A 144179-nucleotide genomic window follows, 5' to 3' on the forward strand; every position below is an offset into this window, starting at 1 on the left:
ACAAGTCTTTGCTAGGTAAAGCCCCGCATTATCTCAGCTCACTGGTCACCATAGCAGCACCCACCCATAACACGCACTCCAGCAGGTATATCTCACTAGTCACCCCCAAAGCCAATTCTTCCTTTGGCCGCCTCTCCTTCCAGTTCTCTGCTGCCAATGACTGGAACGAACCGCAAAAATCTCTGAAGCTGGAGACTCTTATCTCCCTCACTAGCTTCACTTTAACCTGTTGGCTATAGCCGTTCCGCTAGCGGAACACCTAGCCGACATTCAATTGAACAGCAGGGCACGAAATACAAAACATCAAAAATCCAATCATTTCAATTTCTCAAACATACGGCTATTTTACACCATTTTAAAGATACACTTCTCCTTAATGTAACCACATTGTCCAATTTCAAAAAGGCTTTACAGCAAAAGCAAAACATTAGATTATGTTAGGAGAGTACATAGACAAAAATAACCACACAGCCATTTTTCAAGCAAGGAGATATGTCACAAAAACCCAAAACACAGCTAAATGAATCACTAACCTTTGACGATCTTCATCAGATGACACTCCTAGGACATCATGTTACACAATACATGTATGTTTTGTTCGATAAAGTTCATATTTATATCCAAAAACAGCATTTTACATTGGCGCGTGATGTTCAGAAAATGTATTCCCACCAAAACTTTCGGTGAATGTGCACATCAATTTACAAAAATACTCATCATAAACGTTGACAAAATACATAACAATTATTTTAAGAATTATAGATACAGTACTCCTTTATGCAACCGCTGTGTCAGATTTTAAAATAGCTTTTCAGCGAAAGCGCATTTTTCAATATTCTGAGTACATAGCTCGCCATCAAAGCAAGCTATACAGACACCCGCCAAGTTCTGGGGTCACCTAAACTCAGAATTAGTATTATAAATATTCTCTTACCTTTGCTGATCTTCGTCAGAATGCAATCCCAGGACTGCTACTTCCACAAGAAATGTTGTTTTTGTTCAAAATAATCCATATTTATGTCCAAATACCTCCGTTTTGTTCGGGCGTTCAGGTCACTATCCAAAGGCATAACGTGCGAGCGCAATTCGAGACACAAAAAGTCAAAATGTTCCATTACCGTTCTTAGAAGCATGTCAAACATTGTTTCCGATCAATCTTTATGGTATTTTTTACGTAAAAATGCGATAATATTCCAACCGGACAATAGCATATTCATTCAAGAAGAAAAAGAAGGAAAGGCGCGCTCTCGGGATCGCGCATTACCAAACCCTTTGTCCCAAGCAGTCCACTCATTGACTGAGCTTCTTTTCTCTGCCCAGTTACAGGAGATGGATGAAAAAACTTTCTGAAGGCTTTTGACAGCCAATTGAAGCCTTAGGAAGTGCAACGTGACCCCACAGACACTGTAGTTTCGATAGGGATTAGAAAGAAGAACTACAATTCTCAGATCTCCCACATCCTGGTTGAATTTTTCTCAGATTTGTGCCTGCCATATGAGTTCTGTTATACTCACAGACACCATTCAAACAGTTTTAGAAACTTCAGAGTGTTTTCTATCCACATCTACTAATAATATGCATATTATAGTTTCTGGGCCAGAGTAGTAACCAGTTTAATTTGGGTACATTTTTCATCCGTCCGTGAAAATACTACCCCCTATAGCGAAGAGGTTTTAAGCACCAGCTGTCAGAGCAGCTCACAGATCACTGCACCTGTACATAGCCCATCTGTAAATAGCCCATCCAACTACCTCATCCCCATACTGTATTTATTTATATATCTTGCTCCTTTGCACCCCAGTATCTCTACTTGCACATTCATCTTCTGCACATCTACCATTCCAGTGTTTTAATTTCTATATTGTAATTACTTCGCCACCATGGCATGGCCTATTTATTGCCTTACCTCCCTTATCTTACCTCATTTGCACACACTGTATATAGACTTTTTCTACTCTATTATTGACTGTATGTTTGTTTATTCCTGTCACGTCCTGACCAGTAGAGGGTGTAGTTGGGTCAGGACGTGGCAGAAGGGAGTGAGTGTTTTATTGTTTCGTTGATTTTGGCCGTGTGACTTCCAATCAGGCACAGCTGTAGAGGGTTGTGGTTGATTGGGAGTCACACATAAGTTGCCTACGTTTCCTTTGTGTGGTGTGGGTAATTGTGCTTGTCAATGTGGTTGCACCTGACAGGACTGTGTTGGCTGTCAGTTTTTTTTTTTTTTTGTAAATGCATAGTGTTCGTGACATTAAATATGACGAAACCTAAATCCGCCGCATTTTGGTCCACTTCTTCCATAGACAGCCGTTACAATTCCATGTGTAACTCTGTGTTGTTGTATGTGTCGAACTGCTTTGCTTTATCTTGGCCAGGTCGCAGTTGTAAATGAGAACTTGTTCTCAACTAGCCTACTTGGTTAAATAAAGGTGAAATAAATAAACAAATAAAACAGAGCTTCACAGAGAATGACAGTGGAAGAAAACTATCTCACCTCCGATTCCTACAAAAATGACCATTAATTAAAATGCACATAATAATTCACAATTCCTGGATTATTTTCCTGCTGTGAGAAGCAGGGTCAAATTAAGATCGTGCATCTGTATAGTGTCTGGAGCAGGCAACAATCCCTTTGGGCACATTTCTCATTGCATGGCACCACTCTGCAATGCAAACATAAATGGACTCCTCCACTTCTCCACTTCTGCTGCCTGCTGTGTAGTTCCATCCTCCCTCATACACTCTGTCAGAGTAACAGAATGCAGAGCGATGGGGAGGAGGGTATATCAAAGAAACCAGAACATTCAAAGCTCCTCTTTGATGATTATTCCGAGCGTATACGTCTGTCCATACTCCAGGGGCCACGTGGCACAGGTTGCTTATTAGTGGCTCTGGGCTCCCAAAGTTCAATAAAACATCAGCTGCTAGGGAGGACCCTACAGGCCCCTACAGATGGTCAGTCCCCTGGCACTGCCCCTGGTCAAAACACACTCATCAGGCATTCATCCTCTCCCCTCTCGCTCTCTCTCTCTCTCTCTCTCTCTCTTCCTTTTTAATTTTTTTCTCTCTTTCTCTCTCTTCTTCCTGCCTCGAGGCACAGTAGGAAGATGTCAGTGAAATGGGGTGACTGTGGAGTTCAAAGCAATTTGAGGCATTTCTATTCAGTCCTCCGAGGATAAACTCAGTCTCTCAGAACAGTGGAGAACCTTCAATGCCTCAAGGGCTTCGCTCCCCTATACAATGGCACCTTCAATTTTCCCTCTCTCTTTACTTGACTAATACAGTTGGAGAAGTGGAGAAACACCTCCAACAGCATCAGGGGCATCGTAAGTCTACTTTTTAGTCAACTGCCTTGAGTCTTTTGTTGATGTGTGGGACACTTTCCCCTTCCTGTCTCTTACCTGTAACATGCAGTAGAGCAGTGCTTGACTTGGACGGAAATAGGTACTGGTTAAAAAACAAAACGTCTATTTTGTGATTGTTGGAGAGAAAAGACTGTAAAAACACCAGGAAATCAGTTCCAAGTAATTTTCATTTTGAAATCTGTTCCCAAGTATTCCCACACATAATAGAGAGACGTGATTATATACAAATATAAACAAGGTTTTAAATTATTATGTTTTAGTCTAATATTATATCTGTTTGGGCTTCTTGCAGTCTACTAATTATTTGTAATTATGTTCCGGCCCCCTGACCATCCACTCAAGAAAAAAAACAGCCTGTGGCTGAAACTAGTTGATGATCCCTGCAGTAAAGCAACCTCCCTCAATGTTTTTCCCCATAATGCCTTTTTTCCTTTGCCGTGAGCAAAGGTGAGTGGTGACTTCACTTGATGTATTAGCAGGTTATTTTCCAATTTAACCTCAGACTGGTGGTTATTATATTATTACAAAGCCCCAGTGTAGCTCTGTACTCACCTCTACCCCTTGTTGAAGGTGGCAGGGCCCACCTATTGCCGGTAAACAAGCAACTTTACCAAATAATGTAAAAAAAATGGGGGGGGGGCAATGCAAATTTGCAACACATTATTTCTACAGTATGACCTGTAGAGATAATTACCTACAGTATGACCTATGACCTCTCCTCAAATCTCCACAACCTAATTCAGAACATGAAGAGCTTGTAAATGAGGAGCCATCCGTGCCTATCGCTCAATGAATCCCTGAGAATATTCCTCTGTAGGTTTGTGCTTCTTTCTCTTATTGGCTCAGCAGGCCACTACAGTGTGTCTTGTTAAAGATGGACAGCCCTGGAAAGTACCATGTGGACACCCTAATGACAATACAGTCAACACGGCTAGAAACAGCCTCTATCAAACAGCAACTGTCTGTGTCTGCACATCATGCCCTTGGAGAAGCACAGACCGATATGATTGGACAATGCAGAGACATCCCTTTCCCTTGTTCTAAGCCGACATTCGTTTTAATGGAACACTTTATCCTAATGGCCAGAGCTGTGCACAGGTTCTCTCCGGGGTAGGATGTGTGTCTGTGCAGTCCAAAGGCCCTCTGGGCCCAATAAAAGCTTCACCTCCTTTCCGTAATGACTTCCTTGTCTATTGCAAATTACAGTCATTCCATGTACAGTGAGGGAAAAAAGTACTTGATCCCCTGCTGATTTTGTACGTTTGCCCACTGACAAAGAAATTATCAGTCTATGATTTTAATGGCAGGTTTATTTGAACAGTGAGAGACAGAATAACAACAAAAATCCAGAAAAACGCATGTCAAAAATGTTATAAATTGATTTGCATTTTAATGAGGGAAATAAGTATTTGACCCCCTCTCAATCAGAAAGATTTCTGGCTCCCAGGTGTCTTTTATACAGGTAACAAGCTGAGAATAGGAGCACACTCTTAAAGGGAGTGCTCTTAATCTCAGCTTGTTACCTGTATAAAAGACACCTGTCCACAGAAGCAATCAATCAATCAGATTCCAAACTCTCCACCATGGCCAAGACCAAAGAGCTCTCCAAGGATGTCAGGGACAAGATTGTAGACCTACACAAGGCTGGAATGGGCTACAAGACCATCGCCAAGCAGCTTGGTGAGAAGGTGACAACAGTTGGTGCGATTATTCGCAAATGGAAGAAACACAAAAGAACTGTCAATCTCCCTCGGCCTGGGGCTCCATGCAAGATCTCACCTCGTGGAGTTGCAATGATCATGAGAACGGTGAGGAATCAGCCCAGAACTACACGGGAGGATCTTGTCAATGATCTCAAGGCAGCTGGGACCATAGTCACCAAGAAAACAATTGGTAACACACTACGCCGTGAAGGACTGAAATCCTGCAGCGCCCGCAAGGTCCCCCTGCTCAAGAAAGCACATATACATGCCCGTCTGAAGTTTGCCAATGAACATCTGAATGATTCAGAGGACAACTGGGTGAAAGTGTTGTGGTCAGATGAGACCAAAATGGAGCTCTTGGGCATTAACTCAACTCGCCGTGTTTGGAGGAGGAGGAATGCTGCCTATGGCCCCAAGAACACCATCCCCACTGTCAAACATGGAGGTGGAAACATTATGCTTTGGGGGTGTTTTTCTGCTAAGGGGACAGGACAACTTCACCGCATCAAAGGGGCGATGGACGGGGCCATGTACCGTCAAATCTTGGGTGAGAACCTCCTTCCCTCAGCCAGGGCATTGAAAATGGGTCATGGATGGGTATTCCATCATGACACTGACCCAAAACACACAGCCAAGGCAACAAAGGAGTGGCTCAAGAAGAAGCCCATTAAGGTCTTGGAGTGGCCTAGCCAGTCTCCAGACCTTAATCCCATAGAAAATCTGTGGAGGGAGCTGAAGGTTCGAGTTGCCAAACGTCAGCCTCGAAACCTTAATGACTTGGAGAAGATCTGCAAAAAGGAGTGGGACAAAATCCCTCCTGAGATGTGTGCAAACCTGGTGGCCAACTACAAGAAACGTCTGACCTCTGTGATTGCCAACAAGGGTTTTGCCACCAAGTACTAAGTCATGTTTTGCAGAGGGGTCAAATACTTATTTCCCTCATTAAAATGCATATCAATTTATAACATTTTTGACATGCGTTCTTCTGGATTTTTTTGTTGTTATTCTGTCTCTCACTGTTCAAATAAACCTACCATTAAAATTATAGACTGATCACTTCTTTGTCAGTGGGCAAACGTACAAAATCAGCAGGGGATCAAATACTTTTTTCACTCACTGTAATTGCTTAGATTGTAAATTACAAGGAGCATTCACTTCTTGCAGGCCAAGCTTGGCCAGAGTATCTATACTGAAATGTGTCAATGTGTTATTTGCTCTCGTTGATCTAATATCCTGATAGTCATACATTGTTCAAGTCTGAAGCAGGAAGTACCGTGACAAGGGTAGGACAATGTTACCTGACACAAGTTTGTACAGTACACCTGAGCATCCATGATTGAACCCACAGAGCTGTCCTGGGTCTTTATTTATTCTAACACAGGGGATATCCTGAATTGAATTGTATGGGGTATGGGGCGGCAGGTAGCCTAGCGATTAAGAGCATTGGGCCAGTAACCAAAAGGCCGCTGGTTGGTCAAATCCCCAAGCCAACTAGGTGAAAAATCTGCCAATGTGTCCGTGAGCAAGGCACTTAACCCTAATTGCTCCTGTGAGTAACTCTGGATAAGAGTGTCTGCTAAATGAAAAAGTAAGTTACTGTCCTTAGGAGACCACTACCATAGTACAGTTCTCTCTCCATCTTTGCCATAATTAGAGGGGGCTTCCCTTAGCTTGGCATCCAAGCTGATTTCACTATATTTTTGTGTTGTTTCAAGTGAAATACTGTTGAGGACAGTGTTCAGTCTGGTTTAACCAGGCTAGTTGTCACTAACTTGCCACATCTCAATGGTGCTGTAGCGTCCACAATGACTTGTCTCAGAGTTGTGATGATAGTCTCTGGGGAGCTATCATTAAGGCACTGTCTGATTGCCATCACTAACACAGAGAGGATGCTGCCTACAGTACATACAGACTTTAAATAATTGCCCACTTTAATAAATGGACTACTAGTCACTTTAATAATGCCACTTTAATAATGTTTACATATCTGGCATTACTCATCTCATATGTATATACCGTATTTTATACCATCTATTGCATCTTGCCTATGCCGCTCTGTCATTGCTCATCCATATATTTATATGTATATATTCTTATTCCATTCATTACTTAGATGTGTGTGTATTAGGTAGTTGTTGTGGAATTGTTAGATTACATGATAGATATTGCTGCACTTTTGGAACTAGAAGCACAACCATTTCGCTACACTTGCAATAATATTTGCTAACCATGTGTATGTGACCAATAAAATTGGATTTGATTTTGATTTGATTTTGATTGTGCACCCCAAGCAGTTACCTAGGATCCTCTGCTCCAAATCACAGTGGACTCGATTACCAGACCAACAGAGCCACTTTATCTCAAGAACTGATGTAACCGCATTAAATAATATTTTTTTACGTTTTGAGCTCTTCATTTCAATGTCCTCGTTTTCTTGTTAAAAATGGTATTGGTGTAATGATGACTCACTTAGCCAGAATGTCTAATTTCCCCTGTGCCCAAATACATAAAATAGTCATCCTTTCCCATTCTACACAGTCAATCAAGAGCTATCCATCACAATTCCACCTGAACCCGAGTAGTATATCTCTCTGTCTCAGCGTCATCATTTCCTTCAAGTCAGAAGTTCAGGAGAAGTGCAGCAGTTTTAGGAGATACTGCCCTGTTATATTTGCCATTGACTATCCTCATTCCTTTCTTTACTATCCTTTTTAAGAATTTATACAATATTGTCTGACATTTTAATGAAAATTGATTTGTGAGGGATTGTGAATGAAAACATATAGCCACCACCTTTGAGAAAGTGGACAGTATATGTCAAATATGTGTCAGATTAGTAAATAATGGCCCCAGTCCGTAGCACAGCTTCATCATATTGTTATGTTACATCTTCCATTGACCTTTTCACAATTATATCCAATACTGTGTGACATCTATACCTGACAGAGAGTCTGAGTTAACTTGAAAAGTATTCTTCAGGCTTGAGAGGGAAAGCATATTGTGTATTAGAACCTTTACCCTTTCACCTTCCCCAGTCAAACCAGCCTAGAGGTTAGAGCACTGGGCCAGTAACTGAAAGGTTGCTAGATCAAATCCCTGACCTGACAAGGTAAACATCTGTCATTCTGCCCCTGAACAAGGCAGTTAGCCCACTGTTCCTAGGCTGTCATTGCAAATAAGAATATGTTCTTAACTAACTTGCCTAGTTAAATAAAGGTTAAAAAAATGTTAATCAAAAATAAATAACAACTCAAAAAGCTGTGGGTATCTGTGGGCTTAACCATATACTACATTGCAGAGCTGAGCTGCATATGAATCTAACCAATCCCCATACACAGTCTGCTGGCCCTCTCTCATGGGGAGCTATTGTGTTGTATAGTGAGAACAGGATGAGACCCTCATGGGTTAGAATACTCCAGGAACAAGGAATACAGGAATTTCCTACTGGTAATACATACAAACATAGCCATCAGTGTGGTGAGACTGTATAATTAGGATCTCAATGATTCTAAACAGTGGTTCTAGAGAGTAATATTACAGATGTTCCATATTGTTATCACTCACTTTCAAACTATTTTATTGATGGAAAAAAAAAATCCTAAAATGTTTATGCTTGAATCAAGATAGTTATTATTTGGTTCACATCTTAAACTTCGAAATACAGTACCAGTCAAAAGTTTGGACACACTCATTCAAGGGTTTTTCTTTATTTTTTATATTTTCTACATTGTAGAATAATAGTGAAGACATCAAAACTATGACATAACACACATGGAATCATGTAGAAACCAAAAAACAAATAAAAAATATTTTAGATTTTAGATTCTTCAAAGTAGCCACCCTTTGCCTTGATGACAGGTTTGCACACTCTCGGCATTCTCTCAACCAGCTTCACCTGGAATGCTTTTCCAACTGTCTTGAAGGAGTTCCCACATATGCTGAGCACTTGTTGGCTGCTTTCCTTCACTCTGCGATCCAACTCATCCCAAACGATCTCAATTTGGTTGAGGTCGGGTGATTGTGGAGGACAGGTCATCTGATGCAGCACTCCATTACTCTCCTTCTTGTTCAAATAGCCCTTACACAGCCTGGAGGAGAGGACCGAGCATGCCCCCATTCTCATCGACGGGGCTGTAGTGGAGCAGGTTGAGAGCTTCAAGTTCCTTGGTGTCCACATCACCAACAAACTAACATGGTCCAAGCACACCAAGACAGTCGTGAAGAGTGAAGCGACAAAACCTATTCCCCCTCAGGAGACTGAAAAGATTTAGCATGGGTCCTCAGATCCTCGAAAGGTTCTACAGCTGCACCATAGAGAGCATCCTGACTGGTTGCATCACTGCCTGGTATGGTAACTGCTCGGCCTCCCACCGCAACACACTACAGAGGGTAGTGTGAACGACCCAGTACATCACTGGGGCCAAGCTTCCTGCCATCCAGGACCTCTATACCAGGCGGTGTCAGAGGAAGGCCCTAAAATTTGTCAAAGACTCCAGCCACCCTAGTCATAGACTGTTCTCTCTGCTACCGCACAGCAAGTGGTACCAGAGCACTAAGTTTAGGTCCAAGAGGTTTCTAAACAGCTTCTACCCCCAAGCCATAAGACTCCTGAACATCTAATCATATGGTTGCCCAGACTATTTGCATTGCCCCCCCCTCCCCCTCTTCCACACCGCTGCTACTCTCTGTTGTTATCATCTATGCATAGTCACTTTAATAACTCTACTTACATGTACATATTACATCAACTAACCGGTGCCCCCGCACATTGACTCTGTACCGGTACCCCCCGTATATAGTCTCGCTATTGTTATTTTACTGCTGCTCTTTAATTACTTGTTACTTTTCCTTATTATTCTTATCCGTATTTTTTTAAACTGCATTGTTGGTTAGGGGCTCGTAAGTAAGCATTTCGCTGTTGTATTCGGCGCATGAGACTAATAACATTTGATTTGATTTGATTTGATGTGTGTTGGGTCATTATATTGTTGAAAAACAAATGATAGTCCCACTAAGCGGAAATCATATGGGATGGCGTATCGCTGCAGAATGCTGTGGTAGCCATGCTGGCTAAGTGTGCCTTGAATTCTAAATAAATCACTGACAGTGTCACAAGCAAAGTACCCCCACACCATCACACCTCTTCCTCCATGCTTCACAGTGGAAATCACACATACAGAGATCATCCGTTCACCTACTCTGCGTCTCATAAAATTTGGACTCATCAGACCAAAGGACAGATTTCCACCGGTCTAATGTCCATTGCTCGTGTTTCTTGGCCCAAGCAAGTATCTTCTTATTATTTGTGTCTTTTAGTCGTGGTTTCTTTGCAGCAATTCAACCGTGAAGGCCTGATTCATGCAGTCTCCTCTGAACAGTTGATGTTGAGATGTGTCTGTTACTTGAACTCTGTGAAGCATTTATTTGGGCTGCAATTTCTGAGACTGGTAACTAATGAACTTATCTTCTGCAGCAAAGGTAACTCGGTCTTCATTTCCTGTGGCGGTCCTCATGAGCGCCAGTTTCATCATAGCACTTGATGGTTTTTGCGACTGCACTTTAAGAAACTTTCTACGTTCTTGACATTTTACGGATTGACTGACCTTCATGTCTTAAAGTAATGATGGACTGTCATATCTCTTTGCATATTTGAGCTGTTCTTGCCAAGTCTCTCCTTCGAGTCTTCACTATTGAGAGCAGGAACTGCCACTGGGTTTCAAACATCTTTCAGCATCTTCTATTTCTTTTTGACTTTGTCAAATAACCGATCTTACTCTGGTTCCTTTAATCAAAGAACCACAGACTGTGTGGAATTGCTTGAGTGAAATACAATTAAAAAGCCATTAGTGTTTTTTTATTAACTTCCTTTTTGATGAGACAGAGAGAGATGGAGAGAGATTCTGTAACGATACTTAATTGATTTTCATTATTAGCCTGCAGTACACAATTGGTTTACTTTGTTAGTTATATTGTCCTCCCTGGAGCTTCACGACAGTACAGTGCAGCCCTTTTATAGTGAGCAAACATAATTTTTTAAACAACGTTTTACATCATATTTGAAATGGTGTCAAATATGCATGATTGTGAAGCGAAGCAATGCAACGATCAGGCCTACTTTATACTTTATTTTTGTTTTTCTGACTTTCTTACTTGCCAGTCTGCAGGGCATCATCATGTATCAATAATGATCATTTACTGCCACCATGTGGAGATAAGTTAGGGGTACGAGTTATTGAAAACTGATGCAAAATACTTGATAAGCTTTGGTTTTTTAGTAAGTTGAGCAGATCATGTATGTCTTCTGATAACCCGGTAACGCAAATTAATACGCAGGATAATTTTATTTGACAGTGAGAGTGACCACATTATTTGATGTATGGGATGGGGACCAGGCTTTGAGTAGATGCACTTTTCTTGCATTTTCCCTCCATACCGGTAGATGGTGCTATTTATCTGTGTTGACAGGCATCTGCGTCACGAGCTGCCCTTCTTTCAGATTTGTTTACTTCAGCGTCATTTCAATGGCGGAACACTGAAAAAAAGCATTTGAGAGCGGTCAGATTTCGGATATCTTGTTCTAGTTACAAACGAGCGGTGTACTTAAATTTATCATCTTGGCTAGCTAACATAGTAAACGAAGCGTTTTGTCCCAATATTTCTCTTAGTAAACCTTCTGGCTGGGGCATTTCCAACAATTAAAGCACGAGATCCCCGAAATGGCAGATAACAACACAGGTGGGAGAGTGACTAGCTTGCTAGCTAGCTAATATGTGTTAACTAAAGTGGTATGCTAACTATATACGGATAGCTAGCTAGTACAAACACTAGTTTTAATCCACTAGCATTTACATGGGCTTTACATTTAACCAACCACCGGTTTGCTAGCTAATATTAGTAAACGCCAGTGTTGCTAGCTAGCTATCCTTCCAGTGTCCTTGCTCTAGCTGCGTTGGTAGTTAACTAGCTATGAATTGATATTTACTAACTAAACATGCCAATAAACAACTATTTAGTTGGCTAGCTAGTTAGTAGTTACTTGTGTCACGTGTAACCAACATTGGCACACTCGACTAACTATGCACTAGCTAGCAAGTTCCCAAACTTGTCATGTCAACAATCTTGACTAGCGTGTCATGAATGCTAACTGTCAACACACGCCCACCAGAATTTGGACCTAGCTAGCTTACGTTAACTAACTTGTTTTAACATTGTTATGGCTCGGCAGCAAACAGTTGGCATTATTAGCTAGCTAAATGGGCTGTATATTGTTTTTTATTTTTTTTATTCAACCAGAATTAAATGAAGTCAAGCATGATAACACTTCTTCCCCTGGGATTTCAGACCAAGAAAAAGCAATAGCTGCAAATGCTTTGGAGGCGTTTACGGTAACGTCGCATTTATTTACCATCAACAGTTTGCTGCAAATTGTGCAATCCTAGGGAGTTGGCCAACTTGGCTACAACTCCATCTGTCAAACCTATCTGATTTACAATGTTTGTTTACATTTGTTGATTTTAATTTGTTTACTCACAGGCCGGAAACTATGAGGAATCTTTGAAACACCTTGGGAAGCTGCAAGAGTTGAACAAGGAGGACTACAAGATTGCTTTGAATAAAGCAATAGCTGAATTCTACAAGAGCGGCCAAACCACCACATGCACCCTGAAGCAGACTCTTATTGCAATGAAAAACCAGGTGACTATCGTTGAAACTTTTTATCCAGTTCTCTCAATGACACGCCAAATAAATGTTAAACATATTCTAGTATCGTTGATTCCTGTTTTAAATGTCTTGATTCTTCATCAATATATTCACACATGCACACAATAGTTCAGTCATTAAGTTGGCTAATCCTTAACATTCATGCATTTTTTTGTCTATCAAGGTTCACACATCAATGGAGGATATTGATGGTTTGGATGATGTAGAAAACAGTCTGCTCTACTACAATCAAGCTATCATTCACTACCACATGAGACAGTACTCTGAAGCTATTGCTATTGGAGAGAGGCTGTACCAGTTTCTGGAGCCGTTTGGTAGGTTTTGGTGTTTTTATATGGACATTCGTAATTGTCAGAGAACACAAACATTGAAATGTATTGCATGACTACACAGTACGCACATACACTTAGTCACAGCAACTGGCAATGTTCCTGATGAATCGGCCTTTGCAGCCCCACAGTTTAGCATGGCTTGATGGTGTTATTTGTCCTAGAAGAGAAGTTTGCTCTGGCGGTCTGCTTCTTGCTGGTGGATCTGTACCTGCTAACGTACCAGCCAGAGAAGGCCCTCCATCTCCTTGCTGTGCTGGAGAAACTGTCTGTACAGGGAAACAACAAGAACGGCAAAGGGGAGGTACGTGTCCCTCTAAAGAGGGGTGTGCTAGCATGCACCATTCTCGGGTGTCATGTTTCTGACTTTGACCCATGATGTTCTGGATGTTCTGATGTTTGTTACTGTGCTCATGTATGTTGAATGTTATTTTCCACCTCTTAGAGAAATGACTCTTCCTAAGCAGATATGTTATTATTGGTGGCAACTGTAAAGTTGTGAGATATCAGGGTTATTGTGTTGAGAGCAAAGATGTGCTGCTGCATATGTACTTACATTGAGGTTGTCTGTCATGTCCAGGTAATATTTCAGGCACAGTGCAAGTTCTACATTCACAGGGACCCGGTAGTGGAGGCAGCAGACCTCATTCAGGATAATCTCAGGGAGCTTACTGGAGGACAGGTTACTAAAATATACTTCCGGCGCTTACACATTGACACAACATTGACCAACAAACACAGAATTGGATAGATGTGATTTGGTGGTTGTTGGCAAATGTTGGAGCGTTGGTCAATGTTGGGTCAGTGTAAAGGTGCCTTTAGAACCAAACACACCACACTCCTACTTTGGATGTCCACGTCATTTTTGCCTGCCCAAAAAAATATCTTACTGAGGTTATGCAGTTACGCTAGTTACATCTGAGTGCAGGCTATTTTACTAATGGTTTTAAACTTCACTTCCTATGAGATGAGAAGACATTTGAAGTCTATAGTTTCTTAATGCAATGTGGTTATTTTCAAACGTTGGTGTCTATCTTGATATTGCAGAGTGTCAACAGCGCCAACAAAGATGGTCGGAACCAGAAGGCAGAGTTCATTGGCATGATCGAAGCGGCAAAATCCAAAATGCACCAGGTACGTTTAACACCAATCCTTTTCCTGAGATGGCGGAAATGAAGACGGGAAAGCAGCTTTTGTATTGCTGCTTTTGTTTCACACTTCTTGTTCTTCTCGTTCACAGTACAAAGTGCGAGCGTACATTCAGATGAAGTCATCAAAGGCATGCAAAAGGGAGATCAAGTCTGTGATGAACACAGCAGGGAATGTGAGTCATGATGTTTGCGTTGCTAAACCCATGACTAAACTAGCCTGGTTCCAGGTCTGTTTGTGCTGTCTTACCAACTCCTATGGTCAATGGCGTGACAATGACCATAGGAGTTGGTAAGACGGCACGAAGCGATCTAGAACCAGGTTATTAAACTGCCTTACTAAACCTGCTCTTTCCCAAACATCCACTTCCTACCTTTCCCTGCTTCAGTCGAATGCACTGATTGTAAGTCATTTTGGATGAGAGCATCTGCTAAATGACTAGAATGTCAATGTTTCCATGCCAACCTGTTTTTCCTTCATCTCCCACTAGTCTGCTTCCTCACTCTTCCTCAAGAGTAACTTTGAGTACCTGAGAGGAAACTACCGCAAAGCAGTGAAGCTCTTAAACAGCTCCAACATCGCAGAGCACCCTGGGGCCATCAAAACAGGTACGTTTAGACCCTATGTAAAAGTATATATCCAATTCAGGACTATGGATCAGGTTGGCTAGATGGTGAAAAGGGTTTCAGACTGTCCTGCCAGCGACAGAGCACAATTGAATATTACCTATATCAGGTATTCCCAAACCAGGGTACACGCAATGCCGTCGGGGGTACGCCAAATAAAAATGTGATTCACATTTAAAAAAAATGTAAACGGTACTTTTATTTTTTTTCCAATGGGTCTATACATTTGGGTGAGGGTCTTTTTCTCGTCTGAGTAGCCTCGTTTCAATAACAGAAATAAAATGAAACCATCTAGTGTTCAGCGAAATAACAACACAATGTCTAATACAGGTAGCCTAGTCAAATAATTAACATCCAATCACATTAACCGTTACTCTCTCGTGGGAAACCTCCACTCTTCCGCAGACATTTGGAAACGAAACATGACAATTTCAAAAATAAGCCACAGGAGTTTTTTGAGCGAGAATAAAGACTACTTTTGAGTAGTAAGACATGTATAAAAGCAACAGATACCATTAATAAGAAGGGGCTAGAAGAGTATTATATGGTGAGCTACTGAGTGGCTAGGACAGGCAAGCCCCATACTATTGTGGAGGACTTAATTCTTCCTGCTGCCGCGGATATGGCTGGGACAATGCTGGGGGAAAAGGCCCCTAAAACTATACAGACATTATCTTCATCAAACAACACTGTTTCACAGCACATCAGTGACATGGCAGGAGATGTTTTGAAACAATTACTGCTTCTTATACAAGCTAGTGAATTATATGTGTTACAGCTGGATGAGTCAACAGATGTAGGGCCTGGCACAGCTCCTAGTATATGTCCGTTACGTTTATGGGGGGTCAATTAAGGAAGACATCCTCTTCTGGAAACCAGGACAACATGAGAGGATATTTTTAAAGTACTGGACAGCTTTGTGACATCAAATGGACTTTGGTGGTCAAGATGTGATGGTATCTGTACTGATGGTGCAAAAGCCATGACAGGGAGACATAGTGGAGTGGTAACGCGCGTCCAAGCAGTTGCTCCCGACGCCACTTGTGTACACTGCAGCATCCACCGAGAGGCTCTTGCTGCCAAGGGAATGCCTGACAGCTTGAAAGATGTTTTGGACACTACAGTGAAAATGGTTAACTTTGTTAAAGCAAGGCCCTTGAACTCTCGTGTATTTTCTGCATTATGCAATGATATGGGCAGCGACCATGTAACGTTTTTACAACATACAGAAGTGCGCTGGTTATCAAGGAGAAAAGTATTGACACGTTTTTTTTAATTGAGAGATGAGCTTAAAGTTTTCTTTACTGACATCATTTTTACTTGTCTGACCGCTTGCATGATGACGAGTTCTCACACGACTGGCCTATCTGGGTGATGTTTTTTATCGCCTGAATGATCTGAATCTGCAATGTGTGGGACAACATTGAGGCTATGATTAAGAAGTTGGTGCTCTTCTCTGTCTGCATTAACAAGGACAACACACACAGGTCTTTCCATCATTGTATGATGTTTTTTGTGCAAATGAACTCAAGCTTACGGACAATGTGAAATGTGATATAGCGAAGCACCTGAGTGAGCTGGTTGCGCAATTACACAGGTACTTTCCCAAAACGGATGACACAAACAATTGGCTTCGTTATCCCTTTCATGCCCTGCCTCCAGTCCACTTACCGATATCTGAACAAGAGAGCCTCATCAAAATTACAACAAGCGGTTCTGTGAAAATGTAATTTAATCAGAAGCCACTACCAGATTTCTGGATTGGGCTGCGCTCAGAGTTTCTTGCCTTGGAAAATCATGCTGTTAAGACACTGATGCCCTTTGCAACCACGTACCTATGTGAGAGTGGATTCTCGGCCCTCACTAGCATGAAAACTAAATACAGGCACAGACTGTGTGTGGAAAATGATTTAAGACTGAGACTTTCTCCAATATAACCCATCATTGCTGAGTTATGTGCATCCATTCAAGCACACCCTTCTCATTAACCTGTGGTGAGTTATTCACAATTTTTGATGAACAAATTAAGTTTATATGTAAGAAAGCTAAATAAAGAGCTAAAATATTGATTTATTATGTTATTTGTGCCCTGGTCCTATAAGAGCTCTTTGTCACTTCCCACGAGCTGCGCTGTGATGACAACTCACACTCATTCTTATGTTTAATAAATGTATCATATAACGTTGTGTGTGTGTGTGTGTGTGTGGCAGGCTTACAATGATGGCAAAAAACATTTGAGAGTACGCTGACCCTGGTGCTAGAGGGGGTACACAGCTGGAGGTTGAATGTTTGAAGGGGTACGGGACTATAAAAACTTTGGGAACCACTGCCCTATATGAAAGTTCCACTAAATGTTCTGTCTTGTTTGTTTCTACCATCAGGTGAATGTGTGCGCTGTATGTTCTGGAACAATCTGGGTTGCATACACTTTGCCATGGGGAAACACAACCTAGGCATATTCTACTTCAAAAAGGCCCTGCAGGAGAACGACCACACGTGTGCACAGCTGGGGGACGGCGGGGCGACGGGTAACGGGCAATGTGAGTCAACATAAACTGGGTTTAACACTTTTCAAAGCCGCAGGACAGTTTCTCGGACACAGATTAAGCCTAGTCTTGGACTTAAAAGTATGTTAAATGCAGATTCTCCATCAAAAGTGTATTTTAGTGCAGGACTAGTTTAATCTGTGTCCGGGAAACTGATCCTACATGTTTCTCCCGTCATTGTACGCCTACTAGCTCTGTTGTACGCCGACTAGCTCTGTTGTACGCCGACTAGCTCTGTTGTACCCCGACTAGCTCTGTTGTACCCCGACTAGCTCTGTTGTACCCCGACTAGCTCTGTTGTACCCCGACTAGCTCTGTTGTACGCCGACTAGCTCTGTTGTACGCCGACTAGCTCTGTTGTACGCCGACTAGCTCTGTTGTACGCCGACTAGCTCTGTTGTACGCCGACTAGCTCTGTTGTACCCCGACTAGCTCTGTTGTACCCCGACTAGCTCTGTTGTACGCCCGACTAGCTCTGTTGTACGCCCGACTAGCTCTGTTGTACGCCCGACTAGCTCTGTTGTACGCCGACTAGCTCTGTTGTACGCCGACTAGCTCTGTTGTACGCCGACTAGCTCTGTTGTACGCCGACTAGCTCTGTTGTACCCCGACTAGCTCTGTTGTACCCCGACTAGCTCTGTTGTACGCCGACTAGCTCTGTTGTACGCCGACTAGCTCTGTTGTACCCCGACTAGCTCTGTTGTCTCTCTGTCCTTCCAGCTAAGCAGTTCTCGGGCATCCCCATGTGTGCGCTGCTAGCCAACAAGCGTTATGAGCTGCTGTATAACTGTGGGATCCAGCTGCTGCACATCGGCCGGCCCCTGGCAGCCTTCGACTGTCTGATGGATGCTGTGCAGGTGTACCACTCTAACCCTGGCCTCTGGTTACGGTTGGCTGAGTGCTGCATCGCTGCCAACAAGGGTGTGAGTTGTGATAAAAACACACACACACTCACAAACACACGCTCACTTGTTTTCTTACCGTGAAATAAAACGTATCAACATTCAAATTTTGCATTTTGTTATTTTTCCAGAGCTTAGAACAAGACAACAAGGGTCTTCCGAGTAAAAAAGGTATCGTTCAGGCCATCGTTGGGCAGGGCTACCATCGCAAGATCATCCTGGCGTCACAGTCCACCCAGAACACAATCTACAGGTCAGTTTTCCCTCTCCCTATGGACCAAACCAGTACTGTCCAGGAGATGGCGCTAAAACATTTGTTTACATGGTAGTGATTGCTGAAATTAGAGGGTACTGAGACAACCCAAGATGTTGATCATTGCTATATCTCCATTAACCTCATGGTTTACTCTTTCCTCTCCTAAATGTGGGTGTGTGTAGTGATGGGCAGTCTGCAGCCATTCCGGTGGCCAGTATGGAGTTTGCAGCGATCTGTCTGAGGAACGGCCTGGTCCTCCTCCCTGATCACCAGCAGCAGGAGAACAAGGCAGAGAACGGCCCCAAGACACCCAGCCAGTCAGGCAGCACAGAGAGCGGCTCAGAGAACAGCGACGCCTGCAGGTCAGTGTCTCATCTCACCCTGAGATTGGCTTGTTGCTAAAACATGCCTTGTCAAATCTTCCAAATCTATTTTTGTAGCGCACTGTGGTTATTAAGGTTATAGACTATTAACAAGGATTCAGCTCTCCATGTCCTCTTATAGAAGAACTTTACAGGGAGTATGTTTCTTTCCATTTCCCCGACTTCCTTATCGTTGGTTTGACAGTGGGAAGGGTCAAGAAGGAGACAAGTTCCTTTCTGCAGCACCGTCTTCACCTCTGAGGAAACAGGAGGTTGAAAACCTCAGGTAAGAGAGACCTCTGTACCTTTCTGTCTCCCCTTCCTGTCTCCCCCAGTCAGTTAATAACCCTCTCTCCTCTTCCTGTCTCCCCCAGTCAGTTAATAACCCTCTCTCCCCTTCCTGTCTCCCCCAGTCAGTTAATAACCCTCTCTCCCCTCCCTGTCTCCCCCAGTCAGTTAATAACCCTCTCTCCTCTTCCTGTCTCCCCCAGTCAGTTAATAACCCTCTCTCCCCTTCCTGTCTCCCCCAGTCAGTTAATAACCCTCTCTCCCCTTCCTGTCTCCCCCAGTCAGTTAATAACCCTCTCTCCCCTTCCTGTCTCCCCCAGTCAGTTAATAACCCTCTCTCCCCTTCCTGTCTCCCCCAGTCAGTTAATAACCCTCTCTTCCCTTCCTGTCTCCCCCAGTCAGTTAATAACCCTCTCTTCCCTTCCTGTCTCCCCCAGTCAGTTAATAACCCTCTCTCCCCTTCCTGTCTCCCCCAGTCAGTTAATAACCCTCTCTCCCCTTCCTGTCTCCCCCAGTCAGTTAATAACCCTCTCTCCCCTTCCTGTCTCCCCCAGTCAGTTAATAACCCTCTCTCCCCTTCCTGTCTCCCCCAGTCAGTTAATAACCCTCTCTCCCCTTCCTGTCTCCCCCAGTCAGTTAATAACTCTCTCCCCTTCCTGTCTCCCCCAGTCAGTTAATAACCCTCTCTCCCCTTCCTGTCTCCCCCATTCAGTTAATAACCCTCTCTCCCCTTCCTGTCTCCCCCAGTCTGTTAATAACCCTCTCTCCCCTCCCTGTCTCCCCCAGTCAGTTAATAACCCTCTCTCCCCTTCCTGTCTCCCCCATTCAGTTAATAACCCTCTCTCCCCTTCCTGTCTCCCCCATTCAGTTAATAACCCTCTCTCCCCTTCCTGTCTCCCCCAGTCTGTTAATAACCCTCTCTCCCCATCCTGTCTCCCCCAGTCAGGTAATAACCCTGTCTCCCCCAGTCAGTTAATAACCCTCTCTCCCCTTCCTGTCTCCCCCAGTCAGTTAATAACCCTCTCTCCCCTTCCTGTCTCCCCCAGTCTGTTAATAACCCTTTCTCCCCTTCCTGTCTCCCCCAGTCTGTTAATAACCCTCTCTCCCCTCCCTGTCTCCCCCAGTCAGTTAATAACCCTCTCTCCCCTTCCTGTCTCCCCCAGTCTGTTAATAACCCTCTCTCCCCTTCCTGTCTCCCCCAGTCAGTTAATAACCCTCTCTCCCCCAGTCAGTTAATAACCCTCTCTCCCCTTCCTGTCTCCCCCAGTCAGTTAATAACCCTCTCTCCCCTTCCTGTCTCCCCCAGTCTGTTAATAACCCTCTCTCCCCTTCCTGTCTCCCCCAGTCAGTTAATAACCCTCTCTCCCCTTCCTGTCTCCCCCAGTCTGTTAATAACCCTCTCTCCCCTTCCTGTCTCCCCCAGTCTGTTAATAACCCTCTCTCCCCATCCTGTCTCCCCCAGTCTGTTAATAACCCTCTCTCCCCATCCTGTCTCCCCCAGTCTGTTAATAACCCTCTCTCCCCATCCTGTCTCCCCCAGTCAGTTAATAACCCTGTCTCCCCCAGTCAGTTAATAACCCTGTCTCCCCCAGTCAGTTAATAACCCTCTCTCCCCTTCCTGTCTCCCCCAGTCTGTTAATAACCCTCTCTCCCCTTCCTGTCTCCCCCCAGTCAGTTAATAACCCTCTCTCCCCAGTCAGTTAATAACCCTCTCTCCCCTTCCTGTCTCCCCCAGTCAGTTAATAACCCTCTCTCCCCTTCCTGTCTCCCCCAGTCTGTTAATAACCCTCTCTCCCCTTCCTGTCTCCCCCAGTCAGTTAATAACCCTCTCTCCCCATCCTGTCTCCCCCAGTCTGTTAATAACCCTCTCTCCCCTTCCTGTCTCCCCCAGTCTGTTAATAACCCTCTCTCCCCATCCTGTCTCCCCCAGTCTGTTAATAACCCTCTCTCCCCATCCTGTCTCCCCCAGTCAGTTAATAACCCTCTCTCCCCATCCTGTCTCCCCCAGTCAGTTAATAACCCTGTCTCCCCCAGTCAGTTAATAACCCTCTCTCCCCTCCCTGTCTCCCCCAGTCAGTTAATAACCCTCTCTCCCCTTCCTGTCTCCCCCAGTCTGTTAATAACCCTCTCTCCCCTTCCTGTCTCCCCCAGTCTGTTAATAACCCTCTCTCCCCTCCCTGTCTCCCCCCAGTCAGTTAATAACCCTCTCTCCCCTTCCTGTCTCCCCCAGTCTGTTAATAACCCTCTCTCCCCTTCCTGTCTCCCCCAGTCAGTTAATAACCCTCTCCCCTCCCTGTCTCCCCCAGTCAGTTAATAACCCTCTCTCCCCTCCCTGTCTCCCCCAGTCTGTTAATAACCCTCTCTCCCCTCCCTGTCTCCCCCAGTCAGTTAATAACCCTCTCTCCCCTTCCTGTCTCCCCCATTCAGTTAATAACCCTCTCTCCCCTTCCTGTCTCCCCCAGTCTGTTAATAACCCTCTCTCCCCTTCCTGTCTCCCCCAGTCAGTTAATAACCCTCTCTCCCCTTCCTGTCTCCCCCAGTCAGTTAATAACCATCTCTCCCCTTCCTGTCTCCCCCAGTCTGTTAATAACCCTCTCTCCCCATCCTGTCTCCCCCAGTCAGTTAATAACCCTCTCTCCCCTTCCTGTCTCCCCCAGTCAGTTAATAACCCTCTCTCCCCTTCCTGTCTCCCCCAGTCTGTTAATAACCCTCTCTCCCCATCCTGTCTCCCCCAGTCAGTTAATAACCCTGTCTCCCCCAGTCAGTTAATAACCCTCTCTCCCCTTCCTGTCTCCCCCAGTCAGTTAATAACCCTCTCTCCCCTTCCTGTCTCCCCCAGTCTGTTAATAACCCTTTCTCCCCTTCCTGTCTCCCCCAGTCTGTTAATAACCCTCTCTCCCCTCCCTGTCTCCCCCAGTCAGTTAATAACCCTCTCTCCCCTTCCTGTCTCCCCCAGTCTGTTAATAACCCTCTCTCCCCTTCCTGTCTCCCCCAGTCAGTTAATAACCCTCTCTCCCCCAGTCAGTTAATAACCCTCTCTCCCCTTCCTGTCTCCCCCAGTCAGTTAATAACCCTCTCTCCCCTTCCTGTCTCCCCCAGTCTGTTAATAACCCTCTCTCCCCTTCCTGTCTCCCCCCAGTCAGTTAATAACCCTCTCTCCCCTTCCTGTCTCCCCCAGTCTGTTAATAACCCTCTCTCCCCTTCCTGTCTCCCCCAGTCTGTTAATAACCCTCTCTCCCCATCCTGTCTCCCCCAGTCTGTTAATAACCCTCTCTCCCCATCCTGTCTCCCCCAGTCAGTTAATAACCCTGTCTCCCCCAGTCAGTTAATAACCCTCTCTCCCCTTCCTGTCTCCCCCAGTCAGTTAATAACCCTCTCTCCCCTCCCTGTCTCCCCCAGTCAGTTAATAACCCTCTCTCCCCTTCCTGTCTCCCCCAGTCTGTTAATAACCCTCTCTCCCCTTCCTGTCTCCCCCAGTCTGTTAATAACCCTCTCTCCCCTCCCTGTCTCCCCCAGTCAGTTAATAACCCTCTCTCCCCTTCCTGTCTCCCCCAGTCTGTTAATAACCCTCTCTCCCCTTCCTGTCTCCCCCAGTCAGTTAATAACCCTCTCCCCTCCCTGTCTCCCCCAGTCAGTTAATAACCCTCTCTCCCCTCCCTGTCTCCCCCAGTCTGTTAATAACCCTCTCTCCCCTCCCTGTCTCCCCCAGTCTGTTAATAACCCTCTCTCCCCTTCCTGTCTCCCCCAGTCTGTTAATAACCCTCTCTCCCCTTCCTGTCTCCCCCAGTCAGTTAATAACCCTCTCTCCCCTTCCTGTCTCCCCCAGTCTGTTAATAACCCTCTCTCCCCTTCCTGTCTCCCCCCAGTCTGTTAATAACCCTCTCTCCCCATCCTGTCTCCCCCAGTCTGTTAATAACCCTCTCTCCCCATCCTGTCTCCCCCAGTCAGTTAATAACCCTGTCTCCCCCAGTCAGTTAATAACCCTCTCTCCCCTTCCTGTCTCCCCCAGTCAGTTAATAACCCTCTCTCCCCTCCCTGTCTCCCCCAGTCAGTTAATAACCCTCTCTCCCCTTCCTGTCTCCCCCAGTCTGTTAATAACCCTCTCTCCCCTTCCTGTCTCCCCCAGTCTGTTAATAACCCTCTCTCCCCTCCCTGTCTCCCCCAGTCAGTTAATAACCCTCTCTCCCCTTCCTGTCTCCCCCAGTCAGTTAATAACCCTCTCTCCCCTTCCTGTCTCCCCCAGTCTGTTAATAACCCTCTCTCCCCTTCCTGTCTCCCCCAGTCAGTTAATAACCCTCTCTCCCCTCCCTGTCTCCCCCAGTCAGTTAATAACCCTCTCTCCCCTCCCTGTCTCCCCCAGTCAGTTAATAACCCTCTCTCCCCTTCCTGTCTCCCCCAGTCAGTTAATAACCCTCTCTCCCCTTCCTGTCTCCCCCAGTCTGTTAATAACCCTCTCTCCCCTCCCTGTCTCCCCCAGTCAGTTAATAACCCTCTCTCCCCTTCCTGTCTCCCCCAGTCAGTTAATAACCCTCTCTCCCCTTCCTGTCTCCCCCAGTCAGTTAATAACCCTCTCTCCCCTTCCTGTCTCCCCCAGTCTGTTAATAACCCTCTCTCCCCATCCTGTCTCCCCCAGTCAGTTAATAACCCTCTCTCCCCTTCCTGTCTCCCCCAGTCAGTTAATAACCCTCTCTCCCCTTCCTGTCTCCCCCAGTCAGTTAATAACCCTGTCTCCCCAGTCAGTTAATAACCCTCTCTCCCCTTCCTGTCTCCCCCAGTCTGTTAATAACCCTCTCTCCCCTTCCTGTCTCCCCCAGTCAGTTAATAACCCTCTCTCCCCCAGTCAGTTAATAACCCTCTCTCCCCTTCCTGTCTCCCCCAGTCAGTTAATAACCCTCTCTCCCCTTCCTGTCTCCCCCAGTCTGTTAATAACCCTCTCTCCCCTTCCTGTCTCCCCCAGTCTGTTAATAACCCTCTCTCCCCATCCTGTCTCCCCCAGTCTGTTAATAACCCTCTCTCCCCATCCTGTCTCCCCCAGTCTGTTAATAACCCTCTCTCCCCATCCTGTCTCCCCCAGTCAGTTAATAACCCTGTCTCCCCCAGTCAGTTAATAACCCTCTCTCCCCTCCCTGTCTCCCCCAGTCTGTTAATAACCCTCTCTCCCCTTCCTGTCTCCCCCAGTCTGTTAATAACCCTCTCTCCCCTTCCTGTCTCCCCCAGTCAGTTAATAACCCTCTCTCCCCTTCCTGTCTCCCCCAGTCAGTTAATAACCCTCTCTCCCCTTCCTGTCTCCCCCAGTCTGTTAATAACCCTTTCTCCCCTTCCTGTCTCCCCCAGTCTGTTAATAACCCTCTCTCCCCTCCCTGTCTCCCCCAGTCAGTTAATAACCCTCTCTCCCCTTCCTGTCTCCCCCAGTCTGTTAATAACCCTCTCTCCCCTTCCTGTCTCCCCCAGTCAGTTAATAACCCTCTCTCCCCCAGTCAGTTAATAACCCTCTCTCCCCTTCCTGTCTCCCCCAGTCAGTTAATAACCCTCTCTCCCCTTCCTGTCTCCCCCAGTCTGTTAATAACCCTCTCTCCCCTTCCTGTCTCCCCCAGTCAGTTAATAACCCTCTCCCCTCCCTGTCTCCCCCAGTCAGTTAATAACCCTCTCTCCCCTCCCTGTCTCCCCCAGTCAGTTAATAACCCTCTCTCCCCTTCCTGTCTCCCCCAGTCTGTTAATAACCCTCTCTCCCCTTCCTGTCTCCCCCAGTCAGTTAATAACCCTCTCTCCCCTCCCTGTCTCCCCCAGTCAGTTAATAACCCTCTCTCCCCTCCCTGTCTCCCCAGTCAGTTAATAACCCTCTCTCCCCTTCCTGTCTCCCCCAGTCAGTTAATAACCCTCTCTCCCCTTCCTGTCTCCCCCAGTCTGTTAATAACCCTCTCTCCCCTCCCTGTCTCCCCCCAGTCAGTTAATAACCCTCTCTCCCCTCCCTGTCTCCCCCAGTCAGTTAATAACCCTCTCTCCCCTTCCTGTCTCCCCCAGTCTGTTAATAACCCTCTCTCCCCATCCTGTCTCCCCCAGTCAGTTAATAACCCTCTCTCCCCTTCCTGTCTCCCCCAGTCAGTTAATAACCCTCTCTCCCCTTCCTGTCTCCCCCAGTCAGTTAATAACCCTGTCTCCCCCAGTCAGTTAATAACCCTCTCTCCCCTTCCTGTCTCCCCCAGTCTGTTAATAACCCTCTCTCCCCTTCCTGTCTCCCCCAGTCAGTTAATAACCCTCTCTCCCCCAGTCAGTTAATAACCCTCTCTCCCCTTCCTGTCTCCCCCCAGTCAGTTAATAACCCTCTCTCCCCTTCCTGTCTCCCCCAGTCAGTTAATAACCCTCTCTCCCCTTCCTGTCTCCCCCAGTCTGTTAATAACCCTCTCTCCCCTTCCTGTCTCCCCCAGTCTGTTAATAACCCTCTCTCCCCATCCTGTCTCCCCCAGTCTGTTAATAACCCTCTCTCCCCATCCTGTCTCCCCCAGTCAGTTAATAACCCTGTCTCCCCCAGTCAGTTAATAACCCTCTCTCCCCTTCCTGTCTCCCCCAGTCAGTTAATAACCCTCTCTCCCCTCCCTGTCTCCCCCAGTCAGTTAATAACCCTCTCTCCCCTTCCTGTCTCCCCCAGTCTGTTAATAACCCTCTCTCCCCTTCCTGTCTCCCCCAGTCTGTTAATAACCCTCTCTCCCCTCCCTGTCTCCCCCAGTCAGTTAATAACCCCTCTCCCCTTCCTGTCTCCCCCAGTCTGTTAATAACCCTCTCTCCCCTTCCTGTCTCCCCCAGTCAGTTAATAACCCTCTCCCCTCCCTGTCTCCCCCCAGTCAGTTAATAACCCTCTCTCCCCTCCCTGTCTCCCCCAGTCAGTTAATAACCCTCTCTCCCCTTCCTGTCTCCCCCAGTCTGTTAATAACCCTCTCTCCCCTTCCTGTCTCCCCCAGTCAGTTAATAACCCTCTCTCCCCTCCCTGTCTCCCCCAGTCAGTTAATAACCCTCTCTCCCCTCCCTGTCTCCCCCCAGTCAGTTAATAACCCTCTCTCCCCTTCCTGTCTCCCCCAGTCAGTTAATAACCCTCTCTCCCCTTCCTGTCTCCCCCAGTCTGTTAATAACCCTCTCTCCCCTCCCTGTCTCCCCCAGTCAGTTAATAACCCTCTGTCCCCTTCCTGTCTCCCCCAGTCAGTTAATAACCCTCTCCCCTTCCTGTCTCCCCCAGTCTGTTAATAACCCTCTCTCCCCATCCTGTCTCCCCCAGTCAGTTAATAACCCTCTCTCCCCTTCCTGTCTCCCCCAGTCAGTTAATAACCCTCTCTCCCCTTCCTGTCTCCCCCAGTCAGTTAATAACCCTGTCTCCCCCAGTCAGTTAATAACCCTCTCTCCCCTTCCTGTCTCCCCCAGTCAGTTAATAACCCTCTCTCCCCTTCCTGTCTCCCCCAGTCTGTTAATAACCCTTTCTCCCCTTCCTGTCTCCCCCAGTCTGTTAATAACCCTCTCTCCCTCCCTGTCTCCCCCAGTCAGTTAATAACCCTCTCTCCCCTTCCTGTCTCCCCCAGTCTGTTAATAACCCTCTCTCCCCTTCCTGTCTCCCCCAGTCAGTTAATAACCCTCTCTCCCCCAGTCAGTTAATAACCCTCTCTCCCCTTCCTGTCTCCCCCAGTCAGTTAATAACCCTCTCTCCCCTTCCTGTCTCCCCCAGTCTGTTAATAACCCTCTCTCCCCTTCCTGTCTCCCCCAGTCAGTTAATAACCCTCTCTCCCCTTCCTGTCTCCCCCAGTCTGTTAATAACCCTCTCTCACCTTCCTGTCTCCCCCAGTCTGTTAATAACCCTCTCTCCCCATCCTGTCTCCCCCAGTCTGTTAATAACCCTCTCTCCCCATCCTGTCTCCCCCAGTCAGTTAATAACCCTGTCTCCCCCAGTCAGTTAATAACCCTGTCTCCCCCAGTCAGTTAATAACCCTGTCTCCCCCAGTCAGTTAATAACCCTGTCTCCCCCAGTCAGTTAATAACCCTGTCTCCCCCAGTCAGTTAATAACCCTCTCTCCCCTTCCTGTCTCCCCCAGTCTGTTAATAACCCTCTCTCCCCTTCCTGTCTCCCCCAGTCTGTTAATAACCCTCTCTCCCCTCCCTGTCTCCCCCAGTCAGTTAATAACCCTCTCTCCCCTTCCTGTCTCCCCCCAGTCTGTTAATAACCCTCTCTCCCCTTCCTGTCTCCCCCAGTCAGTTAATAACCCTCTCTCCCCTCCCTGTCTCCCCCAGTCAGTTAATAACCCTCTCTCCCCTCCCTGTCTCCCCCAGTCAGTTAATAACCCTCTCTCCCCTTCCTGTCTCCCCCAGTCAGTTAATAACCCTCTCTCCCCTTCCTGTCTCCCCCAGTCAGTTAATAACCCTCTCTCCCCTTCCTGTCTCCCCCAGTCTGTTAATAACCCTCTCTCCCCTCCCTGTCTCCCCCAGTCAGTTAATAACCCTCTCTCCCCTTCCTGTCTCCCCCAGTCTGTTAATAACCCTCTCTCCCCTTCCTGTCTCCCCCAGTCTGTTAATAACCCTCTCTCCCCTCCCTGTCTCCCCCAGTCAGTTAATAACCCTCTCTCCCCTTCCTGTCTCCCCCAGTCAGTTAATAACCCCCTCTCCCCTTCCTGTCTCCCCCAGTCAGTTAATAACCCCTCTCCCCTTCCTGTCTCCCCCAGTCAGTTAATAACCCTGTCTCCCCCAGTCAGTTAATAACCCTCTCTCCTCTTCCTGTCTCCCCCAGTCAGTTAATAACCCTCTCTCCCCTTCCTGTCTCCCCCAGTCAGTTAATAACCCCCTCTCCCCTTCCTGTCTCCCCCAGTCAGTTAATAACCCCCTCTCCCCTTCCTGTCTCCCCCAGTCAGTTAATAACCCTGTCTCCCCCAGTCAGTTAATAACCCTCTCTCCTCTTCCTGTCTCCCCCAGTCAGTTAATAACCCCCTCTCCCCTTCCTGTCTCCCCCAGTCAGTTAATAACCCTGTCTCCCCCAGTCAGTTAATAACCCCCTCTCCCCTTTCTTCTTTCTTTTTTCCATTCTGTGTTGCCCTGGTCCTCCTGGGTCTCTGTTGCCCTGGTCCTCCTGGGTCTCTGTTGCCCTGGTCCTCCTGGGTCTCTGTTGCCCTGGTCCTCCTGGGTCTCTGTTGCCCTGGTCCTCCTGGGTCTCTGTTGCCCTGGTCCTCCTGGGTCTCTGTTGCCCTGGTCCTCCTGGGTCTCTGTTGCCCTGGTCCTCCTGGGTCTCTGTTGCCCTGGTCCTCCTGGGTCTCTGTTGCCCTGGTCCTCCTGGGTCTCTGTTGCCCTGGTCTTCCTGGGTCTCTGTTCTCTGGACTAATTGGATAAAGCTTGCCCTCCTTCCTTCCACTTTTCATTAGGAGGGGGTAGAGTTGGGGAGGATGTGCTGAATGAAGGGCTGACCCCACAGGGAAAGTTTAGGAGCAGCCCCGTTAACTTCTTGGGTTTATTTCCTGGAATCCCTGAGTGTTCTGTTGCCAACCAGTGAGAGGCCTGGGAGGGACACGACCACTACAGTGCAGACTCTCCCCACCTGCACTTTTCTTTAACTAACACAAATAATTAAATGAATTGTTTAATTAGTATTCATTTCAATATAGAATTAATTTCCCCCACATCTGAATGTTATGCAACCCACTATGTTTCCCAGTGCAGGGTTGGTGTGATCTGTTATGTTGTCCTGTCTGTGCTGACTGGGTTCTCCTATGTGGTGTTGTCTCTCTAGGTGTTCCCTCCTGGCCTGCAGTGCCTACGTGGCCCTGGTGTTAGGAGACAACCTGATGGCCCTGAACCATGCAGAGAAGCTCCTTCACCAGACCAAGCTGTCTGGATCACTCAAGTAAGACCTCTATCCATCCCTCTCTCTCTATCCATCCCTCTCTCTCTATCTCTCTATCTCTTTCCCCACTCAGATAAAGTCTTATACCAGATGGACTTCATTCCTCTATCCCCTTAACCTTTCATCCTCACTCCCCCTTTCCCCTCTCAACACCTCTTTCTGTTTCTTCCTCTTCCCCCTCCTTCCTGCTATCCATGCAGCTCTTGTTATCACTTCATTAACCTCCATATGACTTACCCCCCCTCCCCCAAAGCTTACGGGACTTAACATGACTCACCGTCTGGTAATGGTAATGTGGCCCTAGCAGACCTCTTGACTCTTCAGACTGCTTCATGACTTCATGACCACAGACTTCCCATCAGTCCCTCCACTGCTGTCCTCCTCACCACAGAATGTGGAGGGTTAATTACAGACCATGTCCCTGGGCTGCACTGCTGTCCTCCTCACCACAGAATGTGGAGGGTTAATTACAGACCATGTCCCTGGACTGCACTGCTGTCCTCCACACCACAGAATGTGGAGGGTTAATTACAGACCATGTCCCTGGACTGCACTGCTGTCCTCCTCACCACAGAATGTGGAGGGTTAATTACAGACCATGTCCCTGGACTGCACTGCTGTCCTCCTCACCACATAATGTGGAGGGTTAATTACAGACCATGTCCCTGGACTGCACTGCTGTCCTCCTCACCACAGAATGTGGAGGGTTAATTACAGACCATGTCCCTGGACTGCACTGCTGTCCTCCTCACCACAGAATGTGGAGGGTTAATTACAGACCATGTCCCTGGACTGCACTGCTGTCCTCCTCACCACAGAATGTGGAGGGTTAATGACAGACTAGGGGGGTATCCTGCTGTAATCCTCACCCCAGAATGTGGTGGGTTAATGACAGACTAGGGGGGGTATCCTGCTGTCCTCCTCACCCCAGAATGTGGTGGGTTAATGACAGACTAGGGGGGGTATCCTGGTGTCCTCCTCACCCCAGAATGTGGTGGGTTAATGACAGACTAGGGGGGGTATCCTGCTGTCCTCCTCACCCCAGAATGTGGTGGGTTAATGACAGACTAGGGGGGTATCCTGCTGTCCTCCTCACCCCAGAATGTGGAGGGTTAATGACAGACTAGGGGGGGTATCCTGCTGTCCTCCTCACCCCAGAATGTGGTGGGTTAATGACAGACTAGGGGGGGTATCCTGGTGTCCTCCTCACCCCAGAATGTGGTGGGTTAATGACAGACTAGGGGGGGTATCCTGGTGTCCTCCTCACCCCAGAATGTGGTGGGTTAATGACAGACTAGGGGGGTATCCTGCTGTCCTCCTCACCCCAGAATGTGGCGGGTTAATGTATTTCTTCTAAAAGAAGTTGAAATATAAACTTTTGCTCACCACACCTTGTACATTCATAACCTATGGTGAGATCTGAAAACAGCAGTTGGTGGAGGGCACCCCTCAAACATGAAAGAATTAGAGCTGGTTGCTGCTGAAAAGGGGGCCAAATTGTCAGTAGAAAGGTGCAGCAAGTTCATTGATGGCTACAAGAAGTGTTTGTCTGCAGTTATCTTGGCTAAAGGTTGTGCAAGTGGCACCCCAGAGCTGTAAATCATTTTGTCCATGTCATTTGTCTTTATTTTCTAAATTAAAATTGTAAATTTATCTTGGCTTAAGTTTACAAACCTAAAATTGGTTCTGCAATGTTGAAAATCCAATAACAAAGTATGAAGGGAAAAAAACGTTATGTCAAATTTCTTTGAGAATAGGGGAATTATTTAAGGAAAGTGCAGGGGTGCCAGTATATTTGGTCGCACCTGTACATACTGTAAAACTCAGTATCAAATAGCCACCAGTCCCATTTAATAGCCGGGCAACAGCAGACATTTCAGAAAATGAACTGTTTACCAGATTACCATTCATTGTTTACGAGGTTTAATGTTGGATTTGTGACATAAAAAAATAAATGATAGCAATCATCCGTTTTTATGTTCACATCCACATGAACAAGCCCCAGTACTAGTGAGTCAATGGTGCATCTGATTCTGTCTGACGGTACATCCTCTGTCTCTCTGTTCCAGGTTCCTGGGCCACCTGTATGCTGCAGAGGCCCTCATATCCCTGGACCGGATCTCAGAGGCCATCGGTCACCTCAACCCAGAGAACGTCACTGATGTCTCCATGGGGGTGTTGTCCAGCGAGCAGGACCAAGGTTAGTCCTCACACCCACCTCTCTCGCTCCAATCGATGCACCCCAACCAGTATTCTGCCCTAACTGAAATGACCTATCCATTTAACCACATGATGGTTTGATGTCTGAGTCACATGATGACTGGATCACTGTTTGATAGTGTGTTTGTGTTCACAGGGCCAGATAAAGGGGATCTGGAGCCTGTCGAGTCATGTGAGTGTATACACACACACACACACACACACACCTAACACACTCCCTGCAGTCTCAGTAGAGACTCCCCATCTGTGTGTGAGGTGACATCCAGTGATCATCTGTTGACAGGTTGTGCTGTGTGTTGGTACTGCAGGGAAGCAGACTCCTCTGTTGACAGGGTGTGTTGGTACAGCAGGGAAGCAGACTCCTCTGTTGACAGGGTGTGTTGGTACAGCAGGGAAGCAGACTCCTCTGTTGACAGGGTGTGTTGGTACAACAGGGAAGCAGACTCCTCTGTTGACAGGGTGTTTTGTGTGTTGTGTGTTGGTACAGCAGGGAAGCAGACTCCTCTGTTGACAGGGTGTTTTGTGTGTTGTGTGTTGGTACAGCAGGGAAGCAGACTCCTCTGTGTTACCCCAGCACAGTGAGCTCAGCCCGGGCCATAATGCTGTTCAACCTGGGCAGTGCCTACTGTCTGAGGAGTGAGTACGAGAAGGCCCGCAAGTGCCTGCATCAGGTACGGTTCATACACACACACACGCACACAGCTACAGTACATACTTATCTCTTGAAACCATTCAGATGTGTTATTGTTCCAAACATGACTGTTTAGATGTTTGTGAACCTGTTCCTCTCTCCCAGGCCGCCTCCATGGTGAACACCAAGGAGATTCCTCCTGAAGCCATCTTACTGGCTGTCTACCTGGAGCTGCAGAACGGTGAGTCAGCTACATCTCTCTGGGTTCTCATTCCCACCTGCAAAGTTGTGACGTGGGGCCCTCAGGTTTTCCAATCTGGCACTTATGATAGTTGTCTTTGATAGATTCTTCTTGACTATTGTTTTCTAGCATAGTATGAGGTTGGGGGGGGTTCCAAGGAAGTGTTGGGGCTGATGTCAATCAAACTCTTGACATTCCAGTTCTAGAATTCTCCAGGTAGAATGCCGAAGGCCACAGTCTGGCACAAAGGCAGTGATGACAGATTACTGCTGTCAGTCAACCTCTGTCCTGTGTAGAAAGGTCAGGGGTCAGGACCTTATGACCTTACTAAGAGCTGTGTATGATCTCACTGTTTCCCTCGGCCTCTCTTTTTGATACTCCCCCCCCCCCCCCACCCCCCCTCTCAGGGAACACGCAGCTCGCCCTGCAGATCATCAAACGTAACCAGCTCCTCCCCTCAGTGCTCCAGACGCCCTCTCCAGACACACGAAAGAAGCCCGTTCCCTCCTCCTTCCAGCCTGTCCAACCACCCATCCAGATGCCCTCACCGTTCACAACAGTCCAGCGCAAATGAGCCCTCAACCCTGGGTTCCCCTAACCCTCCTTGCCCCATTGCACACCAACATCAACACGCACCTGTCCACCTCTCATCACTTCACCTCAATGTATTATTTATTTAAGGCAAGCTGACCCCAACTCAGTGCCGGTGTAGGGTGAAGTTGTCCCTAGATGCTGATCTTGGCTCAGCTTTGCATTTCCTCCCACTAATGGTTAAGGTTAACATTGGTGGAGAGGAAGCTGATCCTAGATCTGTACCTAGGGGAAACTGAACCCCTCAGAGCCCAGACGGAGCCCCTCCAGGTCAGGTCCTGGTATGAAATGCAGAGGTCTCCTGTCGGGTGGACGAAGGGTGCGTTCACAGTATGGTCCCGCCTCGGATGCGGCCCAAATTACACCTTATCCCCTATGTAAGTGCACTCTTTTGACCAGAGCCCTATGGGGCCCTAATAAAAGTAGTGCCCTATATAAGGAACTGGGTTCCATTTGGGACGGAGCCTTTATTCAGTGGCTATCACCTGCAGTGTCTTTGGGGCAGATCTGACATGATTTCTCTGTTCTCTGAGAGTTTTAACTTTCCATTTGTGACAGCAACATCCGTTATGATATATACTGACCGACTTTTGCTTGGGGCAAATGAAATACCTGTATAAAAAAATAAATTTTATTTACAGAAATAAGCTGACTTGCATTTTATATTGCTGGTGGGTCTGTAAAAGTTCTCAGACCGTTGAGGGAGAAGGTGGAGTTGTGCTGCTGTCATGTCAGAGGAGGAATGTGTTTAATGCTTTGTGTGGGGGAGGGGTTAAGAGCTGGCTGTCTGCTTTTAGAGGAGGGCACAAGGACCACACACACACAAACTAAAACCTGGTATTGGTACATAGTACAACACTTGATTCACCAGGGCCCATCGTTTTTGGAATAGGGTGCCATTAAACACACTCCAGCTATTGATCTTTTCCTGTTAAACTATGTATAAATACAGGTAATGTACACAAACGAAACAGTAAAGTTTTAGACAAATGCAAATTTCATGGAGTAGGCATTCAAGGAGTTGGTCTGATGGTGCTCTCTGTCATTTGCACCTTCTTACTTGAACAAGAGAGGAAGGCCCCCTCCCCCCACATGGGCCACGTCATGATACCTGGACCATCCATTGTAATGTACCTTATGTAAATCAGGTGATGAAAAGGAGACTGGGGTGTTACTTTCTAAAGCCGCCCCTTCACTGCTGACAGACTAAGCCATGAGAATACTCTCACTAATAAAAACAAATGGCCTTGCCTGATCACTGCCCTCCCCTCTTGGTATGCGGACACACCGCTTTTCTACTGTGCCTGAATAATAGTGGATTCAAAAAGACAGATCAGGAAATGGATGTTGGATACAAGAATCCCATTTTATTGAAATCCCAAACTGCATAGGAAATGTTAAGTCCATATAGACGAGAAGCAGACGGCAGGTTAACAGTTGCCTAACATCCTTCAGAATGCTTCTTCCTGAGTCCCAAATTGCACCCTAGTCCCAATAAAATGCACAACTTTTGATAGGACTAGTTAAAAGTAGTGCCCTCTATAGGGCAGGGGTGTCACTCATTCCATGGATGTCCTAGTCGTGTCTGCAGGTTTTTGGTTTTTCCTTTCAATTAAGACCTAGACAACCCAGGTTCCGTGTGTCTAGTTGGTAGAGCATGGCACTAGCAACACCGGGGTTGTGGGATCCATTCCCACGGGGGACCAGTACAGAAGAGTACTGCACATCGCTCTGGATAAGAGCGTCTGCTAAAACATAAGACAACCAGGTGACCTAAATTCCTCAATCAAGTACAAGGAAGAAGTGAAAACAAACAGCCCTCCATGGAATGAGTTTAACACCTGTGCTCTAGGGAACAGGGTGGCATTTAGGGCTCACACCAACACTTCCAACCAGTCACTAAAGGGTATAGGGAAGGAGGGAGTATTGGAAGAACTCTTTTAGAGTCCCCTAATCTCACTGCTATCCCTTTCAAACACTCATAAGTGGAATCCATATGGAGCATCCTTCCATTTCACTTCAAATGAAACAGCACAATATTTAGGCTTGACTCCAGGTTATATAAACCCCACAAAAGGGTCAAACGACCTCAATGTTTTTCATACAGTGATTTTTTTTTGGGGTTCAACACAATTCCAGAGTAAATGGCCTAAAGTATCAAATGATTAATAAACCCCATTCACCATGCTGAAATGGCCTGACTGGGATCAGGATCAGAGACATCTGACAGTATAATGTATATTTCACAACGCCATAGAATTGTGACAATTCAGAATATTTTTTCCTTGAGACATTTTTCCCCACATACTGAGACACACTCCAACAAAAATTATACATTGGAAAAGTAAAACAAATCTGTTTGAGTCCACTCCCTCATAATCAGTATTTTTTTCCATCAAAAATTATCTGATTAAGCATTTTAAAGTTGGATCTTATGTCATTTTGAAAAAAAATGTTTTCATCAGAATAGGTAAAAGCTGCTTATTGACAGTTTTTCAAAACGTGGAACACTAGCATTATACCTACCGGAGTTCAACTTAAATTGACTACATGATCACATTAGTCTAAGACCATGTTCTTATGAACTGATAGGCTTCTGTTGTTTATCTCCATGAGAGGAAAAGTACTAATGCTGGAATCCTCCCATAATGATCACCCAGATAAGTTACTGTGGATGACTGTACACAGAGCATTTCTGATAGTCTGGATAGACTGAGGCTCGATTTAATCTGTATCGAAGTTCAGCGCTATAGTGCAATTAAAATGTAAAAAGGACATTTCTGATTTGAGTCGACATATGCAGCGTTAACCGTGAATGCAGTCTCCACGAAATGTGGGAACGTTGCCTTTAATTTCTCTACAGTGCTGAATTTCCACCATACGGATCGAATGGAGCCCAAAGTATACTTGCGGCTAGGGTTGCAAAGAAACTTTCCCCCAATTCCCAGAAATGCCATTTGGAAGATTCCCTCCCTCTTTATCCACTCCTGATTCTAGGAATCCTCCAACCTGGAATTCTTGAAAACCTGTGAAGTTACCAGAATTTTGCAACCTGACAATAAAAAACAAACAGCAGATACAGAAACAGGTAAATAACAAAGTTCAACAAAGGTTACATTTACTTTAAGCCCTTGGTAGTTTTCTTGATTAATTGTGATACTTCCAACTGTGGAAGTATAGACAGAGTACATGTTGAATGTCCTCTACTAGTATAGTGTTATGTACTGCTTTAGCAGTAGCTAATGAGGGTCCTACTGAAATACTTAAGGCAAATGTATTTCTGTTTGAACTCTTGTTGTTTGACATCATCATGAGGTAACTTGATTGGGCCCAGTAAGGCTATTCAGAAAATAGACACAATCTTATAGTCAAAGGAAGCCATCCTCCTCAACCTAACATACTATAACTGTATATAACCCTAAAATAATTAAAAAGCAGTGAAATCTTTCCCACAATTACTTTTTGAATCATGCATTAAAATGAAAATATACAAGTCTTGTCTTCTAAGTGTCAAGACCTTGAGGTATTTTAAGAAACATTCACTGCAAACTTAAGTTCAAACTATAGGAACAATATAGGAACCAACAATGTACTGAAAATACATCAGATCAGTGTGGATTTGAAGCAGCATTGTCCTCGGTTTAATCTACTTGATCAAACTGTTCATAACTTCTTCAAGCCTTCCCTTTCCATTCTCTAGTGTAACAGTACACTATAAGACCACACATCTAACTGAAATTCAACTGAGGTTTGAAAAATGCAACCATGCCAACGAGGTATTAACAGTTCAGCAATGAGGTAAAAGGCGTAGCTCAGTAATACTGAGGTAAAGATGTACATTATACCTATATCTTTCTGTATAATGAGGTATATATATGGGGTGGCAGGTAGCCTAGTGGTTAGAGCGTTGGACCAGTAACCAAAAGGTTGCATTATCGAATCCCTGAGCTGACAAGGTACAAATCTGTCGTTTTGCCCCTGGACAAGGCAGTTGGCCTACCGGGGAACAGTGGGTTGTCATTGTAAATAACAATTTGTTCTTAACCGACTTGCCTGGTTAATTTTTTTTTTTATATTCCAGGGGTCACACCAGCAAGGACAAAATTAAATACTGAAAAACTAAATGACAGTGATGGTGAGCCATTTTTATAAGAGTTATATTTATTACTTCAAATAGTCCATTTACACTGTTTGTTGTCATCACAATGCCTTTCCTGCTGGTCACAACTGGCCCAGAAAGTGTAATTTATCTCCTGTATAACAAAAGGCAGAAGCTACAACACTGGAACAGTGTCAATGTGAATAATTCACTAAAACACCTGGAAACTCAATATCTAAAAAGTGGCCATTTTGATTCAATCTTTAAGAGGATGTAACTGAGTAAGCAGTGTCTGGAGCCCAACGTCTCACTGGTCCCCCTGTACACCCAGCTGTGATTATTAAGGTAAAGGAGATATGAGGTGTGTCTGGCATGCCTTCCAACTCTTCTGGGGGTTAGAGCAGCTGGAGACCGACAGCTATGGTGCATCACCAACTCACAGAGTGCGGTGTGCCAAATGGCTACCTAGTCCCTATTTAGTGCACTACTACTGACCAGGGCTCATAAAGCTCTGGTCAAAAGTAGTGCACTATATAGGGATTAGTGTGCCATTTGGAAAAGAACCGAGCTCTCCTCGTAAACCAGCATTTGTGGCAATGTGGCTCAACAGACAGGAAATACTGGCCCATTAGACGCAGTCAGAGACACAGGGAGGAGAGGCTGGGACTTGGCTTTAACAGTTAAAGCTATAAGCACAATATTAATAGCTATGAACAGATAGCTTATAACACAGGGCAGGATAGTGGGGGAAAAAAACTAATTCATTTTTAACATTTGCATTTTTACTGGTTCTTGATGTGCAGTAGTTAATAGCCACTGTGGAACCATGAATGACCTGGTTATGTTCTCTCAGACGGAGGTACAATAGAGAGGAACTGCTGTGCTGACTGAAATTACAATGTCTAATGTGACCAACCGACTCACTGCCATCACAGTTCAGAGCAGGGTGAATGTGGGTGTGGGAGCAGCAGCTGATGGAATTCTAATTATGTGGAGCCTTTTGCTTTGGTTACTCAGCCATCTGTAGGCTACATGAGTGGGTCATCAGGCAACTGACCAGCAGCTAGGGGTTACTATGGAGAATATCTATTGAAAATACTATGGAGGCAATGGAGATCAACATCAATGCTGTCACTTAATTTACTGGTCAGTTTTACTTTTAAAAATTATTTTATTTGCCACCAGGATAAAACAATAACCCACACCAGTGGGTTAACTTTCTGATGATTCACCCAATTCAAGGTGGTCAATTCCTTATGAAATGTTTTTTCCCTTTAACTGAAATCACGACTGACTGAACGACAATGGTCACTGATATCAAATATTCAACCTGCCTATAGCAAACTGTCAGCAGCCATTTTGTGGAGAGAATCCATTTTAGAGTCTCAGATTACAACCTATTCGCTATTTAGTGCACTACTTTAGATCAGGGTCCATAGCGCTCCGGTAAAAACTAGTGCACTATTTAGGGAATAGGGTGCCATTTGGGACTTGGCCATACTATCGACCTGAGGACACTGGAGTTCTGAGGTACTATGTGGTCGTGACATGAGGTAAAAAGGTTTTACAGAGGTATGGAGGCATATTCAAAAACAAAATGGAAAAATAACAGTTGCTGAGTTTGACTCCACATGTATGTAACACAGTCATTATTATACATTGTTCTCAGCAACATTCTGGGATTTCACACGCTTTATGTGCACAGTAACAATTAGAGAAAATGTGTGCGCACTTTCTGTGCAAATATCAACCAAATGTTGCTTCATGTTAACTATATACACTTTTCTTTTGCATTGAGGTAGTTACTTCATCAAAACTCCACTGGCGAAATCTCTGCATCAAATAATAAAGGAGTACATTCATACACAGCTACATGAGGTAGGTATGATGCAGTGGAAATCTTTCAAGAATGCAAGAAATTCCCTGAGAAAATCAGAGATTTTGACACACACATCAGGAGCAAAGACAACTATCGTGCCAGATACTGTCACAGAAGGCCTACGATAGGGTTCAAAATGTCAGCTTATGACAATAACCCCATGTTGGCATTGGTTCATGTACTGCATTGATTTGCTCTTTCAAAATAGAGGTAATAACTGAGAGAAAAGGTCAAGTTTCAATATTACTGTCTCCATTTGCTCACAAAGACATTTGCATCTGATGGGTGTGTTTCAAAATCTCCTCTTCAATGTTTATTTCTTTGCAAACCAGTAGACAAACTGCCTAGCCTAGAACATAATGATTCGGTTGTTTCCAAAGTCCACGGCAACAATCCTTCCGTCTGGAGTAACAGCTATACCCGACGGGCGATCCATCTGTCCAAAGCTGCTACCCTGAGTCCCCAACTTGCATAAGAAATTACCATTGGTTTGGAACACCTGGATCCGGTGGTTCCGGGAGTCAGCCACCACGATGCGGTCCTCCTGGTCCACTGCTACGCCCTGCGGTCGCAGGAACTGACCGTTACCGGTTCCCTCTGATCCCAGGAAGTGGGCCGACTGGCAGTCCGACCGGATGATCAGCAGACGGTGGTTGTTGAAGTCTGTCACCACCAGGTGGTCCTCCTGAGTAAAGGCCACACCCCTGGGGGAGTCCAAGTGTTTCCATAGAGCCCCCTCAAAGCCGTACTTGTTGAGGAAGGTGCCGTCCTGCCTGAAGAGCTGGATGCGGTGGTTCCGGGTGTCTGAGACGAGGATCTTTCCCTCCGAGCTGACCGCCACATCCCAGGGGTAGCTGAACTGACCGGTCTTGGTTCCCTTCTCCCCGAACTTGAGGAGGAACCGGCCTTCAAAGGTGAAGATCTGGATGCGGTGATTATCCTTGTCGGCAACGATGATTCTCCTCTGGCTGTCGCAGGCCACCCCAGCTGGTCGGTCCAACTGGCCTGGTCTGGAGCCCAGCATACCAAACTTGTGGTGGAAGGAACCGCACGGCTTGAAGATCTGCACCCTGTTGTTGCTTCGGTCAGCTACGATTATGTAGCCCTCTTTGTCCACACACACCCCCCAGGGGCGACACAGCTGCCCGTCTCCGTCCCCCTCCCTGCCGAACGAGGCCACCGTCAAAGGGATACCTCCATAGCTACGGCCAGACTTGACCAGCGCTTTAAAGGGGCTGCCTTCGATGTGCTGGTTGCAGATAAGGACTGACACCAGATGTTCTCCTTCTACCTTGGGCAGGTAGCTGACCGTGTACAACCCGTTCTGATGGTCGGACACCTCAGCGTTTAGCAGGTTACCATCTGGCGCCACCACCACAGCTGACACACCGTCCCCCCCAGACAACCTGGGCTCTCCATCATGATCATACCCCACCACAGTGAAGGAAGCCTGCTTACCCTGCAATCCCCGACATAGCCCTTCTCCCTGGGCCTTGGTGAGGGGGGCGAAGGCCCCAGAGCTGACCAGACCTAGGGACTGGATGGCGAGGAGCAAGGTCTGGTCAGGGGCGGTGAACAGGATGCGATCATCATCCTGCGGTAGTAACAGCTCCCTGAGGGCCTTAAGCTCTGTGATCTGGAGGAGCATGCTCTCTCTGGCCAGCAGCAGGTCCAGACTACTGCCATTCTCTAGGACCTGGGTTACTGTAGCGATGGTGCTGTCCAGCTTGGTCAGGTTCTGGTGCAGCTTCTCTAACTGGAGATAGAGGGACTTGGCTTTCCCCTGACGGATCTTCTCAACCTTTAGAGGGTGAAAGGAGGAAGAGGGAAAAGGGACAGAAAGGAGAAAGAAAAGATAGTCTTAGGTTTTGTAACACTGCTGGAATGTGTAAATGTACTGTAGGTCCTACAGTATGATACTACTTAGCAGAAAACCAACTTACTTTCCACAGCAGTTCACATTCTCGTTCCTCCAGGGCCTTCTTATGACGCTCTGTGATGGCTTTGACCTCTGACTGGACCACCATGGCCTTCAGTTCCACCTGCTCGGCAACGGCCTGGGCTTTCTCAATGCTCAGCTGCAGGTAAATCATTAAGAAACTGCTTTAGTGGGGACAAAAGCATGACCTTTGAATGGTACATTGACACATTATTCACAGGTTAAGTCCTGACAGGTTAAGACCTTTAAATAGTGACACATTGTTCCTTATCAGATACAGTAGGTCAGTGTTTCTCAACCTTTTTGCACCAGGGACCAGCAAGCTACTGGGTATCATGAGACTATGGTGTAAATGGCTCTCCTCTCCTCTCCTGCCCTCCATATCAGTGACCTCTCAAAGTCCTTTCAGTATGAGGCCAGCTGGTTAAGTGAATGAAATACCTCAGACTGGCTCCAGTACTACTGCTGGAGAGAGGCTGTTGACCCCAGGCCAACACAGCAGCTGTGTTCCAGCCAGTAGTTGGTCCTCATCATGAAGTCCCCCCATAGAGGCACCTCTGGTGGATATAGGGGTCGGAACTAAAGCTCAGAGCGTTAAGTTAAGACTGTGTTAAGATCTGCTATCAAAATGCTTTATCAGCAGACAGGCCTTTAACTGTTGGGAGAGTAAATACAGTGTATGCACGCATGACTAAGTCTAAAAGTGTCTGCTAAATGGCCTTGATGTAAAGTGTGACTGACTAGGACAGAAATGTTAAATTAACTTCTCACTAGGTGGGAGCTGACAACCGTCCATAACCTGATCCGTCCCGGCAGGACTGAGCTCAACCAATGGAATGAGGGGTACTACCTGGGTGGTGGTGTCAATCAGAGAGGAAGCACCAATGACATCATCTATAGGGGTAACAAATCCTGGGTCAGAGGTTAAGGGGGTGGCAGAACGGGCAGAAAAATGCGGCAAATGAGATTATGGTGTTTTAATGTGACCCTTTAGGCCAAAGGTCTTCTACCTTTCAGGACAGAGTTCTACAGCTCGGGCTTTGTGCCATTCAAGCCCATGAACATTATGTGTGTCCCAAATTGCACCCATTGCCTATGTAGTGCACTATTTTTTACCAGGGCCCATAGGGAACAGGGTGCCATTTGGGACACAGCCCATGAGATCTCTTCATAGGAGATAATGGATTATCAGGCTGGTCATAGTCATAGTACAGCCTCTTCACAGGAGCTAAAAACACTCAGCCCAGATTGAGTTAGCAGCATTTGGTGAATTAGGTCTTCAAGTTAAGTGAGCCTCAAAACACCAACTGAGTGTCACAGGACTGAAGGGGGTAGGGGGAGGTGTGTTTTTGTATTGTGTTTTGAGAAAGGGGAGGGGCATACATATTTCATTGGCATGTGAGTGAGTTGGTTTGGGGGGTGGGAGGGGGGTGTATGGGAGAGGGAGAAGGGTGTATGGTGACAGGTTGGGGGAAGGTAGTGTCTTCCTAGAATTCCTCTCCATTGTGTCCGTCCTCCCAAAGCCATCCCGTTCCCAACACCCTTCACTCTCTATTCACAGCTGGATGACAGCCCACCTCCCAGCCAGCCGCCTAAGGAGGAGTGGCCTAATGTTCTGAGTGGTTGTCGGCATCCCAAGTGACACCCTTATTCCCTTCATAGGGCTGACACCCTTATTCCCTTCATAGGGCTGACACCCTTATTCCCTTCATAGGGCTGACACCCTTATTCCCTTCATTGGGCTGACACCCGTATTCCCTTCATTGGGCTGACACCCGTATTCCCTTCATTGGGCTGACACCCTTATTCCCTTCATAGGGCTGACACCCTTATTCCCTTCATAGGGCTGACACCCTTATTCCCTTCATTGGGCTGACACCCGTATTCCCTTCATTGGGCTGACACCCGTATTCCCTTCATTGGGCTGACACCCTTATTCCCTTCATAGGGCTGACACCCTTATTCCCTTCATTGGGCTGACACCCTTATTCCCTTCATAGGGCTGACACCCTTATTCCCTTCATTGGGCTGACACCCGTATTCCCTTCATTGGGCTGACACCCGTATTCCCTTCATTGGGCTGACACCCGTATTCCCTTCATAGGGCTGACACCCGTATTCCCTTCATAGGGCTGACACCCTTATTCCCTTCATTGGGCTGACACCCGTATTCCCTTCATTGGGCTGACACCCTTATTCCCTTCATTGGGCTGACACCCTTATTCCCTTCATTGGGCTGACACCCTTATTCCCTTCATTGGGCTGACACCCTTATTCCCTTCATTGGGCTGACACCCTTATTCCCTTCATTGGGCTGACACCCTTATTCCCTTCATTGGGCTGACACCCTTATTCCCTTCATTGGGCTGACACCCTTATTCCCTTCATTGGGCTGACACCCTTATTCCCTTCATTGGGCTGACACCCTTATTCCCTTCATTGGGCTGACACCCTTATTCCCTTCATTGGGCTCTGGTCAAAAGTAGTACGCTATGTAGGGAACATGGTGCCATTTGGGACGCAAGCATGGTGTTAGAGGGGCTATAAATGGGCACTATGGCCTCTCCCCCTCTCCCTCCCGCCCGCCCTTCCACTCCCATTCTCCTGGCCCTGTGAGGCTGGAGTGATAGAGGACACTAATGATCCATTCTGCTCCTGATGCCGTCAAGTCTCTGAATACAAACTGTCAGAGCTGACTAGTGGCCGTCACACACACACACACACACCAATGTAGAGTCCCCGCTGTATATCCCCCTGTAGATCTACGTAGAGTCCCCGCTGTATATCCCCCTATAGATCTACGTAGAGTCCCCTGCTGTATATCCCCCTGTAGATCTACGTAGAGTCCCCGCTGTATATCCCCCTGTAGATCTACATAGAGTCCCCGCTGTATATCCCCCTATAGATCTACATAGTCCCCCGCTGTATATCCCCCTGTAGATCTACATAGAGTCCCCCGCTGTATATCCCCCTATAGATCTACATAGAGTCCCCCGCTGTATATCCCCCTATAGATCTACGTAGAGTCCCCCGCTGTATATCCCCTATAGATCTGCGTAGAGTCCCCGCTGTATATCCCCCTGTAGATCTACATAGAGTCCCCGCTGTATATCCCCCTGTAGATCTACGTAGAGTCCCCGCTGTATATCCCCCTGTAGATCTACGTAGAGTCCCCGCTGTATATCCCCCTGTAGATCTACGTAGAGTCCCCGCTGTATATCCCCTATAGATCTACATAGAGTCCCCTGCTGTATATCCCCCTGTAGATCTACGTAGAGTCCCCCGCTGTATATCCCCCTGTAGATCTACATAGAGTCCCCGCTGTATATCCCCCTATAGATCTACATAGTCCCCCCGCCGTATATCCCCCTATAGATCTACATAGAGTCCCCCGCTGTATATCCCCCTATAGATCTACATAGAGTCCCCCGCTGTATATCCCCTATAGATCTACGTAGAGTCCCCCGCTGTATATCCCCCTATAGATCTGCGTAGAGTCCCCGCTGTATATCCCCCTATAGATCTACATAGTCCCCCGCCGTATATCCCCCTATAGATCTACATAGAGTCCCCCGCTGTTTATCCCCCTATAGATCTACATAGAGTCCCCCCGCTGTATATCCCCTATAGATCTACATAGAGTCCCCCGCTGTATATCCCCCCTATAGATCTGCGTAGAGTCCCCCGCTGTTTATCCCCCTATAGATCTACGTAGAGTCCCCCGCTGTATATCCCCCTATAGATCTGCATAGAGTCCCCCGCTGTATATCCCCCTATAGATCTGCGTAGAGTCCCCCGCTGTATATCCCCTATAGATCTACGTAGAGTCCCCCCGCTGTATATCCCCCTATAGATCTACGTAGAGTCCCCGCTGTATATCCCCCTGTAGATCTACATAGAGTCCCCGCTGTATATCCCCCTGTAGATCTACGTAGAGTCCCCGCTGTATATCCCCCTATAGATCTACGTAGAGTCCCCCCGCTGTATATCCCCCTATAGATCTACGTAGAGTCCCCCGCTGTATATCCCCCTATAGATCTACGTAGAGTCCCCCCGCTGTATATCCCCCTATAGATCTACATAGAGTCCCCCGCTGTATATCCCCCTATAGATCTACATAGAGTCCCCCGCTGTATATCCCCCTATAGATCTACGTCGAGTCCCCCGCTGTATATCCCCCTATAGATCTACATAGAGTCCCCGCCACCTACAGCATGTCTGCATCACATCACCCACCTAGAGCGTGCCTGCCCTGCATCCCATCACCCACCTAGAGCATGCCTGCCCTGCATCCCATCACCCACCTAAAGCATGCCTGCCCTGCATCCTAGTACCCACCTGTACAGCGTACCTGTCCTGCATCACCCACCTAAATAGTGCCTGACCTGCATCACATTACCCACATGTACAGTGTGCCTGCCCCGCTGGGTGTCTGCCAGCAGCTGGATGGTGAGGGTCCTGGAGTCCTGCAGGGAATCCTGGAGGTAGCGGAGGCTGTGGCCCAAGTGACAACCCACACTGCCCTCCCTACAGACAGGCACGGAGCACGTATCACAGAAGAAATGCAGAACCTGCACAGGGACAGGCACAGAAGCAGACAGTCAGCAACAGAACCTGCACAGGGACAGGCACAGAAGCAGCCAGTCAGCAACAGAACCTGCACAGGGACAGGCACAGAAGCAGCCAGTCAGCAACAGAACCTGCACAGGGACAGGCACAGAAGCAGCCAGTCAGCAACAGAACCTGCAGAGGGACAGGCACAGAAGCAGACAGTCAGCAACAGAACCTGCAGAGGGACAGGCACAGAAGCAGACAGTCAGCAACAGAACCTGCAGAGGGACAGGCACAGAAGCAGACAGTCAGCAACAGAACCTGCAGAGGGACAGGCACAGAAGCAGACAGTCAGCAACAGAACCTGCAGAGGGACAGGCACAGAAGCAGACAGTCAGCAACAGAACCTGCAGAGGGACAGGCACAGAAGCAGACAGTCAGCAACAGAACCTGCAGAGGGACAGGCACAGAAGTAGACAGTCAGCAACAGAACCTGCAGAGGGACAGGCACAGAAGCAGACAGTCAGCAACAGAACCTGCAGAGGGACAGGCACAGAAGCAGACAGTCAGCAACAGAACCTGCAGAGGGACAGGCACAGAAGCAGACTGTCAGCAACAGAACCTGCAGAGGGACAGGCACAGAAGCAGACAGTCAGCAACAGAACCTGCAGAGGGACAGGCACAGAAGCAGACAGTCAGCAACAGAACAGCTATCCTCTCACATACAGCAACAACCAACCGCAGCCAGTTCTATTGTTACATTCTGTACAGTATCTAACATGTTGACTGTCAGGTCCTGAAGATTTAATAATAGTAACAATGACATTAAGCTATGGCTCTGCCTCGGTCTGCACAACGATGTACTGAACGGCATCTCATACTCAGTGTTTTGGACACAGTCCTGTCTAAAGCAGAGTAGAGTGAAAGAAGAAACAAGGGTAAGAAATAATGAAGAGGGGAAGCAGGAGTGCAGTGGTGTGAGGTACTTAAGTAAAAATATTTTAAAATACTACATAAGTAGTTCTTTTTTTTGTATATGTACTTTATTTTTGACAACATTTTCTTCACTATATTCCTAAAGAAAATAATGTACTTTTTACTCCATACAGTTTCTCTGACATCCAAAAGTACTCATTACATTTTGAATGCTTAGCAGGAAAGGAAAATGGTCTCATTCACACACTTATCAAGAGAACATCCCTGGTCATTCCTACTACCTCTGATCTGGTGGATTCACTAAACACAAATGCTTTGTTGGTAAATTATGTCAGAGTGTTGGAGTGTGCCCCTGGCTATCCGTAAATAAATAAAAAACAAATAATCATGCCATCTGGTTTTCTTAACATAAGGAATTTGAAATTATTTACACTTTTACTTTTGATAGTTAAGTATATTTCAAACCAAATACTTTGACTTTCTCACGTAGTATTTTACTGGGTGACTTTCACCGGAGTCATTTTCTATTAAGATATCTTTATTTTTACTCAAGTATAACGATTGGCTGCTTTTTCCACCACTGCAGGAGTGAAAGGGTAGAGCGTACAGGATAGGATGGAGAAAGCAGGGTGAGTGATGCAGGCCAATCACTACATTGTATAGAGAAAGGAGGCCAATAAACAATTACATTGGTCAGTTGCCAAGAACATCAATATTTACAATACAGAGCCCCTAAAGATGTTTATCTTTGATATGTTCCTATGTATTACCACTAAAGTGCATGGATGTGTGGCATGTATCCAGAACTTCATTCAAGCACCGTATAATACTTCGCTAGTACATGTCTCTATAGCAACAGTCATAATATCATTTGGTGCTGGTGTGGGGACATACTCTGACAATACTAAGGTTTAATGCAGGGGTGAAGTTGTCAGAGAGTTTTCACAATGAGAGTTCATTTAGACTGGATGCTCTTGAGTTAGTTCTGGAGATTCAGTACGAGAGTGTGTGTGTGTTTAGTCCACTCAGCACCACAAAGCCCTCAAATGACATGGACCACTCAGCATGGGTCAGGGTACATAGCTCACCCATTGGCCCCTTCCCTCTTCCCAGTGAGCCATTTGAAAATGTCAACGGATCTATCCGACAGTAATCACTGAGGCGGATTCCTCTCAATGAAATGACCAAATGAAGGAGTTTGGAGGTGCTTTCCTCTCCCCACCACAAAGGCCAATCCATCAGCGCTGACTAACACCTCTAACACAGCCCTCAACACCACGTTCAGGACTTCGGTAAGGGTTTTTTCAGCCGTTTGGCCACACATTTTTTCATGCTGCACCAAACATAACAATGTCAAAATGAATGACAGGTATCTTGGGTTATCTTCAATTCATTCTGACTATTTTGATGAAGTTTATACTGGCTACGGGGTCTCAAATCAACAAACGGTAATATTGACGCTTTTTTCACGTTTTTCATGCGAAGGTCTTTTAAAAGGAGTTTGCGAGCACACTCATTGGGTTTGGGCTAGCAGCCAGCCCAACTGAAGCATGCTGATGTCTTTAGCCCCCAGGTCAGAGCAGCAGAGGAGAGGAGAAAAATGGCAGCCAAAATAATACATGTTTGTTATTCAAAACGGTTATTACGGTGACCGCGGTCATTTGGCTGGCCAATTACAGTCATCCATAATTCCATGACCGTTACAGTCCTAGTGTTGTGTTATCGTACCAGAGGTTGTGATCCTGTATCTATCAGCATCACAGAGGGAGGGGGGAGGAATAGAGGGGCCTTTAAACACCAAACTGCCAACAGAAGTGGCCAAAGACAACCCAAAGCTGGGGTAAAAGGAACCAAAGTCAGGATGCACTTGAACTTCTGTGGAACAGGACAGAGCTGTTATCCCGTTCAAGTCCATGTTATGGTATTTCATGTGTCTGAAGTGAAAGAAAGGGGACAGTCAAACCATTCCCTGGGATGGTGGACTTCAAAAACACATCTAAATCAGAAAACATCTGGAATTATGATTCATCAGAATCTCAGACAGTAAATTTAACTAAGTTGTTTCCTCGCTAGCCTGTAGATCTATTGGACATTTAAAGAGCGACAGAATAATGCAAACGTCCCAGAACTCCCACACAGGGCTGATGTAAAATACACACACGGAGCATACAGATCAACATAACCCGAGGGTGCCCTGTCCATGCTAATCCGGTTTCCCAGAAGTCACACGTGCACAGCGCTGCACACACAAACACAGCCAGGCTGAAAACAGTGTGCAAGACCACCGTATCAAGACAAATGGGGTGACAATATCAGCTGAGAGAGAGAGAGGCAGACAGAGAGCACCATGACTGAGTGTGTACCGCTCTGTCCAGCAGTGCGCAATCACACTGCATATTGGACAAGAGGAATACCTATGTAAGAATGCTGTTTCATCGACTACAGCTCAGCATTTAACACCATAGTACCCTCCAAACTCGTCATTAAGCTCGAGACCCTGGGTCTCGACCCCGCCCTGTGCAACTGGGTCCTGGACTTCCTGACGGGCCGCCCCCAGGTGGTGAGGGTAGGAAACAACATCTCCACCCTGCTGATCCTCAACACTGGGGCCCCACAAGGGTGCGTTCTCAGCCTGCTCGTTCACCCATGACTGCATGGCCATGCACGCCTCCAACTCAATCATCAAGTTTGCAGACGACACTACAGTGGTAGTCTTGATTACCAACAACGACAAGACGGCCTACAGGGAGGAGGTGAGGGCCCTTGGAGTGTGGTGTCAGGAAAATAACCTCACACTCAATGTCAACAAAACAAAGGAGATGATCGTGGACTTCAGGAAACAGCAGAGGGAGAACCCCCCTATCCACATCGATGGGACAGTAGTAGAGAAGGTGGAAAGTTTTAAGTTCCTCTGCGTACACATCACGGACAAACTGAAATGGTCCACCCACACAGACCGCATGGTGAAGAAGACTCTTCAACCTCAGGAGGCTGAAGAAATTCGACTGGTCACCAAAAACACTCAAACTTTTACAGATGCACAATCGAGAGCATCCTGTCGGGCTGTATCACCGCCTGGTACGGCAACTGCTCCGCCCATAACCGGAAGGCTCTCCAGAGGGTAGTGAGGTCTGCACAATGCATCACCATCAGACTGAGAAAGAGCTTTCTATCTCAAGGCCATCAGACTGTTAAACAACCATCACTAACTTTGAGTGGCTGCTGCCAACATACTGACTCATCTCTAGCCACTTTAACAATTAGATGTAATAAATGTATCACTAGCCACTTTATATAAATGTTTACATACCCTACATTACCCATCTCATATGTATATACTGTACTCTATACTATCTACTGCATCTTGCCTATGCCGTTCAGCCATCGATCATCCATATATTTTTATGTACATATTCTTACTCATTCCTTTACACTTGTATAAGGTAGTTGTTGTGAAATTGTTAGATTACTTGTTGGATATTACTGCATGGTCGGAACTAGAAGCACAAGCATTTCGCTACACTCGCAATAACATCTGCTAACCATGTGTATGTGAAAGATAAAATTGTATTTGATTTGTTTGTGTGTTCCAGTAACATGCACGACTTGATCTCTATGGCTCAGCCTCTACAATAGAACACTACAAGCTATACACCAAGTTGTTCTGTGTGTTGATGACCTCCAGTTCTGATACACTGGGGTTGCTAAATTCCTGTAACTTTACCGAAACTCACAGGTTTTTCTACATCCCTGTTTGGAGCGTTCCTAGATTTCCTGCTTATCCCCTCCCGATTCCAGTGATCTTCCAACCAGGATTTCTGGAAAAGTTTTTGTGGAAGTTCCCAGATTTTCAGAACCCTAATAAAGAACTGTGCCTCCTCATGGACTGACCATGAGCCAGAAACATATGAGATGTTTCGGAGCCCATCGCTGTCTAGGAATAGGGCTTCCATCCCAGAGAGAGAGCTGCTTTGATGCCATGCCAGACGTTTCTTGTATATAGAATTCTGAAAGCGCTTCCATGTGAGCCGTGCTGGTGGGAGGGGGGCAGCCAGACCTGCGTCTGCTGAACAACCCTACAGTCCCCTCCCCCCCATATGAGCCCCCTGGTTAATGGAAGAGTGAAGGAACTACCCAACTAAAGGGAAGTGTTTAAACGGAATGTCCACTCCAGCACCCGGAAGTTCCAGAGCCAAAACAGAGACCTGGCGGTCAAAACAAAAACACATTCATGGACACATCTCTCTTTGACAAGCTCTAGCTCTACACTGATCCATGTGTCCAACACTTCCACACAGCTGTGATTGTGTGTACACCCATTCTGTTTCAAACAATGGTGATATTCCATCTGTACTAAAATCTAGACTCAGCAGAAGAAAAAACGTGACCCACACTGAGTGAATCACCCTTCTACTTTCCACTGTTCATCAGAAACACAATCTGCAGACCATTCCAACTGCTTTCTTTATTTCCCTGGACTGGTGGACTGACTGCTCCATCTGTCTTCTTCATACAACAGCATTAAATGTTCAGACATATGTTCCACTGACTCGCCGGCCGTGCTGCCTGCTTTATGGCAACACAGAGTCTACGTTCCAAATGGCACCCTATTCCCTTCATGGTGCACCACTTTCGCTTAGGGGTCGGGCCAAAAGTAGTGCACTATCTAGGGAATAAGGTGCCATTTGGGACATATAAACAGAGTTATTTTGGCTAGACATTGTTTTCATATTCCCAATGAGAAGGCGGGCCCCATCGTTAATGCTATGTCTGCTGATGTCTGCCACCTTGTAGGACCAGCAGGGAAACCAAACGTCCACTCTGTCATGTTAAAACTATTTTCAAAGCCTCTTCAACACAGAGATTTGCAGTCATGGGGAGAAAATATGTATAATTCCTTTCATTAAAAAGCTGAATCCTGCCAGTGCAATGGTTGTGCATGTGTAGCCTACAGTAGAACTTTAAACTGTATTAAAGGTTTGGTCTAGAACTAATCAATATGGACTACATCTGCAATGTTCATCCACCTTCAGAACCAGCTGAACTAGGAGGAATAGAGATACATTATAGAGAGAACTTTCCATGGGAATAAAAACAACAGATCTCCAGTTTCTCTGTCTGGCTTCTAATTCTGTTACATAAGAGGTCTATTAGTAATACTGCCAGTCAGGCCTTCCTCCTCAGCCCTAATGAAGACCGTTCCACATTCCTGATGAAGGTCTGGTCCTACCGTAGGAGGAAAGGTACCCCCATTAGAGGAACCCCCCTCTCTCTGGCTATGTCCCAAATGACACCCTATTCCATTTTTAGTGCACTACTTCTAACCAGGGCCCATGGGGCAATAGGTAGGCTTTATGCAGGCTATAGGGTGGAATTTGAGACGCAGACCCCAGCCTACAAGCAGCTCCACAACACCAGATGGCTACCATCCATCCCATCTTGATCCTCAGGGGCTGAGCCGGGACTGGGCCGGGACTGAGCTGGGGCTGGGGCTAAGCCGAGGCTAAGCTGGGGCTGGGCCGGGGCTAAGCTGGGGCTGGACCAGGGCAGTGGGGTTGTTTTAAGTCTGTGCCCCTAGCTGCCAGATTCAATATCAAAGCACCAGGAGGGGCTCCCTCTCTCACATGAAATGGGTTAAAACTGAAAAAGAGGCACAGGGAAGAAGAAGAACTGAAACAGAATAATAAAATAGTGACTGACAGGGAGGCTTTTGGGGTTGGTTCACAGAGGATATCCCCAGCTAGACAGAATTACAAACCAGACAAGATTCCTTACATGAGTTCACTGCACTGGTAGGAGCGATGGTAGTCAATCACCAGCGGCAGCTGACACCTTCATTGGGGAGGACAGGCTCATAGTAATGGCTGCTCATAGTAATGGCTGCTCATAGTAATGGCTGCTCATAGTAATGGCTAGAAAGGATTACATGGTATAAAACACATCAGACCCATGGTTTCCTTGTGTTCGATACTATTCCATTCCAGCCATTATTATGAGCCGTTCTCCCCTCAGCAGCCTCCTGTGTAGTCAATGAGAGACGGGACTACTCACTCCCCCCTCTTCCCCATAGTTAACTGTCTAATGTACTGTGGAATCATTGACTGAATGTTCATAGCTGTCAGTGTTGTCAATAACGGCAACAACAGTGGCTTTTATTTCAGTGACTGAGACAATATCTGAAAACACATTAACCTAGCCTGTAGCAGTGTCTCATCAGATCGTCGTGCCATTGGATGAGAGTTACAGACAGACTAAACTGGTTAGTGACAGGCTGGGAGTGTCATCATGCAAAAGGCTTCTCCACTAACCCCTTATTGTCCTGTTGATTAGAGGATGAGTTAGATGCATTCCTCTAACATGGCATTAAGCTGCACAGCAAACTAGGTTGGCTATCCAAATGACTCAAGGCCTAAACATACCAGCAACTTCCACATTTCCTCATTATAGAATAATCAAGTCTTCCTATCCTAATGTAATCTACAAAAAGGTTTGGGTTAGGTGAGTCTTTACTGAGTGTTCTACACCGTCACCACATGGCAACCAGTGTGGCCCCGCCCTCGTAACCCCTGACCCCAAGCCTGAGGGAGAAAACAGACAACAATGCAGTGACGGCCTTCCGTCCCTTCCACCTTGTGACCTTCTGTTGGAATCAAAGTCAACAGAGAGAGAGGTCACAACATTCTCTCAGCTTAAACATTGAATGGATATAGGCCTCCTACTAGTTCTGACCCAAGGCCATTCACAACTAGAAAAGGGAAACTGTTTTTTAGACAATAAGTTACATAAGGTATTGTAGTGAGTTGAGTTTCTAGTCAAAGTTTGATGGGGGAAATGTAAAAAAATGTAACCAAAACTATGTCCACCCTATGGGCCCTGGTCAAAAGTAGTGCACTATTTAGGGAATAGGGTGCCATTTGGGATGTACATATGTCTGAGGTGGCCAACTTTAACCCAACCTTGTTGTGAAGGCTATTCAGATGCTGGATTTCTTTGGCTTTGCCCCACTACAAGGCAGGAATGTTCAACCATCTCACTGACCTGGTGTTACAGTGTTCTCTGTAACATTCAACGTTCTCACCAGAGACTGTAGAGAGAATTGGTAGAGAAGAGGGTGAATGGGTAGAACAAATAGAAAGTGTGTCTGTGGGGGCGGGGGAATACAGAGAGAATGTGTGTGTAGTCCCATCCTCAACATGTCTCCCAGATGACTGCTCTGCTGAAGGCTAACGTCATGACATTACATTCCGACTGGCCTTCCACTGAGTAAAGGCTTCCTGTATGTTTCTCTATTGGGAGCATGGACTCCTCAGCCACACTGTCTGCACCGGAGTCAGGACAGGAGTGTATTGTCTCACATCTGCATTGGCTCCTGGCAACTGCGTTAGAATGGCACCTAGTGACATCAGAATGACGCCCAGTAGTGACGTCAGAATGGCGCCCAGTAGTGACGTCAGAATGACGCCCAGTAGTGACGCCCAGTAGTGACGTCAGAATGGCGCCCAGTAGTGACGTCAGAATGGCGCCCAGTAGTGACGTCAGAAGGGCGCCCAGTAGTGACGTCAGAAGGGCGCCCAGTAGTGACGTCAGAAGGGCGCCCAGTAGTGACGTCAGAAGGGCGCCCAGTAGTGACGTCAGAAGGGCGCCCAGTAGTGACGTCAGAAGGGCGCCCAGTAGTGACGTCAGAAGGGCGCCCAGTAGTGACGTCAGAAGGACGCCCAGTAGTGACGTCAGAAGGACGCCCAGTAGTGACGTCAGAATGACGTCCCAGTAGTGACGTCAGAATGACGTCCCAGTAGTGACGTCAGAATGACGTCCCAGTAGTGACGTCAGAATGACGTCCCAGTAGTGACGTCAGAATGACGTCCCAGTAGTGACGTCAGAATGACGCCCAGTAGTGACGTCAGAATGACGCCCAGTAGTGACGTTAGACAATGGACAGGAGTGAGGGACTACACTGCTGCTTAGTCCAAGTACACCCCAGCAGAGACACTGCTCCAACTACTCTCCAAATGTACATTTATATCATATATTATTTATCCATGACTTTGGTATTATGAGACAGACTGTGAAATTGGTGTTATAAGACTGTGATATTACTATGGACTGTCAAGCCCAAATGGTAGATCCCATTTGAGTTTGTCCAATAACCCCCAAACCCACGTTAGGCTTTGAAGAGGTGTCCAATAACACCCAACCCCACATTAGGCTTTGAAGAGGTGTCCAATAACACCCAACCCCACATTAGGCTTTGAAGAGGTGTCCAATAACACCCAACCCCACGTTAGGCTTTGAAGAGGTGTCCAATAACACCCAACCCCACGTTAGGCTTTGAAGAGGTGTCCAATAACACCCAACCCCACGTTAGGCTTTGAAGAGGTGTCCAATAACACCCAACCCCACGTTAGGCTTTGAAGAGGTGTCCAATAACCCCCAAACCCACGTTAGGCTTTGAAGAGGTGTCCAATAACCCCCAAACCCACGTTAGGCTTTGAAGAGGTGTCCAATAACCCCCAAACCCACGTTAGGCTTTGAAGAGGTGTCCAATAACCCCCAAACCCACGTTAGGCTTTGAAGAGGTGTCCAATAACCCCCAAACCCACGTTAGGCTTTGAAGAGGTGTCCAATAACCCCCAAACCCACGTTAGGCTTTGAAGAGGTGTCCAATAACCCCCAAACCCACGTTAGGCTTTGAAGAGGTGTCCAATAACCCCCAAACCCACGTTAGGCTTTGAAGGTGTCCAATAACCCCCAAACCCACGTTAGGCTTTGAAGAGGTGTCCAATAACCCCCAAACCCACGTTAGGCTTTGAAGAGGTGTCCAATAACCCCCAAACCCACGTTAGGCTTTGAAGGTGTCCAATAACACCCAAACCCACGTTAGGCTGTGAAGAGGTGTCCAATAACCCCCAAACCCACGTTAGGCGTTGAAGAGGTGTCCAATAACCCCCAAACCCACGTTAGGCTTTGAAGAGGTGTCCAATAACCCCCAAACCCACGTTAGGCTTTGAAGGTGTCCAATAACCCCCAAACCCACGTTAGGCTTTGAAGAGGTGTCCAATAACCCCCAAACCCACGTTAGGCTTTGAAGAGGTGTCCAATAACCCCCAAACCCACGTTAGGCTTTGAAGGTGTCCAATAACACCCAAACCCACGTTAGGCTGTGAAGAGGTGTCCAATAACCCCCAAACCCACGTTAGGCGTTGAAGAGGTGTCCAATAACCCCCAAACCCACGTTAGGCTTTGAAGGTGTCCAATAACACCCAAACCCACGTTAGGCTGTGAAGAGGTGTCCAATAACCCCCAAACCCACGTTAGGCGTTGAAGAGGTGTCCAATAACCCCCAAACCCACGTTAGGCTTTGAAGGTGTCCAATAACACCCAAACCCACGTTAGGCTGTGAAGAGGTGTCCAATAACACCCAAACACATGTTAGACTGTGAAGGGGTGGTGGGTCAGACAGAGGATATGGGAGGATGGGGGCTATCTCATGATGATATTAAACAGCATTACTGCTGTTAGACTCAGATGGAGAAACTTACCGCATTGTCATGCTCCTGGCAGAAACTCAGCCTGTCCTGAAAGACAGGCAGCAGAGAGTAGCTCGACCGGCTCAGAGTGGCAGTAGGAGTGTTAGAGTTGTTGGTTCGGTTCCCCAGGTGCTGGTGAAACAGACTCTCCATTAGTCCATCAATGAAATGGTCTTTGGTAAGCCGGACCCTCTGGTGTGCCCATACACAGTTGTTACAAAGGTACTCCTGGCAGTCTCGGCAGTGAGAGGTAGCGGGGTTGCCCTCGTTGCAAGAGCTGCACAGGGGCGCTCTGCTATGTCTGTGAGACAAGTTGTTGCCCCTGCTGCTAACAGTATTGTTGATTTGCTCCTCAGACGAATTTACCACGGCATCCAACATGTTGCTAAATAAAAAGTTTGACGAGGGCAAGGCGTCTACTCCTGATACGGGCATTAGAACCTTTTGGTCACAGGTCGGGCACCGGAGTTTCAAGGGGTCTCCGGGGTTCCGCTGGTCCTCCAGACACTGCCTGCAGAAGGCATGGAGGCATGGGAGGACGTGGAGCCTTCTGGAGGATGAGGTAGATGAGCTAGTTGAGGTATGAGACGAGGACGAGGAGGTAGACGAGTTGGAGGAGAGCGGAGCAGAGGAGCGGCACAGTTCTTTGCATAGGGGGCATGTCTTCAAGTCGGAGTCAGGGAATGAAGCCATTTGCTCGACTGCTTTGGAATAGGGGTCTTTAAACCCGCATTTAGACATAGCCTACGGTTGCCTTTGTAAATAGATGCAATGACGATAGACTAGATTAAATGTTTCTATTAAATGTTGCTCCTATTGTGCAAAATTGGTATCCACTCACTGACAGCAAATAAAATGTGTAAGTGATGAAATAGGTCTGCCGGTGAAGGACGTGCGTTTGAAGGAAATTGGAATGGCAGTCAACGTCAATGAAAGCTCTTTGGAATAGAACAAACTTCAGGTCTTCCTTATTTGCATACATAATTCACATTTTACGTATTGAAATTTGAGAGTAATTATAACTTAATATTACAGAGTTGTATGTTCTTGTTTACGTCAATGGGAATAAACCAATATTGTGGCAAACATTAAATCGTCTGCGTGTCCCCCACTCCGATTCTCCCCAAGCACAGAGAAAGGCCACTGCCGGTTTTCGTTATCAATTCCTCTGTTCAATTACGCACACACGTGTTTTAACAGTAAGTGTCCGTCCAATTATTCTAATCCACCATCACACCTCTTTCAAATGTAGCCAACCATGCACATCAAACTGAGACTGTTGAAGACAATTAAATAATGAATCCATTTGATGTAATAAGTTAGCGCGATACTTGCGCGCATAAGATCAAATAGCCAAACAGTTGCTGAACAGTCTCCCAAAAAGGATTTGCTACTCTATGATACCTTCTCTGAACGAAATGCTCTGCGATGCATTCGTTGTGCTTAATAAAAGGCTGCACTTTCTTGAGATCAAATGTACAGCGTTTTCCACTGGCTTCCATTGACCATCCGCCAGCGCAGAATTAATCCATTTGTCCGGTGCAATGAAGCGTTCATTTGCGCCCGTGTCCTTGTGCACGCGTTTTACGCATGTTGAACTAAACAAAATATCAAGAGGTACAACGTAGGTTTTACTAATTGTGCCATGTGAACTGCAAGGCGTGAGTTTCTCGAAAATGCCCTGAACGTCTCTAATCCTACAGCCGTGAGCATACTTCCGTTTCATCACACGGAAGGTGACTCGGGGACTTTGTTGGACAGCCGGGCTGGGCAGTTACATACTAGCGTCGCCCTACTCATTCCATTTTTAACAGTAACATTTGAATTGGAAATGCTACAGTATAGTATGCAATATGTCGTGGAGTAGACCTCAAACTGCAGTTGTGCAAAAACAAGGGATCTATTTCAATATTTTAATTTCCTGGAAACAATTATAGACTTTGGCTTTAATTTAATTTGACACTTGTGAGACTATTCCATTGGTTCCATGGTACCAGGCAAACTAAATCAAACTTTCTCTCTGGCTTGTGTATTTAAAACAACTAAAAACTAAATAATTGTTATTTAAACTGCAGTAAGTAGCCTAATGCTAACGTTTTATTTAAACAATTCTAATGTCCACTTTGAATGTGTACAAATAAATTGCTGATCATGATTGTATCCATTCATCCTGTCTCAGACTGACAAGCAATGCTTACTCATGCATGCCTCTGTGAATGCCATGCCATTGATGTTGTGCTTTTGGTTCAGTCTCTTGGAATATCTCTCTCTCTCTCTCACTCACACACACACACACACACACACACACACACACACACACACACACACACACACACACACACACACACACACACACACACACACACACACACACACACACACACACACACACACACACACACACACACACACACACACACACACTGGCCAGGACAGGAGAACCCCAGTGAGGTTTATCCTTTACATGTTAGCAGTCCAAAATAAGCAGTGGGATGCCAGCCTGAGTGACAGAGCTCTGAAGGGAACCGTTTGACCCCATTATCCAGTCCTGGATAAGGAGCTGGCCCCGCCCAGTCCTGCTCAGAGGAAAAACCCAAGAGTGTAGGCTACTAGGACTGGGGCACTATGAAAAGAAAGAGTCAAGAAGCGTCAGTGTTGGAAATGGCCAAAGACAACTTGGTTGTCCGTCTAACCAGCCGAGATCTGAACCCGAGTCTCCCACGGGAGGAACCAACCAACCAATCTTAACCATTAGACCAAGAGGACAGTTCCACCACACTTGTGTTGATGGACGGGGTAGGCATGGTGTTGACTTCTAACATGGATGTCTCCCTTCCCTGAGTCATATTAAACTTGGTAAATAAAATCTGTGAAAGACTGGGAGACATAAAACACGGGAATCACATGAACACCAGTAATACTCTACCAAGCCCCAATCAATATCTGAATGTCAAATCAAAAGTCACGGGTGGATAAAAATGCTACCTTTCCTGTTATTTAGGTTGCTGGGAAAATAACTTGAATGTCCCTGGCTACTTCAAAGTGGATCATATTTCTGGTTCTGAACTGAATGTTCTGATCATAATGCCAGGATGTATTTTCTGGTAACAAAAGGAAACAAGATGATGCTGTGAAAGAGAGTAGAGTGATCAGAAACATTCAGTTCAGAACCAGAAATATGATCTACTTTGAAGTAGCCAGGGACATTCAAGTTATTTTCCCAGCAACCTAAATAACAGGAAAGGTAGCATGTTTGTCTCCCCATGACTTTTCATTTGACATTCAAGATATTGATGGCCCTTGTTATTTTACAGAATGATGGCCAACTTTATTGCACTTGATTAAAACCTTTACCACAGTCACAAGAGGACCAAACGCTGGTCAGGTCGCCGCCTCGTCATGATCAAATGGGGTAATTGATAGTGACCGCTCCCCTCCCAGGTCTGTGGAAGCGTATTAGAGAAGGAGCAGGATGGTAATAACAGTGTGTTAGAGCTAGCCTGGTTGCTGTCTCTGTTCAGTTATAACATTCCACTCTTTGACACTCCTGTGTGGGAAGGAGTGGAATGTTAGTTCTAAAGACTGGTACCCAGACTACATTAGATCAGGGGAGGTATGGTAACAACAGTGGGAGCTCAGGTATAAATCATTAAAGGCTTTCCTGTTTCAAAACAGTCTGATTTAGCGTCATGACCTCCATGGCAACACTCAAACTCAGAGGGGGTTCCTCTCTAACTAGGAGGAAGTGGCCGATCAGGATCAGCTTGCCATTAACCAACCAAACCCATATCCTGCACAATGAAGAGGCAGGATGACTAACACTAGCACTGCTAGAAGGCCAACCCCATGCCAGGCGGGACACAACCTCCCCTGTCTATTAATGTCTCCTAAAAAGCTAGGAATTACTCTGCTAATATCCACCCCACCCAAATGGCACCCTATTCCCTAGTGCACTACTTTTTACAGGCCCTGAATCTAGGAGTTGGACAGTCAGACCGACAGGTAGACAGGTGATGGTGGATCTATGATCTGTTGTTTCTTTGAAGAGGCTGTTCTGACCACTGATTTAAATAAAGAACACATTATCTATCTATATAGTTCTGGCTCAGTGTACAGAGGAAGGGACTTCATATCGTCTAATTCAACACACATTTATCACTCTGGGAGAGTGAGAGAGACGTCCACATGTTCATGTAGAGTTTATGAATGGGTGTGTTTGGATCAAATTGGCTTTTGACAACCGTTCAGCACAGAGCTGATTCGGGATGGAGTCAGTCAGCTCTGCAATAAGTTACAACACACTTTGTGAAGGACAATGGCAAACAAACAAGAGTGTTGAAAATAGTGTTAATCCAGCAATAGTCATACACACGAGTCATTTAGCATCTCTAAATGATATTAGATGAAATAAATGATCCATCTTCTCCCAACGCTTGAAAATCACTCACTTTATTTTAGCAGGTCTTTATTCTGTGGTATTGGTTGTGTTAAAGTTAACATGAGGTAAAAACAAACATATTCATCATTACTGTTCCCAGCCGTCACGACAGTATTCTAGCTAGTCAGGTAACTGATGCAAAATACAGTTAGTATTACTTGATCTTGCAGTATAAAGTGTCCATTCCATTTGACTGTCCCGTCGCCCGAGAGCTGCATCAACGCGGTGGGATCCACTTCCAGAACTATAGCTCTTCTTCTAATAGCTGTTGTCCATTTCAGTCAAGGTCAACCTACAGTAGACCACTGACCATAGGCTCTAAGTATCAAACATCTGATCTAGAGTCAGGTCTCTCCTGTCCATGTAATTGTTTTAAATTGTGATCTAAAAGGTCAAACTGATCCTAAATCCGCACTCCTACTCTGAGAAACACCAGAACATCAACTCTCACTCGGAAGAATATACATCATTACAAAAACCAATGAACCCCATACTGAGTTTAGTGAGAGCGCTCCATCTCGTGGAGAGTTTAAACACTGCAGCAGTATAGGACGTCTCCCGTCTGATCATCGTATGAGACAGTTTGTAATACCAAGGCTTTTCTTTTCTTAGCTCTTCTTTTGTGATAGCAAAGTGTGTTCCTGTACAGTTTAAAGTGTAATAGATTTGAATAAGTGTCATAGTTGTCTTCGTAGATGGTCTCGGAAATAATACTCAACATGTTCATTAAAATAACAATCAATAAAAAGTGCTACTGTACTACATTAACAACCATATTATTTCCCCTCATAAAAATATTAATACTATTACTCTGTGTTGGTTTCTTCACACGCACACCCTCCTGAACACTGACTGACTTCAAGATACTAGACCTTCTTGTTGGTTAATAGAAACTAACTATTGCACCAGCCTGCTCTGACCAAATCTTTTCACACTACCAAGCCAAGCTCAGCTAGTCTGGTTACCCATCATATCCACCATAGTTACTGGAACGTGCTGGAAAGGACATTATGAAAACAACGTATGCAAGCCAGCACAGTACTGGGCCTGGTTTCCCGATATCGATGGAATGGAATTTAGGCTTCCGAGTGTTTTAACGATGCATCTTTCCTACAACAGCCGAAGATGTAACGCCACGCAGAGAGAACGTTCGCTAAGTGTGTCGATACTGACAAGATTGAAACCGAGCACTGCTCTCGGATCAGGATTCCACAATACTGACAACAGATCAGCTTGTACGAATGCAAATATTGAGACGGCTTTTTCTAACGCTTACCCTTTAATAAATACACTAAATCAAGATTTGACACATCATGAAATATATAGAGGCATAAATTACAGACGGTAGCCAAATAGATAAATAAAACTCATTGAAATATAGGCCTATGTAGACTATACCGTAGGTAGGATATTTATATCTGAATGCAGTCATATAGGTTTTCATTTTAAGCATCATTTTATCCTTTGGTTGTTTCTAATGCATAGACATCGGCAGCTTTATATTTGTAGTCAACATCGTTGTGAAGTTATCGGTCGTCACAGAGAGACGGATAAGCATCTTGATTCTATGTTTAGTGGAAGGGGAAAATAACACTAGCTGTTCTAGGAGTGATCTGAGGCAGGCGGTAAATAACAAGCGGTTTCAAGTGCAACTTCAGTAAGGATGGCTTTGGAAAACAGGTCAGAGATCCAACAATGCTCCTACAAAGGTTCTAACTATGAACTCAGCCTTAAGATGCTGTTGGGAAACGGGGCCTGGTTCAGCACGATAGTGTGAAAAGGTCTGTTTATCTGTCCTCTCCAGTAGAAGGATAACGTGATTGACCTTGTGAGAGTCGGTTGGTTTGTTTCTCTGTGTGGCAGCTGCAGTGTAGCCTGGTGGTAGACATGGTGAGCACAGCATTCAGTCTGGCTCAACCAGGCGTGCTGCAGCATGTCCCCTGGCCCTGTCCCCTCAGCCCTTCCAGTCCCAGGGGATGCACAAGTCCCCGTCCTGCATGACAGAGTAGAAGTGGGAGACCTCCACCCGGAGGCCCTCCATGAGTGGGGAGCGTTCCTCCAGCAACCGCCTGCAGCAGGGGATCATCTGGTTGTGTCTGACACTGGGCTCCTTGGACAGATTGCTCAGGGCCAGACCCTCCAGGCAGTGGAGCAGTACCTCCTCCTCCTCCGCCTGCAGCCTGGGGGACGGACACAGGTCAGGGTCACACACAGACAGAGAGAGAGATAATCAATACAACAATGTACACAGACATGTAGGAAGTAGGAGGGCAGGAAGACAAGGCTGACAGAGACACTCACTGGTTCCGGTGTTTGATTCGTTGTCGGGCCTCCCAGGCCATGCTCTGGAGGAATGTCTGTAGTCTGCTAGGCTCACAGGTGGCTGGGATGACGAAGTGACCCATCTCATGCAGGCTGGGGCTGGAGCGGTCACTGGGACAAAACACCACAGGTACATCATCAGTGGCCGGGGAATCTCTCACATGCCTCTACACCAGGGTTCCCCTATAGGCAGCCCGCCGGTGATTTCATTTGGTCCTCCAAGTTCTTTGAGCAAAATAAATCAATAATAATTAAAAACGTTTTTGGGAATTGTTGTTGTTGGACATAAAAGACTAAAATCAAAGAAATTTGCTCAACGTGATTTTAATTTAGGAAATCTGTTCCCAAGTATTCCCACACATTAATAGCGAGGCTTATGTGATCCTATCCCAATGTAATCAAGGTTTGAAATGATTCTGCTTTTGTCAAATACTATATCTGTTTGGGATCCAAATAATTTCTAACTATGTTCCGGCCATCAGGAAAAGTCGGCTCACGGCTAAATGTATACTGAACAAAAATGTAAACGCAACATGCAAAGTGTTGGCCCCATGTTTCAGGAGCTGAAAAAGATTCCAGAAAATGTTCCATATGCACAAAAAGCTTATTTCTCTAAAATGTTGTGCACACATTTGTTTACATCCCTGTTAGTAAGCATTTCTCTTTTGCCAAGATAATCCATCCACCTGACAGGTGTGGAATATTAAGAAACTGATTAAACAGCATGATCATTACACAAGTGCACCTTGTGCTGGGGACAATAAAATGTGCAGTTTTGTCACAACACAATGCCACAGATGTCTCAAGTTGAGGGAGCATGCAATTGGCATGCCCAGGATCTCCACATCCGGCATTTTTACATGCACCATCCACCTGGACAGCTGATGAAACTGTGGAGTATTTTTGTCTGTAATAAAGCCCTTTTGCGGGGAAAAACTCATTCCGATTGGCTGGGCCTGGCTCTCCAGTGGGTGGGCCGGGCTCCCAACTGGCTGGGCCTATGCCCTCCCAGGCCCACCCATGACTGTGCCCCTGCCCAGTCATGTGAAATCCATAGATTAGGGCCTAATACATTTATTTCAATTGACTGATTTCCTGATATGAACTCAGTAAAACCATTGAAATTGTTGCATGTTGCGTTAATATTTTTGTTCAGTGTAATTGGGGACCCCCACTCTACAGACTGGTATTACAGTAGCATCAAAATCACACCCTTGAACAGCAATGTGCTGCATAAACAGAGTATTTTGGCCCACTGGTAGACAGTCGGGTACGCGGTAGACAGTCGGGTACGCGGTAGACAGTCGGGTACGCGGTAGACAGTCGGGTACGTGTTCTGGGTGGATAGGGAAGTCTCTCTTACTTCTCCAGGGTCATGGCCAGGCCTTGCAGGCTCCTGGGATGCAGGGCTAGGCGTCGGGCCAGTAGTCTCTTATGGAAGGTGTTGAGGATGCTGAAGTGTTCCTCTATAGGCTGTACAGGTCCCAGTCTCTCTATGTCAATCACCTGAATACCTCCCAACACATGGCTGATCCTCTCCTTCAGCCACTCTGTCTGCTGGTGCAGGCTACGGTAGCTAGGGAGACTCACAAACAGCTAGGACACATGTACACACGCACACACAAACAAACATGGAACATGAGCAACAGGAAAATAAAAAAGACTGGTAACTTTTCCAGCTGAAATGTAACATGTACCTTACTTTTGTCCATTGGTGATGAACATCCATTGTTCCCAGCATCACATGACCTGAGGCATTCATCCCTGATTGGTCAGTGAATATTATAGTGTGTCCTAAAATAAAATAAGGAATGGATAAAGTAATTTACCATACATCATTTTAATTCACTCATCATTCTCTGTCAGTCAGGACATCTTTCAAAATGTCAACAGAATAGAACAATTCAAGCCCACTCTTAAGACATAAAGAGCCTTATTGACTCTCTTCCAGGTGTGTATACCTCGCAGGTTGAGCACAGCCTCAGGGTTCTGCTGGGAGAGACGGCTCAGACTCTGGAGCTGACAGCATCTGTGAGTCACTCCCCAGCTGCGCTGCCACCTGCAGGAGGGAGGAGGTATTGTCCTCAGATCAGGTGTTCAAGTGGAAGCAGAGGTCGCCAGTCGTGATGTAACAACAGGAGGAGGCTCAAAGTCTCCAGAACATTGATAATACGTTACTTTGGAATGACATTGACCACCTTCTGTTGTACCGCAGGCCAGTAGAACCCAGTCAAACAGTAACTCAAACATGCACCCTATGAAGCTGAAGGGTCCATGCACTTAACTTCATAGGACCAGCACTTTGCATCAGAGTCATGTTGTATTCGGTGCAGGTGACAATTCCATTTTCTATCTGTATGGGAGTTGGTGCACTTAATGAAACTCACCAATGTTTTCATCTTCTATCATAATGGAATAGCTGTTGTTCAGAGTGCTGATGATTACCTGATATCTTCCAAGGCAAATTTCTGACACAATTCCTTCTTGAGTCTCTTCAGCTCCTCCCGTCGAGGGACACTGGCATTCTGCTTGTTCGTAGCCTCCTTCTCATGGTTTCTCAGCCACAAGCTGCAGCAGAAAGACAACTCTTCAGACAGACCAATGGCTCGCTTGTAGAGCATGTCACTTCTCTCAAGGCGTGAGTGGAATGAGCCAACTAGAAGAATGCAAGTACACAGGCAGTGACGAAGACAGCAAGATCATTTGTTTCTTTTTAAACCCGTCTTCGGAATGCATCTGTGAATGAGTTGACAGTTAAAAAGTGATCAAGCTAAAGCGATGCTAATGTCTAATGTGTCATTCTACATACATAAGAAGTTAGCGTTTGCTTTGGCTAGGTAGTCATTATACAGTACCTTAGTGTGGGCTCTACTTTCTTGGCCTGCTCCAGCTCCTGCTCTGGGTCTCTGAAGCCAGTGAAGCTGTAGTAGCTTTTGTCCCATTTGATGGGTCTGTAGAAAGGGTTCCCATGCCCAGCCACTGGCTGCCGGCTCTTGGGTGACTCTGAGCTGGCCTTGAGTCCCTTCATGTGCTCTGTGGACAGACTGCAGGACTTCAACACGTCCATTACGGTGGTCAGGACATCCTTGGTCTGCAGAGTGAAGCTGACCGAACGGAACCCTGGGAAATGTAGTCAAATGTATTCAAATTATGCATTCCAAATGTCCAAATTGCACCATGTTTTCTATATAGTGCACTACATTTAACCAGGGTGCATAGGGTGTCATTTGGAATGCATAATACTCACTCTCTCAGAGGAAACGGTATGAAAAAAACAAATGATCAAGAAACACCAATACTGTATAGTCTATATTTTACACAGGCTAAAAGGACGTTACCATGGGGAAGGATGTCTTTCTGAATGTCTTCCTTGTCCTTTATTTCTCTGACATAAAAGGTGAGCTTTGTTGGTTGGACTGAGCGGGTCCCCGGTTTCTGAAGGTTTTCCAAATAACCACTGAGTCTCTTGAGGGAATTTTCATTCACTTCCTGAAGAGAATTACACAAAGAACGTTTTGATTGGCAATTCCACAATAACAGAATGATTCTGAGGCTCATATTTTTCACTTTAAAATGTCAAACAAAAAACAATGAACGCAAAGTTAAACAAACCATACAACTCTATGCACAAGGACTACTTTTAACAATTACCATTGAAAATGTTACAAAAACACATTTACTTGAATAACAGTGCAGATGCAAAGTTTGGTAACAGAATGACGGTTTGTGCTGCATCTACACTGTTCTTCAAGTAAATGTGTTTTTGTAAAATGTTAAATGGATATTGTTAAGTCACCATGGAATTGCCCTACGACATAATTCTATGATACATGGACATTATTGCTCTTTTAGCCTACAACAGGACATAATCATTCACCCTTTCCCTGGGATGCTGGCCAAAGAAGTCTGGATGCACTGCAAAGTAGAAAGGTCTCAGTGCATTGATAGCATCTGCCCCTGAAAGAGCTCTCTGATGGACCAAATGTGCTGCGACATGTCTGTTCCCCACTCTGGAAAAACAACATGGACCAGAGAGTGAGGATAAAGGGTTGTCACCATGAAGTCCAAAGGGTCTCCCAAACTCAGCCCCCCCAGTGCACGTTTTGGTTTCTGCCGCACCACTTTTCCAAAACTGGGTCCTGGGGCCCCCCTGGGTGCATGTTTTGGTTTTCCCCCTAGCACTACACAGCTGATTGAAATGGTAAAAGCTTGATGATGAGTTGGTTATTTGAATCAGCTGTGTAGTGCCTGGGCAAAAACCAAAACATGCACCCAGGGAGGCCCCAGCACCGAGTTTAGGATTACATCACTAACAGTGGCCCTTTTCACAAAATCAACTCTGAGTGCAGGTGATGATGTAAATATGATAATGTAAGTACTATAGTGGGTTACTTACCTCATGGCACTTCGCAGGAGAGAGGCCACAGACATAGCTGTAGCTAGGTCTACCTGGACACCATCAAATCACTGACTTGTGACATCCACAGGTGTTGATTCTCTCCTGTTGATGAAATAGCTTACAGATTATGAGCTGACTGGCTAACTGGTCCAAACTGACACATCTTAATAAAGATTGTAGTAGCATTTATACTACAGCAGTAGCTAGCCAGCTAAGCCTTGGTTTGTGGGGCAAACTCAATAGGTCTTATTTACAGTATATCTGGCATTCACAGGACTAGCCTAAGGCAAGGCCAAGGGGACATATTGGAAAACACTCCAAACAACAACGCTATCAAATCGTATGGCTTGCAAGTTCATCCTGTTTATTCCAGCACAAAACTGAGACTTGTTATAACTAACAGAAAATCACAACAACAAACAGGTTCAGCTAGTTTACCCACCTAGCTAGCTTCCTTGCTGTGAGCTGAACATAAGCAACCACATGTCGATAAGTGTTTGGCTCGGGAATTTATCAAAATGAATGGCTACAGATTACCTTCTAAAGACTGCATTGCTGAATTGGTAACATGGCAGTGAATTTTTTTACATAGATTTTGAGTCCAATGTCAGCTAGTGGTCCATTCACAGCAACCAGACAGACAAAAGCAATCGCACTACTATACTAAAGCATCGATAGCTCTGATATGGACGTTTAATGACCTCTGCTGGTGAGTTTAGAAAGCTACAAGCAATATCTCGCTCATCATTGCACCTCTTCTAAACGCAGTCCAAATTCAGTTTTTTCTATATTTTGTATGATATTTTACAACAACAGCAGATGAAACTAACACCGTAAAAGAGTGATAAAATGTGATCAGAAGTTATTTCCTGATAGTTGCTGGTTGAAACTACAATCTACACAGGACCTTCTAATCAGCAGGTTTTTGCATGGGTGAAGTTTCGTTTTTCCATGGTGACATCAGGCGTAAATGAGTTAATAGACCAATAACAAAGATAGTTCCAAACCTCTCTGCCAATAACAGCTAGTTTTTGGGTTTTCCCCTCCCCACTCAGACCACTATGTCCTAGTAAAAATATTGCTTGAGAAACAGTTTTTTGCTAAAAAAAAACATTTTTGTTTATTTTTGACCATTTTAATGGAAATCTATTACATTAAGGTTAATACCCAGACATGATTTGATATTGATATAAAAACGGCTGTATTGGATCTTTAACCAATGTCAGATTCTGATGGATCATGAATGTTCATTTTCTTCACCCACAAAATTATTTTTTGACACGTTCCTTACTGCCTTTCTTTGGCTTGTTTCTTAAACGTCACATTTTCCCTCCAGTCCAGGTTGTCTATTTGCAGCAAACCCCTTTTGTGCTTCATCATACCTGTGAATTACAGGAGGCTGCTGAGGGGAGAATGGCTCATAATAATGGCCAGAACGGAGCTAATGGAATGGCATCGAACACCTGAAAACCATGTGTTTGATATCATTCCAGTGATTCCACTCCAGTCATTACTAGTAGTGGGAAAAGTACTCAATTGTCATACTTGAGTAAAAGTAAACATAACTTAATAGAAAATGACTCAAGTAAAAGTGAAAGTCATCCAGTAAAATACTACTTGAGAAAAGACTAAAAATATTTGGTTTTAAATATACACTGCTCAAAAAAATAAAGGGAACACTTAAACAACACAATGTAACTCCAAGTCAATCACACTTCTGTGAAATCAAACTGTTCACTTAGGAAGCCACACTGATTGACAATACATTTCACATGCTGTTGTGGAAATGGAATAGACAACAGGTGGAAATTATAGGCAATTAGCAAGACACCCCCAATAAAGGAGTGGTTCTGCAGGTGGGGACCACAGACCACTTCTCAATTCCTATGCTTCCTGGCTGATGTTTTGGTCACTTTTGAATGCTGGCGGTGCTTTCACTCTAGTGGTAGCATGAGACGGAGTCTACAACCCACACAAGTGGCTCAGGTAGTGCAGCTCATCAAGGATGGCACATCAATGCGATCTGTGGCAAGAAGGTTTGCTGTGTTTGTCAGCGTAGTGTCCAGAGCATGGAGGCGCTACCAGGAGACAGGCCAGTACATCAGGAGATGTGGAGGAGGCCGTAGGAGGGCAACAACCCAGCAGCAGGACCGCTACCTCCGCCTTTGTGCAAGGAGGAGCAGGAGAAGCACTGCCAGAGCCCTGCAAAATGACTTCCAGCAGGCCACAAATGTGCATGTGTCTGCTCAAACGGTCAGAAACAGACTCCATGAGGGTGGTATGAGGGCCCGACGTCCACAGGTGGGGGTTGTGCTTACAGCCCAACACCATGCAGGACGTTTGGCATTTGCCAGAGAACACCAAGATTGGCAAATTTGCCACTGGTGCCCTGTGCTCTTCACAGATGAAAGCAGGTTCACACTGAGCACGTGACAGACGTGACAGAGTCTGGAGACGCCGTGGAGAACGTTCTGCTGCCTGCAACATCCTCCAGCATGACCGGTTTGGCGGTGGGTCAGTCATGGTGTGGGGTGGCATTTCTTTGGGGGGCCGCACAGCCCTCCATGTGCTCGCCAGAGGTAGCCTGACTGCCATTAGGTACCGAGATGAGATCCTCAGACCCCTTGTGAGACCATATGCTGGTGCGGTTGGCCCTGGGTTCCTCCTAATGCAAGACAATGCTAGACCTCATGTGTCTGGAGTGTGTCAGCAGTTCCTGCAAGAGGAAGGCATTGATGCTATGGACTGGCCCGCCCGTTCCCCAGACCTGAATCCAATTGAGCACATCTGGGACATCATGTCTCACTCCATCCACCAACGCCACATTGCACCACAGACTGTCCAGGAGTTGGCGGATGCTTTAGTCCAGGTCTGGGAGGAGATCCCTCAGGAGACCATCCGCCACCTCATCAGGAGCATGCCCAGGCGTTGTAGGGAGGTCATACAGGCACGTGGAGGCCACACACACTACTGAGCCTCATTTTGACTTGTTTTAATGACATTACATCAAAGTTGGATCAGCCTGTAGTGTGGTTTTCCACTTTAATTTTGAGTGTGACTCCAAATCCAGACCTCCATGGGTTGATAAATTGGATTTCCATTGATTATTTTTGTGTGATTTTGTTGTCAGCACATTCAACTATGTAAAGAAAAAAGTATTTAATAAGATTATTTCTTTCATTCAGATCTAGGATGTGTTGTTTAAGTGTTCCCTTTATTTTTTTGAGCAGTATAATTAAGTATCAAAAGTAAATAGAATTGCTAAAATGTACTTAAGTATCAAAAGTATAAGTATAAATCATTCCAACTTAATTATACTAAGCAAACCAGACGTTTTTTTTATTTTTATTGACGGGTAGCCAGGGGCAAACTCTTGCCATATCAGAGGCAGTAGGGATGACCAGGGATGTTCTCTTGATAAGTGTGTGAATTGGACCATTTTCCTGTCAAAATGTAACGAGTACTTTTGGGTGCCGAGGAGTAAAAAGTACATTATTTTCTTTAGGAATGTAGTGAAGTAAAGGTAAAAGTTGCCAAAAATACAAATAGTAAGGTACAGATACCCCCAAAAAACGACTTATGTAGCACTTTAAAGTATTTTTACTTCAGCACTTTACACCACAGGTCCTTACCACAAGCCCTTTCTCCCCAATTAAGGTGCCACCAACTCCTGTGCTGTGAATACCAATGGATTACATTCGTGGTCAAGTGCTTGTAAAATAAATCTATTTGGTTTGCTAAGTATTATAGGGTATTAAGACATTAGCAAAAATATATTTTCATATACCCAAATGGAACAATATAACATGTAATGTTCAAAATGTAATCTATTTTACAATTCAACATCAATTTTTATAAAGTAATAAATTGCATAATATATATTCTAAGAGTAGCGTATGTTTTCTTCCTCATTACACATTTGACAATACAGTGTATCCTCCATAGAGATAAAACAATTGTATTCCCAAATCAGGCCATAGGATGCATACCTCCTACATTAGGAATGTGTAATTCACCACAACACACTATGTATGAGGTGTTTCCACATTTACCAAACACATACACTACCGGTCAAAAGTTTTAGAACACCTACTCATTCAAGGGTTTTCTTAATCTTTACTATTTTCTACATTGTAGAATAATAGTGAAGACATCAAAACTATGAAATAACAAATATGGAATCATAGTAACCAAAAAAGTGTTAAACAAATCAAAATATATTGTCATCACCCTTTGCCTTGATGACAGCTTTGCACACTCTTGGCATTCTCTCAACCAGATTCATGAGGTAGTCACCTGGAATGCATTTCAATTAACAGGTGTGCCTTGTTAAAAGTTAATTTGTGGAATTTCTTTCCTTCTTTAAGCCAAACAGTTGTGTTGTGACAAGGTAGGGGGATACAGAAGATAGCTTTATTTGGTAAAACACCAAGTCCATATTATGACAAGATCAGCTCAAATAAGCAAAGAGAAATGACAGTCCATCATTACTTTAAATCATGAAAGTCAATATGGAACATTTCAAGAACTTTGAAAGTTTCTTCAAGTGCAGTTGCAAAAACCATCTAGCGCTATGATGAAACTAGCTCTCATGAGGAACACAATAGGAATGGAAGGCCCAGAGTTACCTCTGCTGCAGAAGATAAGTTCATTAGAGTTACCAGCCTCAGAAATTGCAGCCCAAATAAATGCTTCACAGAGTTCAAGTAAGAGACACATCTCAACATCAACTGTTCAGAGGAGACTGTGCAAATCAGGCCTTCATGGTCGATTTGCTGCAAAGAAACGACTACTAAAGGGCACCAATAGCAAGAAGAGACTTGCTTGGGCCAAGAAACAAGAGCAATGGACATTAGACCGGAGGAAATTTGTCCTTTGGTCTGGAGTCCAAATTTGAGATTTTTGGTTCCAACCACCGTGTCTTTGTGAGACGCGGTGTCGGTGAACGGATGATCTCCGCAAGTGTATTTCCCACCATAAAGCATGGAGGAGGAGGTGTTATGGGGTGGGGGTGCTTTGCTGGTGACACTGTCTGTGATTTATTTAGAATTCAAGGTACACTTAGCCAGCATGGCTAACACAGCATTCTGCAGCGATACGCCTTCTCATCTGGTTGGGCTTAGTGGGATTATGATTTGTTTTTCAACAGGACAATGACCCAACACACCTACAGGCTGTGTAAGGGCTATTTCACCAAGAAGGAGAGTGATGGAGTGCTGCATCAGATGATCTGGCCTCCACAATCCCCCAACCTCAACCAAATTGAGATGGTTTGGGATGAGTCGGACCGCAGAATGAAGAAAAAGCAGCCAACAAGTGCTCAGCATATGTGGAAACTCCTTCAAGACTGTTGGAAAAGCATTTCAGGTGTTGCTGGTTGAGAGAATGCCAAGAGTGTGCAAAGCCATCATCAACGCAAAGAGTGGCTATTTGAAGAGTCTCAAATATAAAATATATTTTGATTTGTTTAACACTTCTTTGGTTACTACATGATGCCATATGTGTTATTTCATAGTTTTGATGTCTTCACTATTATTGTACAATGTAGAAAATAGTAAAATTAAGAAAAACCCTTGAATGAGTAGGTGTTCTAAAACTTTTGACCGGTAGTGGACAAGCTTGCAGGTCTTTGGGGATGGAATTTGGAAATTCTACTGCACGGGAACTTCAACTCTATATATATTTTATGATGAAATGGGTGTATGAATTATACGATTAATTTCCAATGTATCGTACAGTCTGAATGGAAATAATATTTACACAATAAAATACTCAAATAATTTGCAAAGATAATCAAATAAATGACAAGATACATAGATGTAGTTGTTCACATGTATCCTGCTTTATTATTGGAATAATGATGCAAAAACTAATTCACAATTGTACTTAAACACTTTCACTCACAAACTACCACCACACAATGAAAACATAACATTCGTTCCGTAACGAATAACAAATAAAAAGTCCTTTGATGAGTTTTAATAAAAGTATATAATATAAAGTGAAATAAAAGCAGCACAGAGGGATGCCAACAAAGCGTACTGATACTAAGACTGAGACTAACATCAAAATCCATTTTCAATTTAATCCCAGACAAAGGAATACACCCAGCCTTTCATTTGTCATGCTTTGTGGAGTATGAAATAATTTTTACATAACAAATTTTTGCTATCCTTCTTTTTTTACATCTGTTATTAGACAGTGGCAACGCGGAACACTAATGATTATGAACATGGTCTTTTGCCTGCTAATGCCTGCAATGCAGTGAAGAAAACGATATGACAACAATAACGTCTAATGTAACTGGCCCCTCTAACAGTACAACTGGCCCCAGCTTGGCCCCCCCCCCAGTTGAAATGGTCTAGAACCGCCACTGTTCCCATCACACTTGTTCAGAGAGGCACTGTCCTCTCTCTAGTTGTACTGTCTTATGCTCTGATAGTTCACTGATGTTGAATCCTAGTCCTAGTGTGCAGACACACAGAAACTGTCATAGGGCAAGTCAATACAATACAACTCTACTTTAATCACAATTGAGAATTAAACAATGGTGGTTATGCTTCGGACGATGCTCAAATCCTCCTCTTATGCCCCAGACACACAGTGGAATATTTAGTTTATTTGTAATTAACTTTGACTAGTCTGTTTTTGAAAGACATCCTCCACTAGTCTCGGCATGCATTTTGATCTGTCCTCCTGTGATCTGCTGCTGTGCCTTGCTGCCGGTGAGGGAGAGGGCTGGGCTCCGGGGCTTCGGTGCTGCGGACAGTGGGGTGTGACCCTGGTGTTGGGAAGAAGCCGTGTCTGGCACTATAGCGGCCTGATTCACAACACCAGCTGTCCTGCCCCACCAGAAGTCAGAGCTGGCTGGAGCTGTTCCTCCTGAGGCCCTGCATCCTCCTGCGTGGATCCTACAGCTCTCAGGGGCTGATCCACAGAGAACCTGGAAGTCTGATAAAAACAACAGCATCATTATTCATTCATTCATCAGTATTACAGTTATTATTACAGTAAACACTCATTCCTATTCAGTGCCATTCAGTTCATTTTTTAAATTTTATTTCACCTTTATTTAACCAGGTAGGCCAGTTGAGAACAAGTTCTCATTTACAACTGCGACCTGGCCAAGATAAAGCAAAGCAGTGCAACAAAAACAACAACACAGAGTTACACATAAACAAACGTACAGTCAATAACACAATAGAAAAATCTATGTACAGTGTGTGCAAATGTAGTAAGATTAGGGAGGTAAGGCAATAAATAGGCCATAGTGGCAAAAATAATTACAATAAAGTTTAGGTTAGACTGTATCACCACTTTAATAAACTGCTAACATGGCTACAAATGCAATGTCTAAACAATAAATACTTATCCAAATCTAGAGTGTAGTATTGGGTGTGAGGAGGTTCAGGTAAATTAGGGGCAGTCTTCAGATGTGGCAGATACTGTACCAACATGCAGAGTGGAGCAGAGGTTTCTATTTTAGAGTCTGGAAGTGTATTGAGGTCAAGTCAGAGATAGATGGAGCAGAGAATAACTGGGGACCACGACTGTAGTTCTCTATCCACCTCTGTTTACACTGGGTTTGGGATGGGGTGGACAAGTAAAATGATTGGGAGGGAGAGGTTTCACATAATGTGCAAATGTCCATTTATTTAGAGTGAAGTTTAGAAATCCAACTAGAGTCATTTGACTCAATTAAAGAGGCACTCCTGCTATTTTGGAACTTTTCCTGTTGAAAAACAATATCCCAACAATACAGTAATGTACACACACACACACACACACACACACACACACACACACACACACACACACACACACACACACACACACACACACACACACACACACACACACACACACACACACACACACAATGTTTTTTGGAGCAAAATGTAGTTTTTTCGACACAACTGAAAACTTCAAGGAGGTGGTCTGATGGTGCCCTCTGATGTCATCGCCCTCCCCCCTAGTGTGGGGGAACAATAGAGGAGTAATAGAGAACAGATGAGAAAGCCCCCCATACCCCACTTGTGCCATGTCATGATACCTGGACCACATATTGAGATGTACCTTTTGCTAAGTTAATCAGGTGATAAATGAGGGTAAAAGGAGACTGGAGTGCCACTTTAACGATGAGGGAGGTTATGCTACACAGGAAATGAGAATGAGAGACATCAACCAAAATCGCAGCAGACCCATTACAGAGAGATTTGGATAAGCTTTTTTGTCTGTGCTAATTTAATGATTCCCAGAGGAAGGTTTGGCTAACTGGCCTGGTTGTTATGCGGAGACATAGATGGAGAGAGAGAGAGACAGAGAGACGGAGACAGAGAGAGACGGGAGAGCGTACAGGAGAGAGAAAACATCTTGTGAATCATAGCTCCACCATCTCAGCCAACTGTGTTAAAGGAGCTAAGCCTCTGCAGCCTGTCTGGCACCACCCTGTGTGACAGAGGTCAGAAAGAGGACAGAGGTGCTGAGGCCATACTTAACTGGAACTTCCAGCGTGGAGCCAGAGCAGTAAAACAATGGCTCTTATTGGCTACTGCCGCATTGACTGTGGATAAAGACTGAGGCTATGTCCCAAATGGCACCCTATGTAGTAGTGCTCATACGGCTCTCGTCAAAAGTAGTGCGATATGTAGGGCTTAGGGTGCCATTTGGGATGCAGCTTGGGCAGATCGAGGGGACATCTTAAAAGGGCAATGTGACCACAGTGATTGATATATTGTTGCTCTGACTTTAATTCCATCCCACCATACAACTTAATCTCTTCTTGATAGACAGGCACAAACCATCAACAGATACATTCCATGATCCTCCTCAATGGATGCCATTTTGTGAAAACATGGTTGACATATTAATATGAAACTCACTCTAAAAGCCATCAAAATACACTTCAAGTTGTAAGTGAGAAGAGCATATTAACGGTGTCATAGAGAGAGAGAGAGATACTGGTAGGTAGCTGCATTTGAAGCTGCCACGGTTTGGGGGCCAAACACCTTTACCACTGTTATCTGTAATGCGACTCTATTAATCTGCAGTTTGTCCTCTCCCCTGGACATATTCCATCACTGGAGGGTCAAGTCCAGCTAATTCCTCCACAGTTGAACATGCCACACAGCATAATATCCCAGCAATATCTTTCTGCCCAATCCTGTTCTATCCGCTCTGTTGCCCTTTCTGGTTAATCTAATAGCGACAAAGCCCACATAAGGGCTTTTGTGCCAAGAACTTCTTTATGGTTTAAAATTAAACGGCTTGGGCGCCCAGTTTTTGGATGGCAGCCAGTGTCCTTCAGACAAAGAATGTCAGTGTGCTTAATAGGCAGAAAAGCTCTCCCCTGTCCCGAAAAAAAGCAGCCACCACACGCCTCAGTACTGCGCATGTCTGCTCCCACTACTTTCTGTCAAGGCAACAATGAGAGCAGTTACATCTGAACTGCACCATAGTGTGAAAGGTCATTTTGGACAGGCCTGTTAACATACACACTTCCATTTCTGTACAGGCAAGTTAAAGACAGATAATCCTTTCAAAAAAGCTGACCTGATTTAGATTTTCTCAAGTTCTGGAAGTGGCCAGAATTGACCATAGTTTCTAGAAGCTCTGGTCCAGAGTGTTAAGTCCAACTTGCTGAAGGCTCAACATCAGAAAGCTGCACGTAATGACCTGGACCAGAGCAAAGGTTCCAGCTGAGAACAAAGAAGAGTACTTATTCCTGCTATTCTCATATAAAATATGATCATTTCCCAAATAGCCAAGCCAAGCATCATTTCACACACAAGGGGCCATCACTATTTCTGACACCTCCATATTGTCTGAACAAATCTATTTCCTTTTCATCAGATCTCTATGTAATCTACATTCAGGGATGTCATGTCCTTTGTACTGTGCTGTATTCCATTCTGTGGATTCCATGATTGGATTCCATTCTGGGGGAGTCCCGTCGGCACAGCAACATGCCTCCTTGACATTTCCGTCGGATAGTTCCGGAATCATTTTGCGCATCCCCCATTCATTACAATATTTGCTTAGCAGAAACCCTTGAAATTATGAATCTACCTCTCACTGTTCCAATGTGGTCGTAAGCACCTGCATTCCCTTTGGATAAATTTAGGATCAATACATTCTCAAGTCGAAGATGCTTATCCCACTCACAAGCTAAGAAAAGTGTCTTACAGACCCCATAATGATATACTGTAGTGTGGCACAGTACCAGTACAAGTGTCCATGTGTAACGGCTAAACCAGTCATTTGAGGTAAAAAATATAGAAATAAAAATAATGCCAATTCAAGCAAAAAAATAGGAGACCTTCCTTGGAGTGAAGACCCTTTGACAAGCAATTAAGGACTTGCTCGTTGTCTTGCTTGGGCTATTTCCTAAACGCAGGCATTAGTTAGCATTAATAGCTTCTCACGGTAATTAAACCTCCCTTCTAAATGATCCTGGTGCCCGACCAGACTGTGTGCAGTGTGTCCCCTGTGTCTCCAGACAAGCCCAGCCTACCCCACCCATCCTCCCACCTCGGGCCACATTTCCCTCCCTCTGGCCTGGCTTTGTGCTGATGGACGAGCCCATCCCTCACGGTCCTCACAGACAGCTGTGCTTAGCCTGCAGAATGGAGAGAGAGACTTTGGGACTTTGCTTACTGGATGAAAGCAAGCATTTGTTTCCTAATGGAACCTTCAGCCCTCCCGGAAGATCAATTATATTCTGTACACCCAGAAATAAGTCATTGGCATCATCCTCGTCTTGGTAATTGATCTCTTTCTGAGGGTATGGCATCCCTGGCTGTGTCTGGGGTTTTTGTTTTAGCACAGACTGGCTGCTGTGCGATACAGTGTTCAGGTAATAGGGGACATGTCGATGGTATTGTATCTAATAATAACATTTGCAAATCTGTAAGATTGCACAGTTAGTATCAAATTCTATGAATGTGGAAATTCCCCTCACTGATAATATCTCCTGTATTATGGGAAATGCATCATCCTAATCAATCTGAAATGGTTTTGCCTTTCCTTTGCATTTCCATTTCCAAATACTAAGAGAAAAAGCCCAAACAAATTCAACAGAAACTTGTTTTGGCCTGCTAGACGGAAGGGGAAATATCGACTGCAATTTCTGAGAAGACAGACAGACAGACTGACAGACAGACATGTCTTATCATGGATGCAGCAGCTGTCAGGAACAGCCCAGGTAACAGAAAGGCATCATCTCATCAGCCTTCCCACAGCCTGTCAATCCTGCACAATGGACTGATTGACATATCCCTTATATACACCACTACAGCAACCTTCCCACAGCCTGTCAATCCTGCAGAATGGACTGATTGACATATCCCTTACTGTATATACGGCAACCTTTCCTATAAGCCTAACTTAAAACAACACTATTTCAGTATGACAGTATATTTATTTCCTTCCTTAACTCGACATCGGAAAGACGAACATTTGCTTTCATGCTTCACTCCTAAACTGAACATGAAGTGAAATGAGAGAGAGAGAGAGAGAGAGAGAGAGAGAGAGAGAGAGAGAGAGAGAGAGAGAGAATAAGAAGGAAGGATATGTAATGAGAGTGTTTACGGGAGGTTCCTGTCCATCGGTGGAAGGCAGTCTGCTCATTAAGCTATAGAGAGAACACAGAAGGCTGCTTATTAAGCTATAGGGAGAACAGAGAAGGCAGTCTGCTTATAAAGTTATAGGGAGAACAGAGAAGGCAGTCGGCTCATTAAACTATAGAGAGAACAGAGAAGGCAGTCGGCTCATTAAACTATAGAGAGAACAGAGAAGGCTGCTTATTAAGCTATAGGGAGAACAGAGAAGGCAGTCTGTTCATTCATCTATAGGAAGAACAGAGAAGGCAGTCTGCTCATTCATCTATAGGGAGAACAGAGAAGGCAGTCTGCTCATTCATCTATAGGGAGAACAGAGAAGGCAGTCTGCTCATTAAACTATAGGGAGAACAGAGAAGGCAGTCTGCTCATTAAACTATAGGGAGAACAGAGAAGGCAGTCTGCTCATTAAACTATAGGGAGAACAGAGAAGGCAGTCTGCTCATTAAACTATAGGGAGAACAGAGAAGGCAGTCTGCTCATTAAACTATAGGGAGAACAGAGAAGGCAGTCTGCTCATTAATCTATAGGGAGAACAGAGAAGGCAGTCTGCTCATTAAACTACAGGGAGAACAGAGAAGGCAGTGTGCTCATTAAACTATAGGGAGAACAGAGAAGGCAGTCTGCTCATTAATCTATAGGGAGAACAGAGAAGGCAGTCTGCTCATTAAACTATAGGGAGAACAGAGAAGGCAGTCTGCTCAATAAACTATATGGAGAACAGAGAAGGCAGTCTGCTCATTAATCTATAGGGAGAACAGAGAAGGCAGTCTGTTCATTAAACTATAGGGAGAACAGAGAAGGCAGTCTGCTCATTAAACTATAGGGAGAACAGAGAAGGCCGTCTGCTCATTAATCTATAGGGAGAACTGAGAAGGCAGTCTGCTCATTAAACTATAGGGAGAACAGAGAAGGCAGTCTGCTCATTAATCTATAGGGAGAACTGAGAAGGCAGTCTGCTCATTAAACTATAGGGAGAACAGAGAAGGCAGTCTGCTCATTAAACTATAGGGAGAACAGAGAAGGCAGTCTGCTCATTAATCTATAGGGAGAATAGAGAAGGCAGTCTGCTCATTAAACTATAGGGAGAACAGAGAAGGCAGTCTGCTCATTAAACTATAGGGAGAACAGAGAAGGCAGTCTGCTCATTAAACTATAGGGAGAACAGAGAAGGCAGTCTGCTCAATAAACTATAGGGAGAACAGAGAAGGCAGTCTGCTCATTAATCTATAGGGAGAACAGAGAAGGCAGTCTGTTCATTAAACTATAGGGAGAACAGAGAAGGCAGTCTGCTCATTAAACTATAGGGAGAACTGAGAAGGCAGTCTGCTCATTAAACTATAGGGAGAACAGAGAAGGCCATCTGCTCATTAATCTATAGGGAGAACTGAGAAGGCAGTCTGCTCATTAATCTATAGGGAGAACTGAGAAGGCAGTCTGCTCATTAAACTATAGGGAGAACAGAGAAGGCAGTCTGCTCATTAAGTTATAGGGAGAACAGAGAAGGCAGTCTGCTCATTAAGTTATAGGGAGAAGTGTGTGTGATGATCGAGCCACTGGTCTGGATCTTTCTGCATGGATTCATTAGTTTCTCTGTGGGACACACACACACGCACACACACACACTTCTGATGATATTGTGGTTCCCAGACTTCCACAAAACACATGGCTAACAGTGACAGACAGTCCTCTCTGGAGCTGTCCTCCATCCCTCTCCTGTCCCTCATTCCTCTCTGACACGATATCATTATGGACCGATTTTATACATATCTAATATACTCCATTGGCATCTGTAACATGCCAGGCAACATCCCAACAGACAGTAGCACTGAACAGTAAAAGGAGCCTTCTTTGTGCTACAGCTGCAGAGGGTGTTGGATGTATGTACACGGCTGCCTGCTACTCGACTGTGATGGTATTTCACTGAGTGTTTGGCAGGCGTGGCACTGCAGCATTGCTGAAGGAAACAGCTGTTCTCCAAAGACAGACAGACAGACAGAATAACAGACACACAGACATACATACCCCTGAGCCACCATGGCTTTATAGGAGTAGAGGTAAATAGGCCAGTACATGTGGTTAATAGATGGTAGTAGTGGTAGCAGTGGAAGACAGGCCAGTTCATGTGGTTAATAGATGGTAGTAGGGGTAAACAGTGGAAGACAGGCCAGTTCATGTGGTTAATAGATGGTAGTAGGGGTAAACAGTGGAAGACAGGCCAGTTCATGTGGTTAATAGATGGTAGTAGGGGTAAACAGTGGAAGACAGGCCAGTTCATGTGGTTAATAGATGGCAGTAGGGGTAAACAGTGGAAGACAGGCCAGTTCATGTGGTTAATAGATGGTAGTAGGGGTAAACAGTGGAAGGTGGACCAGTTCATGTGGTTAATAGATGGTAGTAGGGGTAAACAGTGGAAGACAGGCCAGTTCATGTGGTTAATAGATGGTAGTAGTGGTAAACAGTGGAAGACAGGCCAGTTCATGTGGTTAATAGATGGCAGTAGGGGTAAACAGTGGAAGACAGGCCAGTTCATGTGGTTAATAGATGGTAGTAGTGGTAAACAGTGGAAGGCGGGCCAGTTCATGTGGTTAATAGATGGTAGTAGGGGTAAACAGTGGAAGACAGGCCAGTTCATGTGGTTAATAGATGGTAGTAGGGGTAAACAGTGGAAGACAGGCCAGTTCATGTGGTTAATAGATGGTAGTAGTGGTAAACAGTGGAAGACAGGCCAGTTCATGTGGTTAATAGATGGCAGTAGGGGTAAACAGTGGAAGACAGGCCAGTTCATGTGGTTAATAGATGGTAGTGAGGGGTAAACAGTGGAAGACAGGCCAGTTCATGTGGTTAATAGATGGCAGTAGGGGTAAACAGTGGAAGACAGGCCAGTTCATGTGGTTAATAGATGGTAGTAGTGGTAAACAGTGGAAGGTGGACCAGTTCATGTGGTTAATAGATGGTAGTAGGGGGTAAACAGTGGAAGACAGGCCAGTTCATGTGGTTAATAGATGGTAGTAGGGGTAAACAGTGGAAGGCAGGACAGTTCATGTGGTTAATAGATGGTAGTAGTGGTAAACAGTGGAAGGTGGACCAGTTCATGTGGTTAATAGATGGTAGTAGGGGGTAAACAGTGGAAGACAGGCCAGTTCATGTGGTTAATAGATGGTAGTAGGGGTAAACAGTGGAAGACAGGCCAGTTCATGTGGTTAATAGATGGTAGTAGTGGTAAACAGTGGAAGGTGGACCAGTTCATGTGGTTAATAGATGGCAGTAGGGGTAAACAGTGGAAGACAGGCCAGTTCATGTGGTTAATAGATGGCAGTAGGGGTAAACAGTGGAAGACAGGCCAGTTCATGTGGTTAATAGATGGTAGTAGGGGTAAACAGTGGAAGACAGGCCAGTTCATGTGGTTAGTAGATGGCAGTAGGGGTAAACAGTGGAAGACAGGCCAGTTCATGTGGTTAATAGATGGTAGTAGTGGTAAACAGTGGAAGACAGGCCAGTTCATGTGGTTAATAGATGGTAGTGAGGGGTAAACAGTGGAAGGTGGACCAGTACATGTGATTAATAGATGGCAGTAGGGGTAAACAGTGGAAGACAGGCCAGTTCATGTGGTTAATAGATGGTAGTAGTGGTAAACAGTGGAAGACAGGCCAGTTCATGTGGTTAATAGATGGTAGTAGGGGTAAACAGTGGAAGACAGGCCAGTTCATGTGGTTAATAGATGGTAGTAGGGGTAAACAGTGGAAGACAGGCCAGTTCATGTGGTTAGTAGATGGCAGTAGGGTTAAACAGTGGAAGACAGGCCAGTTCATGTGGTTAATAGATGGTAGTAGTGGTAAACAGTGGAAGGTGGACCAGTTCATGTGGTTAATAGATGGTAGTAGTGGTAAACAGTGGAAGGTGGACCAGTTCATGTGGTTAATAGACAGATGTTAGTAGGGGTAAACAGTGGAAGGTGGACCAGTTCATGTGGTTAATAGACAGATGTTAGTAGGGGTAAACAATGCGTCTAGACAGACTAAAGCACTAGGCCACTACATGCCAATGATTGAAGTAGTACACACTGCTAATAGTATTCAGGGAGGTTGAAGGTGACTTAAATGTTATGTCTGCGTCCCACGAGACACCATATTCCAACTATAATGCTACGGTCTGCACTGAACTCAAAAACACCATAATTTCTTATCAAATAACCAACAAGTAAAAGCCATTGATCAGAACCTGTACTATTAACCCGAGGACAGATACTGTATATGTGAATACCGGGTGCCTTGACTAAAAAAGGAAGGATGAATGTCATTACAGGATATCAAGAGAGAGTAAATGAACATGTGACTTCTCTCTTCCTGCAACACCATCCTCCTCCCCCAGCTAGCTGTGCTAAATATTTCTCTGTGTATCTCTCCTAAATTGAGATGTCATTTATAAAATGGAGAGCCGACGGTAATGCATTACTAATACCAATAAAGGATTGCTTTTCTTAATTCGTTTCACGTGAACTTGGTACCCTTCTACTGTCTGAAAAGCAGGTCCTTTTTCCTCCCTTCTAAAATAATTGAATCCAACGCGACCACCTTCAGGCTAAACTGTGAAAGTAGTTAGAGTCATTTCTTGCTTTCTGATCATGATCAGATCTGTAATGAAGCAGAACATGCCATTTGCCTTATTGGGGAATGTGAGGATGTGCTCTTGTTTTATTTTCCACAGTATCAGAACAACACAAGGGAGAGGAATTAACATCTACTAATTAGACCATTATAACAAAATATTATCATTGTGGACCCCAGGAAGAGTAGCTACTGCTTCTGCAAAACGGGGATCCAAATAAACAAATAAATAAACAAATACCAATTATATTGAACATCTTCAATGTTTTACATAACAGGGTCGGCACTTTTCACATGACATAAATTAATGTGCAACACAATGACATAAAATCCCATTTCGTACAGGTACCTATGGAATAAATGGAATTGGACAGCATATTGCACATTTCATTATTTCAGTCAGAACTTATGTATTATGGGAAATCAATATGAATCTAGAATAACTACAGCACAAAATCAAAGAATGACTATATGGTGTATGTATGAACTCCACAAAGATACACTGTCCCATGTAGACACATGCCTGGGTTTTACTATACTTGATAACCAATTATGCCTTTGTAGATCTAGTTAAAAATATCTATGTGGATTCTGGACATGATACAATGCTTTTCCCCCGGGGCTATAAAGGGCCATTTGCTTTATTTCACCAGTTAAACTTGAATATAGGAGCGCTGCCAACCCGCTGAGGGAATTAAGCAGAGTGAAATGCAGAGTGGTGCTGCTGAATGGGCAGATTGGCAGGCCTACCCTTCTACTCTACTCTAACAAGTCCACACAATGAACACACGACCAGCCCCATTACCCACCGAGCTACAGTGGAGAGACAGGGAGGCAGGGGCTGAAGATGAAAGAGATTTCATAAGCCCAACCGCTGTCTATTATTGGCCACTTGTAATTGATCCCTATACCAGTCAAGCCTTCTCACAATAGTGATTTTGAACATAGGCCTACTAATGTCTACTCATAATGAGGTGAAGTTGTTATAATGAAATATGTTTCTGTAGGATATGATCTTGAATATTGTTTCTCCCCTTGGACATAAGTATAACTCTGTCTGTGGAAAAAGTAGAAAATAGATACATCTACCTACATTTTAATGGTATTGTCACGAATCCCACCGAAGGTGGCTCCCCTGCCTGCTCGGGCGGCGCTCGGCGGTCGTCGTCGCCGGCCTACTAGCTGCCGCTGATCCCTTTTTCCTTTTCGTTTGGTATGTCTTATTGTTTGCACCTGTTCCTTATTTGTGTCTCTTGATTTATGGTTATTTAAGCCTGTTTAGCCCGCCCAGGTTTGTGCGGGATTATTTTCGTCAGAGTGTTTTTTGTTGGATGTGCTGGCGATCTACATGTGTTGTTTTATATGCGTACTGTGGACCCGTTGTATTTGGGCACTTCGCTATTCACGCCGGTTGTGTTGGCGTCGACCGTTTTTCGTATTTAAGGAATAAACACATTTTTCCTTACCTCTGCTCTCTGTGCCTGACTCCTACCACCACTCCTAGCAATCGTTGACAGAATCCCGCACCACATTATGGAGACAGCAGGAGCAGCCGTACCTCCTCTCCCATCGATGGAGGAAAGGGTCCTCCATCATACCAGCATTCTCCACCGAATCGGTTCAGCGATGGATCAGATGATGGAGAGGATGGACCGATGGGAGAGGAGTGGCCTCCCTACCGCATCCCCAGCACCTACTCCCCCAGCACCTACTCCCCCTCCACCAACTACCCCTCCTCCGGCGTCCGGACAGGGGCCCTACGCCTGGCTCTCCCCAGGGAGTACGATGGAGCGGCGGCTGGGTGCCAGGGGTTCCTACTGCAGTTGGAGTTGTACCTGGCTACCGTTCGTCCGACTCCCTCGGGAGAGGAGAGCGTGAGCGTCCTCGTCTCCTGCTTAACGGGACATGCCCTGGAGTGGGCCAACGCAGTGTGGTATGGCCCAGACTCGGCAAGGGATCACTACCCCGAGTTCACCCGCCGTTTCCGGGCCGTGTTCGACCACCCACCGGAGGGCCGGGCGGCGGGTGAACGGCTGTTCCACCTGCGGCAGGAGACGAGGAGCGCACAGGACTTTGCTCTGGAGTTCCGGACCTTGGCTGCTGGAGCGGGGTGGAACGACAGGGCCCTGATGGACCACTATCGGTGTAGCCTCCGGGAGGACGTCCGCCGGGAGCTAGCCTGTCGGGACACTACCCTCTCACTGGATGAACTAATTGACATGTCCATTTGTCTCGACAACCTGCTGGCTGCCCGCGGGTGTCCAGACCGGGCCCTGTTGGTTCCACCTCCAGGCCCTCCAGCTCCCATCCCTATGGAGCTAGGGGGGGCCGCGTTGAGGGGAACCGGAGGAGGAGGCTCCTCCTGTACCCGGTGTGGTCGGAGAGGACACACTGCCGACCGGTGCTGGGGGAGCTCCTCTGGGAATCGGGATGGCAGGCAGAGCACTCCTCGTTCACCCCAGGTGAGTAAGCACCAACTTCACCCAGAGCTCCCTGTTGGTCATATGTTTGTACTTGTAACTTTCCCTGAGTTTTCTCCCTCTTTCCAGCATAAGGCGCTAGTCGATTCAGGCGCAGCTGGAAACTTTATGGACCGTGGGCTCGCGTTAAGGCTAGGGATTCCCTTGGTGTCGTTGGACCAACCTTTCCCCGTGCACTCCTCAGATAGCCGACCATTAGGGTCAGGGCTGGTCAGGGAGGCCACGGTGCCACTGTACATGGTAACGCAGGGGGATCATGGGGAACGGATTAGTCTCTTCCTCATTGATTCGCCTGCGTTTCCGGTGGTGCTGGGGATTCCCTGGCTGGCCAATCACAATCCTGATATTTCGTGGAAACAGGGGGCTCTCAGAGGGTGGTCAGAGGAGTGTTCAGGCAGGTGTAAAGGAGTTTCCATCGGTGCGACGACGGTGGAGAGTCCAGACCAGGTTTCCACTGTGCGCATTCCCTCTGAATATGCCGATTTGGCTATCGCCTTCTGTAAAAAGAGGGCGACCCGATTACCACCTCATCGACGAGGGGATTGCGTGATAAACCTCCAGGTAAACGCTACACTTCCCAGGAGTCACGTGTACCCATTGTCACAAGAGGAAACGTTGGCTATGGAGACATATGTCACGGAATCTCTGAGACAGGGGTACATTCGGCCCTCCATGTCACCCGTCTCCTCGAGTTTCTTTTTCGTGAAGAAAAAGGAAGGAGGTCTGCGTCCGTGCATTGATTATCGAGGTCTAAAGTCCATCACAGTAGAGTTTAGTTACCCGCTACCTCTCATCGCTACGGCGGTGGAATCATTTCACGGAGCGCGTTTTTTCACGAAACTGGATCTCAGGAGCGCGTACAATCTGGTGCGTTTAGTACCACATCGGGCCACTATGAGTACCTCGTCATGCCGTATGGGTTAAAGAATGCACCAGCCGTGTTTCAATCCTTTGTCGACGAGATTCTCAGGGACCTGCACGGGCAGGGTGTGGTGGTGTATATTGATGACATCCTGATCTATTCCACCACACACGCCGCGCATGTCTCCCTGGTGCGCAAGGTGCTTGGGCGACTGCTGGAGCATGACCTGTACGTTAAGGCTGAGAAATGTGTGTTTTTCAAACGAGCTGTTTCCTTCCAGGGGTATCGCATTTCCACCTCGGGGGTGGTGATGGAGTGTGACCGCGTTTAAGCCGTGCATAATTGGCCGACTCCGACCACAGTAAAGGAGGTGCAGCGGTTCTTAGGGTTTGCCAATTACTACCGGAGGTTTATTAGGGGCTTTGATCAAGTGGCTGCTCCCATTACCTCACTGCTGAAGGGGGGTCCGGCGCGCTTGCGCTGGTCAGCAGAGGCGAACAGAGCGTTCAGTCGTCTGAAGGAGCCGTTTACCGACGCTCCCGTGCTGGCTCATCCGGACCCCTCTTTGGCATTCATAGTGGAGGTGGACGCGTCCGAGACTGGGGTGGGGGCCGTGCTATCACAGTGCTCGGGCACGCCACTCAAACTCCGCCCGTGCGCTTTCTTTTCTAGGAAGCTCGGGCCGGCGGAGCAGAACTATGACGTGGGGGACCGGGAGTTGTTAGCTGTGGTCAAGGCTCTGAAAGTGTGGAGACATTGGCTTGAGGGGGCTAAGCACCCTTTCCTCATCTGGACTGACCACCGTAATCTCGAGTACATCCGGGCAGCTAGGAGACTGAATCCACGTCAGGCCAGGTGGGCCATGTTCTTTACCCGTTTCCGGTTCACTATCTCTTATCGGCCAGGTTCACAGAACACGAAGGCCGACGCACTGTCCCGCCTATATGACACCGAGGAGAGGGCCATCGATCCAACTCCCATCCTCCCAGCGTTGTGCTTGGTAGCACCGGTGGTATGGGAGGTGGACGCGGAGATCGAGTGGGCGTTACGGTTGGAACCTGAACCATCTCAGTGTCCGGCAGGTGTTCAGTACATGCCGCTTGGTGTCCGTGATCGATTGATTCGATGGGCCCATAATCTCTCCTCTTCGGGTCACCCTGGGATCGAGAGGACAGTGCGGAACCTGAGGGGAAAGTACTGGTGGCCCACCTTGGTAAAGGACGTGCGGTTTTATGTTTCCTCCTGCTCGGTGTGCGCTCAGAGCAAGGCTCCTCGACACCTGCCTAGAGGGAAATTACACCCCCTCCCCGTTCCACAGCGGCCGTGGTCGCACTTGTCAGTGGACTTCCTCACCGATCTTCACTTATCTCAGGGGAACACCACAATCCTGGTCGTTGTGGATCGGTTCTCGAAGTCCTGCCGTCTCATCCCATTTCCCGGTCTCCCTACGGCTCTGCAGACTGCGGAGGCCCTGTTTACCCATGTCTTCCGGCACTACGGGGTGCCCGAGGACATCGTTTCTGATCGGGGTCCCCATTTCACGTCCAGAGTTTGGAGGGCGTTCATGGAACGGTTGGGGGTCTCGGTCAGCCTGACCTCGGGTTTCCACCCCGAAAGTAATGGGCAGGTGGAGAGAGTGAACCAAGAGGTGGGTAGGTTTCTAAGGACGTATTGCTGGGACCGGCCCAGGGAGTGGGCGAGATACATCCCATGGGCAGAGGTAGCCCAAAACTCCCTACGTCACTCATCGACCAATATGTCACCGTTTCAGTGCGTGTTGGGCTACCAGCCGGTCCTGGCTCCATGGCACCAGAGCCAGACCGAGGCTCCTGCGGTGGAGGAGTGGGTGCAGCGCTCGAAGGACACTTGGAGAGCCGTCCAAGACGCACTCACTAAGGCGAGTGGACAGCAGAAGAAGAGCGCTGACCAGCACCGCAGTGAGACCCCTGTGTTTGCACCAGGGGATCGAGTCTGGCTCTCGGCTCGAAACCTACCCCTCCGCTTGCCCTGCCGGAAGCTGGGCCCGCAGTGTGTAGGGCCGTTTAAAGTCCTGAGGAGGATAAACGAGGTGTGTTACCGGTTACAACTTCCATCTTACTACCGTATTAACCCCTCGTTTCATGTGTCTCTCCTCAGGCCGGTGGTGGCTGGTCCCATGCAGGAAGGTGAGGTGCCGGAGGTCCCTCCACCCCCGCTGGACATTGGTGGGTCCCATGCGTATAAGATACGCGCCATTCTGGACTCCAGACTTCGGGCGGGGGGCCTACAGTACCTCGTCGACTGGGAGGGGTACGGCGCGGAGGAGAGGTGCTGGGTACCTAGGAAGGACATTTTGGACTCCTCACTACTGAGAGAATTCCACCGCCTTCATGGGGATCGCCCTGCGCCTCGTCCTCCGGGTCGCCCTCGAGGCCGGTGGCGGCGCGCTGCGGGAGCCGCGCGTCAGGAGGGGGGTACTGTCACGAATCCCACCGAAGGTGGCTCCCCTGCCTGCTCGGGCGGCGCTCGGCGGTCGTCGTCGCCGGCCTACTAGCCGCTGCTGATCCCTTTTTCCTTTTCGTTTGGTATGTCTTATTGTTTGCACCTGTTCCTTATTTGTGTCTCTTGATTTATGGTTATTTAAGCCTGTTTAGTCCACCCAGGTTTGTGCGGGATTATTTTCGTCAGAGTGTTTTTTGTTGGATGTGCTGGCGATCTACATGTGTTGTTTTATATGCGTACTGTGGACCCGTTGTATTTGGGCACTTCGCTATTCACGCCGGTTGTGTTGGCGTCGACCGTTTTTCGTATCTAAGGAATAAACACATTTTTCCTTACCTCTGCTCTCGGCGCCTGACTCCTACCACCACTCCTAGCAATCGTTGACAGGTATAGGATACATCTATTTACATTTTAATGGTATAGGATACATCTATCTACATTGTAATGGTACAGGATACATCTATCTACATTTTAATGGTACAGGATACATCTATCTACATTGTAATGGTATAGGATACATCTATCTACATTGCAATGGTATAGGATACATCTATGTACATTTTAGTATTTTGAATTTGACTCCATCATTCTATTTTGACTACGAATTAGTTTTAGCTGTAGTACACTTCACCAGCACACAGTGTTGTTTGGGAGAGAGGATATTTTATTTCCAATGTATTTATTTCTATAGGTTGTTGTGTCGGTATTCAGTCGTGTTAAGCGACTCCAGTTGAAAAAGGAAAGGCTGAAATAAATGCAGTAGATAACAGTGGAGGGCCCCGGCCATGGAGCTGGGTTGAACGCCGCACCCGGACTGGGCACCGGCGCCGAGGAATGCTCCGGCCATGGAGCTGAGTTGGCCGCCGTGCCTGGACTGGGCACCGGCGCAGAGGAAGGCTCCGGCCTTGGAGCGGGACTGGACACCGTGCCTGGACTGGACATCGGCGCAGAGGAAGGCTCCTGCCAAGGAGTGGGACTGGACGCCGTGCCTGGACTGGGCACCGGCGCAGAGGAAGGCTCTGGCCTTGGAGCTGGACTCGACACCGTGCCTGGACTGGGCATCGGCGCAGAGGAAGGCTCTGGCCATGGAGCTGGACTGGACACCGTACCCAGACTGGGCACCGGCGCAAAGGAGGGCTCCGGCCTGTGGACCGTCGTAGGAGGTTCTGGACTGTGGACCGTCGTAGGAGATTCCGGACTGTGGACCGTCGCAGGAGGTTCCGGACTGTGGACCGTCGCAGGAGGTTCCGGACTGTGGACCGTCGTAGGAGGTTTCGGACTGTGGACCGTCGTAGGAGGTTCCGGACGTGGACCGTCGTAGGAGGTTCCGGACTGTGAACCATCGCCGGAAGCTCTGGACTGTGAACCGTCGCTGGAAGCTCTGGACTGTGAACCGTTGCCGGAAGCTCTGGTCTAGGGACCGTTGCCGGAAGCTCTGGACTTGGGACCGTTGCCGGAAGCTCTGGACTGGGGACCTTCGCCGGAAGCTCTGGACTGGGGACTGTTGCTGGAAGCTCTGGACTGGGGACTGTTGCTGGAAGCTCTGGACTGTTGATGCGCACTGGAGGCCTAGTGCGTGGAGCCGGTACAGGTGGCACCGGACTGGTGACACGCACTTCAGGGCGAGTGCTGGGAGAAGGCACAGGACATGCCGGACTGGGGAGGTGCACTGGAGGCCTGATGCGTGGGACCGGCACAGGTTGCACCGGACTGGTGACACGCTCTTCAGGGCGAGTGCGAGGAGCTGGCACAGGACGTACTGGGCTGTGGAGGCGCACTGGAGACCTGGTGCGTAGAGCCGGCACAAATTGTACCGGAACGATGACACACTTCGCACGGCGAGTGTGGGGAGCTGGCACAGGACGTACTGGGCTGTGGAGTCGCACTGGAGACCTGGTGCGTAGAGCCGGCACACATGGTACCGGACAAATGATACGCTCCTTAAGGCGAGTGCGGAGAGCTGGCACAGGACGTACTGGGCTGTGGAGGCGCACTTGAGACCTGGTGCGTGGAGCCGGCACAGTTTTTACCAGACTGCTAGCCCGCTCCTCAGGACGAGTATGGAGAGCTGACTCAGGTGGCATCAAACAGATAACACGCTCCTTAGGGCGAATGACATGCATCATACACCAACACAACAACTCTCTCATTTCTCTCTCCTCCAATTTCTCCATCAACTCACTGACTGTTTCTGACTCTCTCCGTTCACTCTCCTCCAATTTCTCCCTCTTCTCCCAGATTGGCTCTGGTTCGCTCTGGGGGGCTGTCCTTTGGGCTTTCCTTGTGGCCGCGAACCCCGGCGTCATCGCTGTCCTCCCTTATCACCTTGCGTCTGCTTCCAAGGAAGGCTTTCGTGTCCCTCCATGATTTCCTCCCATGTCCAGGATGTCTTCTCCTCCTTGATCTCCTCCCAAGCCCAGGATACCTTCTCCTCCTGGGCACGCTGCTTGGTCCTGTTGTGGTGGGATCTTCTGTCAAGATCGTCGTAAGAACTGGACCAAGGCGCAGCGTACGTAGCGTTCCACATCTTTATTATAATGTGAAACTTCAGCAAATACAAAACAATAAACGAACAAACGAAACGTGACGTTCTGGAGTGCTCACAGGCAACTACACAAAAACAAAACAAGATCCCACAAAACACAGTGGGGAAATGGCTGCCTAAATATGATCCCCAATCAGAGACAACGATTAACAGCTGCCTCTGATTGGGAACCATACCAGGCCAACATAGAAATAGAATAACCTAGATTACCCACCCTAGTCACACCCCGACCTAACCAACATAGAGAATAAAAGGCTCTCTATGGTCAGGGCGTGACACTCACATACATTACAGTAAAAACCAAAGGGTTGGTTCACTCGTATGAAGCAATCAATCTGATTCATTACATTGATTCAAGTAGGTTTGTCTTTAAAAATAGATATACATATTTGCTGTGAAATGTAGGTATGATGATGTAGCTCTTAGCAAGTTTTATAGTAAAATGTCATGAATTTAAATAATTACTATTGTGATGAAAAATTCATAACGAATGATACACACTTCTCTGCAACAATATCTCTGAATACATTTGTATGAAAAAAGGATGTATTCTGGAACCTTTCATTTAGCTGCTACATTTTGCTTCAATTCCAAACCCATAGACACAATAAATTACTACCATACATTTCATGAAGCAGAAGGCATAGAGGGAAATTTACTGTAGGATTGACTTGCCATTCGTTCTCATTAGTAAGTGAAAGAAGTCACTGCACTTTTAATGCAAATTCGTACAGATCCCTAATGGCCATAGACATAGAATTCTATAGTGAGAACAGCAGAGGTTTTAGAAAGATGACAAACCTCTGACGCCACGTCAGTCCTCCTGGCTTTGAGAGAGACATCAGGACAGCATACCATTCAGTGGTGATGAAAGCCCTGCAGCCTGTAAAAAGAAGAAGACAGACATTTCTGTCATGTGCATAAATATCGCTGTTCTGTGAAGGCATCACTGTGATATACAGTACATAGAACCATTTAACAAACACACACGCACTCATGTACACGTACAGTACACTTACGCACACACACACACACACACACACAGACAGACAGACAGACAGACAGACAGACAGACAGACAGACAGACAGACAGACAGACAGACAGACAGACAGACAGACAGACAGACAGACAGACAGACAGACAGACAGACAGACAGACAGAAACATGAAACCTGAATGTATTCATTGTACTCAACCTCTTACGTATCAGTATCAATCAAACTGAGACCTACAAAACAGTCAATACTGGTCTAACATATCTAGTAGTATTGTTCTAAAGCAGCGGTCTACTCTTCCTCTCTTTTAGACAGTGGAGGGAGGTGAGGACACAGTGAGGACTCTCAGTGCCTCTCCTCTCCCAGGCAGGCGGGCAGGCAGGCAGGCAGGCAGGCAGGCAGGCAGGCAGTAGACACTCTACGCTGTCTGGCTGATAATAGGGTCATTAATCATGCATTCACAGACTGCGCTCTATCAGACGTAAGTCCTATGATTATGGCCATTGATTGGGGTGAAATAGTCCTCTGCTGCTGCTGCTGCTTGGACCAATCTAGTCCAGGCTTGTTGGGGCGTGACTGTTTATTAGTTGACTCATTGATTAAAGGATGAAAGCTAACAAAATGGAGTTTGAATGATTTCCCTCTCATTAATATGTGTAGTAGATGATCGACTCTGTGGTTCAGTAGGTCCATAGGGCATATAGTATAGTATAGTATAGTAGTATAGTATAGTATTGTGTAGTACAGTGTAGTATGGTGTGGTGTAGTATAGTATAGTGTGGTATAGTATAGTGTGGTATAGTGTAGTATAGTGTAGCATAGTGTGATATAGTTTAGTATAGTGTAGTATAGCATGGTTTCCCAAACTCGTGTAACTGGGGCCCCCCTGGGTGCATGTTTTGGTTTTTGCCCAGGCACTACACAGCTGATTCAAATAACCAACTCATCATCAAGCTTGGATTATTTAAATCAGCTGTGTAGTGCTAGGGGGGAAAAACTAAATGTGCACCCCCAGGGAGGGCCCCAGGACAGGGTATGGGAAACCCTGTAGTATAGTACAATATAGTATAGTATAGTATAGTATAGTATAGTCAACATGGCTCAACTCCCTCAAGGAGTAATATGTTTTATCATTTTAAATGTTTCACAAATTTACAAGGGAGGTCCATTCTCCCCTTTCTACTGTCCTAGATTATATTAATAACAAGTTAATAATCAGCTAGGGAATTGCTACATATTTACAATAAAATGTATCACATATAAAGTACAGGTATTAGATAAATTGTCACGTCCTGACCAAAGAAAGCTTTTATTTTCTATGGTAGAGTAGGTCAGGGCGTGACATGGGGTTTTGTCTAGTTAAAATGTTCTATGTTGGGTGGTTCTAGTTTCTGTATTTCTATGTTGTTGTTTTTTGGGATGACCTCCAATTAGAGGCAGCTGGTCATCGTTGTCTCTAATTAGGGATCATATTTAAGTTGTTGTTTTTCCCACTAGGGTTTGTGGGAGATTATTTTGAGTAAGTGTATGTTGCACCTCTTCGTCATGGTTTGTTGTTTTGTTTACTAGTTTATTTGTATGTCTTGCATAGTGTCACAGTTGAAATAAAATGTGGAACGATACACACACTGCGCTTTGGTCCCATTTTTCAGACAGCCGTGACAGAATCTCCCACCACCAAAGGACCAAGCAGTGTGGTCAGGACAAATGGATATGGGAAGAAATCCTGGACGGGAAAGGACCCTGGAGGCAGGCCGGGGAGTATCGCCGTCCGAAGGAGGAGATTAAAGCAGCGAGAGCAGAGCGGCGACGATACGAGGAACTAGCACGGCAACAACGGAAGCACTAGAGGCAGCCCCAAGAAATGTTTTGGGGTGGGCACACGGGTTGGTCGGCGAAGCCGAGGGGTGAGTCTGAGAGCGAAGAGGAATATTGGGAGAGACTGAGCGAGGAGTACTGTGAGATAGTTGAGGGGGGTGATGAGAGAGAGCTGTTGGGTTGGCGTAGTATGCACGGCATTTTCCCTGAGGAGCGTGTTAGCCGTCAGATGCCACCTGAGTCAGCTCCCCGTACTCATCCCGAGAAGTGTGTTAAAGTTCCGGTACAAATGAGGCCGGCTATACGCACCAGGTCTTCAGTGCGCCTTCACAGCCCAGTACGTCCTGTGCCAACTCTCCGTACTCACCGTGGGGAGCGTGTGACCGGTCAGGCACCATGTTTTGCGGTGATATGCACGGTGTCTCCACTGCGCATTCACAGCCCAGTGCGTCCTGTGCCAGCGCCCCGCACTTGCCGGGCTAAAGTGAGCATCCAGCCAGGACGGATTGTGCCAGCCCTACGCTCCAGACCTCCAGTGTGCCTCCACAGCCCAGTACGCCCTGTTCCTGCTCCCCGCACTCGCCCTGAGGTGCGTGTTACCAGTCTGGCGCCATCTGTGCCAGCCCCAGCCCCACGCATCAGGCCTCCAGTGCGTCTTCCCAGTCCGGAGCTTCCGGCGACAGTTCCCAGTCTGGAGCTTCCGGCGACAGTTCCCAGTCTGGAGCTTCCGGCGACAGTTCCCAGTCTGGAGCTTCCGGCGACAGTTCCCAGTCCGGAGCTTCCGGCTACAGTTCCCAGTCCGGAGCTTCCGGCTACAGTTCCCAGTCCGGAACCTCCTGAGACGGCCTGCAGTCCGGAGTCTCCGGCGGCGGCCTGCAGTCCGGAGTCTCCGGCGGCGGCCTGCAGTCCGGAGTCTCCGGCGGCGGCCTGCAGTCCGGAGTCTCCGGCGGCGGTCTGCAGTCCGGAGCCTCCGGCGATGATCCGCGATCCGGTGACACAAAAGCGGAGGGATCAGCTGGTGGAGCGGGGGCTACGCCCCGAACCGGAGCCTCCTCCTATGCTGGCGGATAAGCAGGATGAGAGGGTTCTTCGTCCCACACCAGAACCGCCTCCGATGCAGGAGGATCTGCGGGATGAGAAGGTTCTTCGTCCTGCACCAGAGCCGCCTAACCCTCCCTGTTTTTTTTTGTTGTTTCAGTTTTTGCGTTCGGAGTCCGCACCTTTGGGGGGGGGTACTGTCACGTCCTGACCATAGAAAGCTTTTATTTTCTGTGGTAGAGTAGGTCAGGGCGTGACAGGGGGTTTTGTCTAGTTTAAATTTTCTATGTTGTGTGGTTCTAGTTTCTGTATTTCTATGTTGTTGTTTTTTGGGATGATCTCCAATTAGAGGCAGCTGGTCATCGTTGTCTCTAATTGGCGATCATATTTAAGTTGTTGTTTTTCCAACTAGGGTTTGTGGAAGATTATTTTGAGTAAGTGTATGTTGCACCTCTTCGTCACGGTTTGTTGTTTTGTTTATTAGTATGTCTTGCATAGTTTCACAGTTTAAATAAAATGTGGAACGATACACACGCTGCACTTTGGTCCCATTCTTCAGACAGCCGTGACATAAATATTAACTGTTGAACTTGGATTCAATAAGGAAATATAAACAAGGTGTATTGAAGGAATTATAGACACAATTCACAAGCTGTATTCATCTCATTATCCACTGAAATATGGGCGGGTCTAACTTCCGGTTAAGCACTTTGGGCCAATAGTTTGCCGCTAGCTAGCTATCGCTTCTCACAAATTTCCAAACATGGATTCACTCAAAACAGGCATTACTCTCAGTAGCAACGACTTATTTATACAGTCCTATGTAATGACAGTCAGACAAATCCTGTATAGTGTCTGTTTCCCTTCACCTGATTAAATGTGACAGTAATGACAGTTGGAGTTAAATTCAATCCCAGTCTATTCTCAACGTTCCCTCATTGTCTGTCAAACCATATGCTGCTGGACAAACAATGATTTTACATAGAACACCCTAACCTGAAAATACACAACAGAGAGGAACACACATAATAAGCTTCTTTTTTTTTTTTTTTTAAAAGGAGGATACAGAATTAGGGCAGTCTAAAACATGGATTGAAATAGAAACGTGACAAAGCTCCCGGGTCCAGTCAAAATGGCTTCTGTCTCTGTGTGCTCCACTAATGAAAGGATATAGCTGTGTGGACACTGAGCACCTGTGATGGTTTGTCTGGTTTTACACAGTATCTATGTGTTGTAGCTATGTCTTTTCCTTACACTGTCAGATAAATACTGTGAAACTACAAGGCATTCGATATGAAACATGCTTCGTTGTAGTTTGAGTATAACATTTGAAATGAGTGCAAGAAAACAGAGATTTTTTGTCTACCTCTATTGCATATGCTTGTCAGTGGTCAGGTGTGAGCATGTCTATGGATTTGCGGTAAAGATTTTTACAGTAAGTGTTTCTTGCAAATGTGGTTGACGCTTATCTTGTATGTTACGGTATATGACTTCTATCTGCCAGGATTTACATAGTGAATACTCTTCACTTAATAAGGAGAAAATGAGCAAGGAGAACAGAGAAAGGGATGTGTATGTGAGTGTGTGTGTTTCTTAAGCTTCCTAAAGCAGCCACACACCAACTCTTGTAGATAAAACCCATAGCGAGCTCTGTCACTCAATTAATGTCTCTTTTTATCTTCTGTTAACATACCTGCCATCCTCAGCGAGGAATTAAAGCACTCTCTCTCTCTCTCTCTCTCTCTCTCTCTCTCTCTCTCTCTCTCTCTCTCTCTCTCTCTCTCTCTCTCTCTCTCTCTCTCTCTCTCTCTCTCTCTCTGGGAGTAAGAAGAAGCTAAGCAGAAGGCTGGGTGGATTAAATTTAGAGCTAATAACTTAGCGGTGTAAAAAAAGGACAGATTTGGGGTTCACAACCCAAATGTTTTCTTCATACTAAAACAATGTATTTTGGTTTCTTTAAATACTAGTATGGTGTGATAAATAACAGGTCTAATATAAATAAACTGACTGGTACCACCCCACCACATAGGAGACGGCTCAAATGGCGGCATGGAAATCGCTGACATTTTGTGGCAGAATTTTTCTCACTTGCCCGGCAGCAGCAAATCCCCTGTTGAGAGGACTTGAGTGTGAAATCCATTTAGGACAGATTCCGGCAGAAAGCTTGTCATCTCATTGAAAAGAAACCCCTCTCAAAATATGGAACAAGGCCTGTAGGTGTCAAATGCATCACATTCTTATAGCCTCAGTCCCCCAGCCAGTCTCCTGTTTATTTTGTTAGTGTGTGTGCATAGAGAAAACAAGCCAGGGTAATTGTTTCTGGTTAAATTTCCTATCTATACGTGGCAGCGGAAACAAGCATGTCCTCAGGCAGCAAACCAACATGACTGCAGTACCAAGGTTAGTGAATCACAAAGAGAAGAACATGTCTGAAAAAGAGAACATTAAAGGATTCCGTGAGAAAGTCCCTGAGGATGACAGTACAGCAGGCCCCAGATCAGTTTTTACAAAGACTACGTCCTAAATGGAACCCTATTTCCTATTTAGTACACTACTAAAGCTCAACGGATGATGTAGGGAATAGGTTGCCATTTGGGACGCATCCTAAGGCCATTCTACAGCAGACCCACTCCTGACCTTGCCTTTAAACATGACAATGGGTTCACTTTTAGAAGTCTTACTCATACTTCCAGCGTGTTTGTACAAGGTATCACACAGACAGCATATTGAAGCAGGCAGGAGAGGGTAAGCTGTATTTTATTATCCTCAGAGCAGTTTTGTTCCACTACCTCCTGGTAGTTCACCATTCACCCTTTAAGTTATTTTATAACAGAATCCTGTACTAGACAGACTGTGCTTGGGGAGTCACAAAGTGTATATTGATAGACTACACCATGCTACACCATTCAGAGTTAAAACCCCAGTCATTTTCCAATAGGAAACTAAATCTGAAAGCCCTAGAATGGCAGATGTGGCAGACACGTCTGTCACAGTTAGTTCCCTGCAGTCTCCAGTTGCTTAGTTACTTTCAGCGGGTGGCTCATGCTCTCTAGGCCATAGGGGACGTAGGGTCTAACTTCTCCTTCCGTATCCTTCCACCTCCCCTGCAGTGTTAACTGAGAGGTGGACTGGGAACTATGTTGTGGGAGCCGTTCCCATGGAGATGTGGACTGGTGGGAGGTCAGATAAGGATGAACTACTAGTGTTCTACTGTTCCAGGAGGAGTCTGCTGCATTACCATTCTAGAATAACATGGTCACTGAGGAGGAGACTTCTGCATTACCATTCTAGATTAACATGGTCACTGAGGAGACTGCTGCATTACCATTCTAGATTAACATGGTCACTGAGGAGGAGTCTGCTGCATTACCATTCTAGATTAACATGGTCACTGAGGAGGAGACTGCTGCATTACCATTCTAGATTAACATGGTCACTGAGTAGGAGTCTGCTGCATTACCATTCTAGATTAACATGGTCACTGAGGAGGAGGCTGCTGCATTACCATTCTAGATTAACATGGTCACTGAGGAGGAGACTGCTGCATTACCATTCTAGATTAACATGGTCACTGAGGAGGAGGCTGCTGCATTACCATTCTAGATTAACATGGTCACTGAGGAGGAGACTGCTGCACTACCATTCTAGATTAACATGGTCACTGAGGAGGAGGCTGCTGCATTACCATTCTAGATTAACATGGTCACTGAGGAGGAGGCTGCTGCATTACCATTCTAGATTAACATGGTCACTGAGGAGGAGACTGCTGCATTACCATTCTAGATTAACATGGTCACTGAGGAGGAGGCTGCTTCACTGATACTTCACAGTGTATGTACTATACAATGTTGTCAAAACTGTCAGCTAAACACCAAGAAAGACATTTGAAGAATTTCAGAAGTGTTTAGAGTTACTATTATTTCTTTCAACCCAATTCCCCAATTTTCGGTGACTTCACCCCTACCCATATGTACATACTGTATCTACCTCAATTACCTCGTACCCCTGCACATCCACTCAGCACTGGTACCGCGTGTATATAGCCAAGTTAACGTTACTCATTGTGTATTTATTCCCTGTGTAATCATTTTTTTCTATATTGTTCTCTTTGTATTGTTGGGAAGGGTCTGTAAGTAAGCATTTCACTGTTAGTCTACACTAGTTGTTTACCAAGTATGTCACAAATTAGTAATTATTTGACCTCAACCTATACGCTTTTCCGGATATTCAGTATCTGATAGTGAGATGTCTAAGCGTGCTTCCCAAATGACACCGTATTCCCTACATACAGTGCCTTCAGGAAAGTATTTAGACGCCTTGACTTTTTCCACATTTTGTTACATTACAGCCTTATTCTAAAATGGACACACAATACCCCATAATGAAAAACAGATGTTAGGAAATTTTTGCAAATTTATAAAAACTTAAAAACAGAAATACCTTATTTACATAAGTATTCAGACCCTTTGCTATTAGACTCGAAATTGAGCTCAGGTGCATCCTGTTTCCATTGATCATCCTTGAAATGTTTCTACAACTTGATTGGAGTCCACCTGTGGTAAATTCAATTGATTGGACATGATTTGGAAAGGCACACACGTCTATATAAGGTCCCACAGTTGACAGTGCATGTCAGAGCAAAAACCAAGCCATGAGATCGAAAGAGTTGTCCGTAGAGCTCCGAGACAGGATTGTGTCGAGGATCAGATCTGGGGAAGGGTACCAAAAAATGTCTGCAGCACAGCCCGCTTGGAGTTTGCCAAAAGGCACCTAAAGACTCTCAGACCATGAGAAACAATATTCTCTGGTCTGATGAAACCAAGATTGAACTCTTTGGCCTGAATGCCAAGCGTCATGTCTGGAGGAAACCTGGCACCATCCCTACAGTGAAGCATGGTGGTGGAAGAATCAGGCTGTGGGGGTGTTTTTCAGCGGCAGGGACTCGGAGACTAGTCAGGATCGAGGCAAAGATGAACAGAGCAAAGTACAGTAATGAAAACCTTCTCCAGAGCTCCCAGGACCTCAGACTGGGGCGAAGGTTCGCCTTCCAAAAGGACAACGACACTAAGCACACAGCCAAGACAACGCAGGAGTGGCATCGGAACAAGTCTCTGAATGTCCTTGAGTGGCCCAGCCAGAGCCCGGACTTAAACCTGATCGAACATTTCTGGAGAGACCTGAAAATAGCTGTGCAGCAACACTCCCCATCCTACCTGACAGAGCTTGAGAGGATCTGCAGAGAAGAATAAGAGAAACTCCCCAAATACAGGTGTGCCAAGCTTGTAGCGTCATACCCAAGAAGACTCGAGGCTGTAATCGCTGCCAAAGTTGCTTCAACAAAGTACTGAGTAAAGGGTGTGAATACTTATGTAAATGTAATATTTAAATGTTTTATTTTTAACAATTAGCATACATTTCTAAAAACCTGTTTTTTCTTTGTCATTATGGGGCATTGTGTGTAGATTGATGAGGGAAAAAAACGATTTAATCAATTTTAGAATAAGGCTGTAACTTAACAAAATGTGGAAAAAGTCAAGGGGTCTGAATACTTTCCAAAGGCACTGTAGTGCACTACTTTTGACCAGAGCTCTATGTAGTATATATGGAATAGGGCAACATTTGGGATGCGTACTAAGGCTCAGTCAGTATATAGGTTAAATCTCACGTTTACCCCACGATAGGATTGTTTAATGCAGAGTCAAATGAGATCTTGACCTCTACCTGGCACAGACAGAAAACCTGGGGTTAACTACCTGGGGTGAATTACCTGGGGTTAACTACCTGGGGTGTATTACCTGGGGTTAACTACCTGGGGTTAACTACCTGGAGTTAACTACCTGGGGTTAACTACCTGGGGTTAACTACCTGGGGTTAACGAAGCAGAGATGGATCGTGATGAAAGGCTTCCTATCCTACTGTAAGAAACAGCATGAGGTACACTCTTAGAAAAACGGGTTCCAAAAGGGTTCTTCGGCTTTCCCCATAGGAGAACCCTTTTTGGTTCCATGTACAGCCCTTTGTGAAAAGGGTTCTACCTGGAACCAAAAAGGGTTATTCGAAGAAAGGGTTAGCCGAAGAACGCTTTTAGGTTCTAGATAGCACCTTTTTTTTCTAAGAGTGTATTCTAGATTGTAGATAGCAGGGACTGTATATCAAGCGTCTCAGAGGAGTTCTGATTTAAGATCAGTTTTACCTTTCAAATCACAATGAATAAGATTAGATGGACAGGAGGGACATACTCTTAGATCAGTACGTCTACTCTAAGACGCTTGATAAATACGGCCACAAGTCTGAGCCACATGGTAATATACTGTATAGCAGTGTTCCTCAACCTCCGGTCCACGGGCCGGTGCCAGTCCGCGGGATGTTGCTGGCTGATCCCTGATTTAGTCAAGGAGGAGAAATCACAGTTTATCGGTCCCTGACACAAGAGGGACCAGAGCATGCCGGTTCGTGGTAAAAAAGAACTTGAGAAATACTGGTGTACAGATGTAGGATCTTAATGTGATCACCCTTTTGCAGGATAACTTTTCTGCAATGCAGGACATTTAAAACTTGTAGTGTATTTGTGTTTTAAAAAGGCTTCTGAAGTTTGTAATTTCAAAGTTGACATTTCAGACTTAATTTTCCCTGACGAAAAATGTGACAACCCTGCAAAAAATGACCATTAATTATAATCCACATAATAATGAACATTTTCTGTTGCTGCAGGATTATTTTCCTGCTGTAGCAAACTGTCTCAAATGAATATCCTACATCTGTATACGTCAACCAAAGACTCGTCAGTCTTCCTGTCCTGTCCCTGCCGAGGTGAGGAGAGGTGTCTGTCTGCACAGCCCAGTGAAGCATGTGAAAATGACTCCACGTTGACTCTGTCATACTCTGCCATACCATCTCCTCTGTTCTGCCCCAACCCACTGCCGGCAGCTAATATTAGCCTGCACAATAATTATTATGGAGAATATATGGTCAGTAATAGCTCCATTGGTGCCGTAGCACCTTTGATATGGAAATGTACCGGTGCATATTTTACTAACTACCACATGTGGGCTATGGAAGCGTTGGAAGACAATGAAGAATGGAGGTTCCTTTGGGGACCTTGTTCTAAAATGCTTCAACAAATTGGGACTGAGGGTATGCCTCTTTGAATATGTGTTGAAGCCCTCACAGCCAATATGCATGTCATATTGACATATGACAAATTGCAAAAGTCATTGATGGAATAACTTGATGGCAGATAATGAACTCCTATGGCTCACTGGACTATGTGACTCCCTGCCAGACAGGTTGTCACAAAAGGTTAGAGAATCAACTCGTAACAAAAATAATAGAATCTTATGGACGAATCTTGAGATCTTACGAATCATATAATTGATATTGCCCAATCAAAAAGATTTTAAATGTCTATGGATTTTTCTCTTCAGACATAAAGACAGTATTTGTTCACAAAAATAATTACCTCATAATTACTGAATAATATCACAATAAAATACATTAATATTAGAACAATGACATATAATATTTCCATAAAGGAGAAGATGGATAAACAGTCACTACTAGGAACGACAACCCTGTGCGTATCAGCCACAGCCAGTACAAAGAGAGATAAAAGGGTCCTACCTTCCTTTACCAGAACATGAGAGTAGATACACACTATATGAACAGGCAGACGAGAGAGAACCCATCATTGTTCTCCCACACACACAGCTTGCTCTGTCTCTCTCTCTCTCTGTCTCTCTCTGCTTCTCTCTTTCTCTCCCCCTCTCTCTCTATGTCTCTCTCTCTCTAGCTCTCTCTAAATTCTCTCTCTCTCTGGATGGATGGAAATATGCTGGAGCAACAGTCTACCCCCAGCACCATCCTCCCCTCCATCACCGCTCGGAATCCCACCCTGTGCATACAGTCTCTCTCGCTCTCTTTCTCTCTTTCTCTCTTCCTCTCTCTCTCTCTCGCTCTCTCTCGCTTTCTCTCTTCCTCTCTCTCTCTCTCGCTTTCTCTCTCGCTTTCTCTCTTCCTTCTCTCTCTCTCTCTCTCTCTCTCTCTCTCTCTCTCAGCATATGTGCTCCACAAAAAGACTCTCCCTCACAGCCCATATGATCATGTGATGTGTGTGAGAGTGAGTGTGCTTGTAAGTATATAGTATGTCAATGTGTGTTTGTAAGTGTGTGTGTGTGTGTGTGTGTGTGTGTGTGTGTGTGTGTGTGTGTGTGTGTGTGTGTGTGTATTTCTGCGTGCATGTTATGTGTATGTGTGTGCGTGCATGGAGTGAGTGTGTGTATTACTACTGTATAAGTGTGTATTTCTGTTTCACCAGAGGGCTAGCTACTAGCGAAAACAAACAGGAACCTACTCGACCCCCAGCCCCCCCAGTCCCCCAGCCCCCCCAGTCCCCTCAGTCCCCCCAGCCCCCCCAGTCCCCTCAGTCCCCCAGCCCCCCCAGTCCCCCAGCCCCCCAGTCCCCCAGCCCCCCCAGTCCCCTCAGTCCCCTCAGTCCCCCCAGTCCCCTCAGTGCCCCAGCCCCCAAGTCCCCCAGCCCCCCAGTCCCCCAGCCCCCCAGTCCCCCCAGTCCCCTCAGTCCCCCAGCCCCCCAGTCCCCCCCAGCCCCCCAGCCCCCCAGTCCCCCAGCCCCCCAGTCCCCCAGTCCCCTTGTCCCCCAGTCCTGGTCGACAGCCATCAGAAGGTAGCAAAGAGGATATAGCCCACATCTGTTTTACCAGCCCCTAGGGGAACGCACGACTCCAGAAACTTACCCCAGCTGCATTATTAACACATGTTAATGCTTCCATTATATGGAATAGGAGCGTCGCTGTTTTAACATGGAGGAAAGAAGAGGGAGACATGGAAGGGAAGGGCAAGCCTAGCCACCACCACTTTCTGCTGACTGGAGGGATTTCACCCCGTCCACTGACTCCACACAGCTGGGCCGGCTGGACTAAATAGGGTGTCATTTGGGACGCAGAGTCTTTTTACCCAGACCATTCAGATTGGGGATAAATCTCTAAGCAGCTAGCAGTGGCAGCAAGGCAGACTACTACTTAACAAACACCTCCATATTTCTCCACCGACTGATTCTCCTTTTGTGTTTTTAATTGTTGCTGCAGATTTCAGTAGTCAATCAAAATAGTTTTTATTTCATTACATTTCCATCCATCTAAATGTTCTAACAGTGAGAAATGTAGAGGGATGAATTGTACATATGGAAGATGCACAAACCCACACACACATACGCACACACACACATGCACACACACACACATGCACACACACACACACACACACACACACACACACACACACACACACACACACACACACACACACACACACACACACACGCACACAGTATAGTAACGCTTATGTTGTACATTGCTATGTTGGAAAGATTCTAAGAATTTTTTACATTAAATGTCAAATGTGAATTCTCCTATAGATAATTAACAGACCGGATTTTTTTTTATGACTAATTTCATTCTGTATGATTTTGTAAACATAAATATGTATGTGTTGTATACTGTATGTTATATTTGTACCATATAATTCATGGAACCATTAGAATCCAGTTACTGAACATGTTTGATATGTCTCTCTCTCTACATGTTATCATTGGAGGATGATCGTCAAAATAAACACATATAAACAATCATATCTATGTCATTCTGTCTCTAATCTACTAGTAAAATGTACGCGGTGGGATTTACTAACAACTCTTTTCTGAGGAGTTATTTCTCCATTTTCAATATACACTATTTTACAACATGCGTGTATTTTAGTTCATGAAATTTGTGAAAGGCAGTGACAGAATAAACGGTGTTGTAAGCTCTCTCATTAAAAATCTAATTCATTAGTTCCCAACTGCCTTTGTTCCACATGCCCTCTGAGAGAACAAAGGATTTGAACCCCCACCATAACATACCATGCGCCCCCCACACTGCCTCCTCACTCACTAACACATCTTGCAACCGTCTATGTTCATTCTTCTGCGTATACATTGGACGGGCTAGTATGCAAGGTTAAGTGTATTACCATGTCTAAAGAAATATGTTTTTAGAAACCCTTGCCATGGAATGGACTATAATACAGCGTGTATAGGCTTGGATAACTATAATTAGTGGATATGGTTGGTTATTACTGTGGGATAGTGAAATATCCCTAGCAGTGGAATGGACTATAATACAGCGTGTATAGACTTGGATAACTATAATTAGTGGATATGGTTGGTTATTACTGTGGGATAGTGAAATATCCCTAGCAGTGGAATGGACTATAATACAGCGTGTATAGACTTGGATAACTATAATTAGTGGATATGGTTGGTTATTACTGTGGGATAGTGAAATATCCCTAGCAGTGGAATGGACTATAATACAGCGTGTATAGGCTTGGATAACTATAATTAGTGGATATGGTTGGTTATTACTGTGGGATAGTGAAATATCCCTAGCAGTGGAATGAAGTGTAACACGGACGCTTAGATTATTATTTCAAATATATTCACAACTATGCAATAGGTCTAGTTAACCTCCTGGTCTACTTCCTCATTTTAATGTCGATTGTTCTATCTGCACCAGCAATTGGATATCAGTTTAAAAAATAAAATAATAATTGGTGCATGCAAAACATTTAATATATATATATTTTTAAATGTAAATCAAATCCTATATGGAATGTGTACAAGACAGTCTAACTATATATATGAGCTCATATGAACAAGACAGAAATTGTGAAGAAAAGGAACAGCATTTGAAAAACGCCGTATTTCCCTGATGAATGAATGGCCAAACCATGACAGTACATAGACAGGCCTGCTAGGGCATGGAAAAGGCTACGGGTACAGTGACTCCACTTTCTATGAAGTACATATGTATAATGCTTTATAATGTCCTTTATAATGCATTATAGTACACTTACAATGTGTTATGTCACTGGCTATTTGCGTGGTAAATCTACTGTCCAATGTCCTCAGGACAAAGTGAGCAATGCCACCACACCCAAGGATTTTCCAGCATATAGCGGCTAGCCCAAGCACTTCACAGACTGCATGGCTGAGTACTATGCACATAAATGCATTACAACGACAAACTCTGCATAGCAAGAATGAGGCTGATATCTGTTGCAGTGCGGAGGGCTATGAGTGGATGAGAGGGATGCCAAAGCATTTAAGTTGAATTTGATCAAATTACAGTAAAAGTCCAATAATTGTGATAATTGCATGTGACGTTTGAATAATTTCTTGTTTTATAATACTTAGTATCCCTTTTCAGATTTACAATTATGTCTAGAATTCCCAAGTCTAGTAACACAAAGCTATGGGATATGATTTGGTTAGTGCATACGTCCTCTGACAGCAGAATGAAGAACCATGGGGGACTATGGTACACAGTAATACTACAAGTCAAAGAGTTCTTACACATTCTCTCTACAGAATCATTATCCATACCATTCTATAAAAGTACCAGCTGTATTCGTTAGTGCAGAATTATTTTGCCAAACATACCTGTATGCGTATACATTGCTCATGGACATCATATCATTTGTTGTAGGGAGTAATGGCAGATGATTCCAATATCAGATTGATCAAATTGAGTCGTCATTTTCTGTAATACATATATTGGTTTTAATTCATTTGTCTCTCTCTATAAAATAAATAACTTACGGGTAGCTAAATAAAGGCTCTTATATTTCCCAGCCTGACACTAACACCAATATGGATTAATGTGTATACATTTGTATTGGAAATTGTTCATAGCTGTAAGGGGTTGCTATATAATCTAGTCATTCGTTGTTTAAGCAGATATTCGTTTTTTAAATAGTTCGTAGACTGTGGGTTTAGATATCTATTCAAATTCCCACTCCCTTTGATCAAAATGCATAATTAAAAGCTTAAGGGCCTGAAAACTCAACTGACCCAATGTATTTGGGCTAAAAACATCTAATAGCACCATATCCTTATACATCCCCCTCTGAGCAATTAATATAAAAGACTAAAGGAGTGGGTGTTGGCTAAACAGGAGAAACGTCTGAGAAAGTCAATCTCTTTCTCAGATGAAAAGGAAGGGAGAGATAGATGTGTGTGTAAAGACATCGGAGAGAGAGGGAGACAGGAAGGAGCTCCAAATGTCACATATAGCACCCCTCCTAGACAACCCCTCCTAGACAACCCCTCCTAGACAACCCCTCCTAGACAACCCCTCCTAGACAACCCCTCCTAGACAACCCCTCTTAGACAACCCCTCTTAGACAACCCCTCCTAGACAACCCCTCCTAGACAACCCCTCCTAGACAACCTCTCCTAGACAACCCCTCCTAGACAACCCCTCCTAGACAACCCCTCCTAGACAACCCCTCCTAGACAACCCCTCCTAGACAACCCCTCCTAGACAACCTCTCCTAGACAACCCCCTCCTAGACAACCCCTCCTAGACAACCCCTCCTAGACAACCCCTCCTTGACAACCCCTCCTAGACAACCCCTCCTAGACAACCCCTCCTAGACAACCCCTCCTAGACAACCTCTCCTAGACAACCCCTCCTAGACAACCCCTCCTAGACAACCCCTCCTAGACAACCCCTCCTAGACAACCCCTCCTAGACAACCCCTCCTTGACAACCCCTCCTAGACAACCCCTCCTAGACAACCCCTCCTAGACAACCTGTGGGGTGGGACATCCCCTCTCCACCACCACATCCCCTCTCCACCACAACTTCCCCTCTCCACCACATCCCCTCTCTACCACCACATCCCCTCTCCACCACAACTTCCCCTCTCCACCACATCCCCTCTCTACCACCACATCCCCTCTCCACCACATCCCCTCTCCACCACCACATCCCCTCTCCACCACCACATCCCCTCTCCACCACCACATCCCCTCTCCACCACCACATCCCCTCTCCACCACCACATCCCCTCTCCACCACAACTTCCCCTCTCCACCACATCCCCTCTCCACCACCACATCCCCTCTCCACCACCACATCCCCTCTCCACCACTTCCCCTATTCATCACATCCCCTCTCCACCACCACATCCCCTCTCCACCACATCCCCTCACCACCACCACATCCCCTCTCCACCACAACTTCCCCTCTCCACCACATCCCCTCTCCACCACCACATCCCCTCTCCACCACCACATCCCCTCTCCACCACCACATCCCCTCTCCACCACATCCCCTCTCCACCATCACTGTCTACCACTGGAGTCACCACCAGTCAGCTGTCAAGGCCCATCAACTCTGTAACATGGCTGCCATAGTCACACTGGCCAGGACCGGTCACACCAGTCCAATATGGCTGATGCTTTTATCCAAAGTGGATTACAGTCATGCATGGTGTGCATACATTTTTGTATGGCTCCAGTAGGAATCCAACCCACGATCCTGGCATTGCAAGTGCCATTCTCTGTCAATTGAGCCGCACAGACACAGGAGCGCCTCTAATAGGGACACGTTAGGGGTGAAATGTCCTCCCACTCCATCTAATGCAGCACGCTCTGGCTCCTGAATCTACAGGGTTAACCAACCAACCCCTCCACAACACTGTATCCTCTCTCTCTCTACCCCCCTCTCTCTTTCTCTCTGGTCTTCGCTGGAGGAAAATAAAAACCCACTGGCCCATCATACATGGGGCTGTGCCTGCATGCCTCGGAGAAAAATGACTTAGTGGTTTTGGGCAGGGCAGCTAAATGGGCAGATATTTTCAGAGTGAGGTGTCTGTGTGGAGGCTGGTGTGATGTGAAAGGCTGATTGTGTACCAGCAACTGTGTGTCTCTCAGCATTGATCCCATTACGCGATGTAAATGAAACACACAGACGTCCCTCTTTGCTCTGGGCTCTTCAAGCAACTCTTTGTCTCCAGGGGATTTTGCCTAATGATTCCATGACAACATGTCAGACACTGTATGAAATTGATTACATGCAGCAAAAGTGCCTCTCTCTATCAGAGTGCCGTGTTTCGTTCTTAGCAACGCTCCTTCTTATCTTTCCAAAAAAGAAGGAGGTGCTCTGTGTTCTACCGGCTGTGGAAACAAAGAAAAAGGAAGGAAGAGACTGAGGAACTTAAGAAGACGAAGGTCCAACTTTGACCCTCAGGTGATGCCATGCTAGTCAAAAGGAGTGCCTGTTTTACGGTCTCTTCTCAGGTCTGTCCATTTGAAATGATCCAGGTGTATCTGTTACCTTGTTTAAAACAAGACATGTTAGGTGTTGTGAGTGAGTCAAGCTTGGCAATAAACCAGTGTGTATGAGGCTGGGAAGTTACGGCAGCTGAGGCAAGCAAGACAATGAACAGACAAATGTATCAGAGTATGTATCAGAGTATGTATCAGAGTGTGTGACAGAGTGTGTGACAGAGTATGTATCAGAGTATGTATCAGAGTGTGTGACAGAGTATGTATCAGAGTGTGTGACAGAGAATGTATCAGAGTATGTATCAGAATATGTATCAGAGTATGTATCAAAGTATGTATCAGAGTGTGTATCAGAGTGTGTGGCAGAGTATGTATCAGAGTATGTATCAGAGTGTGTGACAGAGTGTGTGACAGAGTATGTATCAGAGTATGTATCAGAGTATGTATCAGAGTGTGTGACAGAGTATGTATCAGAGTATGTATCAGAGTGTGTGACAGAGTATGTATCATAGTATGTATCAGAGTATGTATCAGAGTGTGTGACAGAGTATGTCTCAGAGTGTGTATCAGAGTATGTATCAGAGTGTGTGACAGAGTATGTATCAGAGTATGTATCAGAATATGTATCAGAGTATGTATCAGAGTGTGTATCAGAGTGTGTATCAGAGTATGTATCAGAGTATGTATCAGTGTGTGACAGAGTATGTCTCAGAGTGTGTATCAGAGTATGTATCAGTGTGTGACAGAGTATGTATCAGAGTATGTATCAGTGTGTGACAGAGTATGTATCAGAGTGTGTATCAGAGTATGTATCAGAGTATGTATCAGAGTGTGTGACAGAGTATGTCTCAGAGTATGTATCAGAGTATGTATCAGAGTGTGTATCAGAGTATGTATCAGAGTGTGTGACAGAGTGTGTGACAGAGTGTGTATCAGAGTATGTATCAGAGTGTGTGACAGAGTATGTATCAGAGTGTGTGACAGAGTGTGTATCAGAGTATGTATCAGAGTGTGTGACAGAGTGTGTATCAGAGTGTGTGACAGAGTGTGTGACAGAGTGTGTGACAGAGTGTGTGACAGAGTGTGTATCAGAGTGTGTATCAGAGTGTGTGACAGAGTATGTATCAGAGTATGTATCAGAGTGTGTGACAGAGAATGTATCAGAGTATGTATCAGAATATGTATCAGAGTATGTATCAGAGTATGTATCAGAGTGTGTATCAGAGTGTGTGGCAGAGTATGTATCAGAGTATGTATCAGAGTGTGTGACAGAGTGTGTGACAGAGTATGTATCAGAGTATGTATCAGAGTGTGTGACAGAGTATGTATCAGAGTATGTATCAGAGTGTGTGACAGAGAATGTATCAGAGTATGTATCAGAATATGTATCAGAGTATGTATCAAAGTATGTATCAGAGTGTGTGGCAGAGTATGTATCAGAGTATGTATCAGAGTGTGTGACAGAGTATGTATCAGAGTATGTATCAGAGTATGTATCAGAGTGTGTGACAGAGTATGTATCAGAGTATGTATCAGAGTGTGTGACAGAGTATGCATCATAGTATGTATCAGAGTATGTATCAGAGTGTGTGACAGAGTATGTCTCAGAGTGTGTATCAGAGTATGTATCAGTGTGTGACAGAGTATGTATCAGAGTGTGTGACAGAGTATGTATCAGAGTATGTATCAGTGTGTGACAGAGTATGTATCAGAGTGTGTATCAGAGTATGTATCAGAGTATGTATCAGAGTATGTATCAGAGTGTGTGACAGAGTATGTCTCAGAGTATGTATCAGAGTATGTATCAGAGTGTGTGACAGAGTGTGTATCAGAGTATGTATCAGAGTGTGTGACAGAGTGTGTATCAGAGTATGTATCAGAGTGTGTATCAGAGTGTGTATCAGAGTGTGTGACAGAGTGTGTATCAGAGTATGTATCAGAGTGTGTGACAGAGTGTGTGACAGAGTGTGTGACAGAGTATGTATCAGAGTGTGTGACAGAGTGTATATCAGAGTGTGTATCAGAGTGTGTATCAGAGTGTGTGACAGAGTGTGTGAGCACCCTTCAGACTTACCCCTTGTGATAGCAGCAGGCGGAACACACACCAGGCGCAGCAGCAAGGGATGCTTCCTGGTTCTGGAGCTCCTGCAGACCTCCATGTACTGTCAACCGGAGGCTGCCTTCTCTCTCTCGCTCGCTCTTCCTGGTTCATTCCCTCCCTCCTCCTCCTCTCTGACATGCGCTTCAGAAGAATCAGATCACTCTCTCCAGCCTGGTACAGAGAGCAGTGAGGCACATGGGAGGGGTGTTTTGTAGTCTACCAGGTTGTACCACCCAGAAGAGAAATATGAGGGGGTGGGGGGAGGAGGAGGAGAGGACGGTTAGACTAGTCTAACGCTCTCCAGCCATACCTTCCCTCTGTCTGCACTGGGATTGGTCTCTTCCTTTTTCTTTGCCCTGATTGGAGGTCCTGCTTCCCCCTCATTAACATTATAAGAATCCTAAAGAAAGAGACAGAGAGAGAGGCGGGAGAGAGAGAGCGGGGGGGAGAAAAAAGAGAGAGAGAGAGAGAGAGAGGGGGGTGAGAGAGAGGGTGGAGAAAAAGAGAGCGAGAGACAGAGGGGTAAGAGAGAAGGGGGGAGAAAAAGAGAGAGAGAGAGACAGAGGGATAGATGCCTTAAAGCTAGATAGATAGATAGATAGATAGATAGATAGATAGATAGATAGATAGATAGATAGATAGATAGATAGATAGATAGATAGATAGATAGATAGATAGATAGATAGATAGATAGATGCCAGAGGTGTTATTCATTATAGTGACTACAGCAGTCTGCCAGAGATGTTATTCATTATAGTGACTACAGCAGTCTGCCAAGGATGTTATTCATTCTAGTGACTACAGCAGTCTGCCAGAGATGTTATTCATTCTAGTGACTACAGCAGTCTGCCGAGGATGTTATTCATTCTAGTGACTACAGCAGTCTGCCAGATGTTATTCATTATAGTGACTACAGCAGTCTGCCGAGGATGTTATTCATTCTAGTGACTACAGCAGTCTGCTGAGGATGTTATTCATTCTAGTGACTACAGCAGTCTGCCAGAGATGTTATTCATTCTAGTGACTACAGCAGTCTGCCGAGGATGTTATTCATTCTAGTGACTACAGCAGTCTGCCGAGGATGTTATTCATTCTAGTGACTACAGCAGTCTGTCAGAGATGTTATTCATTCTAGTCACTACAGCAGTCTGCCGAGGACGTTATTCATTCTAGTGACTACAGCAGTCTGCCAGAGATGTTATTCATTCTAGTGACTACAGCAGTCTGTCAGAGATGTTATTCATTATAGTGACTACAGCAGTCTGCCAGAGATGTTATTCATTCTAGTGACTACAGCAGTCTGCTGAGGATGTTATTCATTCTAGTGACTACAGCAGTCTGCCGAGGATGTTATTCATTCTAGTGACTACAGCAGTCTGCCAGAGGTGTTATTCATTCTAGTGACTACAGCAGTCTGGCAGAGATGTTATTCATTATAGTGACTACAGCAGTCTGCCGAGGATGTTATTCATTCTAGTGACTACAGCAATCTGCCGAGGATGTTATTAATTCTAGTGACTACAGCAGTCTGCCAGAGGTGTTATTCATTCTAGTGACTACAGCAGTCTGCTGAGGATGTTATTCATTCTAGTGACTACAGCAGTCTGCCAGAGGGTTTATTAATTCTAGTGACTTCAGCAGTCTGCCAGAGATGTTATTCATTCTAGTGACTACAGCAGTCTGCCAGAGATGTTATTCATTCTAGTGACTACAGCAGTCTGCCAGAGATGTTATTCATTCTAGTGACTACAGCAGTCTGCCAGAGGGTTTATTCATTCTAGTGACTACAGCAGTCTGCCAGAGATGTTATTCATTCTAGTGACTACAGCAGTCTGCCAGAGATGTTATTCATTGTAGTGACTACAGCAGTCTGCCAGAGATGTTATTCATTCTAGTGACTACAGCAGTCTGCTGAGGATGTTATTCATTCTAGTGACTACAGCAGTCTGCCAGAGATGTTATTCATTCTAGTGACTACAGCAGTCTGCCAGAGATGTTATTCATTCTAGTGACTACAGCAGTCTGCCAGAGATGTTATTCATTCTAGTGACTACAGCAGTCTGCCAGAGGGTTTATTAATTCTCGTGACTACAGCAGTCTGCCAGAGATGTTATTCATTGTAGTGACTACAGCAGTCTGCCAGAGGGTTTATTAATTCTAGTGACTACAGCAGTCTGCCAGAGGGTTTATTAATTCTAGTGACTACAGCAGTCTGCCAGAGGGTTTATTCATTGTAGTGACTACAGCAGTCTGGCAGAGATGTTATTCATTCTAGTGACTACAGCAGTCTGCCAGAGGGTTTATTCATTGTAGTGACTACAGCAGTCTGCCAGAGATGTTATTCATTCTAGTGACTACAGCAGTCTGCCAGAGGGTTTATTCATTCTAGTGACTACAGCAGTCTGCCAGAGATGTTATTCATTCTAGTGACTACAGCAGTCTGCCAGAGGGTTTATTCATTCTAGTGACTACAGCAGTCTGCCAGAGATGTTATTCATTCTAGTGACTACAGCAGTCTGCCAGAGATGTTATTCATTGTAGTGACTACAGCAGTCTGCTGAGGATGTTATTCATTCTAGTGACTACAGCAGTCTGCCAGAGATGTTATTCATTCTAGTGACTACAGCAGTCTGCCAGAGATGTTATTCATTCTAGTGACTACAGCAGTATGCTGAGGATGTTATTCATTCTAGTGACTACAGCAGTCTGCCAGAGATGTTATTCATTCTAGTGACTACAGCAGTCTGCTGAGGATGTTATTCATTCTAGTGACTACAGCAGTCTGCTGAGGATGTTATTCATTCTAGTGACTACAGCAGTCTGCCAGAGATGTTATTCATTATAGTGACTACAGCAGTCTGCCAGAGATGTTATTCATTCTAGTGACTACAGCAGTCTGCTGAGGATGTTATTCATTCTAGTGACTACAGCAGTCTGCTGAGGATGTTATTCATTCTAGTGACTACAGCAGTCTGCTGAGGATGTTATTCATTCTAGTGACTACAGCAGTCTGCTGAGGATGTTATTCATTCTAGTGACTACAGCAGTCTGCCGAGGATGTTATTCATTATAGTGACTACAGCAGTCTGCCAGAGATGTTATTCATTCTAGTGACTACAGCAGTCTGCTGAGGATGTTATTCATTCTAGTGACTACAGCAGTCTGCCAGAGATGTTATTCATTCTAGTGACTACAGCAGTCTGCTGAGGATGTTATTCATTCTAGTGACTACAGCAGTCTGCCGAGGATGTTATTCATTCTAGTGACTACAGCAGTCTGCTGAGGATGTTATTCATTCTAGTGACTACAGCAGTCTGCCAGAGATGTTATTCATTCTAGTGACTACAGCAGTCTGCTGAGGATGTTATTCATTCTAGTGACTACAGCAGTCTGCCAGAGATGTTATTCATTCTAGTGACTACAGCAGTCTGCTGAGGATGTTATTCATTCTAGTGACTACAGCAGTCTGCCAGAGATGTTATTCATTCTAGTGACTACAGCAGTCTGCTGAGGATGTTATTCATTCTAGTGACTACAGCAGTCTGCCAGAGATGTTATTCATTCTAGTGACTACAGCAGTCTGCTGAGGATGTTATTCATTCTAGTGACTACAGCAGTCTGCCAGAGATGTTATTCATTCTAGTGACTACAGCAGTCTGCTGAGGATGTTATTCATTCTAGTGACTACAGCAGTCTGCCTGTAAAGAGTTCTGTAGTTGTTCATCATGGCTACTACACCTGATTCCTCTTCTACTAAAATATGAAGGTAAATACCTTGACAGCAGTGCACTGACCAGCTGGTTTATAGTGTTTTCAGAGCCAACCTAGATCTATCAGCTTGGAGGAAAGCAGTTGCAATAATTCAAGACTTGCATTGTGAGTCTTCTCAAGTAGTAAATTGATTACCATTTTAGCATGAACTATAAAGCGGTAGAATGGAAATTCACACTGTACGCAATCAAAATGACCTGGCTCCATCCCTGGCATCACAGCACATATAATGAACCCTTCATTTATCCTACATTCCTGCAGTAGCTTCTGAGCTAAATTCCTCTAGATAGACCGTGTAAGAAGAATGCCTATGTTGAGCAGTGTTCTGTTACTCATAACAACATATGGCTGAGCTCAATGGCCGTCGGGTCTGATATGGACAGGCGGTTTGATTGACAGTCAGCCACACAAAGGAACGGTGCATGCTGGTCTGTGTGAGTGCGTGTGCTATGAGAGGTATTCTATGGATTCTGACAACAGAGAGATCTACTCAGGCAGAGATGCCACAGTATTTGTGACTGAAACTAAGTACGTTTCATGAGGGCTAATAGGGAGCTATTAGGAGATATGTCAGTGTGTGTGTATAGAGTCTGTGTCAGTCAATACTAAAGCTGTGTGTGTTTCCTGCAGCTGCTCTGCATGTATTACCTGTCACTGCTCCAGCTCAGCAGGCCTCTCTCTGCCTTTTCTTTCTTTGTCTCAGTAAGTCAGTGTGGGTTGAGAGGAGATGAAACACTTTTTGACTCCGTCCGCATCCACTTACTGTAGAAACCCCCTAGCAGCCTCCGTATTTGATGAGCATGTGTGTACGCATGTGCGAGTGTGTGTTGTATGTCTGTCCTTGTCAAAGCAGAGTGTCTGTCTGTCTTTCTGCTGCTTTACGCTGTAGGTGTGCGAGGCGGATATTGACATGATTAACAACGGTATTATACATCAGCTACATTTGAAATAACATGGCCGTACAGCATCACTTCCTCTTGAAGCTGGAAGCTGAGATGACCATTATCAGACAGTCTGCTACAGGAAGCTGAGATGACCATTATCAGACAGTCTGCTACAGGAAGCTGAGATGACCATTATCAGACAGTCTGCTACAGGAAGCTGAAATGACCATTATCAGACAGTCTGCTACAGGAAGCTGAGATGACCATTATCAGACAGTCTGCTACAGGAAGCTGAGATGACCATTATCAGACAGTCTGTTACAGGAAGCTGAGATGACCATTATCAGACAGTCTGCTACAGACAGAGGATATACCACACAGGTCCCCATTATCCAGGCTCCACGCTGCGCTCAGTATGCTGTGAGCACAGCAATGATTTTCATATGAAAGCGTTAGTTTAAAAGGGAAGAGAGAGATCAATATAGTATAGAATAGGAAAGAGATAGAATATAGAAAGAGATAGGAGGTGAGGACCACGGCAGCAGTATTGTTTGAGGAATTCTAACAGGGTTTTAAATGGGAACAGGAAAAGCTAGAGAGCAGTAGAGGTTCCTTGAGAAGTATTTCATTGGAAAGATGAGATCTGAGAAAATCCATAAAGAGATCAAGATATCACTCTATGGGGAAAAAGTGGGGGAAAGAACAAGAGGGGATTAGAGGAGAGGGGATTAGAGGTGAGGGGGTTAGAGGAGAGGGGATTAGAGGTGAGGGGATTCGAGGAGAGGGGGTTAGAGGAGAGGGGGTTAGAAGAGAGGGAGTTAGACGATAGGAGGTTAGAGGAGAGGGCGTTAGAGGAGAGGGGATTAGAGAAGAGGGGATTAGAGGATAGGAGGTTAGAGGAAAGGGGATCAGAGGAGAGGGGATTAGAGGAGAGGGGATTAGAGGATAGGAGGTTAGAGGATAGGAGGTTAGAGGAGAGGGGATTAGAGGATAGGAGGTTAGAGGAGAGGGGATTAGAGGATAGGAGGTTAGAGGAGAGGGGGTTAGAGAAGAGGGGATTAGAGGAGAGGGGTTTAGAGGAGAGGGGTTTAGAGGAGGTGGGGTTAGAAGAGAGGGGATTAGAGGAGAGGGGATTAGAGGAGAGGGAGTTAGACGATAGGAGGTTAGAGGAGAGGGCGTTAGAGGAGAGGGGATTAGAGAAGAGGGGATTAGAGGATAGGAGGTTAGAGGAAAGGGGATCAGAGGAGAGGGGATTAGAGGAGAGGGGCTTAGAGGATAGGAGGTTAGAGGATAGGTGGTTAGAGGATAGGAGGTTAGAGGATAGGAGGTTAGAGGAGAGGGGGTTAGAGAAGAGGGGATTCGAGGATAGAGGGTTAGAGGGTTAGAGGAGAGGAGGTTAGAGGAGAGGAGATTAGAGGAGAGGGGATTAGAGGAGAGGAGGTTAGAGGATAGGAGGTTAGAGGAAAGTGGATTATAGGATAGGAGGTTAGAGGAGAGGGGATTAGAGGATAGGAGGTTAGAGGAGAGGGGATTACAGGTTAGGAGGTTAGAGGAGAGTGGATTAGAGGATAGGAGGTTAGAGGAGAGGGGGTTAGAGGATAGGGGGTTAGAGAAGAGGGGATTAGAGGATAGGGGGTCAGAGAAGAGGGGATTAGAGGAGAGGGGTTTAGAGGAGTTGGGGTTAGAGGAGAGGGGGTTAGAGGAGAGGGGATTAGAGGAGAGGGGATTAGAGGAGAGGGGATTAAAGGAGAGGGGGTTAGAGGAGAGGGGATTAGAGGAGAGGGGATTAAAGGAGAGGGGGTTAGAGGAGGGGGTTAAAGGGTGATTCTGGAAAAGGTGAGAATAGTCTATGTGTGTGTGTTCTGATGTCAGGTGATGACAGAACTCTCGTTTGTGCATCATGGCACCCTCTGGCAACATCTGACTGTGAACATTAGGTGTAGTAAAGCTACTGTAGCAGACACTTACCAGACTAACATTACAAACACTTTCACCATTTGTCCCAGCCCCACTTTACCTCGGCTCCTGTGTAGAATGCATACTGCAGGGCTATGGCCGTACTCAGGGTTTTACAGTACAGCTTGGCGGTACACAGTACTGCAAAGAAAGACCACCTTTCTTTGACGCAAACAATCTCACTTTTAAACATTTTCAGAAAATAACCAAAAAATGACAGTTAAAGCATGTACTTTTCTGGGTATGCAGCCATTAGTATAACAGGGGTGTGTGTGTGTGTGTGGGTGTGTGTGTGTGTGTGTGTGTGTGTGTGTGTGTGTGTGTGTGTTTTTGTGTGTGTGTGTGTGTGTGTGTGTGTGTGTGTGTGTGTGTGTGTGTGTGTGTGGGGAGGGGGGGGGCTGCTTAAGCCTTTTTATTTGTAAGGATTTTACAGGAAAGAAGCAAATCATTAGAGCCAGAAGAATACTTCTTCCCTTCTGTTGTGATTATGTAACCAACCAAGTGCCATAATTAGCATAATGCAACAATATTAATGAGGGACTGGAGCAGAGAGAGGTTCTGCTACCATCGCAATTATCATGGATCGACGCTATATAATATGCTGACTGTAGTTAAGTACATATTTTTCAAGCTCTTTTTCGTGTAAATGCTGCATTGCTGTTGGACTATGGCACCCCCTTCCTATACCGTGAACTGCTGTAGACCAGGGCACTACAGTACACAGCTAAATATGAGCCATATAACCAAGAACAAAGAGCCAAGAACAAAGACAGTATTCCTTTTCAAATAAAATCAAATTTTATTAGTCACATGCGCCGAATACTACAGGTATAGGTCTTACAGTGAAATGCTTACTTACGAACCCCTAACCAACAATACAGTTAAACAAAAATACGGATAAGAATAAGAAATAAAAGTAACAAGTAATTAAAGAGCAGCAGTAAAATAACAATAGCAAGACTAAATACAGGTGGGTACCGGTACAAAGTCAATGTGCAGGGGAACCGGTTAGTTGAGGTAATATGTACATGTAGGTAGAGTTATTAAAGTGACTACGCATAGATAATAAACAGAGAGTAGCAGTGGTGTAAAAGAGGGGGGGACCTAAACTTAGCGCTACGGTACCACTTGCCGTGTGGTAGAGAGAACAGTCTATGACTAGGGTGGCTGAAGTCTGCCAATTTTTAGGGCCTTCCTCTGACATCGCCTGGTATAGAGGTCCTGGATGGCAGGAAGCTTGGCCCCAGTGATGTACTGGGTCGTACGCACTACCCTCTGTAGTGCCATGCGGTCGGAGGCTGAGCAGTTGCCATATCAGGCAGTGATGCAACCAGTCAGGATGCTCTCGATGGTGCAGCTGTAGAACCTTTTGATGATCTGAGGACCCATGCCAAATCTTTTCAGTCTCCTGAGGGGGAATAGGCTTTGCCGTGCCCTCTTCACGACTGTCTTGGTGTGCTTGGACAATGTTAGTTTGTTGGTGATGTGTACACCAAGGAACTTGAATCTCTCAACCTGCTCCACTGCAGCCCTGTTGATGAGAATGGGGGCGTGCTAGGTCCTCTTTTTCCTGTAGTCCACAATCATCTCCTTTGACTTGATCAAGTTGAGGGAGAGGTTGTTGTCCTGGCACCACATGGCCAGGTCTCTGACCTCCTCCCTATAGCCTATAGGCTGTCTCGTCGTTGTCGGTGATCAGGCCTACCACTGTTGTGTCATCGGTAAACTTAATGATGGTGTTGGAGTCGTGCCTGGCTGTGCAGTCATGAGTGAACAGGGAGTACAGGAGGGGAATGAGCACGCACCCCTGAGGGGCACCCGTGTTGAGGATCACCCGTGTTGAGGATCAGCGTGGCGGATGTATTGTTACCTACCCTTACCACCTGGGGGCGGCCTGTCAGGAAGTCCAGGATCCAGTTGCAGAGGGAGGTGTTTAGTCCCAGGGTCCTTAGCTTATTGATGAGCTTTGAGGGCACTATGGTGTTGAATGTTGAGCTGTAGGCAATGAACAGCATTCTCACGTAGGTGTTCCTTTTGTCCAGGTGGGAAAGGGCAGTGTGGAGTGCAATAGAGATTTAATCTGTGGATCTGTTGGGGCGGTGTGCAAATCAGAGTGGGTCTAGGGTTTCTGGGATAATGGTGTTGATGTGAGCCATGACCAGCCTTTCAAAGCACTTCATGGCTACAGACGTGAGTGCTACGGGTCGGTAGTCATTTAGGCAGGTTGCCTTAGTGTTCTTGGTCACAGACACTATGGTGGTCTGCTTAAAACATGTTGGTATTACAGACTCGGACAGGGAGAGATTGACACTTGCCAGTTGGTCAGCGAATGCTTACAGTACACATCCTGGTAATCTGTCTGGCCCTGCTGCCTTGTGAATGTTGACCTGTTTAAAGGACTTACACACGACTGCAGAGAGCGTGATCACACAGTCTTCTGGAACAGCTGATGCTCTCATGCATGTTTCAGTGTTATTTGCCTCAAATTTTTTTGCCTAGAAGTAGTTTAGCTCGTCTGCTAAGCTCGTGTCACTGGGCAGCTCTTAGCTGTGCTTCCCTTTGTGGTCTGTAATGGTTTGCAAGCCCTGCCACATCCGACGAGCATCGGAGCCGGTGTAGTACGATTCGATCTTAGTCCTGTATTGACGCATTGCCTGTTTGATGGTTCGTCGGAGGGCATAGCGGGATTTCTTATAAGCTTCCGGGTTAGAGTCCCGCTCCTTGAAAGTGGCAGCTCTAGCGTTTAGCTCAGTGCAGATGTTGCCTGTAATCCATGGCTTCTGGTTGGGGTATGTACGTACGGTCACTGTGGGGACGACGTTATCGATGCACTTAATGATGAAGCCAATAACTGATATGGTGTACACCTCAATGCCATCGGAGGAATCCCGGAACATATTCCTGTCTGTGCTAGCAAAACAGTCCTGTAGCATATCATCTGCTTCATCTGACCACTTTTTTTATTGATCTAGTCACTGGTGCTTCCTGCTTTAATTTTGGCTTGTAAGCAGGAATCAGGAGGATATAATTATGGTCAGATTTGCCAAATGGAGGGTAAGGGAGAGCTTTGTATGCGTCTCTGTGTGTGGAGTAAAGGTGGTCCAAAGTTTTTTTCCCTCTGGTTGCACATTTAACATGCTGATAGAAACTTGGTAAAACGGATTTAAGTTTCCCTGCATTAAACTCACCAGCTACTAGGAGCGCCGCCTCTGGGTGAGCGTTTTCTTGTTTGCTTATGGCAGAATACAGCTCATTCAATGCTGTCTTAGTGCCAGCCTCTGACTGTGGTGGTATGTAAACAGCTACGAAAAATACAGATGAAAACTCTCTATGTAGATAGTGTGGTCTACAGCTTATCATGAGATACTCTACCTCAGGCGAGCAATAGCTTGAGACTTCCTTAGATATCATGCACCAGCTGTTATTTACAAAAATACATAGTCTGCCGCCCCTTGTCTTACCAGACGCAGATGTTCTATCCTGCCGGTGCAGCGTATAACCAGCCAGCTGTATGTTGATAGTGTCGTTGTTCAGCCATGACTCCGTGAATCATAAGATATTACAGTTTTGAATATACCGTTGGTAGTTTAATCTTCCGTGTAGGTCATTTATTTTATGCTCCAAAGATTGCACATTTGCTAGCAGAATGGAAGGAAGTGGGGGTTTATTCGATCGCCTACTAATTCTCAGAAGGCAGCCCGCCCTTCCGGCCCCTTTTGCTCCGCCTCCTCTTCATGCAAATCCCGGAGATCTGGGCCTGTTCCCGAGAAAGCAGTATATCGTTCGCATCGGGCTCGTCAGACTCGTTAAAGGAAAAAAAGAATTCTGCCAGTCCGTGGTGAGTAATCGCAGTCCTGATGTCCAGAAGTTATTTTCAGTCATAAGAGACGGTAGCAGCAACATTATGTAGAAAATAAGTAAAAAAAATAAGTTACAAACAACGCAAATAAACAAACAAAAAAACAATCGGCTGGGGGCACGTAAAACATCTGCCTTCTTCTCCGGCGCCATTTTAGGACCCTTTTGAGTGACTAACCATAACCCACAGTACAGGCATAGGACCTCTTCAGTTATAACTACCAACCACCAAGCTGCAGGTTGGATAGACCTTTATTATGTATGTAATACCCTGTTAAAACCATGTATTAGATACACTATGTTTTACTATGTTGTGTTGCAAAGCATCAAACAATTGTTGCTTTCAAGTTTAAACTTCAAAATAAACAACCTGTCAATCAAAGAGGCACTGTTGGTTTGAATTATTGAAAGTCTACTTAATTAGTTTCAAATTTTACATTGATATGGACTCAGTAACCTGATTTGGTTTAGCGAATGAGAAATCTTGTTAAGTTCGGGCCAATTGCGTGAACTCTGGTTTAGCTGTTACACAGAACTTTTAGGGGCACTTTGAGGACACTCTGCTCAAGAGTCATGGGGTTGAAAAGAGACACAATCTGTTGTTGGGCTTTTACATCTGTGAAGAGATTACGAATTGCATTTAGCAAATACCCTGTTGCCTATTCTTACTTACCTGTTACCTGACTAGAGAAAGTCTAGTTGAACACCTATTGAACTGCCACCTGAGTGGTGCAGTGGTCTAAGGCACTGCATCGCAGTGCTAGCTGTGCCACTAGAGATTCTGGGTTCGACCCATGGGGCGGAGCACAATTGGCCCAGCGTTGTCCGGGTTAGGGGAGGGTTTGGCCGGCAGGGATGTACTTGTCCCATCGCGCACTAGCGACTCCTGTGGCGGGCCGGGCGCAGTGCACGCTGACACGGTCACCAGGTGTACGGTGTTTCCTCCAACACATTGGTGCGGCTGGCTTCCAGGTTAAGTGGGCATTGTGTCAAGAAGCAGTGCGGCTTGGTTGGGTTGTGTTTCGGAGGATGCACGGCTCTCGACCTTCGCGTCTCCCGAGTCCATACGGGAGTTGCAGCGATGAGACAAGACTGTAACTACCAATTGGATACCACGAAATTGGGGAGAAAAAGGGGCTAAATTATATATATTTTTAAATAAACATCTATTGAACTTACCTGAATTTGCCTGCTGTGTGGAGGATTAGCCATCGTCGAATCAACAAGCGTTAGCCTGGCGTCGTCGGATCTTGCGCTGGGGAGGACGGCTGTTCCTAGTGAGCTGTGGACTTCAAGCATGGCATTTTCCGCCATGGATAAAAAATAGGCATCGACCTTGGAATTATTGTTTCAGGGAGTTTGGTCCGGTACCATGAGCAACATTGGGTTTCAATGAATTTTGCTGTATTATTCGTCATACCTTCAATGAGCTCCAATGACCGCCAACTTTAGCTTACAAGCTTGTTAGTTAAACAGTGTCTGTGAGTTTTATAAGAGTACACTGTAATACCCGGGATTATATTTTTACTTCTCTACACTGTAATTGATTATAGTGCAGCTGATCATTTTTGTTTAGCTAATATATTCAAGTCAAATTGCTTTCCCTGTGTGGTTGTATTTTCATTGAGTCATACTGCATTTATTCTTGTTGCATGATGGGAGAACATTCTGTAAACAGTAAGCTTTTATACATCTCTTAATAATATCCCTAGCCTCTTGTTTTTCTCCTAGTGAGTCATTATCAGGTAATTTACTGAGCTATCCTTTCACCATTATTCCCATGCTGGTCAATCTGAGTCTTGTGATGAGAGGGTTACATGAGGAGTATGGTAAGAGGAGGTAGTTACAGTACATAAAGGTTTGGATGGCTATATATGCTCTATGCTAGCTATAGCCATTATATTGACCTTCATCAACATGTTGTTGAGGGTCTTGCACTCAACAACCCCAAAGGATATAGTAGAATTTCATTACTGTAGGCTACCAAACCACCCCAGCTAATATAATATAACCAGTCCACTTCCTGTAGGCTACCACACCACCCCAGCCAATATAATATAACCAGTCCACTTCCTGTAGGCTGCCACACCCCCCCCCAGCCAATAAAATGTAACCAGTCCACTTCCTGTAGGCTACCACACCACCACAGCCAATATAATATAACCAGTCCACTTCCTGTAGGTTACCACACCACCACAGCTAATATAATATAACCAGTCCACTTCCTGCAGGCTACCACACCACCACAGCCAATATAATATAACCAGTCCACTTCCTGTAGGTTACCACACCACCACAGCTAATATAATATAACCAGTCCACTTCCTGTAGGTTACCACACCACCACAGCCAATATAATATAACCAGTCCACTTCCTGTAGGCTACCACACCACCCCAGCCAATATAATATAGCCAGTCCACTTCCTGTAGGCTACCACACCACCCCAGACAATATAATATAACCAGTCCACTTCCTGTAGGCTACCATACCACCCCAGCCAATATAATATAACCAGTCCACTTCCTGTAGGCTACCATACCACCCCAGCCAATATAATATATCCAGTCCACTTCCTGTAGGCTACCATACCACCACAGCCAATATAATATAACCAGTCCACTTCCTGTAGGCTACCATACCACCCCAGACAATATAATATAACCAGTCCACTTCCTGTAGGCTACCATACCACCCCAGACAATATAATATAACCAGTCCACTTCCTGTAGCCTTGTCCTCTTCCTGTTGCCAGTCCACTTGTCATCTCAAATCCCCATGCACCAGCACCTCCACTGACCCTAGTCCTGCTCCCTCCCTCAATCCCTCCCTACCTCTCCCTTCCTCAATCCCTCCCTATCTACACCCCTCCCTCTTATACATCCCTGTCTGTCCGCCCCCCCCCCTCCATCAATCCATCCGTTCCTTCTATCCCTCCCTCCGACTCTCCTCCCTCCATCCTTCCCTCTCCAGACACGCTCATCCATTCCCGGACAGAGACAGATCAAACCAGGTCCTTAGAGGTGTAATGAGGCAACAGCAGCCTGACACATAGCTGCCTGTCATTATACACTAGTCACCATTATACAATATCACCTCACCTCTACTGGCAACACGAGTCAATATCATACATCATCAATGACTAAGAGCCACTGTGTCACGATTGCTACATCTCTGCTGCCCTGTTTCCATTTGAATCTGTGTCTGCTCTGACAAAGCCAGGTTCTAGGTTTAGGGTAAATTAAATGGCACATGACTGTTTCAATCCAAACGTTAACACAGACTTATGCACTATTGTATAATTTATAAAGGCTTAGCAAATATTTGAGCTTGACAAGCAATTACTTCAATGTGGCTTTACCCAGCGGCAACTGTTATGTGTCTAAACAATGTAAATGAAGTCTTGAATTAAACACACTGGAATTGATATGTATAATGTGAATTACAAAACCCCAAAATTAACTTTCATTATATGTCTGCTATGAGAAAGAGAGGTACCAGGATGATGGTAAATTGTCAAATAGCTGTTTCAGTCCAGACTGAGATGAACGCTACTCTAATGGTTGAGAAAATATTTAAGCTCGACAAGCAATTCATTCACTCATCGTGGCTTTACCCAGTGGCAAGTACTATTAAATGCCTTGACTGATTGTCTGAATAATCAGCCTATGAAGCCTTGCACTAAACACACACACACACACACACACACACACACACACACACACACACACACACACACACACACACACACACACACACACACACACACACACACACACACACACACACACACACACACACACACACACACACACACACACACACAAATGTGTGAATTACAAACAAAGTCCAAAAATGTGGTTGTAACAACAATGGGGTTGCAATATTGGAAAGCCGCACAACAGGAAAGTGCTGTGGTGATGTAACCAGAAGGAGTGTTGGCTAATTGTCTTTCATCTGAAAGGCAGAACGTCTGTGAGCCTTCAGTGTCTTTGTGTTGTGTGGAGCGAGCCGGGCAGCCGAGCACATTGCTGCACTGTGGGGATGGCACTGAGAAAAGGCTGAATCACCCGAGACTGTCACGCTGCCAAGGAAGCACGTGGCTGACTGGCAGAGACCAGAACACTCAGCTTAACTAGAACACAGAGACCAGAACACTCAGCTTTACTAGAACACAGAGACCAGAACACTCAGCTTAACTAGAACACAGAGACCAGAACACTCAGCTTAACTAGAACACAGAGACCAGAACACTCAGCTTTACTAGAACACAGAGACCAGAACACTCAGCTTTACTAGAACACAGAGACCAGAACACTCAACTTTACTAGAACACAGAGACCAGAACACTCAGCTTTACTAGAACACAGAGACCAGAACACTCAGCTTTACTAGAACACAGAGACCAGAACACTCAGCTTTACTAGAACACAGAGACCAGAACACTCAGCTTTACTAGAACACAGAGACCAGAACACTCAGCTTTACTAGAACACAGAGACCAGAACACTCAGCTTTACTAGAACACAGAGACCAGAACACTCAACTTTACTAGAACACAGAGACCAGAACACAGAGACCAGAACACTCAGCTTTACCAGAACACAGAACACTCAGCTTTACTAGAACACAGAGACCAGAACACTCAACTTTACTAGAACACAGAGACCAGAACACTCAGCTTTACCAGAACACAGAGACCGGAACACTCAGCTTTACTAGAACACAGAGACCAGAACACTCAGCTTTACTAGAACACAGAGACCAGAACACTCAGCTTTACTAGAACACAGAGACCAGAACACTCAGCTTTACTAGAACACAGAGACCAGAACACAGAACACTCAGCTTTACTAGAACACAGAGACCAGAACACTCAGCTTTACTAGAACACAGAAACCAGAACACTCAGCTTTACTAGAACACAGAGACCAGAACACTCAGCTTTACTAGAACACAGAGACCAGAACACTCAGCTTTACTAGAACACAGAGACCAGAACACTCAGCTTTACTAGAACACAGAACACTCAGCTTTACTAGAACACAGAGACCAGAACACTCAACTTTACTAGAACACAGAGACCAGAACACAGAGACCAGAACACTCAGCTTTACCAGAACACAGAACACTCAGCTTTACTAGAACACAGAGACCAGAACACTCAACTTTACTAGAACACAGAGACCAGAACACTCAGCTTTACCAGAACACAGAGACCGGAACACTCAGCTTTACTAGAACACAGAGACCAGAACACTCAGCTTTACTAGAACACAGAGACCAGAACACTCAGCTTTACTAGAACACAGAGACCAGAACACTCAGCTTTACTAGAACACAGAGACCAGAACACTCAGCTTTACTAGAACACAGAGACCAGAACACTCAGCTTTACTAGAACACAGAACACTCAGCTTTACTAGAACACAGAGACCAGAACACTCAACTTTACTAGAACACAGAGACCAGAACACAGAGACCAGAACACTCAGCTTTACCAGAACACAGAACACTCAGCTTTACTAGAACACAGAGACCAGAACACTCAACTTTACTAGAACACAGAGACCAGAACACTCAACTTTACTAGAACACAGAGACCAGAACACTCAGCTTTACCAGAACACAGAGACCAGAACACTCAGCTTTACTAGAACACAGAGACCAGAACACTCAGCTTTACTAGAACACAGAGACCAGAACACTCAACTTTACTAGAACACAGAGACCAGAACACAGAGACCAGAACACTCAGCTTTACCAGAACACAGAGACCAGAACACTCAACTTTACTAGAACACAGAGACCAGAACACTCAACTTTACTAGAACACAGAGACCAGAACACTCAGCTTTACCAGAACACAGAGACCGGAACACTCAGCTTTACTAGAACACAGAGACCAGAACACTCAGCTTTACTAGAACACAGAGACCAGAACACTCAGCTTTACTAGAACACAGAGACCAGAACACTCAGCTTTACTAGAACACAGAGACCAGAACACTCAGCTTTACTAGAACACAGAGACCAGAACACTCAGCTTTACTAAAAACCAGATAGGAAACAGAACACTCAGCTTTACTAGAACACAGAGACCAGAACACTCAGCTTTACTAGAACACAGAGACCAGAACACTCAGCTTTACTAGAACACAGAGACCAGAACACTCAGCTTTACTAGAACACAGAGACCAGAACACTCAGCTTTACTAGAACACAGAGACCAGAACACTCAGCTTTACTAATAACCAGATAGAAAACAGAACAGAGGAGAGTGGACCCAGCTATCTGATTTAGTATAGGATTTAGTGAGCTAAGAAATTCCAAAAACCACACACGCACGAGGATGCACGCACGCACGCACACGCACGCACGCACGCACGCACACGCACACACACACACACACACACACACACACACACACACACAGACACACACACACACACACACACACAGTTGTCCGACTAGAATCTTATTGTTCACCCAACAGTGGATTTCCTCTAATTCGTTAATGTTTTCAATTGCTCAGAATTTGCATTTAAGCAGTGTTTCATTATTCCAAATGCTAATTTCAAAATGAGTGTTTTAAAATAACATCGGGTATGATAATCAAATGTGTGTTTAAATGGGCACTGTGCTACAATGATGGAAATGGAATTTGAGTATCCCCCCCAAAAAATATTTTACTGACAAGAGTTTTTACAATGTATTTCAATACACTGTTCTCTAGTCTTCATCTCCTGCAGGAGATTTCATTTCCTGTAATATTTATCCAGGAGGGACAAGCTATTTAAAGCATGAATCTTATCACTGTCACAAAAATAAAGAATTTATCAATACTATTTAGGCCCTTTAATGTCTGACAGAAACAACAAGAAAACACAATTCATAGTTTAGATTTAGCAGTTGGAATGAAATGAATGAAAATAAGAAAAGCAAAATTAACAGCAATACTGTGATGATTTTTGTACAGGGCCATAATATCTCATTTACACATAATAGAATATAAAGCGGAAAATATTTTTTTATATTCATGTATATTTACACTTATGAAATGATACAAATACTTATTGTTTATGCTCTATGTCTAATCTCAGCACCCAGAACCAAGGCCACGTTCAGTTGCCAAACGTTGTGAACATTGTAGATAGAAATTCCATGAATAGAGTTGATATGATTCCTTATTCTACATGTCAGAGAGTCATGTTTGTTCTACATAGCCTATTTCTAACTGAACGTTCCAAATCAATGTGTCGTGCTGAGCGCGCCCCAAATCAGCTATGTTCAAGCTGACACAAGAGACCAACAAAATGTTGCCATTTCCCCCAATTTTAGATGAATGAAATTGGATAATTAATTGTGATTCATGTAAAAATCAAGTTAACAATGGAATTAATACAGATCTGTATAATTTATGGAAAACAAAATAATACTAATTTAGTTAACATGACACCAAGGAACTGGACATCAAGGAACTTGAATCTCTCAACCTGCTCCACTACAGCCCTGTCAATGAGAATGTGGGCGTGCTCGGTCCTCCTTTTCCTGTTGTCCACAATCATCTCCTTTTGTATTAATCAAGTTGAGGGAGAGGCTGTTGTCCTGGCACCACATGGCCAGGTCTCTGACCTCCTTCTTATAGGCTGTCACATTGTTGTTGGTGATCAGGCCTACCATTGTTGTGTCTGGCCATGGAGTCATGAGTGAACAGGGAGTACAGGAGGGGACTGAGCACGCACCCCTGAGGGGCCCCCGTGTTGAGGATCAGTGTGGCGGATGTGTTGTTACTAGAGGTCAACCGATTATGATTTTTCAACGCCGATACCGATTATTGGAGGGCCAAAAAAAAAGCCGCTACCGATTAATCGGCCGATTTGTTTTGTTGTAATAATGACAATTACAACAATACTGAATGAACACTTATTTTAACTTAATATATTACATAAATACTAACAATTTAGCCTCAAATAAATAATGAAACATGTTCAATTTGGTTAAAATAATGCAACAACAAAGTGTTGGAGAAGAAAGTAAAAGTGCAATATGTGCCATGTAAAAAAGCTAACGTTTAAGTTCCTTGCTCAGAACATGAGAACATATGAAAGCTGGTGGTTCCTTTTAACATGAGTCTTCAATATTCCCAGGTAAGAAGTTTTAGGTTGTAGTTATTTTAGGAATTATAGGACTATTTCTCTCTATAAGATTTGTATTTCATATACCTTTGACTATTGGATGTTCTTATAGGCACTTTAGTATTGCCAGTGTAACAGTATAGCTTCCGTCCCTCTCCTCGCTCCTACCTGGGTTCGAACCAGGAACACATCGACAACAGCCACCCTCGAAGCAGCGTTGCCCATGCAGAGCAAGGGGAACAACTACTCCAAGTCTCAGAGCGAGTGAAGTTTGAAACGCTATTAGCGCGCACCCGGCTAACTAGCTAGCCATTTCACATCGGTTACACCAGCCTAATCTTGGGAGTTGACAGGCTTGAAGTCATAAACAGCGCAATGCTTGAAGAATTGCGAAGGGCTGCTGGCAAAACGCACGAAAGTGCTGTTTGAATGAATGTTTACGAGCCTGCTGGTGCCTTCCATCGCTCAGTCAGACTGCTCTATGAAATATCAAATCATAGACTTAATTATAATATAATAAACAGACAGAAATACGAGCCTTAGGTCATTAATATGGTTGAATCCGGAAATTATCATCTCGAAAACAAAGTGTTTATTTTTTCAGTGAAATACGGAACCGTTCCGTATTTTATCTAACGGGTGGCATCTCTAAGTCTAAATATTCCTGTTACATTGCACAACCTTCAATGTTATGTCATAATTACGTAAACATCTGGCAAATTAGTTCACAACGAGCCAGGCGGCCCAAACTGTTGCATATACCCTGACTCTGCGTGCAATGAACTGACACAATTTCACCTGGTTAATATTGCCTGCTAACATGGATTTCTTTTAGCTAAATATGCAGGTTTAAAAATATTCTGTGTATTGATTTTAAGAAAGGCATTGATGTTTATGGTTAAGTACAGTCGTGCAACGATTGTGCTTTATTCGCAAATGCGCTTTTGTTAAGTCCTTCCCCGTTTGGCGAAGTTGGCTGTCTTTGTTAGGAAGAAATAGTATTCACAGTATCTAACGGGTGGCATCTCTAAGTCTAAATATTCCTGTTACATTGCACAACCTTCAATGTTATGTCATAATTACGTAAACATCTGGCAAATTAGTTCACAACGAGCCAGGCGGCCCAAACTGCTGCATATACCCTGACTCTGTTGCAGAGTTGACACATTTTCCCTAGTCAAAAGAAATTCATGTTAGCAGGCAATATTAACTAAACATGCAGGTTTAAAAATATATACTTGTGTATCGATTTTAAGAAAGACATTGATGTTTATGGTTAGGTACACGTTGGAGCAAGACAGTCTTTTTTCGCGAATGCGCACCGCATCGATTATATGCAACGCAGGACAGGCTAGATAAACTAGTAATTTCATCAACCATGTGTAGTTAACTAGTGATTATGATTGATTTATTGTTTTTTATAATATAAGTTTAATGCTAGCTAGCAACTTACCTTGGCTTCTTACTGCATTCGCGTAACAGATAGGCTCCTCGTGGAGTGCAATGTAAAGCAGGTGGTTAGAGCGTTGGACTAGTTAACTGAAAGGTTGCAAGATTGAATCCCCAAGCTGACAAGGTAAAAATCTGTCGTTCTGCCCCTGAACAAGGCAGTTAACCCACCAATCCTAGGCCGTCATTGAAAATAAGAATGTGTTCTTAACTGACTTGCCTAGTTATTAAAAAATATTATTAAAAAAAATAAAAATAAAATAAAATCGGCAAATCGGTGGCCGAAAACACTGATTATCGATTGTTACGAAAACGTTAAATCGGCCCTAATTAATCGGCCATTCCGATTAATCGGTCGACCTCTAGTTGTTACCTACCCTTACCACCTGGGGGCGGCCCGTCAGGAAGTCCGGGATCTAGTTGCAGTTGGAGATGTTTAGTCTCAGGGACCTTAGCTTAGTGATGAGCTTTGAGGGCACTATGATGTTGAACGCTGAGCTGTAGTCAATGAACAGCATTCTCACATAAGTGTTCCTTTTGTCCAGGTGGGAAAGGGCAGTGTGGAGTGCAATAGAGATTGCATCATCTGTGGATCTGTTGGCGCGGTATGCAAATTGGGGTGAGTCTAGGGTTTCTGGATAATGGTGTTGATGTGAGCAATGACCAGCCTTTAAAATACTTCATGGCTACAGACGTGAGTGCTACGGGTCGGTAGACATTAAGGCGGGTTACCTTAGTGTTCTTGGGCACAGGGACTATGGTGTCTGCTTGAAACATGTTGGTATTACAGACTCAGTCAGGGACAGGTTGAAAATGTCAGTGAAGACACTTGCCAGTTGGCCAGCGCTTGATCGGAGTACACGTCCTGGTAAACCGTCTGGCCCTGCTGCCTTGTGAATGTTGACCTGTTTAAAGGTCTTACTCACATCGGCTACGGAGAGTATGATTACACAGTTGTCCGGAACAGCTGATGCTCTCATGCATGTTTCAGTGTTGCTTGCCTTGAAGCAAGCATAGAATGAATTTAGCTCGTCTGGTAGGCTTGTGTCACTGGGCAGCTCGCGGCTCTTCCCTTTGTAGTCTGTTATAGTTTTATTAGTCTCTTCTGTTAGTCTCTTCTGTTAGGGTAGTCAACATGCTGTTAGTCTCTTCTGTTAGGCTAGTCAGGCTCTTCTCCTCCCTGGCCCCTGTAGATGGATTAATAGCCTGACAGCTTGGAACTCCCTCTGACACTCCCAGTGTCCATAGCAAGAGGGCCGCTGTTGTTATAGAACAAATCATCCACCACCCATACCACACACAGTACTGCACCACCTGTACTGCACACACTATACCACACACAGTACTGTACCACCTGTACTGTACACACTATACCACACACAGTACTGCACCACCTGTACTATACACACTATACCACACACAGTACTGCACCACCTGTACTGCACACACTATACCACACACAGTACTGCACCACCTGTACTGTACACACTATACCACACACAGTACCACACACCTTAAAGCAGCGTGTTATCTCTGTTCGGTTCTGAAAGAACTGACCAGAAGAAAAGAGAGGATTTTAAGCAATTGAGATAGAGCTTCACTCTCTCCTCAGGTTCCCTCCTCACGACGCAGCATGTTAAACAACCTCCATCCTCAACACAACATAGACAGAAACATCATGTTAAACAACCCCATCCTCAACACAACAAAGACAGAAACATCTTGGTTGTTTTTTTCTTGTTTCCTGTTTCCGGTCACAACTTGCAGACTTGTTTACGCTGCTGTGCGTTTTTGTTGCCGATCTTACTTTGATACCTGACGGTTTTTTACTTTTTCATTACCGTATATTTTTACTTTTTCCCTCACTCAACTTTTTTCATTCAACTTTTTCACCCCGGAGGTTTTATCTGGACATGGTTCGTCAGGACTTCAAACAGCCGAAGCTAAGTAACATTAACATGATGCCTTCTAATTGCAGTCGTTGTACTTATAATATACAGGAGAACGATCGCCTTACGGCAAGGATAGCTGTGCTGCAAGCCCAGCTTCAGACGCGATCGTTAGGCAAGGGTAATTTCAGTGTAGGAAAGGATGAAACAGCGTCTGTGCCACCAGTAAGTACAGATAGTAACGTTAGTATAAACCCCCTCGCACGGTCCCCGCGGCCGGACATCTTTCTCATGGCTTCTGGAGGGAAACGCTGTAGGAATGCTCAACCGGTGTCGCTTATTCAGCCGACAGAAACTTTCAACCGGTTCTCCCCATTAAGCGAGTCGGAGTCGGAGGCCGAGACTTCTCTGGTCTCTACTCCTCCCGTTGTAGGGGTCTGAGACGCCGACGGCTCCCACCATTAGCTCTGACAAATTGAAAACCCTAGTCATTGGCGACTCCATTACCCGCAGTATTAGACTTAAAACTAATCATCCAGCGATCATACACTGTTTACCAGGGGGCAGGGCTACCGACGTTAAGGCTAATCTAAAGACGGTGCTGGCTAAAGCTAAAACTGGCGAGTGTAGAGAGTATAGAGATATTGTTATCCACGTCGGCACCAACGATGTTAGGATGAAACAGTCAGAGGTCACCAAGCGCAACATAGCTTCAGCGTGTAAATCAGCTAGAAAGATGTGTCGGCATCGATTAATTGTCTCTGGCCCCCTCCCAGTTAGGGGGAGTGATGAGCTCTACAGCAGAGTCTCACAACTCAATCGCTGGTTGAAAACTGTTTTCTGCCCCTCCCAAAAGATAGAATTTGTAGATAATTGTCCCTCTTTCTGGGACTCACCCACAAACAGGACCAAGCCTGGCCTGTTGAGGAGTGACGGACTCCATCCTAGCTGGAGGGGTGCTCTCATCTTATCTACGAACATAGACAGGGCTCTAACTCCTCTAGCTCCACAATGAAATAGGGTGCAGGCCAGGCAGCAGGCTGTTAGCCAGCCTGCCAGCTTAGTGGAGTCTGCCACTAGCACAGTCAGTGTAGTCAGCTCAGCTTTCCCCATTGAGACCGTGTCTGTGCCTCGATCTAGGTTGGGCAAAATTAAAAATGGCGGTGTTCGCTTTAGCAATCTCACTAGTATAAAGACCTCCTCCATTCCTGCCATTATTGAAAGAGATTGTGATACCTCACATCTCAAAATTGGGTTACTTAATGTTAGATCCCTCACTTCCAAGGCAGTTATAGTCAATGAACTAATCACTGATAATAATCTTGATGTGATTGGCCTGACTGAAACATGGCTTAAGCCTGATGAATTTACTGTGTTAAATGAGGCCTCACCCCCAGGTTACATTAGTGACCATACCCCCCGTGCATCCGGCAAAGGCGGAGGTGTTGCTAACATTTACGATAGCAAATTTCAATTTACAAAAAAAAAACAACAATGACGTTTTCGTCTTTTGAGCTTCTAGTCATGAAATCTATGCAGCCTACTCACTCACTTTTTATAGCTACTGTTTATAGGCCTCCTGGGCCATATGCAGTGTTCCTCACTGAGTTCCCTGAATTCCTATCGGATCTTGTAGTCATAGCAGATAATATTCTAATTTTTGGTGACTTTAACATTCACATGGAAAAGTCCACAGACCCACTCCAAAAGGCTTTAGGAGCCATCATCGACTCAGTGGGTTTTGTCCAACATGTCTCTGGACCTACTCACTGCCACAGTCATACTCTGGACCTAGTTTTGTCCCATGGAATAAATGTTGTGGATCTAAATGTTTTTCCTCATAATCCTGGACTATCGGACCACCATTTTATTACGTTTGCAATTGCAACAAATAATCTGCTCAGACCCCAACCAAGGAGCATTAAAAGTCGTGCTATAAATTCTCAGACAACCCAAAGATTCCTTGATGCCCTTCCAGACTGCCTCTGCCTACCCAAGGACGTCAGAGGACAAAAATCAGTTAACCACCTAACCGAGGAACTCAATTTAACCTTGCGCAATACCCTAGATGCAGTTGCACCCCTAAAAACTAAAAACATCTGTCATAAGAAACTAGCTCCCTGGTATACAGAAAATACACGAGCTCTGAAGCAAGCTTCCAGAAAATTGGAACGGAAATGGCGCCACACCAAACTGGAAGTCTTCCGACTAGCTTGGAAAGACAGTACCGTGCAGTATCGAAGAGCCCTTACTGCTGCTCGATCATCCTATTTTTCCAACTTAATTGAGGAAAATAAGAACAATCCGAAATTTCTTTTTGATACTGTCGCAAAGCTAACTAAAAAGCAGCCTTCGCAAATGGAGGATGGCTTTCACTTCAGCAGTAATAAATTTATGAACTTCTTTGAGGAAAAGATCATGATCATTAGAAAGCAAATTACAGACTCCTCTTTAAATCTGGGTATTCCTCCAAAGCTCCATTGTCCTGAGTCTGCACAACTCTGCCAGGACCTAGGATCAAGGGAGATACTAAAGTGTTTTAGTACTATATCTCTTGACGCAATGATGAAAATAATCATGGCCTCCAAACCCTCAAGCTGCATACTGGACCCTATTCCAACTAAACTACTGAAAGAGCTGCTTCCTGTGCTTGGCCCTCCTATGTTGAACATAATAAACGGCTCTCTATCCACCGGATGTGTACCAAGCTCACTAAAAGTGGCAGTAATAAAGCCTCTCTTGAAAAAGCCGAATCTTGATCCAGAAATTATAAAAAACTATCGGCCTATATCGAATCTTCCATTCCTCTCCAAAATTTTAGAAAAAGCTGTTGCACAGCAACTGACTGCCTTCCTGAAGACAAACAATGTATACGAAACGCTTCAGTCTGGTTTTAGACCCCATCATAGCACTGAGACTGCACTTGTGAAGGTGGTAAATGACCTTTTAATGACGTCAGACCGAGGCTCTGCATCTGTCCTCGTGCTCCTAGATCTTAGTGCCGCTTTTGATACCATCGATCACCACATTCTTTTGGAGAGATTGGAAACCCAAATTGGTCTACATGGACAAGTTCTGGCCTGGTTTAGATCTTATCTGTCGGAAAGATATCAGTTTGTCTCTGTGAATGGTTTGTCCTCTGACAAATCAATTGTAAATTTCGGTGTTCCTCAAGGTTCCGTTTTAGGACCACTATTGTTTTCACTATATATTTTACCTCTTGGGGATGTCATTCGAAAACATAATGTTAAATTTCACTGCTATGCAGACGACACACAGCTGTACATTTCAATGAAACATGGTGAAGCCCCAAAATTGCCCTCGCTAGAAGCCTGTGTTTCAGACATAAAGAAGTGGATGGCTGCAAACTTTCTACTTTTAAACTCGGACAAAACAGAGATGCTTGTTCTAGGTCCCAAGAAACAAAGAGATCTTCTGTTGAATCTGACAATTAATCTGGATGGTTGTACAGTCGTCTCAAATAAAACTGTGAAGGACCTCGGCGTTACTCTGGACCCTGATCTCTCTTTTGAAGAACATATCAAGACTGTTTCAAGGACAGCTTTTTTCCATCTACGTAACATTGCAAAAATCAGAAATTTTCTGTCCAAAAATGACGCAGAAAAATTAATCCATGCTTTTGTTACTTCTAGGCTGGACTACTGCAATGCTCTACTTTCCGGCTACCCGGATAAAGCACTAAATAAACTTCAGTTAGTGCTAAATACGGCTGCTAGAATCCTGACTAGAACCAAAAAATTTGATCATATTACTCCAGTGTTAGCCTCCCTACACTGGCTTCCTGTTAAGGCAAGGGCTGATTTCAAGGTTTTACTGCTAACCTACAAAGCATTACATGGGCTTGCTCCTACCTATCTTTCCGATTTGGTCCTGCCGTACATACCTACACGTACGCTACGGTCACAAGAGCGGGCCTCCTAATTGTCCCTAGAATTTCTAAGCAAACGGCTGGAGGTAGGGCTTTCTCCTATAGAGCTCCATTTTTATGGAATGGTCTGCCTACCAATGTGAGAGACGCAGACTCAGTCTCAACCTTTAAGTCTTTACTGAAGACTTATCTCTTCAGTAGGTCCTATGATTAAGTATAGTCTGGCCCAGGAGTGTGAAGGTGAACGGAAAGGCTGGAGCAACGAACCGCCCTTGCTGTCTCTGCCTTGCCGGTTCCCCTCTTTCCACTGGGATTCTCTGCCTCTAACCCTTTTACAGGGGCTGAGTCACTGGCTTACTGGTGTTCTTCCATGCCGTCCATGGGAGGGGTGCGTCACTTGAGTGGGTTGAGTCACTGACGCGGTCTTCCTGTCTGGGTTGGCGCCCCCCCTTGGGTTGTGCCATGGCGGAGATCGTTGTGGGCTATACTCGGCCTTGTCTTAGGACGGTAAGTTGGTGGTTGGAGACATCCCTCTAGTGGTGTGGGGGCTGTGCTTTGGCAAAGTGGGTGGGGTTATATCCTGCCTGTTTGGCCCTGTCCGGGGTATCATCGGATGGGGCCACAGTGTCTTCTGATCCCTCCTGTCTCAGCCTCCAGTATTTATGCTGCAGTAGTTTATGTGTCGGGGGGCTAGGGTCAGTCTGTTACATCTGGAGTATTTCTCTTGTCTTATCCGGTGTCCTGTGTGTATTTAAATATGCTCTCTCTAATTCTCTCTTTCTCTCTTTCTGTCTTTCTCTCGGAGGACCTGAGCCCTAGGACCATGCCTCAGGACTACCTGGTATGATGACTCCTTGCTGTCCCCAGTCCACCTGGCCGTGCTGCTGCTCCAGTTTCAACTGTTCTGCCTGCGGCTATGGAACCCTGACCTGTTCACCGGACGTGCTTGTTGCACCCTCGACAACTACTATGATTATTATTATTTGACCATGCTGGTCATTTATGAACATTTTAACATTTTAACATTTTGACCATGTTCTGTTATAATATCCACCATGCACAGCCAGAAGAGGACTGGCCACCCCTCATAGCCTGGTTCCTCTCTAGGTTTCTTCCTAGGTTTTTGGCCTTTCTAGGGAGTTTTTCCTAGGGAGTTTTTCCTAGCCACCGTGCTTCTTTCACATGCTTTGCTTGCTGTTTGGGGTTTTAGGCTGGGTTTCTGTACAGCACTTTGAGAATATCAGCTGATGTACGAAGGGCTATATAAAAATAAATTTGATTTGATTAAACAACCTCCATCCTCAACACACCAAAGACAGAAACAGCTTGTTAAACAACCCCATCCTCACCACAACAAAGACAGAAACATCATGTTAAACAACACCCATCCTCAACACAACAAAGACAGAAACATCTTGTTAAACAACCTCCATCCTCAACACAACAAAGACAGAAACATCATGTTAAACAACCCCATCCTCAACACAACAAAGACAGAAACATCATGTTAAACAACCCCATCCTCAACACAACAAAGACAGAAACATCATGTTAAACAACCCCATCCTCAACACAACAAAGACAGACACATCATGTTAAACAACCCCATCCTCAACACAACAAAGACAGAAACATCATGTTAAACAACCCCATCCTCAACACAACAAAGACAGAAACATCATGTTAAACAACCCCATCCTCAACACAACAAAGACAGAAACATCATGTTAAACAACCTCCATCCTCAACACAACAAAGACAGAAACAGCTTGTTAAACAACCCCATCCTCAACACAACAAAGACAGAAACATCATGTTAAACAACCTCCATCCTCAACACAACAAAGACAGAAACATCATGTTAAACAACCTCCATCCTCAACACAACAAAGACAGAAACATCATGTTAAACAACCCCATCCTCAACACAACAAAGACAGAAACATCATGTTAAACAACCTCCATCCTCAACACAACAAAAACAGAAACAGCTTGTTAAACAACCTCCATCCTCAACACAACAAAGACAGAAACATAATGTTAAACAACCCCATCCTCAACACAACAAAGACAGAAACATCATGTTAAACAACCCCATCCTCAACACAATAAAGACAGAAACAGCTTGTTAAACAACCCCATCCTCAACACAACAAAGACAGAAACATCATGTTAATAAACCCCATCCTCAACACAACAAAGACAGAAACATCATGTTAAACAACCCCATCCTCAACACAACAAAGACAGACACATCATGTTAAACAACCCCATCCTCAACACAACAAAGACAGATACATCATGTTAAACAACCCCATCCTCAACACAACAAAGACAGAAAAATCATGTTAAACAACCTCCATCCTCAACACAACAAAGACAGAAACATCATGTTAAACAACCCCATCCTCAACACAACAAAGACAGACACATCATGTTAAACAACCCCATCCTCAACACAACAAAGACAGATACATCATGTTAAACAACCCCATCCTCAACACAACAAAGACAGAAAAAGCATGTTAAACAACCTCCATCCTCAACACAACAAAGACAGAAACATCATGTTAAACAACCCCATCCTCAACACAACAAAGACAGAAACATCATGTTAAACAACCCCATCCTCAACACAACAAAGACAGAAACATCATGTTAAACAACCCCATCCTCAACACAACAAAGACAGAAACAGCTTGTTAAACAACCCCATCCTCAACACAACAAAGACAGAAACATCATGTTAAACAACCCCATCCTCAACACAACAAAGACAGAAACATCATGTTAAACAACCTCCATCCTCAACACAACAAAGACAGATACATCATGTTAAACAACCCCATCCTCAACACAACAAAGACAGAAACATCATGTTAAACAACCTCCATCCTCAACACAACAAAGACAGAAACATCATGTTAAACAACCCCATCCTCAACACAACAAAGACAGAAACATCATGTTAAACAACCCCATCCTCAACACAACAAAGACAGAAACATCATGTTAAACAACCCCATCCTCAACACAACAAAGACAGAAACATCATGTTAAACAACCTCCATCCTCAACACAACAAAGACAGAAACAGCTTGTTAAACAACCCCATCCTCAACACAACAAAGACAGAAACATCATGTTAAACAACCCCATGCTCAACACAACAAAGACAGAAACATCATGTTAAACAACCTCCATCCTCAACACAACAAAGACAGAAACATCATGTTAAACAACCCCATCCTCAACACAACAAAGACAGAAACATCATGTTAAACAACCCCATCCTCAACACAACAAAGACAGATACATCATGTTAAACAACCCCATCCTCAACACAACAAAGACAGAAACAGCATGTTAAACAACCCCATCCTCAACACAATAAAGACAGAAACAGCTTGTTAAACAACCCCATCCTCAACACAACAAAGACAGATACATCATGTTAAACAACCCCATCCTCAACACAACAAAGACAGAAACATCATGTTAAACAACCCCATCCTCAACACAACAAAGACAGACACATCATGTTAAACAACCCCATCCTCAACACAACAAAGACAGAAACATCATGTTAAACAACCCCATCCTCAACACAACAAAGACAGAAACATCATGTTAAACAACCCCATCCTCAACACAACAAAGACAGAAACATCATGTTAAACAACCCCATCCTCAACACAACAAAGACAGAAACATCATGTTAAACAACCCCATCCTCAACACAACAAAGACAGAAACATCATGTTAAACAACCTCCATCCTCAACACAACAAAGACAGAAACAGCTTGTTAAACAACCCCATCCTCAACACAACAAAGACAGAAACATCATGTTAAACAACCTCCATCCTCAACACAACAAAGACAGAAACATCATGTTAAACAACCTCCATCCTCAACACAACAAAGACAGAAACATCATGTTAAACAACCCCATCCTCAACACAACAAAGACAGAAACATCATGTTAAACAACCTCCATCCTCAACACAACAAAGACAGAAACAGCTTGTTAAACAACCTCCATCCTCAACACAACAAAGACAGAAACATAATGTTAAACAACCCCATCCTCAACACAACAAAGACAGAAACATCTTGTTAAACAACCCCATCCTCAACACAATAAAGACAGAAACAGCTTGTTAAACAACCCCATCCTCAACACAACAAAGACAGAAACATCATGTTAAACAACCCCATCCTCAACACAACAAAGACAGAAACATCATGTTAAACAACCCCATCCTCAACACAACAAAGACAGACACATCATGTTAAACAACCCCATCCTCAACACAACAAAGACAGATACATCATGTTAAACAACCCCATCCTCAACACAACAAAGACAGAAACAGCATGTTAAACAACCTCCATCCTCAACACAACAAAGACAGAAACATCATGTTAAACAACCCCATCCTCAACACAACAAAGACAGACACATCATGTTAAACAACCACCATCCTCAACACAACAAAGACAGAAACATCATGTTAAACAACCCCATCCTCAACACAACAAAGACAGAAACATCATGTTAAACAACCTCCATCCTCAACACAACAAAGACAGAAACATCATGTTAAACAACCCCATCCTCAACACAACAAAGACAGAAACATCATGTTAAACAACCCCATCCTCAACACAACAAAGACAGAAACATCATGTTAAACAACCCCATCCTCAACACAACAAAGACAGAAACAGCTTGTTAAACAACCCCATCCTCAACACAACAAAGACAGAAACATCATGTTAAACAACCCCATCCTCAACACAACAAAGACAGACACATCATGTTAAACAACCCCATCCTCAACACAACAAAGACAGATACATCATGTTAAACAACCCCATCCTCAACACAACAAAGACAGAAACATCATGTTAAACAACCTCCATCCTCAACACAACAAAGACAGAAACATCATGTTAAACAACCCCATCCTCAACACAACAAAGACAGAAACATCATGTTAAACAACCCCATCCTCAACACAACAAAGACAGAAACATCATGTTAAACAACCCCATCCTCAACACAACAAAGACAGAAACATCATGTTAAACAACCTCCATCCTCAACACAACAAAGACAGAAACAGCTTGTTAAACAACCCCATCCTCACCACAACAAAGACAGAAACATCATGTTAAACAACCCCCATCCTCAACACAACAAAGACAGAAACATCATGTTAAACAACCTCCATCCTCAACACAACAAAGACAGAAACATCATGTTAAACAACCCCATCCTCAACACAACAAAGACAGAAACATCATGTTAAACAACCCCATCCTCAACACAACAAAGACAGATACATCATGTTAAACAACCCCATCCTCAACACAACAAAGACAGAAACATCATGTTAAACAACCCCATCCTCAACACAACAAAGACAGAAACATCTTGTTAAACAACCCCATCCTCAACACAACAAAGACAGATACATCATGTTAAACAACCCCATCCTCAACACAACAAAGACAGAAACATCATGTTAAACAACCCCATCCTCAACACAACAAAGACAGAAACATCATGTTAAACAACCCCATCCTCAACACAACAAAGACAGAAACATCATGTTAAACAACCCCATCCTCAACACAACAAAGACAGAAACATCATGTTAAACAACCCCATCCTCAACACAACAAAGACAGAAACATCATGTTAAACAACCCCATCCTCAACACAACAAAGACAGAAACATCATGTTAAACAACCTCCATCCTCAACACAACAAAGACAGAAACATCATGTTAAACAACCCCATCCTCAACACAACAAAGACAGAAACATCATGTTAAACAACCCCATCCTCAACACAACAAAGACAGAAACATCATGTTAAACAACCTCCATCCTCAACACAACAAAGACAGAAACATCTTGTTAAACAACCCCATCCTCAACACAACAAAGACAGAAACATCATGTTAAACAACCCCATCCTCAACACAACAAAGACAGAAACATCATGTTAAACAACCCCATCCTCAACACAACAAAGACAGATACATCATGTTAAACAACCCCATCCTCAACACAACAAAGACAGAAACATCATGTTAAACAACCCCATCCTCAACACAACAAAGACAGAAACAGCTTGTTAAACAACCCCATCCTCAACACAACAAAGACAGATACATCATGTTAAACAACCCCATCCTCAACACAACAAAGACAGACACATCATGTTAAACAACCCCATCCTCAACACAACAAAGACAGAAACATCATGTTAAACAACCCCATCCTCAACACAACAAAGACAGAAACATCATGTTAAACAACCTCCATCCTCAACACAACAAAGACAGAAACATCATGTTAAACAACCCCATCCTCAACACAACAAAGACAGAAACATCATGTTAAACAACCCCATCCTCAACACAACAAAGACAGACACATCATGTTAAACAACCCCATCCTCAACACAACAAAGACAGAAACATCATGTTAAACAACCCCATCCTCAACACAACAAAGACAGAAACATCATGTTAAACAACCTCCATCCTCAACACAACAAAGACAGAAACATCATGTTAAACAACCCCATCCTCAACACAACAAAGACAGAAACATCATGTTAAACAACCCCATCCTCAACACAACAAAGACAGAAACATCATGTTAAACAACCTCCATCCTCAACACAACAAAGACAGAAACAGCTTGTTAAACAACCCCATCCTCAACACAACAAAGACAGAAACATCATGTTAAACAACCCCATCC

At 45.3% G+C, this 144179-nt stretch overlaps 3 protein-coding genes and 1 long non-coding RNA gene across 13 annotated transcripts; 1 reads left to right on the forward strand and 3 right to left on the reverse strand.

Moving 5' to 3' along the window:
* The first annotated feature begins 11559 nt into the window (after nt 1-11559).
* On the forward strand, nt 11560-33443 carry LOC106575761 (CCR4-NOT transcription complex subunit 10). Of its 8 annotated transcripts, none has more exons than XM_045698040.1 (20): nt 11560-11803; nt 12410-12453; nt 12602-12763; nt 12954-13104; nt 13284-13423; nt 13700-13801; nt 14167-14253; nt 14360-14443; nt 14759-14876; nt 17276-17434; nt 18161-18363; nt 18474-18595; nt 18781-18960; nt 19166-19246; nt 29000-29113; nt 31183-31313; nt 31470-31505; nt 31877-32004; nt 32130-32205; nt 32613-33443. In XM_045698040.1, exons 1-20 carry the CDS (start codon nt 11785-11787, stop codon nt 32777-32779), a joined length of 2304 nt encoding a protein of 767 aa, XP_045553996.1. In that variant the 5' UTR covers nt 11560-11784; the 3' UTR covers nt 32780-33443. The 8 variants fall into 8 exon arrangements, with proteins under 8 accessions (XP_045553996.1, XP_045554013.1, XP_045553978.1 ...); XM_045698022.1 differs by having other exon boundaries at nt 11563-11803; nt 12362-12453; XM_045698031.1 differs by having other exon boundaries at nt 11563-11803; nt 12362-12453; nt 13287-13423.
* A 694-nt stretch (nt 33444-34137) lies between these two features.
* Nucleotides 34138-57486, reverse strand: LOC106606066 (E3 ubiquitin-protein ligase TRIM71). 2 transcript variants are annotated; one of them, XM_045698009.1, is made up of 4 exons: nt 55740-57485; nt 45117-45284; nt 40718-40852; nt 34138-40575 (listed from the first exon to the last, which is right to left on the reverse strand). In XM_045698009.1, exons 1-4 carry the CDS (start codon nt 56466-56468, stop codon nt 39124-39126), a joined length of 2484 nt encoding a protein of 827 aa, XP_045553965.1. In that variant the 5' UTR covers nt 56469-57485; the 3' UTR covers nt 34138-39123. The 2 variants fall into 2 exon arrangements, with proteins under 2 accessions (XP_045553965.1, XP_045553969.1); XM_045698013.1 differs by lacking the exon at nt 45117-45284 and having other exon boundaries at nt 55740-57486.
* A 2669-nt stretch (nt 57487-60155) lies between these two features.
* LOC106606067 (T-cell activation inhibitor, mitochondrial) lies at nt 60156-67566 on the reverse strand. 2 transcript variants are annotated; one of them, XM_014202150.2, is made up of 11 exons: nt 67329-67566; nt 66884-66988; nt 66365-66497; nt 65826-65976; nt 65343-65607; nt 64933-65055; nt 64449-64546; nt 64190-64281; nt 63851-64083; nt 62467-62598; nt 60156-62345 (listed from the first exon to the last, which is right to left on the reverse strand). In XM_014202150.2, the coding sequence occupies exons 2-11, from the start codon at nt 66916-66918 to the stop codon at nt 62120-62122; spliced, it is 1488 nt and encodes a 495-aa protein (XP_014057625.1). In that variant the 5' UTR covers nt 66919-66988; nt 67329-67566; the 3' UTR covers nt 60156-62119. The 2 variants fall into 2 exon arrangements, with proteins under 2 accessions (XP_014057625.1, XP_014057626.1); XM_014202151.2 differs by having other exon boundaries at nt 67424-67549.
* Nucleotides 67567-72706: 5140 nt separating this feature from the next.
* On the reverse strand, nt 72707-111729 carry LOC123727888 (uncharacterized). The gene is made up of 3 exons (XR_006759847.1): nt 111533-111729; nt 92281-92362; nt 72707-73837 (listed from the first exon to the last, which is right to left on the reverse strand). It is a non-coding gene; the product is annotated as an uncharacterized lncRNA (long non-coding RNA).
* Nucleotides 111730-144179: the final 32450 nt, after the last annotated feature.

The sequence above is a fragment of the Salmo salar genome, chromosome ssa02 (genome assembly GCF_905237065.1).
Source record: "Salmo salar chromosome ssa02, Ssal_v3.1, whole genome shotgun sequence".
Classification (NCBI taxonomy): domain Eukaryota; kingdom Metazoa; phylum Chordata; class Actinopteri; order Salmoniformes; family Salmonidae; genus Salmo; species Salmo salar.

What these genes read in the sequence shown, in the direction of transcription:
- LOC106575761 (XM_045698022.1), top strand. An exon ending in CAGGAGGTTGAAAACCTCAG is followed by an intron (nt 19,247 to 28,999) that starts GTAAGAGAGACC and finishes TTGTCTCTCTAG; the next exon opens with GTGTTCCCTCCTGGCCTGCA. An exon ending in CTACCTGGAGCTGCAGAACG is followed by an intron (nt 32,206 to 32,612) that starts GTGAGTCAGCTA and finishes CCCCCCTCTCAG; the next exon opens with GGAACACGCAGCTCGCCCTG.
- LOC106606066 (XM_045698009.1), bottom strand. Translation starts at nt 56,468, where the DNA reads ATGTCTAAATGCGGGTTTAAAGACCCCTATTCCAAAGCAGTCGAGCAA. An exon ending in GCCAGGAGCATGACAATGCG is followed by an intron (nt 45,285 to 55,739) that starts GTAAGTTTCTCC and finishes GTCCCTGTGCAG; the next exon opens with GTTCTGCATTTCTTCTGTGA. An exon ending in AATGTGAACTGCTGTGGAAA is followed by an intron (nt 40,576 to 40,717) that starts GTAAGTTGGTTT and finishes CACCCTCTAAAG; the next exon opens with GTTGAGAAGATCCGTCAGGG.
- LOC106606067 (XM_014202150.2), bottom strand. Translation starts at nt 66,918, where the DNA reads ATGTCTGTGGCCTCTCTCCTGCGAAGTGCCATGAG. An exon ending in GGCTGTGCTCAACCTGCGAG is followed by an intron (nt 64,282 to 64,448) that starts GTATACACACCT and finishes ATTTTATTTTAG; the next exon opens with GACACACTATAATATTCACT. An exon ending in CTGGCCATGACCCTGGAGAA is followed by an intron (nt 62,599 to 63,850) that starts GTAAGAGAGACT and finishes GTTTTGTCCCAG; the next exon opens with TGACCGCTCCAGCCCCAGCC.